Source organism: Dermacentor variabilis, chromosome 5 (assembly GCF_050947875.1).
Source record: "Dermacentor variabilis isolate Ectoservices chromosome 5, ASM5094787v1, whole genome shotgun sequence".
Taxonomy (NCBI): domain Eukaryota; kingdom Metazoa; phylum Arthropoda; class Arachnida; order Ixodida; family Ixodidae; genus Dermacentor; species Dermacentor variabilis.
In genome coordinates, this window is record NC_134572.1 from 163,769,993 (window position 1) to 163,914,171 (window position 144,179).

At 47.8% G+C, this 144,179-nt stretch overlaps 1 protein-coding gene across 1 annotated transcript; it reads right to left on the bottom strand.

Moving 5' to 3' along the window:
- Window positions 1-12,257: 12,257 nt before the first annotated feature.
- On the bottom strand, window positions 12,258-108,086 carry LOC142583303 (uncharacterized). The gene is made up of 7 exons (XM_075693719.1): window positions 107,880-108,086; window positions 93,734-94,110; window positions 73,520-73,718; window positions 30,341-30,389; window positions 29,554-29,818; window positions 25,518-25,708; window positions 12,258-12,667 (listed from the first exon to the last, which is right to left on the bottom strand). The coding sequence occupies exons 2-7, from the start codon at window positions 94,004-94,006 to the stop codon at window positions 12,292-12,294; spliced, it is 1,353 nt and encodes a 450-aa protein (XP_075549834.1). The 5' UTR covers window positions 94,007-94,110; window positions 107,880-108,086; the 3' UTR covers window positions 12,258-12,291.
- Window positions 108,087-144,179: the final 36,093 nt, after the last annotated feature.

Below are 144,179 nucleotides of genomic sequence, written 5' to 3' on the forward strand. Positions count from 1 at the left end.
CAATATAATCTGACACATAAAGAATCAGTTAGAGAAGCCATGTAACCTGCAAGTTTGAAAAAAATTCACATGGCATTGGGTACGCCGTAACTGTTATTTATCCGAAGGTCGAATCGATGTCTTTTTTTTTCTGTAACTAACGGACAGAACTGGCAAAGAACAAGTCACACTCAGAAAACTGTACAGTGGGTGCGAAGGGCATAAACTGAGCAAACGCGACGTATCATCGGTCGCAGGTATGGTTCCAGAACCGTCGAGCGAAGTGGCGCAAACAGCAGCGCGGCCTGCAGCCGCCGCCCCAGTCTCTGCTGCGAAGAGCCGACACCATCTGGGCGCCGTTGCCTTTGAGGCCACCGCCAGGTGTCGCCACCAGACTGCTGCCCCCACAGCAGCAGCACCACCACCACCAGCAGCAGCAAAGGGCGCATTCAAGCATTGGCGACGCCAGTGGCCCACAGAGGCCAGAACGATGCGCCGTAGCGCCGTAGGTATTGTTCACATACGTGCACATACAAACAAGGTAGACGTTCACAGGCAGATGGAGAACATAGACATAATAAACAGCGCACGATAAAGGAATGCCTCAAACTCTAGTCTCAGCCATCCGTGGTGCGAAACGTTGGTTACTTCAAATATCCGCGGGCTCGGTATTAGCTAAGCCAAAGCGCACAGTGTCGAACTCGAACTGTTTTAGGTTCTTTCCGTCCTCGTTCCTCCTTGGGTGATTTGACTTTCATCACTCAGCAGCAAGCAACCACATGGGGCTCGACCTGCCGAGGATGACAATCCTGAATATATAATTCAGTGTCCTGTGTTCTAGTTCAGTACAGTTGCTTGGGGGTGAAATTCAGCTGAAAACGTGCATAAATTGACGGTTTTGAAAATGAGAGCGATATGCTCTCATTTCAAGGCCGTCATATGCTCGGTCTGTAGAGCACCCTAAATTTCCCTTACAGATCCTCTCTTCTTTAACCTTATGGTTGAGTAACTCATTAGATTATTCGTCGTTCGTATGGAGCACCCGAAAATCAGGAAACGTAACCGAGTATTCAGATTGTTTTCCGTGTAACAGCGCAACCTAATGCATAATGCACTTCAATCTGAACTTTGGAAGGTCAATACGTGAAGATCCAATTATGGCCTAAAGCTACTGAAGTTTTCTCAACAACAAATTGTAGCGCCAATGCATGTCACAAGCACTACCCACAAATTAAATCGAAAGACAGCGAGATACAGTGTATATATTGTACATATGCTATATTTAATGCATACTGTGTATGCCGTAAATTGTGATATCCTGAACCAAGAGGGCCTTAAGGGTAACGAAAAATCCCAGCGATGATTGCAATAATCCCATTGCTAAATTTGAGTGCCAGCTCTACACGTCTTTCCATTTCGCGATATATTGGCTGGCGCGGACAATCTGTCTCGTGCGGCATATTGCAAACAGAGAAAAGTGGGGCGCGTCTGCCTCGATATTCGGAAGATCACTAGAGGCAGCGCGTGCCTGACGCGTGGACGCAATGCACAGAAGCCGCTGGAGACAGACCTCCGCACATGCAGGGCTTTCTATCCTAATATGGTGTCAGTGGACGCGCTTGCCGCATGCCATCGGTGAACCGAAGACGGCCCACTACTCAGGCGCCATATCGCAGTAGTCGTCACCGCAAAGCTCGTCTTGCACGCACTACGCTTTTCTTCTCACCCTTTAGCGATGAATGTGCTTGTCCTCCAGTTTCCGCCCCGCCGAGCGGCGGCATCGACTGCGTGGAGCCCCCTCTCCCGTTTGCCGCGACTGCGGCGCGATCGAGACACTCGAGCACCTGCTATGTGAGTGCCCCAACTTTTCGCTCGCGCGCGCGTCCCTTGCCCGTGTTTACCGTGGGCACGGCCTGCCGTGCGACACCGTGACTGAACTCCTGCACCCCTCGGGCTGCCCTTCACGCCACAGGACACTTCTACGTGCGCTCCTGACATTCGCCGAGGCTGTCGGCCTCGCCGACCGCCTTTAGCTCCATCACATTTCCGCGGCGTGCTGCTGTTTCTGGTGCTCTTTCTCTCCCCCTACTTTCATTCCCTACCCCCTGTGCAGCGCGGTTGAGGTGTCCTCTGCTGAGAGACAGTTACTGCGCTGCACTTTACCCCAACCTTTCCTTCCCATATTCAAGAATCTCCTTCTCTCTCCAGTTTCCGCCGCTACACCCTCTTCGCCCACTTTCCATTCGCGCTCTCTTCTATATCGCAGTCTCTCATGCCCTGCGCTCCGCGTTTGCTCTGACCATCCGTCGTTGTGCTCGTTCGCTCGCTTACGCCGACGAACGACGCCGACGAACGCCGACGCTAAACGCAGGAACGGACGCCTAAGACCTGCGCTCTAAAAATAATTATAATGTTCCCAACGCGCATGCGCACCAGCCACCTCGGGCATACTACAGAGGGCGATTATCAGAACTAACATCATCATTTCAAAGATCTGTCAATGTATGCGCGTCTTCTTTGTGATTATGCCTTCGCGCTACAATATGTTGGCAAGAAAACGCTAACTAGTCCTACAACCGGTACTCCTGTTCAAGTTTGTTTACCCACATTATCGAGCGAAAAAAAAATGCAGTTCCAATGCACATGTTGGATCTATGTGAAGCAGTTCATGAAATTCTATGAACGGTGTTTATGAAATACTCACACTTAAGGACGATGCGTACAACCTTGTGTAATTTCATTCTATGCAATGAGTAATGTCATCGAATGTTTTGGTTTATCCATAACAAAGGTCGCAACATTATTGGCGTTCAATTTTCATGTTCATGCACTGCATCGTTCACATGCTATGCTAAAATGCAGACTCTAATTCAAGCCGATGCACAGTTTAAAACGTATACGCACCGATGTCATAAGCACGAAGGTGTTTTAGAATGTTTGTTCAGGGATGAATAGTGATGGCAGTTGAATGCACAGAAAAAAAAGGTGTCCTACTATTACAATACTCCCGAATGCAAAATTTGAACACTGCCGTAGAGGGACGGCGGTGCTCCACCTTAGAACGGGCGCCTAAGAGCTGCGCTGTAATACGACACGTATCAAACAATGCTAACAGATTATGTGCCTCTTGTGTCAGAGTTAGACATATACATTCTGGCGAATTGGCAAAGACCGGGTGCATTACAAGTGGCATATATCCTATGACTAAGTAAAAGAAGAAATGAAGCAAACTTAAGAATCTATGAAATATAATTCGCCCTTCTTATGACAAATACGTATGTATGCTTCAGGTATTTGTGAGCGGACATGACATTGTTAAGTTTTACGAAGGAATCACAGTGGGGCATTCTCGTTCTCTAGGATCGGCCAAGAACCAGCATAAAATCCCACGTTGAGGCTAAACCAAATAAAAAAAATAAGTTAGTATTCTCTGAAATATAAATCACCATTTCATTTGCTAACACATTTTTGTACCTAATCCATGCCGGTAAGTTGACGTTATATGCTCAGGTTTAATGTAGGAAATTACTGTATCATGTAGTATTCCCATTATCAACATATTTGGTCAGCATGCAATGGTTGCATCAGCTACTTCGCTGATAGATTTAACGCGAAAGCGTTAAATACCCCGTGTTGCAGAAGATCCTCTGTTGGCGTCCGCCATCAGTGGCGTTACCCGTCAGAAAAATTCCTCCCGAACCACAACCACGGAGGCCCACTTCGTGGTGCACAGCCGTTACTGAAATAATTGAATTGCTAAATGTAAAATGCGTAAGAAAATTTTTAAAGTGCGACTTACACACAACCTACAGACATGATAGCATCGGATTACAATTTGAACATACGAGAAAATAAATTCAATATACGAGAAAACATAATTCTGTTATGCGGAAGCTCAAACCCCTTATTTCCTTGCCTACGCGGGTATGAGCCATTGATGAGTCAGTGCTTGTACCCTCTGCCTTGCGGGAGTATGAGCAACTGATCTGCCCCGCACTGCCACCGTGATCGGCCTACAGTTGTTTTCTATAGGGCCCCGTGTCGCAGAATAGAGGGTGTCGCTGTCGGCTGCTTCGGGGCCCGATAACGCTATCGCGTTCCACTCTTAAACGCGAAATTTAAGCGTCCTCCAAGTATTTTTATAACCTGTGTATATACATCCCCACATATATCTGCCCTTATAGTGACCGAACAAACTGGACCCAACGTCCGGGCAGCCATACGAAACAGGGAACCATGCTGCGTCATAAATTTGTATGGTTGAACATGTTGAATCCTACGTTGTTTTCCAGATTCTTTCTGTTTTATTTCATTTTTTTTCTTCTCTAATGTCCGTACTGCTAAACATTGGCAATTATTTACAAAATCGTTCTGCAACGCGCTCCTTGTTTCAGTGCTTTTCTTCAATCAAGGCATTATATTCATGTATAAGCCACATAGTGTGCAAAATCTGAGTGTCCTGTTCTGTTGCCGTTAGAATTCTGCAAGAAGTATTTCCGGTGCATTTTCTTTTTCGTCACTTCAGTGTTGCACTCCAAATGAGGGGGCAAGGTATAGTTCTATCTGTCACTAGAGCTTTATTTGCGGTCTTTCTAGCAACTTTATTCTGTAACCAACGCCGCTTAGTTCAAATTCTACTCAACAAGAACTGCAATCAGCTGAGGAGTGAGTTTTCTACAGTGACGTTCTCTGATCCGTGTGCAAAATTCTTCCCTTTGCTTGTTTCATGCAGCGTGGCACATTGCGGCCCCGCGGGCCCCGGAGACACCTCGGCTGTCGCAGCTGTCGTCGCTGAAAAGCCGGAGCCGCTGTGCCCATGTCTCACTCTGCAAGCTTCTCCTCCTACGTGGGGCCGGCTGCAGGGGCTGGAAGCCATAACGCGTCACAGTCAGCTACAGCCATACCTGGAGGCGTTCGCGGCGCGCCAAGAACACGTTGCCAAACAACGCCTGGCGTCTCCCGTGCCGTGATGAGAACGAACATCTTCACAGTGGTCACCATGAACGAGTTGTCCCGAGCTTCGTTTCTGTCAAGCGAGGAAGCAACGCTAATATTTATGGTATTGCTGAACGACCGATTGGACGATCTTGACGGGCCGATGCTGCACGTAATTGACGTAGAGTGCACTAAAATAAGCCGGATCAAATTGAGCACCAAGGAGCTCACATTCATCAGAACTGTGAATCGCACAACGTGGGTGACATTACATTCAACCCTTACTGGGAATGCGCCTAGGTTTACTGGGAAACGAGCACTGTTAATCGTGCTATACACAGAGATCGACACTAACATAGCTAGTCCAGCGGATAGTTTGCTTCCGAGAACGATGGTTATTTGCTTTAAAACAATGCAGAGTAAAATAATAAGGGAGTGCGCGAAACAATTCGGAGAATTAGTTCATTTTTGTGCAGAATGGCTACGGTCGCGTATTGATAAGGCCCATATTATTTGCAGGGACAACAGGGCCACAATTAGTACATGACCGGGGTAGTTGGAGAAGTACGGGAGAGGCCTTTCCCTGCAGTGGGCGTAACCAGGCTGCTGCTGCTGCTGCTGATGATGATGATATTCTTCGCGGCTGAGCGTAGAAATAACCAGATTCTGGGGTTGTAGCCGCGCCTTAGTTTGTGGCGGCTACACACCCGCTTACTCTACCGGTGGTACGCAGTGGCCTTTATTTCACAGCGTTGTCGTCCCCAAACTCATCTGTTCTCTCGCAATAGTTATTTATTTATTCATATTTATTTATTTATTTATATACCTCAATATAACCCTGTTGCGGCGTTTTACATGAGGCATGGTTAACCGTACATAGAAACAATTCGACAGCAGGAAAAGAAATACACACACAAATACAAGAATGCAGAACTATGGATAACAAATATAGAGAAGGAGTGAATACAACATATTTAGCAGTAAAATAAATAAATGTAGACATGAGTGATACATAGCGCATCAAAAAAAATTTAGTTCCCATTATGTATACATATAAAGTTTGCAATGCAACGTCTTACAAGCTGGGAACAGCGAGCAATGCATAACACTATTTAGTAGTGTCAGCGAGAACCGCTTTAAATTGATCAGGGTTGGTATTGTTTACAGCATGTACGGGTAACTTGTTGCAATCTGTTGCCGTGTGGACGAAAAATAAAGTCGTATGCGCAGTAGTATGGGCATGTGAAGCATGAACAGCTTTTTGGTGACTTATGTGAAGCGATATAGTCGATGAGCGGGAGTGACGACGGCGTGGTTAATCGTCGAGTGATAAAATTTGTGTAAAGTGGAAAGCCTCGAAATGTTGCGGCGGCATTCAAGACTGAGAAAGTTGGCCGCAGATTTTAGTGCTATGACGCTATATATTTATATAGGGGTATTCAGTATAAATGAACCTTGCAGCGCGATTTCGGGCCGATTCCAACATGTTTGAAAGGTTAATCTGCTGGGGCTCCCAAACTGCGCTGGCGTACTCGAGTTTAGGTCGTACCAGCGTTAGGTAAGCAAACATTTTCACAGAGGACGGCGTGTGATGCAAGTTCCGACATAAATTAGCGAGGGTGCGGTTAGCATCGTTTGTGATGTTAATTACGTGAAACGACCATGTAAGATCCCCAGATAGGCAGATGCCAAGATATTTATATGAGTGCAGGGAAGATATTTGGCAACCGTTATTTGTGTAACAAGTTGTGGAGTACGACGACCGATGGTGGAAGGGAGTAAGGGCAGTTTTCTTTGTGTTGAGGTACATCAACTACATGTCACACCATTTTTCGACGCGATGCAGATAATTTTGGAGCTCGGTAGAGTGAAGTTTGCTGTTGATGCTGCGGTAGATAACACAGTCGTCGGCGAATAATCGAATGTTAGAGGAGATATTATTGGGAAGATCATTCATATAAATTAGGAAAAGCAAAGGACCCTGAACCGTGCCCTGGGGCACGCCCGAGACAGCCGGTGCGTTACGAGACGTACGGTTGTTAGCCCACACATACGGCTGAAGATTAGTGAGGAAGTCACGCACCCACTTCAGGAGAAGGGAGTTAAGGTTTAAATGTGCGAGTTTAAGTAGAAGGCTTTGGTGAACAACTCTGTCAAAAGCTTTCTCAAAATCTGAAAAGAGGGCGTCGACGGCCACGCCCACGTCTAGGCTGCAGCTGATATCGTTAATGAACAGGGCTAGTTTGTTAGAGCATGAACGATCTTTTAGAAACCCATGTTCCAGGGATGAAACATATTTGCAGGTGTAAATTTTATAATCTGTGAATAAATTATGTGCTGCATTACTTTTGAAGGGGCACTTGTAATTGATGTGGGGCGATAGTTTTTTCACGATGTTTCGGGGCCGTTTGTGTGCATATGAATTATTTTGCGAACCTTCGAGTCATGAGGCACAATGCCGGTCACGAGGTATTGTTGGAAAACCTGCGCTAAAAGAGCACTGGAAATGTAGTTTGTGTATATTAGGATATTTGCATTATTGAAATCAATTCCAGCTGACGATGTTAGTTTCAGGCACTCAATTAGTCTTATTATTCCGTTGGCTTCAAATGTTAAGCCAGGTATCGCATGGTGATCAGAGTAGGAATAATCTTGCAGATCACCTACAAGCTCGTCAGTAAACACGGAAGAGAAAGTAGACATTAGTATTTCAGCGAGGTCCTGGTTTCGCACGGGAAAGTTGGTCACCACTGAGTGATATAGGTGGACAAGATTTAGGGTTGACAACTTGCCAGAATTGCTTACGATTATTTCGTAGCATAGCCGGTGATATGTATGATAGGAAGGAACGTTTAAGTTAGGCGGCAGGAGTGTCGAATTCCTTTTCAATGATGTGGTACCTAATCCATGCGGAAAGTGTGTTAGAGTGTTTTGCCGAACCAAATAGTCTTTTCTTCTTGTTTTTTAGGTGCTTTAAGGCGTTGTTTTACCACGGTTAAGCTGGACGTTCTATTACGGGGATGGTGGGGACGTATGAATCAACTAATTCTTTTATTTAATTTCTGTACAGGGACCAGTTCGACTCGACTGAACGTGGAGAAAAGACATTGATAAAATCTGTAGAAAACTCGTTTGAATCCTTGCTAATGGCGCCAGAGTCACCTTTATCATAAAGTGTTGACGTCTTTGTCGGCTTTTTATTGCGTGTTGCGTCACAAGAATATGTACCGTGATGTACCGCGTGACCACTGAGACCAGGTAAGTGCGTGAGGGGTGGAATGTGATCGGGATGGATTGCGAACACGAGGTCTAGCATGCTGGGCGAACGTGCGCTTTCTCTTGGTAGTCTTCATGTCAAGCTCAGGTAAGTGAAATGTAAGGCATGTGGTAATAAAATCGCTTTCGATGGAACTTTTCGGTGCTGTGAGGGCGAGATCGTACCACGTTATTGAGGGAAAATTGAAATCAGCAAGTCAGAGTAACGCAGATGGGGGATGCAATACAAGCTGCATACAAGAGGATAGCTGTGATTTGACCAACATGAACGATAACGTTTCAGAAGGAAGCGAGGCTTGAATTTGTTTTTTCGCTATATAAGAAATTATTACTGGTGTGTGAAATTTTGCGTGTATACATCCTATACTATTCCATGAACACTGTGATCTATGTCTGGACACAATGTATCAGCAATATCAGGGAGTATTGCCGAAGAGGCCAAACATGTCTTCCACGGCAGCGTTGTACAGTGCTCCAGCCGTGCCATATCAAGAAATGGCAATAGCCTATTCCTGTCAGTACAATATTGGAGGATTTCAATCGCCAACATTGCTTGAAGGTGTGCCGTGTCAGAGGAAATGAAAACAAAAAACAGTATACAGTGCCCCAACGGCGTCTCGCATCAGTTTGTCCTCGTAAAATCTGTAGCAATGCAAAAGAAGTATTGTTCCTGCGTGAACGAGAAAATATGCTGTCTCTTTAAAGCGATCTCAAAATAATATTTTCGTGATTGGTTGCTTTCTTAATAAAGAGCTGCTGGCCTACTAATCCTGACACTGAACTTCTATTTCCCCATGGCACAGTACAAATGTCACACAGTGCGCCAAGTCGCAGCGTAAATTTCATTGTGCGCAAGGTTAATGAAGCCTGTGTAACACCGCAGATATGCTAAGCCATCTTCAAGCCATTTTATGCGCCGCTTCTTTTATCTACAACTCGTGCGACATAGCGACAGAGACAGTGAGAACAAGATTTGCTGAAAGTTATAATAGTTATGACTCAAACAGTGGAACTCGACCACTGAGGGGATTTGGATAAGAACAACGCACCCAGAAATGGAGCAACAAATTACCAGGGTACTTCATTGCTTTTTTATGGTCACTCAACTCCCCCGTAATGCTATAGGACCTTGTCAAACTCTAACTTTCTAGCAGATGGGTAGTGCGGCACAAGTTCAAAATGGCGGGTATACAGGTGATATTAGGGCCAAGGAAATAACGGCCGCCTCGAGAAGCAGGCGACTTGCAGGGTGTCGCTTCGTGCAATACTTGATCCTTCCGAAGGAACAAAGAGGTGCCTCACCGAACGCGATGCCACGTTGAACGCTTATCATGCATGTTGCGGAAGTAAGGTGACTGAGTGCGCCGTAGTCCGGTTCAAGTCTCCTTACTTGGACGCACGAATGTTTGCAATACTGCCGATGCCGTAAAGGTCAGCATATTTTTTCTCTATGTATATCCCTTGAATGCGAAAGAGGAGGAACCTAGCTGTTAAATGAAAGTTGAGGACTTTACAGATTAGGCGTGTATAAAGCTAGTGCAAAATAAAGTGACTCAAATTCAAGCTGCAATCAAAGGTAAACGCTATTTGTAATAGACACAATGTACATCGCTTTCTACGTCAGTTTAGTCGCGCAATGCTAGGTTAGAACGTCGTAGATAGAAGAAAATATTTACTATTGTTAAACAAAGAAAATATTCAAGAGACGATCAGCTGTGCCAGAGGGCACTTTTTCTAAATGTTGGAGATTATAGTGTTGTCGCTTGTTTGGGGTTGATCTTGCGAAAGCGCAAGGCTTTAAGGCCACATCTTTTGTACAAAGGTCTCCCCACCATGTTGCATATTCTTTGAAGACACAACGTTTCTACTGAAGTGCAGTCGCAGGATCTTAACCACATCAACAAAATCAACTCATAGGAAAGTTTAATAGACCAAACTGGATGCGCTGCAACATGAAATAACACTAAACAATGTGGCTCCAAAAATGCTTCCTCTCTAAAATCATACTTGTTTCACACAGTCATTTCCTCGCTCACATTCATTCCGATCCGCTGCTCTATCGACCACAATTTTTTTTGCTCACATATTGCATGATTGGTGCATTGCGGACGGAGCAAATGTGGGTGCTATTCGCCGGTTCATCATTACTTCTCAATCGTAACTGAAACCCCGGGAGAACCATATTTGCCTGGCGGTAATCACGATTCAAAGGCTTCGGTGAAAATCTGCCAGCTTGCTTGTCCAAGCGGAAAGAACAGCCTAGTCCGGTAACCCGGTGTCCTCCACTTACAGCATTATCATGGCAGTTAACGTCTAATGGGTGTAACATAAAATAATGGAATATTGGACTGGTTGGCATATATTAGAGCACTGCACGGGTCCAGGCTGACTCGAAAGCGCGCGCTTTCGTGGGCCCGGCCCGGACCCATTCTGTAGCCCTGATAGACCATCTGCCCTACAAAGTGCGTGGCCTGACCAGCTCCATCTGTTGGTCTTAATGACAACTAGGCGACCGCTACACCCCCGTTTGGTCTTTATTCTAAAAAAACTGTCTTCCTGCCTTCTAACTGTGCGCCCAACATTTCTTATTCATCTCTCGTTGCGCGGTCCTGAGCCTTTTCGCAACCTACCTTGTTAACCTGCAACCTCAATCCTCATATGTTAGCGCCGGAAGAATGCAGTGATTGTACACTTTTCTTTCATAAAATAAAGGTAAGCTGGTGGTCGTGATTTTCCTACGCCAGCCGTATGTGCTTCAACCCTTTCTTTCTCTGTAGATTTCTTTCTCATCATGAGGGCACTGGTGAGTAACTCAACTGTCTTAGATAAACATATTATTGCACAGGTTCCACAAGCATTCAAAGCGTTTTTCGGCGAGCCCGGGTAGAGCCTAGGCTCGAAGCCGTTGGCCCGGGACGGGCTCGGGAATGAGGCCGCCGGCCCAGGCCGGACTCAGGCCCGCTTATTAAAAGGACTTTGTGGGGCCTTCGAGCACGTGCGAACGTTATGCATTGCATCGTCCAAGCATTCTGTGCTGAACTGAAGTGACCCGTGCAAAGAGCTGGCTCTTAGTACACCTTAGCAAAAAAACAGAAAAAGAGATGTTCTCATTTTTTTTTGAAAAACGAACATTGTTTCCGCGTAAGGAAAAATGAATAACACAAGCAAGAAACACTATTCAAACCACTCCTCTGTTACCGCTTTTCTGATTGCACTTTACAACTCTCGATACTATTGATATCTTAGCGTTAACGCCAGGGGTGTGTCTGTCTACTTGTGTGTTCATGTTACGCTGTATGCTCGTTAATACGAAACTCTCCGGTAAATAAACCAAAGATAACCCGCTCAGATGAAACTGAATATATAAATTCAAACGAAGAATACAAATTTATTTGAATGTCAGTAGTGAACTTGAAAAGCTGAGTTTCGCAGCGAGACAACGCCAAGAACACGTGTTCGCAGTTGTAGCAGCAAAAAAATTATAATTGAGGCATTGAGAAACCGGGGAATTAATAATGTACTCGAGATGATTATGCGCTGCATTGTTAGCGAAATAGGACGATAATTACATGACTTGCCGCAATCGGCTGATTTGAATACCAAAAGTTCCGCAGTGGTTTTCTTGTCATCGGGTATGGTGCGCTCACAAAGAGATGCAGCAGCAACTATAGCATGCAGTGCGTGGCTGGAAATAATGCTCGTAGATTTTAGCACCTTTCCAAGGACGATATCTGAGCGGGCAGCATCCGAAGTGCTGAGTTCAATAATAAAATTCAATATATATTCAGCTTTTATGATGACGGGTGGAATCTGGAAGGAGTTATACCTAAAAAGAAATACATATTGCAGAGCTGTCGTGGTAAAAAAAAGAACATAGGAATGAGACCATTCCAGCACTTTGCTGGCCGGCTGTTTAATTTAAAAAAGACGAGTTAAAAAACACGTTGCGTGTTCCCTCTACTTACAGGAAATCAAGAGAGGAATCCCACGAGCGCAGCGTAATTATGCCAGACAATTCGCAACAGCGTTAAACGAGCACACAGTAGAAAAGAGAAACTCAAGCCGAATCGGTGCGAGGGACAATATATTCGCTCAGCCGCGCTATTCGGTGTCCTCGAAGAAGCCGTCGACGTCGCCCCACCGGTGCTCGAGAAGCTCCTTCCAGAACTCGGCGGCGCGCTCCTCCGAGCGCTTCTCGAGGTCCGGCAAGCAGTCCAGGATCTCGTAGCGCAGCAGCGAGGCCAGCACCGAGAACCGGTCGCCGTCGAACAGCGCCATGCACGAGCGCCGCAGCTCGTGCTGCAGGTAGCGCGCGCGCCAATCGTTGAAGCAGTCGCAGGCGCTGCGGAAGTCGTCCTGCATCTGAGAGATGAGGTGGCGCCGAGCCTCGGCCATGTCGCGACGCAGCTGCCTGCGCTCGGATTCGCCCGCCTCGGCCTCGAGGCAGTTCCTGCAGTCTGCCACGAACTGCGTGTACCTGCGTGTGACCGGTGTACGCGGGGCGCCCTAAGTGGCTATGTGGGGAACGCCAACATACGTTAAAGCTCTTAAGCGATCGCTTCAGTCACCGAGTTCGACGCCAAAAATGATTAACGGACCTCGGGGAGACGCCCTATTGGGAAGGGCGTTGGAATAACGTTACCTATCTGGTGGTTCTGTCATTGTCGTCATCATTATCACCGTATTTGTGTTCACGGCAATACGAACGCATCTACTAGCAAACTCCAATTACTCCTATCTTGCGCCAGCTACTTCCGTCTTAAACCTGCAGTATTCGGAATATCATCGTGCTAACACTTTGGTGCCGTTTGCAACTGCACTTACCGTTTCGCGCCCCCCCCCCCGCCATTTTGTAGCCCTGATGGACCATCTGCTTTACATATTACGTGGCCTTAACGTTTTTGCAAGCTACCTTGTTAACCTGCAACCTCAATCGTCGTATGTTAGCGCCGGTAGAATGCAATGATTGCACATGTTTCTCTCATTAGAAAAGGGTAAGCTGGTGATCGTGATTTTGTTACGCCAGCCATATGTGCTCCAACCCTTTATTTCTCTGTACATTACTTTCTCATTATGAGGGCGATGGTGAGTAAATGTCCTAGATAAACATACTATTGCACAGGTTCTACCTGCACACGGCCATTCTGAATTCTGGTTGTCTTGGTAAGCTATTCAACTTTAACTTGGTCCTCTTGATATCAATCTTCAATCCTCTTCTGAAATTTTGTAGGAGTGCAATATCACCTTATCAAGGTGACTGTTATTCAAGTATGTGATTTAATATTTCTTCAATATCTTGCAAAGTCCTTCTTATCTGATCGCTCGTTACACATGAAACTTTTCTTTCTTGTCTGTCACTCTTCCCACTCAAGGGTACGTGGCTGCTCTAGGCACTGTATAGTTCAAAATATGATTGCTTTGCTGCCTTTACTGCATGGTCGATATTGCTGATGAAATTTCCGTGTCTATCTTGTCCCTGCATACATCCTACTCTTTTTTATGTCATGTGTCCACACTAATTTCAAGCTGGTCCCTTTTCTTGCAACCTTATCCTTCCGATGTCATAAGTTCGCCAACTACTTACTTTTTTGTTGTTTGTCAGGCTCACTGTAAACCTAATTGGATCTGGATATTGGGATCTTATTGATATTGTCGCGATGCAGAACAGGACGTGCAGGCAAGAGACGATGACGAAGAAATTTTCATGCTGGGGCGCTTCAGCCGCCATGTTCTAGTGTCAGCTGGTGCCGTCAGCATTCGTCTTGCGTAAAGAACATTCGCGCTTGTCTCCACCGGGCAACATATTGGTGGACGTACGGGGTAACAACAGGGAGCTCCGCAGTGGTCGCCGCGTGAGCCCTGACACGATGATCGACAGCCAAAGCGCCACAATGACGGACCACCCATCTCCAGTGCCGCAGAGTCTGACCTCCATCGTGTTGTCCCAGCCACGAGACCCAGGGACATTCAATGGCATCGATGACACGGACGTTGAAGATTGGATTTCCTGGTAGGAACGTCTAAGCAAAAATAATCGCTGGGACGTACCCAACGCTAATGCTAGCGAATGTGATATTCTACCCCCCAGAAACTGCGCTAGCATGGTACGACAGCCACGAACACAACATGAATTGGGACGTCTGCAAGCAGAATCTTCTTGACCTCCTTGGAAAGGCCTTTGGCCATTAGCTGGCAGCAGAGAAGGAGCTGTCGACGCGTGCTTAAACGCCAAACGATTCTTGCGTGGCATATATTCAAGATGTCCTGCGCTCTTTCGTAAAGCTGACAAAGACATGCACGAGACCGACAAGAATTGCCACATCCACTAGGGCATAGCAGATAGCTCGTTCAACCAGCTTATCCGCAAGAACTATGGCTCAGTGGACGCGATCGTCAGAGAGTCCGGCCATTTCCAACTGATGAATAGTCACCACTTTACCAAACAGGCCACCAAATACAGCTTCGACGTCTTCGTCTGAAGAACAGCTACGTGGACCTCCTCTGTGTGGACAAGAAAATTTCACGCGGTTAATTTTTATTCATCTAATTTCATTTATTTACCTTAAGGGCCCAGAATTGGGCTATAAATAAGGGAGGATAACAAGAAGAAGTAACTTCAAGTGGGGGTTATAAGCATGAAGAACCAAACACGAAATAGAGAACAGAACAGCATTAAGGAGATACAGTGCATCTAACATGACGTAATGATTATATAATGGAATAGCAGAAGATCGAGCTACAACACTATTTAGAATAACGCAACAAATACATGACAGTGATCAAAGGTAGTATAACAGGATAGCATAGTAGTTTAGAAAAGATCAGCTGGGATGGCAGGTTAGCTCATTTAGGTAGTTTAATCCGATTGTAATGAAGATAATTGCTTAATGTTGACAATGAATTGCGCATGGGCGTTCCACTCATTTATTGATAACACTAAAAATGAGTGCAAATATTTTTTAGTCCGTGCGAAGGGTGGGTATACTTCGAGTTGGTGGTCAACACGGGGAGTGATGCGGGCTGCTGGATGAATGAATTTGCATGAAAAGCCACTGTCGCGGCAATAAACACTATGAAAAAAGAATAATCGAGAATATTTTCTGCGTATTACCAGAGCTAAAATGCCAAGGCTTCTTTTTGTGGATGACACACTGTGATAACGAGAATACGAGGATAAGATGAATATAGCGGCTTTTCTTTGAATTGATTACATCATGTTAGTACGGTATGCTTGATGTGGATGCCAGATGTTAGAAGCGCATTGTAATGATGGTTTCATTAGCGAATTAAATGCCTGAAGTTTGGTGTGAGGATTAGCAATGCGTAAGCGACATTCTAGAACGCCAAGCTTTCTAACAGCTTTGCTAGTAATTAGTTCTACACGTTCATCCCATTTTAGATTGCAAGTGAATAGAACTTCTAAGTATTTATTCGGCGAAACTGTTTCAACTGCACAATTGTTAATTAGGTACCCGTTAGGCAATAAAGTGAGACTGGGACCAACTTTGTGGTGCTTAGTTTTCTCGATGTTAATTTTCATGTGGCGTCTGCTTTGCATTCTGATAGAGTCGTTAAGTGGGATTGCAGGGTTAAAGTGTCGTTATGGTCTGGTATGCCTTTATATATTACGCAGTCATAAGCAAAACGACGTATGGAAGACTTTATGTTAGTAGATATATCGTTTATGTAAATTAAATATAGCCGTGGTCCCAAAACTTATCCTTCTGGGACTCCACCCTTGACATGCGTGTAGTGCGATACGCAATGATAATTTTTAACACTGTGAAGTCTGTTGGTTAGAAAGCCCTTAATCGAGATACATTTTCTGTCATGTAGCTGTAGGCTACGTAGTTTTGTTAGTACACGTTGGTGAGGGACGCGATCGAATGCTTTGGAAAAATCAATAAAAATTGCATAGATGAAAAATGACCCATTGATGGAGTTGTGGAAATCGATTACTAGCTCCAAGAACTGGGTGTTGCAGGATCGGTTTTTCTGAAAGCCGTGTTGCTTTTCAATACGTCCTTGATTAGATTCAATGTGAACATTATTTGACTGTAGATGATATGCTCAAGTAATGTGTACTTGAGCATATAGATGTATAGATATCTCTATATATAGTATAGAGATATAGATAATAGATGTAAGAAAAATGGGTCGGTAATTTTTAGCGAAGTGTTTGATTCAGATTCAGATTTCAAGCAAGGAATTACATGCGCAATCTTCAGTGTTCAGTGTACAGTGACTGTTGAAAGATTAGTGATAAAAGGTGAGGTGAATTAACTGATGTTAGCTTCAAAAGATTTGCGCTGATACCATCCGGCCCAGCGCAAGGTTTGCATGGAAGCCTCTCTAATGCGCGTGCTACGCCGCTTTCTGCTATCGTGTAGCGGAAACTCGTGCGAAATTGCTTGCACTTGAGTGTCGCGCTCCCAAGTGCTGTTGTCACCATTATCGATAATTCTATAGGCTTCCCCTTCTCAACTTTGGGTCTGTTACCCATTTTCTTCCCGGTAACATGACAGTGGCCCGTCTGACACCTGTGCACGAGTACGAGATATCTTTGCTCGCGTCCAGTATTTCTGCCTCTGTGAGCGCTATCGTCGCGTGTTCCCGTTCGGCTTTGTCACCCGACCACGACGTTGATAAAATAATCACTACTGACCCCTCTCCAGCTCAAACTGAAGACCTTAGGCGCATTCTGTTTAGTTACCGCAATATTTTTAACTCCGATGACCACCTGCTTGACCAGGCAGCCGTAGTCACTCATCGGATTCACACCGGCGACGGGACAAGTTCATCGCCTCCCCTACCGCGTGTTTGTCGTAGAGCGCAGCATCATAAAAAGCGAAGCCGCGAAGATGCGGAAGAATATTATCGAGCCTTCCGCTAGCCCTTGGGCCCCACCAGTAGTCCTGGTCAAGAAGAAAGGCAACACCTGGAGATTTTGTGTTGGTTATCGCCATCTGAACAAGATCACTAAGAAGGACGTGTATCCATTGGCTGGTATCGGTGATGCACATGACTGTCTACATAGGGCAAAATATTTTTCATCGGTTGACCTCCGCTCGGCCTACTGACAGATCGCTCTTGATGAGAAGGATCGCGAGAAGACATCCTTTATTGGACCTCATGGGCTTTTTCAATTAAGAGTCATGCCCTTCAGGCTTTGAAATACCTAGCGCCGTTCGAGAGAATGATGGGCCCCTTTCTCTGAGGCGTGTAGTAGACCATCTGTCTGGGTTATCTCGACGACGTAATCATTTTCGGTACAATCTTTGAAACACACATTGAGCATCTCGCACTGTCCTTCTGTGTTTCGCGCTCCGAAACTTCAACTCAACTTGTCGAAGTGTTACTTCGGTCGTCGTAAAATAACCGTTCTCGGGCACATTGTAAATGCCAATAAAATTCAACCTGACCCGCTCAAAGTTACAGCCTAGCAAGACTTTCCTGTACCTTGCTATGTTAAGGACGTTTGCAGCTTCACAGGTTTATGCTCGTACTTTAGTCGCTTTGTTCAAAATTTTGCTAACGTTGCCTGCCCTCTCACCGAGCTTTTAAAGAACCTCGCTCTCGCGTGAGGACAGCGGCCGTCCGAAGCCTTCGCAGCACTCATCAGGCTCTTGACGAGCTCCCCAATTTTAGCCTACTTTGACCCTTGAGTACCCACTGAAATCCCTACAAATGCTAGTGGTAACGAAATTGGTGCTGTTCTTGCCCAGATTCAGCGTGGTCAAGAGAGCGTTATCGCTTACGCAAGCCGTCTTCTGTCTACTATTTTATCATGGAGCCAGAGTGCCTAGCGCGGGTGTGGGCGACAGCTAAGTTTCGCCCATACCTATGCGGTCGCCATTTTCGCCACCACGTGGTCTGCTGGCTCTCCTTGTTGAAGGAACCTACAGGAAGTCTTGGGTGTTGGGCATTGCCCATGCAAGAGTACACTTTTTCTGTAGTGTACAAATCCAGCCGTTTACATCAGTATGCCGACTGCTTGTCCTGCTACCCTGTTGACCCACCGGAAGCCACAGACCTCCAATCCGACGCCAGTGTTATGTCCATCTCAGGCTTCCTCCATATTGGCGATGAACAGCACCGTGATTCCTTTCAGCGAACCATCATAAAACGGTTAAGCTCGCAAACTCCTGATCCTTCCCTGCGTCGATAATGTATTTCCGACGGAGTCCTGTACAAACGCAACCTGCGCTCTGATGGTACTGACCTGCTGCTAGCAGTACCGGGGCACCTTCACCGCACCGTGCGTCAGAACTCCATGACGCGCCCACCGCTGGGCATCTCGGTGTTACTCGCACCTTTGACCGAGTCTGGTGCCGTTTCTTCTGGCTTAACCCCTACTGCTTTGTGTGCCGGTGAGTGAGTGCTTGCTACCTGTACCAACGCCAGAAGCCCACTCCCATGGCTCCAGCTGGGCATTTACAACCCATCCATATTCCCACAGAGCCTTTGTTTCGCGTGGGACTCGACCTACTTGGCCCATTCCCTTTGTCAACAAGGGCAACAAATGGATTGTGGTTGCAACCGGTTACACCATACGCTTCGCTATTACGGCAGCTGTTTCTAAAGATTGCACCACTGACATCGCGGATTTTCTCCTACACAACGTCATCCTGCACCACCGTGCTCCATGTCAGCTCCTGACGGATCGCGGACGTTACTTCTTGTCAAAGGTGATTCATGATATCATCCACCTGCGTTTTACTGAGCTTCAAATAGCCACTGCTTACCATCCAGAGACTTACGGTTTCACAGAGCGACTGAACAGAACGCTTACCGACATGCTAGATATGTGCGTTTCTCCAGACCAACAGGACTGGGTTGTCGCTCTGCCATATGTCACTTTCGCGTACAATTCGTCCCGTCATGACACTGCAGGTTACCGTTTTATCTACGGTTTGGCCGTGATCCCGTTTTGCCCCTGGACACTGTACTTCCACAAGTCGCACTGTCGCACACCGCTTATGCCCGTGATGCGATTTCTATGGCAGCACAGGCCCATCAGATGGCCCACGCTGGCCTCAGTGTTTTGCAGGCTTCCCAGAAGTCAAGTTACGATACGCACCATAGGGACGTGCCATATTTACCTGGCTCCCTCACGCTGCTATGGTCACCATCTCGCCGTGTGGGCCTATTGGAAAAGCTTCTGTCGCGATATTCAGGTCCCTAGCGAATTCTGCGACAGCTTTCGGACCTGACGTACATGACAGCTCCCGAAGGCCCAGGCCTGCCGTCAGTACAGCCAAGCACCGATGTTGCTCATGTCTCCCGTTTAAAGCCCTACATGCGTGCCTTTACCAGGCCCTAATCGTTTGAGCCGGGTCGGCGCTCCAACCCCGGCGGCGTAGTGTCGCGATGCAGAAAAGGATGTGCAGACAAGACATGATGACGAAGAAGTGTCGTTGTTGCTGGGTTGCAACGGCCAGCATGTTCTAGTATCAGCTGGGGCCTTAAGCATTCGCCTTGCATAAACAACATTCGTTCCTGTCTCCACCCCGCAACAATATTATTACGGCGAAACCAGGAATGCTGTCAAAGGCAGCAGAAAATCGTTTGACGTTTTGAAATAGGATGAATATCGGCAGCCATCTTGTTTGAGGTATTGTTGCCTTGCTTGTAAATAGTTTGTAAATACACCTTTACAAAGTGTGCAACGTAGCAAAGTGGGGGGAGGCGCTCCGTTGTGGTCTTCGCCTTGTACTGGACAGCAATACGAACGAAAACAGGACACGAAACTAGGCGGCCCTTATCAACGTCTACAACCCCGATGGTTGTCCTGGCTTAGCCACAGAATCCAGGAACGCTTTGTGGCACTAATCACATCAACATTGAAGACTAGATGGGCACATCTGTTGCGCACGTATGTCGGGCACGTATATTGGGCGCGTGAGTGCCCACACCACATGGAATCGGGCGATTGTGTTGGATAACCTGTTGTTCTGCTAACAAGTCATCGCGAAGTATCTGTATGATTACCACGTAATAAAGCTTAGCTACTGGGTCCCGTGTAAGCAGAAGCAGAGGGACTTTTTGTTCTGCCACCAAGTGGATGATTGCCGTTAAGAAAAAACTAGTGAACCGCGTCCAAACGCCCACACAATCATGTCTTTCACAGGTTTGCTTGCCCTGTGCGGTAAGGCCTACAGTGATTGGACTGTGTCCGACTATGTTGGCCTAGTACTGTCGGGATCGCTTACTACGCTTTCAACGTGCTCCCGAGGAAAAATTGAGTCTGTACAGGATACCATAAAACACTGTCAACGCTTTGAGAAGGCTAGGAGGCGCCGCATTGCAACTCCCTTCGCATGGCCACCGAACACCGTTTTGACATCCTTTTGTGACGACAGGCCCAGAATGCAGCGACCATTATCATCAAACACCCTGACGCGAATAGTTCGGCGAGAACTTGAAGCGATGTCGTCTGTAGCCCTTTATTCCCGCCCCAGTGAGCCTAGCTTGTCTACAGTAAAATTTGTGCAGGCAGTAGTCTGCGTAAAACTCGCTAATGTAGGAGCTTTGTGTGTGCAATAGCTGCTTCATAGCTCTCTAGTGCTTTTTCTCCTTCCGCTGATCAGTCGTATCCAGCACGCTACCGTAATCCAGCCGAGTGGCTAACCGCAAAAAATCGGCCAAACCATTTTGCCTGCCGGCGTATCGGTCATATTGCTCGACATTGTAATAGTGGTACTGTTTCGTCACCTCTGCAACTTCCTTTGTGTCAGTTTTGTGGAGTGAGCTGTGAGGTCGCGCCTCTAAGTTCGGGTGCCCCCACCGACATTGTGCATGTGTCTCCGCTTAAACCTTACTTTGCCGCGAGCTCGCCTCAATTATAGCCAGCAATGAGACGGCGCTTTTACAGGTAAAAATTAGGCTACGGCGCAACCAAGAATGGCACCAAGGACAAACCAAGACGATTTGATGGTATAGAGGTGGGAGCGGTTTCGGCAGCCACCTGTTTGATGCGTCGTTACCTTTCTTGTGCATAACTTGTATGTTATCCCTAATTTCCGCAGCGCAACAATGTTTATTTTATTGATCTACTTATTTAAAAATAATTGAGAGGCTCCGTAAATACGGATATTACGTCACGATGTTAGGCTGGCACAAAAAGTGATTTCATTATGGAGGTAATATCTATTTGGGAGCCTATATTTAAGGTAAGCGTGTCCTACCGAAGGTAGTTATGGAAACATCTCTGCCAGTTCCATGCTAAAGGCATCGGGGTCAGTATTTTAGCGAGGTAATCTCGTAGGTCGTGGAAGGTGGCGCTATTGTTAGATTTTGTGCGGCCGAATTGGCTATTGGACTTTGAAATAGACGACTGCATTGTATTTGCAAGAAAATATATAACTTTCGAGATATCTTCAGGCGATCTGCTGTACCTTCAAAGCTTTAAATATTTTTTTTGCTCTGCTATGCGCTAGTGAAGGTTATAGGAGGGTAATTGGTTAAACAAATGTTATCTCTCGATCTCAATATGAGGGTGATTTTGCCAACCTTCCAGTCAACAGGGAGCTTTGTCCTATTCAAGCTTTATTATTTCTTTATTACGTCATTTGTTGCCTGGTAGCGATTGCCCCTTCGTTGTCTTGGTGCTTTTCTTTTAATCTCAGTTGCGGCCTCTGAGGATACTCTAGTTACGGTTTCATTCATTATCTTTATTTTAGCTTCGCCTTCCGGTTCGAAAGCCGCGTATTTGTGCGAGAGCACTAGCGTGAACAAATGTGTTTTCCCCGTGTTACTGATTCTACTGGACTGTTTTTTCTTGGTTATCTTGCTCTTTCACTATTCAAATTCAGAGCAATTATTGACCTCATAACCTGTGATCAATGTCCTTTACTTTACGCAACACTGCATAGACCTATCACAACGCTGGGGTTGGAACACAGTATGAAATCTAATTGATTTCTTGTTTACCTGTTGGACGTTTTCGAAGTCCACGTTCTGTTGTGTTGCTATCACAAAAAGGGTATTGATTATTCTAAATCGTTCCTCCCCGGAAGTTTCATAAACATATATGCTCTACTGTTCATAGAGTCGATAGCGTAGAAGCTAGCTGCATTTTCCCCAGGCTACTTTTCTCCAACTTTCACATTAAAGTAATCCTCGACTGCGTATGCTGAGCGTGCACGTTTCTCAGTGCTAAATCAACGTCCCCATAAAACTGTTCCATTTCTTCATCGTTACGAAGAGACAACGTAGCCTACGTTTCTTATATATGTAGCGAAAATTTCAAATTTTTTTATTACTGCTGTACTCTTTCATTAGGGATTTAGATCATCGATCTTGCCTGCTTTGCCATCCTTAATCATATATCTCACACCATGTTTCCTCTAACCTGTAAAAGCTTGGTAGCCAAAAGCATGACCAAAGGTACAACACTGTATATGACTTACCACTTCTCCTGGCCTGACTAAGCCCATTGATATTGAAGGCCCGATGCCAGGTAATTCCTCAAAAATTACTAAGCTAGCTTCACTTGAGAGGTTTTGCGTCTTGGACGCTGTCAGGCTGAGTTATCGGAGGCGGTCTGTCTGAATCCGGATAAACTTAGCGGCCTCTGCTACGTTGTAGGCCTGAGCCCCGCCTCGGTCGGGTGCCCCGCAGCCGCAGGGTTCTGAGGGCCCGGGGTTAATTGCTGGATTCAAAACGGACGTACACAAATAAGACCGAGTTCTGTTCTGGAGAGGGGGTGCCCTGAAGCTGAATGGGCCTTCCTAATTTGGTTGAACGCGGACTAATGTAGTCGTACACTCGCTCTTGGCCACCGTTTTCTGTTCTTGTTCCCCAACACCGGGTGCCATTTCAAGTTTGAAAAATTATTGGTATGGAAGAGAATTCGAGCTCTGGGCCTTGGGTTTAGATAACACCTGCTCCACGACATGACCTCCCACAGTTTTGTAATGCGAGCCTAATGCTCGGAGCACGAGTGCTTTCGCATTCTACCTTCATAGAAATAGAGCGACCGCACCTCGGAATCGACCGCACGACATTGTGCTCTGCAGTAGGAAGAATGCTGTATGCACGTAGTCACCGCAGCAGTTACAATAAGGCTAAGGCGCATGTCAATAAAATAAGTGCTTTTGACGCTTCCAAGGGGAGCGCTTTTTCAGGCATACCATGCATGTTTGCAGACAACACGCTACATAGCATAGCTTATAGGATGCTGGCCTCGGTTGCGTCATGCCAGGGAACTGTTGGAAAATTGATTTATGATTATAGCTTGCGGGTGAGCCAAGTTTACGAATAGAAAGGCCATACAGATCTAAGAATGGTTTAGGGTGCATTATCACCCAAAAGCAGCATAAGAAAGAGTAGTATGGAAAGGGTCTGTAGGGAACGATAACAAAATACGTCGCTCGGCTTAACAAGTCAGTTTAGGCCACATGTTTTACTATTACAGGAAGTTGACACCCATGAAGACCTCGATACAAGAGAATGGACTCTAAGTATTCATTTGGCCATCGGGAGTGCATGTTATATTTTGTGAGCTTATCTACGACTATATTTCAGACCGTATCCGCACAAAAATATTATGCAAGAATTGTTTGTAAGATAATATTTCAGTCCATCCTGATAACGGACATACAGAAAAGATGGCTGATCAACGGCATGGAACGCTTTGGAAAAAAAGAGAAAACTGTGAAAGGAGCTCCTGATTTGGTGATTTTTCATGGTGGCCATGAGATTGACTTATCATGGCTCAAGAATATTGTAATTCAATGTGGCGTTATTCTGTTAACATACCGGGAGATACTGGTCAGAGAATTCATTTTATGTCGCTTTATTTCTCGAGAGTTCCGATCTTTTTCTCAGTTCTTTTACCAGAAAAAAACTGGCAGCCTTAATAAATTGTTTTATTGAGTCATAAAATTTTTCGTTAAATGCAAGAGAAGTAACAAATTTCGGCGCCATATTTGGCGAGGAGGACAGTTCTTGTAGTTTCAATGTAACCATACTCAGGTAAAGCTACGTACCTTAAGCTCCTTATTGAACAACTGTTTAACAATTGCCCTCTTAGGGCAGTTAATGCAGGACGATGTGCCTGTTGCGATGACATCACCTTCAGTTAATCGCGCCTGGTATGAGTCATGGGCAGACAGCGTCCCTGTTTTATGCGAAGCATACTAGCCGCACAACCACGCTCTGCCTTGCTGCGCCGCGCGCGGCTGCGTAGCTACCATATGACGTCATAACAGCTGCAAAAGCGGAGGCTCAACTCGTGCGCTCGCTTGCGGCCGCGTAGCTACATAGCCGGGTCTCAGCTCGTGCGCTCGCCTGCGGTCGCACAGATGGTACTGCGGCCTAACTCCCGCTCCTCCCGCTAGGGCACTGACGTCACAACAGCTGCAAGCCGGGCTCAACTCTTGCGCTCGCCTGCGGTCGCACAGCCGGTGCTGCGGCCTAACTCCCGTTCCTCCCGCTAGGGCACTGGCGTCATAACAGCTGTATAAAAGAGCGGCGCGCTCTCGTCGAGGCCAGTTGTATAGCGCGATGGCGGGAAAGGAAAGGGCCGCTCGTCAGACCGCAAAGCGCAAGTTACAAAGAGCCACGGAAACGGCCGAAGAACGAGGAGTTCGGCTTTCCATGCGACGTGCACAGTACGCGGCTAAACAGCAGCGTTCCTCCACAGAGTCCGAGGTAAAGGATGGAGTTGCGAGTGTATCTGGAAGTACTTCTACTCGCTCGGAGCGGCGAAATGCAACCAAGCGTAGAATACGTGCCGAAGAAACTCCGGAACAGAGGCAACAGCGTCTCGAAAAGGAACGTGCTTACAGGAAGAGGCAAAGCGAGAAACGAAAGGAGCAGCTCGCAGAAGAGATGGTTTTACTACAGACGCAAGAATACCGATATTGGTTTGAAAATAAAGGAATAAGCAGAGTAACGCATGAGTTGTTTCTTCGTCTAGCCGAACCAAATATAGCCAAGCAACAGCAGTTCACCAGGCTAAACAGTGGTTCAACAACTAAAATAAAGGCTAGTATGCTTCGCATCCTGGGCCTAACCTTAGCTAAGCCACAGCCATTTTTTAAATTTTATGTTCCATTATTGTATCAATAATTTATGTGATTCAACGTACTCAAGCTACTCAACAGTTGCGAGATACGTTCGAATGGAACACTCGGGATAAAAATTTAACCGCGGCTGCTGGGCGAAATACACGTAAACCTCGGTAGTCGGGCCTCTTTGCATTTGGCCTTCACTGACATGACACGGTCTCAAACGAAAGTGTGATTTTGCAGTCAGCAGCTATGAATTTTCTGCGATCACTGGCGCAGTGCCAGTGGTGCGTGGATTCTTTTCGCGCTCACCTGCAGTTCATGTCCTGACCGATCTGCTGGCAGATCTCTCCCCAGCGTGCCTCGATGTGCTCGTAGACAGCAAAGAGTTCGTCCCCGATGATGTAATGCCGAGCGTCACCGCGAGGATCCAGACTTTCGTCCTCCAAGTCTTCAAGAGAGTCCAGGATGGGGTCCACAGCCGAACGTAAGTCCCCAGTTAACTGCGTGTGCAATGGTGGCTCATGAAAGGCCACTGACCGGTGTCATTGATAAAACATTACCAGCAGAATTCTACCAGCACTTCACCTGCGGTGCATGAATCTCGAAAGATAAACTCGAAACGTGTCGAGGCAATACGTAGCACACACTGCAACTGAAAGCGTTAGGCGAAACTTATGCGGGAAGACGGCAGTAGGCATAGGAGAACGGGTTGGCGTAGCTGACATTAGGCAGTTTTAGGATAGCTTTTGTCGCCTTACGTACGTTACGCGTAAGCGTTACAGTGCGCGTCCTTTCAAGACCCTTAGTTTACCGTACGGAAATGCAAACGTAAGGAAGACGGATGGATGGGTGGATGGATCGATGGATGGATGGATGTTATGAGCGTCCCCTTTGGAAGGGGCGGTGGGTTGCGCTACCAAGTTCTTGCTATTATACTGCCTAATGTTCTACCTAGGTTAAAAAAAATCCACCTACCTTCCAAAATGAACTTCCAGAAATAAATTTTCTTACCTCCTATTGCGAACTTTGCTTTCGTACGTCTCCGTTTCTTCACCAATCTTCCATTCGCCTCTTACTGAACTCTAGTGCGGACATGTTTACTTTTCCCCTGCTATCGCTGAACCCAAGGACTTCAAGGAGGCCAGTGGTGCTTAAATCAACCGCTGGACAGACGTCCTCAAATTCTAATAAAACACGCTCCATCGTTTTGCTAGCTTTACCGCAGCAGGTACATGCTTCTTCTTCCTTCTTATATCTCGCTTTATAGGTGCATGTTCTAAGGCATCCTGATCTCGCTTCGAAAAGTAATGACCTTTCCCTTGAGCTATCATAAATCGTTTCTTTCCTTATTTCATTTTTTGCTCTTAAGTAGTTACTCATGGCGGGTTTCTTTTCCATTGCGGCCACCCATGAGATTATTTCAGCCTCTATGACTTTCCGCTTGACGTTCTTTGCTGCTGCGTTGCCCACCTTACAGGCCGCATACTTGCTGGTAACCTTCTTAGTTCTTTTCCTCCACTGTGAATCAATGTTTTTCTTGTACAGATACTTCAACACTCTCCTAGCCCATTTAATTTCTTCCATATTCCTCAGTCGTCGTTCATAATCAATTTTAATGTGAGCTTCCCTAATTTCAAAACTAGTCCAGCCCATATCAGCCTGCACAGCTTCATATGCAGTCTTCCCGTGAGCGCCCAATGCGAGGCAACTCATTGACCTTTGGTTGCCATCGAGTCCTGTTTGTACCCCTGATTTAAAGCAAACAGCCGCATTTCCAAGGTAATTCCTGGAACCCTTACAACTTTCCACATACCCTGGAGCACCTCGTACCTTTTCTATCCCCATAGCTCCCTATGCTTCATTATGGCGACATTTCTCCTCCCCTTTACTCTCGTTCTTTTTCCTGTGTTTCCATATATCTATTGCTTTCGTTGATCAATATGCCATGGTATTTGAATTCTCTTGCCCGAGGTACTTCCAAGCCCTGTATTGCCATTGTCTGTTCACTATTTTCATTGAATACCATAACAGCTGATTTCTAACACTAAATTTCTTGCCTTCTTGTCCACAGATTGCAAATGAATTTGCTTGTTAGCTAGCAACATAATGTCGTCCACATAAGATAAACCGTTAAATAAGAGGTTATAAAAATATGGCGCAACCTGGTGCCACGGGCCAAACTTGTCCTAGCCGAGACAACCCATTAGCAACCATCCTGTTGTTGCTACGCGGACGCGTCTCGATAGGCTTACTGCAACTGCAATCACTAAATGATGTCGAAAACTGGACGTTCTATGCGCTCATAGCTAACGTTTCAGGTGAGTTTATAGAAAGCGAAATCTCATTTCAACAGCTATGGCGATCGATGCGAGTGAGAGCGTAGCCATCACGAGAATTCACGCACAAGCGGGAGCCACGGATGACCCCGCGTTCGAGAGCGCTACTTTTTTTGCATCCGTAAGCATTGCGAAAGTTAAAGTCGCCAAATAACGTACGTCATCACAGCGCCCGTAAATTACAGAAGCCAAATAACGTTCGCAGCATGCGCAGCGAGAAGCTATTTCTTTACATACATAATGCGTTTACGCTTCGTTGAAAACGATATTCTAAATCTGTGTATTCCATTCGGTCAGTCGAGCGTTTTGAATCCGCTCCGTTCAGGCAGTAAGATGCTAACAATTCCCGCACAACCACTCAGCGGGAACTCTAGAGCGATTGCGCACACTGCTCATGCCGGCAGCGGTACGAAAATTGTTCCCGTCGCTCTGCTTACAAATTGAGTGGAGCGTGAGAGTTCGAACAGTCGACTGTAGTTGAGAATAAGAGAGATAAGCGGAGCGCTGAGGCGATGAGCAGATAACCAGCGTGCTATAATATTAACAGCATTCGAGTGAGGAGCAGGAAAATGATTAGGAGGAGTAAGGAGATCATGCAATTCGCGTGCACGGGGTATTGTAGGTGAAATCGATTTGGGCAGGCTATGTATTGCCTGCTACAGATAAGCCGTGGCCTATTGGAGTCGCGGAATGGCTGCCGAGGAGAATGGAGTCCATTCAAGGCGTCGGATTTGGGATGGTGTAACTAAATAAGAAAATTTCTGATATGTTATCAGCCTGCGCCAGGCAGGGAAGTTGTAGATGGTTGGAAGAGGCCTTCGCCCAGCAGTGGGTGCCATATAGATGGCAATGATGATGCAGCGATTGACATAAAGAGAAAAAAAGAAAGATACTTTGGTAACCGAGAATTAAGGGGTAGCATTAGAAAGGTAAAACAATATAGCGATGGTAGGATATTATAGAATATTAGTATCATATCAGAGATTGATGTCTGTGGCCAACAGTCAGCTTTGTTTTTGCCGTTTGGTTTTCTTCCTTGCTTCGATTCATGCAAAAACGGTTCTCTTATGAAGGCCGTTGTGCGCTGTAGAGCTGCGGAAAACAGAGGGCACAGCAGGCCTTCTGCTGAAAGTTGGATGGACTTACTCATCAAGCCACATCTCTTTTAAATGTTGTTTGGGCCATTGTTTGTTTGAGACTTCAAACGGTGGAATTCCAGGTAAAGTTATGAACTACAACTTCCTGTCATTAAGACGGCGGCTGCCATAGAGCAGCAGCTGCAATAAGGTACCGGCCTCTATTTACAAAACATTGTCGGTCTAATGTTCAGTGAAATGTATAAATTACTGTTTTAAACAAGTTCAATGCAAATGGCGCGTGTATTAATGTATTGCGGGGTTCCCTTAAACAATCGAGGCAGCAAACAATGGATCCAGGAAACTCAAGATGCCTAGAGGCTCCAATTCGGCTACAAATTGTTTTCCATACATGTTCGTTTGTTGCAGACATTCAGATGTCGCTATTTTCTGGCGTTCAAAGATCACCGCTCAACAAGATTCGTAAGTTCAAAATTCCCGCTATTAAAGAAGCCGTGACGTAGTTCACCAGATGGGACTGAGCGGTGAACTAATATCGAAGCAATGTATACGCGTACCGGTTTTCAAGGAATATTTTGTTTCGTGGTAGTCACTAAATGATAACTCTAGCTTTAAATACATATTCTGGGGTTTCACGTGCCAAAAAAATGCACAATTACGATGCGCACCGAAGTGAGGTGCTCTGGGATAATTTAGACTACCTTGGGGCCTTTACAATGCAAGCCACCTACGGTACACAGGCGTTACTGCACCAGTAAAACACCCAAAACCACTACGCTGTCACGGCGGACAACTCAAGCTTTGCGTGGTATGTCATTTCGCCTCCATTCCTGGCCTAGCATCCTAGCAGGCGTCCTAGCCTCCCGTTCTAGCATCCAACGTCCTAGCATGCCGGCTCGGGGGCGCGCCTACCTGGAAATGCAGGTAAGTTGAGTGCGGGTCAGAGGATGGCGGTAGGTGAGAGGACCTTCCCGGCAACTCTTCGTCAAAAACAATGCCGCTCAAGGGCGAGGTTGGCTCCAGTTGTTGCGCCTCGTCCAGAATTTCGTGTAGGAGTTCGTGCAGGACTTCCCGCGCCTCGTTCAGTGATTCCTCCACACTGCGCTTGCGCTCTGCTGCCGACCGGTGTGGGCATTCCTCGAAGTCACCGTGGAAAGAATGCGAGCTGGTTAAGCCCCTGCGTAACGTTAAAACGTGCCTGTTGACTATTTCAGAACAGTGTGGTCCCCTGCCACCCAGACGTCACACAATTTTCACATTCCAACTGTAAGGCAGATCACGCCGGCATTCCTATCACCATGGCTGGGACGAGTACGATCACTTTGATAGGCCAGACAACTGAAATCGCCCATGAACACAACAAACGGAACATTAAGGTCATAGCCGACTGAACTAGTCTTGCTCAAAAAGACATTTTAACGTCTCTGTGCATCTTTAAGTATACCTTGATTAGGCGCCATAACACTCCGCGAAACATAAAATCGCATTGGAAAGAACTATTTATTATTGCCGTTATTGAAAGCTAAAGCTGAATATCAGAATTTCTTCCTGAGAAAGAAAAGGCAGCCCGTCGAATTACCAACAGCGGCTGACAACAAATGCATTAAAGAAAGAAATGAGTACCATCAAGACCACCTCAGATTTTTTTTTTCGCGAACATATTGAAGAACACTGCTGTTTAGTGAGACTAAAAGCTTACCATCTACGTTCTCTGGAATGTCGTCCTTCCCCTTCAGAATTCACCTTCGCTGCACAAGAAAATGCCAAAAGTCATTGCGTTAGTCGATTCTGTAACTAAGTACTATGTTGTCGATGTAATGCTGATGTCCGCTACTTTGGAAGATACGAAACACATTTTGTCAAAATGATGATCCACCAATCCAGGGTCTTCAATTATTTTCTGAAGATACCTTTACCCCGACATGGACATCAATGTCGCAGGACCAAAACGCATAACGAATAAAATTGACGCTCGAAAAATTGATCAGAGATAACGTTGTATGAAATCGCGTTTTTTGTTTTGATTTCACAGCAAGCGTATATATAAAGGGCGGTATTTTTGTATCATATGAAATTTTCAAAACTATGTTGTGGTAGATAGCACATAATTCTAGACATTGAGCAAAATTACTCAACAGACTGACACTGCTTAAACAAGGTAGCGAAATTCATAAATAAATAAAACTTCTTGACTAACTTTTTATTTAATACTCTACCGCACGTATCGCAATTTACTAATTTACTACGAGTTTTATAACGAGGTTTTCGCGACACCAGTTTGAGAATGACACCAGTTTAGAGATATTAATTGCCAAAGTGTGCTTCGGATACATGGGCGTTCCAATTACATTCGTGCTTGAATAGTAAAAACGGCGGTTGGTAAAAAAAGTAAGCGAATCAATACTGCATTTTTACAGCGAATTTCACTGCGCATGTTTTGAAACCCGTGTTATCATTGGAAGTCATTTACAGTGGGCATGCTTTGCAAGCTCACCAACTACAATTCGTAAATTGAAATATGTGCAATAATGTAATTTGGTAAAAAACGGTAATCATTTAATTTTTGTGAATTAGTTTATTTGTTATTACCATTTCCCGCTCGCGTAATGTACGCCGCTTCCAGTAATGCACCTCAATGTCCAAAAGTACGCTGTGTGCCACAGGCGGTTCGTAGAAATTATGCACGGTCTAAAAATAACATTCCCTAGGCGCACAGTTGCAGCTAGGTGTTAAAAGGAAGCCTTTGAAAATTTGCAGTGAACCTGGTTTGATCTCAAATGTGTCACTGTTTACAGTAAATATGATGAGATAGGTATATAAAAGAATATGTTACGAGTGTTTGTTTTAGGCGGAATATTGTGCTTATATGTTTTGTGCTTTGTTTTGGAAGGAACGCAAGAGTAGCGGGAAGTATAATAGAACCTGTGGCAAATCATGTTTAGCAAACACGGCAGGATAAATTTAATAATGATAAGCACATATAGGTATTCACGTTTCGGTTTTCCGTAATTTTTAGAAATTCCCTCCTGCGGATAACATAGTTCTGACCTTGTGCTAGATTATTCGGATACGCTGACATTACTTGCGCGGGCAATCCAAACGCATTTTAAGCTAATTAAGATATCACTAATTCACTTATTCATTAGTTTGCGGCACATATTGAAGTTTACGAATTGAAGCCGGTGAGTTTGCGAGACGTATCCACTTGAAATGATTTACCAGAATGGCACCGGTTTCAAGATATGCGCCAACAAACACGTCGTAATAAAAACGCGCAGTCACTCCATTTACCTTTTTTTTAGACCCGCCGCGGTTGTTCAGTGTCTATGGTGTTAGGCTGCTGAGAACTAGGTCGCGGGATCGAATACCGGCCACGGTGGCGGCATTTCGATGGTGGCGAAAACACCCGTGTATTTAGGTGTACGTTAAAGAACCCCAGGTGGTCGAAATTTCCGGAATACTCCACTACGGCGTGCCTCTTAATCAGAAAGTGGTTTTGGCACGTAAAACCACACAATTTTTTAACCCTTTCTTTAATAAAACCTTTTTTATGCATTGAAGCACGAAATTAGAAGGAAAGCCCATGTACTTCGTCCCCACCGCTTTAGGAAATAATATTTCAGAACTGGTGTCATCCTGGAGATTCAGTATAAGTGGATACGTCCTACAAACTAATTAAGCAAGAAATTGTAAAGCGATTTATTCCGAAGGAAATTGTGAATGGTTGTTAAATATATTGAATATGTGTTTCGACTTGTCCTGCTACTACTGTTTGCTTCTTCGGAATAATAGAACTCAAGGACCATAATTATGTTATCTGCCCCAAGAGCCGCCACGATGACTTAGCTAAGCCGGGGTTGTTGCGTTGCGAAGCACGAAGTCGCCGGATGAAACCCGCGGCACGGGGCCGCATTTCGGGGGCGGCGAAATGAGAAAAAAAAAATGCTGGTTTCGCGTGCATTTGCTGCCCGTAATGAACCCCAGGTGGTCAAAATGTCGTCTTAAATTAAGGATTACTTCAACGCTAGCACTTGCCCCAAGCTCGTATTTCTGTCACTGTCCCTGATTTCTATGACTTTTTTTGTTCGCGCTTCAAGTGGGGCTAGTGACGTCCTTTGCAGACAACGGAAAGTCGCATGCCCACGAACTGTACACGGAGGGTTGAAATCTTGTCGTGACGTAATGTTTCATACTTCGCAAAATTTGATAATAACCTAGAAATATATATTAAATACGTGACAGACCACTCGAAGCAACTTGATTGGATGTCTGTAAACACGCTCTACCAGTTTCTGTGAAACAACTTGTTCTTTATCACATGTATTTAAATATATATAAGCTATTGGCCGTGGCTAATTTACCTTCTATGTTTAAAATAAAAACAAAACAGCAGTTCCACCTAAAAGACAAATCCATGATAGTTATACCAACGTATTAGACGACTACATGAACTAAAGTGGTAGTTTTATCGGCCGCATAAATACGAGTAAACGCTTCCTTATTAATAAAGTTCGGTGAAACGTTTATTGGTACAAAACCAACATTCTCTTAATTTCTATTCTCTCTATAGCACAGGTTTTAGCTTTAAGTGTATTTTTTTGTTTTGCAATACTACCGATCTCACAAGCAATCATAGCAGGGAAGGCAAACATATAAATTCAAAACAAGTACAATCAAATCACGTATACAATGCAAAACGCTGGAGTAATAAATAAATAAATATCACTAATATCCATGCGATAAATCACAAGACTATAAATTACGACAATTGCAATGGTAGGGTGCGCAATGATGCAATCAGGTTGTCGAAACACAAAATCCTGATACAGGTTAAAAAAGTTTACAGAAACTGCTCAGCCTGTACATCCGTTTGCACCGTAGTTAAGAACATGTTTAAAGGTTAAGCGTCTGTAACACATGGACTAACTTGATTCCGTTCTTTTATGGTTTGAGGGAAATGTGAATATTTTAAGCGATTGGAGTCGAAAGTTTGTTCATTCAGTGTTTGAGAGTGCCTGTAGCGTGTTCATCTAGAACGATTGTATGAAATTAGTCTAGACGTGTCAGTGTTTGTGTCACCATGAATGAATTGAAGCAAATACTTTATACTTTAGTCCTGCTAGTTTTGGCCGACTTTGCAGTGTCAATAACCCAGCATTCTTTATTAAATCTTAAATTAAACTAAATTAATTAAATTGCTTTCCTCCATCATTGCTATAAGGTCCTTTCTGTAGTGGGATAAAAAAATTTTGGTCAACTCTAGCACTGGTCTAACAATCATCTTATGGGCCAGCAGCTTTGTACCTGGGGGCGCAAGACGAAAGCGTCTTCTCGAAAAGAAATGCGACTTCATTGCACTTAAAGTTCTAATGTTAATAAGGATTTCCCATCGAAGATCATGCGCTAAAGTGACGCCTAAATATTTATGCTCAAACACACGAGTCAGAGATGTGTCGTTAATAGTGTAAGTGAAATCAGATATTTATTTCTTTCTAGCTATGGCGGGCATTAGATTTTTTGCATTTAGAGTCATCTGTCACTCCTGACACCAAGACAGACTCTAGGGCATTGTTTAGTACATGGTGATCATCATCGGAATTTCATGGTACAACACAATCGTCAGCGAACAGACAGAAGTTAACATGTAATCTGGAAGGCAAACCGTTTATGTATACTAGAAATAAAACAGGGCCAAATACACTACCCTGGGGCATTTCCCATGTAATGTAACAGGTACTAACGTGGAATTTTCTTTATGAATATGCACGAATTCCAAGCGGTCAGTGAGATAATTTTCAATCCATTTAACAATAGTGTCTTCTCCAAGTATACACTTAAGCTTCCTAATTAGTTTCTTGTGTGTTACACGATCAAAAGTCTTGGAGTAGTCCTATAAAACTGCATGTTTGTTTTCTATTATCAAGATTTAGGATGTGTCGTGTGTTAGTTCTAGCAGCAGTGTGACTGTTGCGGGACCACGACGGAAGCCGTGTTGATAGGATGAAAGAATAGATTCATGTTCGAGGTATGTGTTTATGTGCTTAAGTACTGCACGTAAAAGAAGTTCACATATGGTCGAGGTTAGTGAAATGGCCCTGAAATTAGATACCTGTGACGTGCTACCAGATTTATGCACGGGATAAGTTCAACAGTTTTCCACTCAAAAGGAAGCAAGCACGTCATAAATGATTTAATAAAGATATGCCATAGATAATTAGCGTTCCACTGAGCGTATCTCATAAGAAATATATTCGGAATGCTATCGGTGCAATCGCTTTCTTTGTGTCAATATTTGACAAAACTTTAACAGGCCTGGCTCCCTGATTGTGAGCGGCTCGGTATTATTTGGGCCACGTGGTACGTATGGAAGTCTTCCATCATTATTGTTAAATACTGACAGAAAATAAGTGTTAAAGGAATATGCGCAGTTCCTATTATCATCACTGGAAGCGGCGGGGCTGTCGTGGTGTTTAGGATTAAGGTAACTGCAAAATTTCTGTGGCACGCTTTTCAAAAAGTCAGGAAGAGCTTTAGAAAAAGATTTGTTCTTAGCCGCCTTAATTTTTTATTTCATATTTGTAATGGATGCGTTAAGCGCATGTCTGTTTAGTGCGTAGACTTTATCTTGAGGGTTTTACATGGGCTTTTTACTTTTCATTTAGCTTAGGTTATTTCGCGCGTTATCCATGAATTTGCTTTCTTTGCCTTCTTCATCTTTATTGGCACGTGATTTTGAAGACTAAAAAGTACAATGTCTGCATATTTTTTTCACAGAGCGTCTATATCTATCGAAATGTCCGTAGAAATCTCTTCAAATCGAGCCTATTCACAACTTATATGGTGAATAATACTGAGGTCATCAGCATTTGAGAAATCATAAAGCGGGCTACACTTTTCAACAACGGGAGTAGGGGTTTCTGCGCGGACGGGAGCAATATGTTATTTCGTGATCGGATATGCTTTGAAGAATTTGTAAATTTATGTTTTCAAATGGAAAGTGGCGAGTGAGAAATGTCTGATAATTAATATTTGATGTAGTTCCCTCAGTGCGCGTGGGATGGTTAAATACCTGATTCATGTTCAAATGCAACATCATATCGCTGATTATTTCACAATATGTCGATGGCAAGTGCAGGGCTTTCCCATTACTGTCGGGTACCTTGAATGCACCCACTAAGATTAGCCGGCCACATGACGCATGGCGTTGTACATAGTCGTATGGTGAACGGGCAAAACTACAGTCAGTTTGGGTGCCATGACTTGTAAAATATTGTCACGTGGTAGTGACGGTGAAGAAAGAAGCAGTACGGTGGAATACAAAACTAGCTTTTATTGGGCGACCCTGTGCCCACAAAACAGGCTACACTTATAGCACAACGATAGCGGCGAACACGGTCGGCGATCGTCGGAAATCTGATCAGCGGGCCAAGCGCGTCGGCTTTTATAGAGCAGTCGTCGAATGTTCCAGAGTAATCGTTCGGACCCGCGTGCCTTCCACAATGTTCTACACCATTCGCGTTACGCGATGGAATCAGATAACACAAGGTTCGGCGACAACAGACAGCCGGGTAGAAGCATCGATAACTTTCCAGAAACGTCGGATACATGCAGGCGCGTCCCTCGCTGTGCTATTGCATTTGTTAAGCGGCGAAACGTGGTCGCCCGATAAAGATAAGTACACGTGTCAATACCCCCCCCCCCTTAAAAAGCATCGACCCGATGCCGCAAACAAACGAAGGTAATAAACAAAAGCACTCGTAGCAAAGAAAAGAACAAAAATGGCGAAGTTTGTCAGCGTCCGTAAAAGGGTTTAAGGCGCACCACGTGGACCACTTCAGATCGTGCGCGGCGCCGCTGTGAATGCGAAATGCCGTCTGGCACGACCTCATAGTCCAGAGCGCCAATACGTCGGATGACCTTGTAGGGTCCGAAATAGCGTCGGAGTAGTTTCTCACTGAGTCCTCGTCGGTGTATCGAGGTCCAGACCCAAACACGGTCGCCAGGTTGGTACTCGACGAAGCGTCGTCGGAGGTTGTAGTGTCGGCTGTCGGTCCTCTGCTGGCTCTTGATTCACAGGCGGGCGAGCTGTCGGGCTTCTTCGGCGCGCTGGAGATAGCTACCGACGTCAACATTCTCTTCGTCAGTTACGTGCGGCAGCATGGCGTCAAGCGTCGTCGTCGGGTTCCTGCCGTAAACCAGCTTAAACGGCGTGATCTGTGTTGTTTCTTGCACCGCCGTGTTGTACGCAAAGGTTACGTACGGCAGGACCGCGTCCCACGTCTTGTGTTCGACGTCGACGTACATTGCTAGCATGTCGACGAAGGTCTTGTTCAGGCGCTCCGTGAGACCATTCGTCTGCGGATGGTAGGCAGTTGTCCTCCTGTGGCTTGTCTGGCTGTACTGCAGAATGGCTTGGGTGAGCTCTGCTGTAAAAGCCGTTCCTCTGTCGGTGATGAGGACTTCTGGGGCACCGTGTCGCAGCAGGATGTTCTCCACGAAAAATTTCGCCACTTCGGCTGCGCTGCCTTTTGGTAGAGCTTTAGTTTCAGCAAAACGGGTGAGATAGTCCGTCGCCACGACGATCCACTTATTCCCGGATGTTGATATCGGAAGCGGCCCCAACAAATCCATCTAAATCTGCTGGAATGGCCGGCGAGGAGGTTCGATCGGCTGTAGTAATCCTGCTGGCCTTGTCGGTGGTGTCTTGCGTCGTTGACAGTCTCGGCATGTCTTGACGTAATGGGCGACGTCGGCGGTCAGACGCGGCCAGTAATACCTTTCCTGTATTCTCGACAGCGTCCGGGAGAATCTGAGGTGCCCAGCGGTTGGTTCGTCGTGTAGGGCGTGCAGTATTTCTGGACGCAGCGCTGACGGTACAACAAGAAGGTAGCTGGCGCGGACTGGTGAGAAGTTCTTCTTCACGAGCAGGTTGTTTTGTAGCGTGAACGAAGAGAACCCGCGCTTAAATGCCCTAGGGACAACGTCGGTGTTCCCTTCCAAATACTCGACGAGGCCTTTTAGCTCCGGGTCGGCTCGTTGCTGTTTAGTGAAGTCTTCCGCGCTTATTATCCCAAGGAAGGCGTCGTCGTCCTCGTCGTCCTGCGGCGGGGGATCGATGGGGGCGCGCGATAAGCAGTCGGCGTCGGAGTGTTTTCTTCCGGACTTGTATATTACCGTGACGTCATATTCTTGTAGTCTGAGGCTCCACCGTGCCAGCCGTCCTGAAGGTTCCTTTAAGTTAGCTAGCCAACACAGTGCCTGATGGTCACTGACGACTTTGAATGGCCTGCCATAGAGGTAAGGGCGGAATTTAGCTGTAGCCCAAATGATGGCGAGGCATTCCTTTTCAGTCTTAGAATAGTTGCTTTGCGCTTTTGACAGCGACCGGCTAGCATATGATATCACCCTTTCAAGTCCTTCTTTCCTCTGTACTAGGACGGCACCGAGCCCTAGGCCACTGGCGTCAGTGTGGATTTCGGTATCGGCGTCCTCGTCGAAGTGTGCAAGTACCGGCGGCGACTGCATGCGTCGTTTGAGTTCTTGAAATGCCTTGGCCTGAGGCATTTCCCACTTGAACGCGACATCACATTTGGTTAGATGTGTTAGCGGCTCCGCGATGGGTGAAAAGTCCTTGACAAAGCGCCTATAGTAGGCACACATGCCAAGGAATCTGCGCATTGCCTTCTTGTCGATTGGCTGGGGGAACTTTGCGATGGAAGCTGTCTTCTGCGGGTCGGGGCATACTCCTGATTTGCTGATCACGTGGCCTAGGAACAAAAGCTCATCGTAAGCGAAACGGCACTTTTCCGGCTTCAGAGTGAGCCCTGATGATTTGATGGCTTCTAACACTGTCGCAAGCCGCCTAAGCTGATCGTCGAAATTTCCGGCGAAGACAACGACGTCATCCAGGTAAACAAGGCACCTCTGCCACTTCAGTCCGGCCCCGTCCATGACGCGCTGAAACCTTGCAGGCGCCGAGCATAGTCCGAATGGCATGACCTTGAACTCGTAGAGGCCGTCTGGCGTGATAAAGGGAGTCTTTTCGCGATCTCTCTCGTCGACTTCTATTTGCCAGTAGCCAGACTTGAGGTCCATCGACGAGAAGTAGTTAGTGTTGCAGAGCCGATCAAATGCGTCGTCTATCCGTGGAAGGGGGTACACATCCTTCTTCGTGATCTTGTTCAGTCGACGATAATCGACGCAGAAGCGTAGGGTTCCGTCCTTTTTCTTTACCAGGACTACAGGAGAGGCCCACGGGCTTTTCGACGGCTGGATGATGTCGTCGCGCAGCATTTCGTCCACTTGTTGCCTAATAGCTTCACGTTCTCGCGTCGAAACTCGGTAAGGGCTCTGGCGGAGTGGTCGAGCGCTCTCTTCGGTTATTATGCGATGCTTTGCAACTGGTGTTTGTCGAATCCTCGATGACGTCGAAAAGCAGTCTTTGTATCGTCTGAGAAGACTTCTGATCTGTTGCTGCTTACTCATAGGAAGACTTGGATTCACGTCGAAGTCTGGTTCGGGGATAATGTTCATCGGGGTAGATGCGGCTGAATCCGAGAGGACAAAGGCATTGCTGGTTTCCACAATTTCCTCGATGTATGCTATTGTCGTGCCCTTGTTGATGTGCTCGAACTCTTGGCTGAAGTTAGTTAGCATAACTTCCACTTGCCCTCCGTGGAGTCGAGCGATCCCTCTTGCGACGCAAATTTCACGGTCGAGCAGTGGATGTTGGTCGCCCTCGATGACGCCTTCTACGTCAGCGGGTGTTTCAGTGCCGACGGAAATAATAATGCTGGAGCGAGGCGGGATGCTCGCTTGATCTTCGAGCACACTCAAGGCGTGGTGACTACGACAGCTCTCCGGCGGTATCGCTTGATCTTGTGACAGCGTTATCGATTTCGACTTCAGGTCGATGACTGCGCCATGTTGATTCAGGAAATCCATGCCGAGAATGACGTCTCGTGAACACTGTTGGAGGATAACGAAGGTGGCAGGGTAAGTCCGGTCATGAATGGTAATTCTTGCCGTGCAGATTCCAGTCGGCGTAATGAGGTGTCCTCCATCGGTCCGAATCTGGGGGCCCTCCCATGCAGTCTTAACCTTCTTCAACTGGTCGGCGATGTGTCCACTCATTACGGAGTAATCGGCCCCTGTGTCGACTAAGGCAGTGACTGCGTGGCCGTTGAGAAGCACGTCGAGGTCGGTGGTTCTTTGTCTGGCGTTGCGGTTAGGTCGTGGCGTCGGATCACGGCTGCGTCGTGTTGAACTGAAGTTGGAACGTCGCGTCATCAAGTCGTCGTTCGTCGGTGTAGTCTTGGCTTCCTGACTTCGTTGGGACGGCGGCGTGTCGTTGTTATGTCGTCGAGATCGTTTCTTCGTCGTCTTCGTCGGTGGCGGAGGATCTTCGTCAGTTCGACGAACAGCAACCGCACCTCCATCGGTTGCTGCTTTTAGTTTTCCGGATATGGGCTCGCTGACCGGCCCCGGGCTGGGCCAGTGCATGGTCGGCGCTGCGGCGACAGGTAGCGGCCTGGTGATGGCGAACGCGATGGTCGTCGAGTGCTCCACTGAGCAGCGGCGAGGTAGTCGGCGATGTCACGAGGTGGTTCACCTTCCCTCGGGCGCTGTGCGCTGACGGCGAAGCCTCGCAATCCCAGGTCGCGGTATGGGCATCGGCGGTACACATGGCCGAATTCGCCGCAGTGGTAGCAGAGCGGGCGGTGGTCGGGGGCGCGCCAAATGTCCGTCTTCCTCGCGTAGGTGCGCTGGGCGACGGGTGGGTGTGCTGGCGGCGGCGGCGGTGGACCATGGAATTGCGTCGTTGCAGGGCCCTGGCGTGGTCGCCGAGGGGGACCTGGACGGCGTGCGACGGCGGCGTATGTCATCGCTTCTGGCTGGGGCTGCGGTAATTGTGGTTGCAGTTCAGGAACTCCTAGCGATCGGTGCACCTCTTCTTTCACGATGTCGGAGATCGAGGCCACTTGAGGCTGCGACGATGGCAAGACCTTGCGCAGTTCTTCGCGCATAATGGCCCTGATGGTCTCGCATAGATCGTCCGTGGCCAGTGATTGAATTCCGGAGTAGCTTGTTGGCTTGGTGCGTCGGTCGAATTGCCGGTTCCGCAATTACAGTGTCTTTTCGATGCTCGTCGCCTCACGAAGAAACTCGTCGACGGTCTTCGGTGGGCTTCTGACCATACCGGAGAAAAGTTCCTCTTTTACACCACGCATCAGTAGACGTACTTTCTTCTCCTCGGCCATTTCGGGGTCGGCGTGGCGGAACAGACGGCTCATTTCCTCAGTGAAGATCGCGATCGTCTCATTCGGCAGCTGCGCTCTTGTCTCCAGTAGAGCTTGGGCTCGCTCTTTTCGCACGACGCTTTGAAATGTTTGCGGGAAGCCGCTTCGGAAGAGGTCCCACGTCGTCAAGGTGGCTTCTCGATTCTCGAACCACGTCTTGGCGGCGTCCTCCAATGCGAAATAGACATGTCGTAGCTTGTCGTCGCTTGCCCAGTTGTTAAACGTAGCGACCCTCTCATACGTTTCCAGCTGGGTTTCCGGGTCCTCAAATGTGGAACCGCGGAACGTCGGTGGTTCCCTGGGCTGCTGCAGCACGATGGTGGACGCTGGGGCTGCCATTGGGGTCGCCTTGGCCACAATCTTCTTGGTCTTCTCAGGTAGAAGTCCGTGCTCCGGGGGCAGCTGTTGAAGACGGCGGCTTGCTCGGTGGTCCGGGACTATGTTGGTGTTCTGTTTGTGGTCTGGGCTGGGATCACGGCTTGTCGGGGGCGTCCCGTACATGAACGAAAAGCACCTCCACCAGATGTCACGTGGTAGTGACGGTGAAGAAAGAAGCAGTACGGTGGAATACAAAACTAGCTTTTATTGGGCGAACCTGTGCCCACAAAACAGGCCACACTTATAGCACAACGATAGCGGCGAACACGGTCGGCGATCGTCGGAAATCTGATCAGCGGGTCAAGCGCGTCGACTTTTATAGCGCAGTCGTCGAATGTTCCAGACTAATCGTTCGGACCCGCGTGCCTTCCACAATGTTCTACACCGTTCGCGTTACGCAATAGAATCAGAAAACAAGAAAGGTGCTGACACATGGAGTAGCACGCTGTGGTATAAAGTTTGTAAACAGGGATAAGGTGCCTCAGAAAGGCTGGTCAACGTTTCGATAGGAGGACCTATCTTCGTCAAAGGCGGCCTCGTCATCCTCGGCGTGTTAGTTTTAAAGGGTTAGTGCAGTGACGTCACGTGCGGGTGTTGTCGCTGGCGGCTGGTTTTAAAGAGAGAGATTACCAGAGGAAACGAGCGCTATCGTCCGACGTCTGTGAGCTTCATTCCCAATACGAGGGGACCAGAACGTGAAAGTGGGCACGCCGCGAGAAAAGAAAAGAAATAGAAGCAGAAAAAAAGAAGAAAAAGGGGGTGGGGGAAGCCAGGGCGGCACCAAGACAGACGAAAAAAAGGGGGGGGGGAGAGTGAAAGAAAAAGTAAGAGAAAAATGAAATTTTTTAAGAAATACGGGGGGGGGGGGGGGGGCTTGGGAGCGTGTTGGGGATGCGAAGGGTTAGGAGGTATTCAGGGGGAGTCGTTGGCGGCATGTTTTTGAGGAATTAGAACGGCCGGTCAAGCTGTCAGTGCGCGAGTAACACAAAAGACAAAAGAAAGGAAAGACAGACACACACACACACAAAAAAAAGGACCATGAGTTGAACGTGACTTGAGTAGCATAGCAGCAATACGTCGAGTAATTTTGAAATAGTTAAGATGGCGACGAGGAGTCTGCGGTGCAATGTATGGGGTGACTGAAAGGCAGCGGCATGGTCTTTCAAGGGGCACTGCCCCAGTCGCTCATCGTAGGTGTCGTTACGGCGGCATCCAGAAATGGCGATACTCAGGGTTGAGGCGCCGAAAAAGGCATATTGACTTCGGAATGTGTTGATGAGGGGGTATAAAAAAATAGATTTAAGAAAAAAGGGGGGAGAGGGAAGGGAGAGGGGGAAGGGGGACCGAAACCGGAATAACAAACAGGAGGGTGACGCGCGCAGAAGCGGGCGGGGGCAAGTGTACATGGAAGAAGGGGGTTGTACAGTTGGTATAGACGTAAAAACCCCAAAGAGTACACTAAATTGAGTAGTAGGCAGGAAAAAAAATTTTTTTTCTTCTTCGAAATCGAAGAGTAGGTGAGGTTAAGAATTAAAGTTACCTGGTGGCCTAATGAATTTTGTGTCTTGGTTGATGATATGAGAGTTTCAGATTTAAGTTACCGCTTTTAAAGATTCTAAGTTGCCGCGTGCCAAATTAATTCCTGTCGGGTGTAGGCAATTAAGCTTGTGTATGAGGTATGATTCCGTATACTTCCTTTCGCGAGGGGAATGGAAATTTGTTTGTAGTATATAGAGCCTTGCTTTGTCAAATATATGACCATGTTCATTAAAGTGGCTGGCTACTGCTTTGGGTAAATTGTGTTTTGTGTCCGCGCGGTGACCATTGAGTCTTGTATTAATTTGTTGCCCAGTCTCACCTATCTATTGTTTGCTACAAGCGGCGCATTCTAGACAGTAGACTACGTTGCTTGATGTGCAGGTGAAAGCCGAAGTTACCTTGTGTGTGTAATTCGACGCTGTACTTTTTACTGTAGTAGTAGATTGAATGTGTTTGCATGTAGAGCACCTGGGGCGGCCACAGGGATTAGTTCCCAACTTCCTCTTTTTCTGTAGTTTGGCGTGCACAAGAACATCTTTAAAATTAGTGTTGCGTCTGTAGGCTACTCTGGGAGGGTCGGGAAAAATCTTCTTAAGTTTCTGGTTGCTGGTGAGAATTGGGTAGTATTTACTTAGGATGTTATTCACGTTTGGGAGTGCGTTTGAGAATTTAGTAGTAAGAAGAGGCGTTGTTCTTGTGATCCTCGGGCGGGGCTTGAGGACCTCGGCTCGATCAAGTTTGGTTGCAGCAATGTAGGCTGTTTGAAGGTCACTGCTTGGGTGGTTCCTGTTTGATAGCGTTTCTTTAAGGTGATCGAGTCTATCTATGTAGTCTTGGTTTTCAACGCAAATGCGACGTAGTCGTGTGGCTTGGCCTTTAAAGATGCCTTGTTTGCAATGTCTGGGATGGTGGCTAGTATATTCTAGGTACTGCTGTTTGTCGAAAAGTTTCCTATAAAGCGTTGTCTTTAGCTCACCATTGTCAATGCATATTGTTGTGTCCAGAAAGTTTATGCGCTCAGTTGAGGATTCTGATGTGAATTTTATTGTTGGTGAACAGAATTTAGAAAGGCTACATATTTATCTAGACTGTCTTGACCATGTCCCCAGATTATGAGTATGTCGTCTATGTATCGTAGGTATGTGTGGGGCTTGGTAGTGTAGCGCCATAGGAAATCTGTTTCTAGAATCCCCATCAATATGTTCGCGTAGGTTGGTGCAAAAGGCGTACCCATTCTTGTACCATGTATCTGTAGGTAGTAACTCTCCTCAAATTCGAAGTAGTTATGTGTTATAACTAATTCAAGGAGAGACAAGTAGACTTCAGTAGAGTGTTGTGCATTGTGTTTAGACAGCGTTTGTTTTATCGAAGATAAACCATCAGGGATTGGAATGTTGGTGTACAGCGCCGTGACGTCTAGTGTTGCGAGAATTGTGTTGTGGGGTAGTGTGCCTTTAGTATTAATGTCCTCTATAATTCTCAGCAGGTGGGGCGTATCTTGTACAAATGACGAAAGTGCTTTTGGCAAGTCACCAAGGTAGTGGTTAAGGAATGTTGAGATGCTCTCTGTCGGGGTGTTGTTGTTCGATACTATCGGACGGCCTGGGATAATAGCAGTGTATAGTTCAGCGGATGGAATTTTATAAGTTTTCGGAAGGAGGTAAAAACGCCCGGCAGTTTTGTTGCTTGGTTTAAGAAATTTGTATTCTGACGGTGTTATCAATTCATCAGCCAAAAGTGATTTCAGCGTGTTGGTAATTGTCACTGTGTAGGACAATGTCGGATCGCTATCTAGTTTGCGGTAATGTTCTGGATTGTTTAGTTGTCTGTAAGCCTCGTGCTTGTATTTTTCTATTAGCCAAATAACTATACTTCCACCCTTATCTGCTTCCTTAATAACAATGTCATTCCGGCAACCCAGATTTGAAATGATATGACTCTCCGACGCAATTATGTTTTTAGGTCGCTTAGATGTCTTGGACTGGCTTATAATTTCTTTAGTGACAGTTTTAATGTATATGTCAAGTTCTATGGCTTGTGCTGGTTCGGGAGTCCAAGTGGATTGGGATCTAAGTGGTGTCGTCCCGGTGTCTGGTGTGTCTACGAAAAAGTGCCGGATACGCATTCGTCGGGAGAATTCTGAGAGGTCCTCGTGAAGCTCGAATTCATTTATTGTGTTGTTCGTGGGGCAAAAGTTTAGGCCCTTGCTGAGTACGTCTATTTCTTTTTGACTTAATGTTTTTGAAATGTCTATAACATTGGAGCGGTTTAGTTCTGTGGAAGTTTCCTTCCTGTCTGGTACTTCTAAACTCGAGGTGCTTCTTGTCTGCGTGTGGTGGCTGTTTGACTGCAAGGTTGTTTTTTGATTAAAATTTGCTTTTTTCCTTTGTTTTTGAACCAATTTTCTAGATTGTTTTTCCTCGTAATGTTCTAAATCTCTCTTCTCATCTGGTGTCAGGGTTATGTTCCGAAGTCTGTGGCTAAAAGTTTCGATTTGCTCTTCGCAGTGTTCTTTGAGGATATTCAAAAGTGAAAGTGAGGCATTATGTAATGTTGTTTGCCAGTTTGCACGATGTTGTGGTGGGAGTGTTCCTAGAGCTGGTACAGCCTTGAGTGTTAGACCTTTAGGAATTATATTTTTCTCTGTGCAGATTGTGTAGGTTTTCAGATGGGAGGTGTAGCTCACATGTTTTTTGGTAAGTTTTCTAGCCTGTAGGAATTCGATGCTTCGTGGCATAGAAGAGTTATTGATTTGAGATGTCTGTCATTTACTTGTCTTTTTGCGGGCAGATTTGCGTGGGGTGTTTTTCTGTTCAGCCGGTTTATTATCGTATGTCTGGCTTAATTCGATCTCAGTCTCTGTTTGAGTTTGTGTGTGTGCAGGCAGGCGTGTGGGGGTCTGTGTGTAGACTTCGGTGGTGGGTTTTCTGTTGTCTGTTGCCATTGTGTCTGTTTGCACTGTGGTTGATGTCGTTTTTGGTGTTGTGTGTGCTTTGTGGTTCTTTTCACATTCCGCTGTCTGTGTTCCAACAGTTCTTGAGGTGACTGTTTCTCTTGTGCAGTGGCTTGCTTCCCATTCCACTGTCTGTGTTCCCTGTGTTCTCGAAGTGACTGTCGCAGTTGTGTTGTTCGCGGTGGCACGCTCCGCAGAGTTGGTGGGGCTGGTATTTGAGGTGGAATTTAAAAGAGTTTTTCTGTACTTGTCCTTAATAAAGGACTTGATGTGTTGGGAAACTAGCTTTATTCCACTGCGGTTCAAGTGGAAGCCGTCCCAAGCTAGGTGTTCGTGTGGTGCTTCGTGTATTTCTGCGTGGTGCATGGTGTCAACATTCTTATGGACGTGTTCTAAGTTGAAAATTAATGAGTTGAGCTTGTTAATCTCCTCATTGTGCTTCATGAGTGCATTAGTTTGGTAGATCAGTGGGCGGTAATTGTTTCGTAAACGGGGAGCGACAGTCGTTATGGTTATATGTGCGTTTGGGCGAGCGGCTTGAATGGTTCTTATTACGTCGCTCATGGACTCTATCGTGTCCGCGGCGCTTTGTGTTCTTAGGTTGTTTGTGCCTACATTGATAATAAAGTGTGTGGTGTCAACTGGCGTATCACAAACTAGCGGTAGAATATCTGATGTTTGTGCCCCGCTGAGGTGACTTATGTATGGCGCGTGTGGGCCTGGTGGAAAATGTTCCGTCAGGTATCTGTACTGACTGTCTCCAAGGACTGCTACATGTGCAAAGGATAACAAGGGGCACTTACCCTGTTCCGTCATCGTCAGCTGGTATAGAAGTCCAAAAACAAGAAAGGGGCTGACAGATGGAGTAGCACGCTGTGGTATAAAGTTTGTAAACAGGGATAAGGTGCCTCAGAAAGGCTGGCCAACGTTTCGATAGGAGGACCTATCTTCGTCAAAGGCGGCCTCATCATCCTCGGCGTGTTAGTTTTAAAGGGTTAGTGCAGTGACGTCACGTGCGGGTGTTGTCGCTGCCGGCTGGTTTTAAAGAGAGAGATTGCCAGAGGAAACAAGCGCTGTCGTCCGACGTCTGTGAGCTTCATTCCCAAGACGAAGGGACCAGAACGTGAAAGTGGGCACGCGGGGAGAAAAGAAAAGAAATAGAAGCAGAAAAAAAAGAAGAAAAAGGGGGTGGGGTAAGCCAGGGCGGCACCAAAACAGACGAAAAAAAGGGGGGGGGGGAGAGTGAAAGAAAAAGAAAGAGAAAAATGAATTTTTTTAAAAAATACGGGGGGGGGGCTTGGGAGCGTGTTGGGGATGCGAAGGGTTAGGAGGTATTCAGGGGGAGTCGTTGGCGGCATGTTTTTGAGGAATTAGAACGGCCGGTCAAACTGTCAGTGCGCGAGTAACACAAAAGACAAAAGAAAGGAAAGACAGACACACACACACACAAAAAAAAGGACCATGAGTTGAACGTGACTTGAGTAGCATAGCAGCAATACGTCGAGTAATTTTGAAATAGTTAAGATGGCGACGAGGAGTCTGCGGTGCAATGTATGGGGTGACTGAAAGGCAGCGGCATGGTCTTTCACGGGGCACTGCGCCAGTCGCTCATCGTAGGTGTCGTTACGGCGGCATCCAGAAATGGCGATACTCAGGGTTGAGGTGCCGAAAAAGGCATATCGACTTCGGAATGTGTTGATGAGGGGGTATAAAAAAATTACCGACGATTACGTTACTTCCTAATGCGAAATTTGAGCGCAGCAAATAAGCTGTTTCACCTTTTCGATAGATTGAGGCAAAGAAATCGAGCAACACATGTATGCGCTATCACAGAATTTTTTTTTTATGTTTCACACGTATTCCTTTAACAAAGACTCCACTAGGTAAGCTTCTGCTTCGGCGGCACGCACCTCTGGATTCTGACGGCGACGGCGCTGGGCCTCTGCTCTGGCAGCTCGTTTAGCAGCAGCAGCAGCAGCAGCAGCAGACGGAGGACTTCCATCGGTCGTCTCGCTCATGGCTCAGAAAGAACTGGCAGATAATTTCGCAGTGGCGAACGGCAGCGGCAATTTCGGCTCGGGCGGTGCACATATACAGATCCGCCGCCACCGATCTGGCTCTCTGATTGCCACCGCACAGGGCGAACGGCAGCGGCAATTTCGGCTCGGGCGGTGCACATATACAGATCCGCCGCCACCGATCTGGCTCTCTGATTGCCACCGCACAGGGGTTGCATTGGAGGAGGAGCGAAGAAAGGAATTAAGTTCGAGCCGGCGCTTTGACAACCGGAGACTCGCAGGAAGAGGGGGGAGGGGGGCGGCGTGTACACCCAGCGGCAAACTATGGGGGCAGAAGCGCGCGCAGCAAGCGGACAACACGATAAAGGGAGGAGGGAAGAGATAGCAGCGACTGACTGATGCCGCTGACGCCGATAGTGAGTCAACCCCAGCAGCGGAGTTGGTTTCAGGGACAACGCCGCCGATGCCGACACAAACAATATGATACCCTCGCTTCCGCAGCGCTAAGAACCAGGTCTAGCCGTGGGAAGGTGGTCACGTATTCGTCGACGTGCCGGGGCCTACGTGAAATAACCGGCGCGTCGGCAACTGAAGAGCACCCTATCCGCCACACAAGAACAGGGGGGGGGGACCCTTTCCTCCTCTTTCTGCATGGCGGCGACGGTGTTCTATGCAGTCACGTTATCTTGACTCTCTAGCGGCGTCAGCGGCATCCAGCGGTATCAGTCGGTCGCTGCTAGCGCTGGGGGGATGAAAGGGGGGCGGAGCTGGTTACGAGGCCGACGACAACGCCGACGACGACGCGAAACCCAGGAACGGACGCCAAAGAGCTGCGCTCTAAAAAAAATAGATTTAAGAAAAAAGGGGGGAGAGCGAAGGGAGAGGGGGATGGGGGACCGAAACCGGAATAACAAACAGGAGGGTGACGCGCGCAGAAGCGGTCGGGGGCAAGTGTACATGGAAGAAGGGGGTTGTACATTTGGTATAGACGTAAAAACCCCAAAGAGTACACTAAATTGAGTAGTAGGCAGGAAAAAAAAAATCTGAAACTCTCATATCATCAACCAAGACACAAAATTCATTAGGCCACCAGGTAACTTTAATTCTTAACCTCACCTACTCTTCGATTTCGAAGAAGAAAAAAAATTTTTTTTCCTGCCTACTACTCAATTTAGTGTACTCTTTGGGGTTTTTACGTCTATACCAACTGTACAACCCCCTTCTTCCATGTACACTTGCCCCCGCCCGCTTCTGCGCGCGTCACCCTCCTGTTTGTTATTCCGGTTTCGGTCCCCCTTCCCCCTCTCCCTTCCCTCTCCCCCCTTTTTTCTTAAATCTATTTTTTTATACCCCCTCATCAACACATTCCGAAGTCAATATGCCTTTTTCGGCGCCTCAACCCTGAGTATCGCCATTTCTGGATGCCGCCGTAACGACACCTACGATGAGCGACTGGGGCAGTGCCCCGTGAAAGACCATGCCGCTGCCTTTCAGTCACCCCATACATTGCACCGCAGACTCCTCGTCGCCATCTTAACTATTTCAAAATTACTCGACGTATTGCTGCTATGCTACTCAAGTCACGTTCAACTCATGGTCTTTTTTTTGTGTGTGTGTGTCTGTCTTTCCTTTCTTTTGTCTTTTGTGTTACTCGCGCACTGACAGCTTGACCGGCCGTTCTAATGCCTCAAAAACATGCCGCCAACGACTCCCCCTGAATACCTCCTAACCCTTCGCATCCCCAACACGCTCCCAAGCCCCCGTATTTCTTAAAAAATTTCATTTTTTTCTTTCTTTTTCTTTCACTCCCCCCCCTTTCTTTTCGTCTGTCTTGGTGCCGCCCTGGCCAAGGTAAATATACCTGGTAGCGAAGCTTCCATAGGAGCCCATACGTTCAAAACATGGCGGTCCATCTGCGGTTCATGGGGCTTAGCGCCATCTGTGTGTGGTGGGAACACTTCCGGCGGAAGAAAAAATAATGTGACGCCATGTCCGTTAAAAGGAGAAGTGACGTCATTTTGTTTTCGAAGGCGCGAAATTTGTTTTGTTGTCCTTCCTTTGGAGCTATATATTCAAATGGCCCGCCATTTGACTTAATGGGCGTTCTGAGCTTTCAGCGTGGAAAGCGATGCAGGAAAAGGCCAGCCATACGGTTGTCGAAATCGCATCCCTGCACAGAACATACTTTCTTTGGAGGCCGACGAAAGCTTTAGGTGTAGAGTGCTGATCCTATTGTCGGATGCCAAGCCCGTCGGCCAGCGCAGTCGCACGAAAACAACTACACAATTATCTGGCGGTCGTAACTCACTACTTTTGACTGAACAGATTAAGAAGCGATGAAGCTACCCGCGCCACCAAATTCAGACAAACTTCGACAAGCAAGAAAGCACAAGCTGTGACGGGGGCGTATTTCAACAGGTGACCTTTACGAGTGCGCCTTTCAGCGCATTTCAAGACGTGCATTGCATTGCGAGTGATAGTGGCGTAAACGCCCCCTGTAGCAATAGGCGCTGAAAAGAAATGTATTTATTAATAATAAAAAATGAAACTTGTATTGTCTTAACTCGTCACGAATATATAAAATTGACTAGGAATTTTATTTTCGTTGAATGAATCTAACTGTCTCTCGTTTGAATTAAAAAACGCGTTCTTCCTTCCCAATGTTTCTTCCCTCCAAACATAGTCGCGCTTCAATCGCTTCTCCCATAACCCCCCATGCTGATGTCGGTGACAATCTGTACTGAACCGCTTTTCGCCCGAAGCTTCGCGACCTATTTGAATGGACCTTGTCCTGGCTTCCCCCACCCCCTTTTTCTTCTTTTTTTTTGCTTCTATTTCTTTTCTTTTCTCCCCGCGTGCCCACTTTCACGTTCTGGTCCCCTCGTCTTGGGAATGAAGCTCACAGACGTCGGACGATAGCGCTTGTTTCCTCTGGTAATCTCTCTTTAAAACCAGCCGCCAGCGACAACACCCTGCACGTGACGTCACTGCACTAACCCTTTAAAACTAACACGCCGAGGATGACGAGGCCGCCTTTGACGAAGATAGGTCCTCCTATCGAAACGTTGGCCAGCCTTTCTGAGGCACCTTATCCCTGTTTACAAACTTTATACCACAGCGATGGAATCAGATAATACAAGGTTCGGCGACAACAGACAGCCGGGTAGAAGCATCGATAACTTATCAGAAACGTCGGATACATGCAGGCGCGTCCCTCGCTGTGCGATTACATTTGTTAAGCGGCGAAACGTGGTCGCCCGATAAAGATAAGTACACGTGTCAATATTTCTTTCATTCACTTCAGATCTTGCGTCGACCGGATACTGGGCAAGCCCCTGCGTCGAGAATCATTTCATACGAAGCTTCCATCTCTTAAAATGAACTTATGTTTCCCACGAATTCTAGTTCGGGTTTTGCGAGTTTCTTTCTTCTTTTTTTTTTGCTACAGTGCACGCACTCGCAGTGACAAGCGCAAACCTAGAGCGTACATGTGCCCTTCTTTCATTTATTTCTGCCCTTCTCTTTCCCTCTTCCTTTTGGCATATACATTTTCTGCAGAAAATAAGCGCTTGGTCCTGCATGGTGACATGGACCACCTCCTGTGAGAGGAGGCGTGACTGCTGCCAACGTAACAGTAGCGCATCTTGCATTCATTAGGGAGGTGCCAGTAGCTTCCGTGCGCTCTACTTTTGTTTGTTTCAGTAGCAACGTCACAATACCGACGAGCAACACAGGAAAGCCAAGGCTGCCCACAGAGGACAGCAACAAGAGGTTAATACCAAGAAGCTGCAGCTGTGCGACGAAGCCATGGAAAGCCATGGCACATAGGCTACCGGATTTCGACCAAGAAACAGATACTTGGCACATTTATCTGGTAAAGGTTGAGGCGTATGTTCAAGCAAGCGATGTCACCGATGGCGCCATGAAAAAGAGCTTCGTTGGTAATGGCGCCGAGGCCTAAGGTGATAGAAGCCTTGTGCGGAAAAGAAGTGCCTCATCAGCCGAACTCACTCAGCTGCAACAAATTTGTAGGCACGTTAAATGAGTTTTTTGTATCAACGCCTAATGAGATCTCCGAGAGCTTCAAGTCTTTCCATCGCAACCAACAAGAATAGTTCATGCAGACATTCACTGTCGATGTAAGACTGCCCGCAACTGCAATTTGTCATCGACCTTCGACAGGATGCTTAGCGATAGAATTGTATCTAGTGCCTGTTCGAAAAGTTTGCAAAAGCGGCTACTGGCGAAAAAGGACTGAATACTCAAAGAAGCAGAATCCCTCGCCCTGGCTGTGGAAACCGCAGAGCACGGGTCGCAGCAGACAGATATGCAGAGTGATGCTTTGAATGTCCTTAGCGGTACCGGCCAACTATCGCAAGGAACGTGCAGATGAGCGAGTCGCAACAATGAAAGTACTGCGGCCAGCATGGTCACAAAACTTCTACATAGTCTTTGAAGAGCCGCCAATGCTTCAAATGTGGGCGGCAGGGGCTTTGGCTCGTATGTGTGCGAGCACAGGTGATGCAAACAAGGCGCTAGCGCTAACTGCAGAAAACTCAAGGCAGAGTGATGGCAGCAGAGCATTGCAAGTTTGGTCCATGACGGGTGTTGGGCCTTTCGTGCCGCCCATTTGGATGGCATCGTGTGGGATGGCATCACCATATGGATGGACGTTGATACTGGCTCCCCTCTTTGTATCGTTCCGAAAGAAATATATGAAACACGTCGCGATCGCTGCAAAGCGCAAAGTTGAAACTTTCGTGTTATCCAGGAAAAGTACAAGTACTGGGCATTTTAGCAATGAAGGCTTCTTACAAGTTGGTGAAAGTTGATTGCCCACTGACGGTATTGGATTCGTGGATACGTTAAAGTGACATTAAACACTGTGTGAAATGGAATGGTGCCCTCCGATGGTCATAAAGGACCTCTTCGCAAATTTGCGTGGGGACAGCAATTCGGTAATTCGGCAATTCAGCATTCTCGGTTTGCGAGACGCCTACAAGCAGGTTGAGCTAGAAGAAAACTCGCGGAGGCTGGTAGTCATAAACGCACATACAGGGTTGTTTTGTTTTCATTTTCATTCTACGTTTTATTAATCTCAAGCGCATACCAATTACATAAGGGAGTGGTACATAAGATAGAGTAAATTGACAAATACGCTCAACACTAACGAAACAAAAGGCAATAAAGAAATCCGACAAGAAGGGCAAAATAAAGAGCTAAATACATGCTAAAGTAGAAGCAATTGATAAAGAGAATGAACGGTGATAAGCAACAATGCTAGACAGCAGCTCAAACAACAACCAGAAGCGGCGCAACATACATACAGAACACAATGGACTGAAAACCTCTTAGGTGTCTGAAAAAAAAAGTCAGGGATCAGCATCAAATATCGCACGAGAGATGAACGAAATGAGTCGTGATCTGGTGGTATTCATAGTCATGGTGATCGCAGTCGTGATCACTTTGGGCAGAAAGCGATTCCACTCAGTGGCGTAGCTAGGAATGTCGTACGGGGGGGGGGGGGGGGGGGCTCACGTTGGAGCTCGGTCTCCTCACAGAATTTGCCGAGGGATCAAGTACATGAATAATAACTGCACTGTCATTGCCGAAGATGCTGCAAACGAATTCTTGGACGTTACGCACTGTCAAGACAAGTAAAATGTGTATTTTTTCATAAAATAATATATTCTTATGTTCCAAAAATTGTGCCAGAAATCGCGGATATGAATGCTTCCACGTTTTTGTCTGTCTAATAAGAAAGAAAATATTCCACAAACTTTAAAACTATATCAGCGCAAAACCAGCAGAGCAGTACATACCGTTTGAAATGAACAAGTAGAGGACAAATATCTTAATGAAACTTTCTCATTCAAGAACCTTGTTTACATTGTTGTACATATGCAATGGCCAGGAAAAAATCTCAGTGATGTTGTCCTTCGTTCTAATGTACTGCGCAGGAGCAACTGTCACCGGTCGTGTAGTGTAATTGTACTGAAATTGCAGTCGCATATATAAAGCAGCAGTTCTGCAAAATATGCATTAGAAATGCGAAGTGCAATGGAATACACAAATGCGAAGATAAAACTTGATAAAAAGCAAAAAAGTGTCTCTGGAAACAAAGTTCACTGCATGAATCCACAAAACCTCGCAACAAGATATTTAAATATACGTATAAGTACCCAATAAATCTACGTATCTAAGGAAAAGTCATTGTATACAAGGTGTTTCAGCTAAATTTAGCCAGAGTTAAAAAATATGCCGATGCACTCTAAGACGACGCAACCAACTGCATGTTGCTCCCTTTTGTATGTAGTGTGTCGCGCTATTTTTTGTGTTTTGCTTAATTAGATTTTTAGACAAGATTACTAAACCGACTTCTGAGGTAACGAAGCTAGAAAGCTAGAAGAAGAAAATTGCAGAGCGGTTTGCAAAACGACCGAATAAACAGTTTCTGTCTTTCTATGTATCTATTAGGTATTAGTGTATTTCAGGTTACTGATGATGCCTGCGAAATACAAAACACCATGTGACATGCCCGCTTGCGCGTCGTGATTGCACTGCTCCCCAACGTTGCGCGCACAAACAGCCATAGGTGTGCGGCCGCTTAAAAGGCAACAGGGCAGCGACGTAGGCGTTGGCTGTGCCATTTACGCCAGCGATGTGCTCCCCTTGCGAAAGTTTGTTATAGCATTAAGTAGACGCAGCGCTTATCGCTTGTGTAGCCGGAAGTAACAGGTCCGTGATTTCTCGATGGCTGTAAGCAAGTTTGGCAAGTCTAACGCTGCGCGTGCTGGCATGTGGATTAGCGGCCATGAAAGACAGAACGTTGGAGCGAACCTGATTATTTATGAGTGAAGCTCTCTGCCTCTTTCTTGTGAAGCTGCCGACTTGCTTCAGCGACTCGTTGGTGTTGAATATTGTCATCGAGCTCGGTCGCGTACCCGAGTGCCAGCTTCGAAATATTCTTGCAGCCTGTCGTCTCTGTTGGCCTGCAGCTCCTCGGGCAAGGATAATGTCTGCTTTTGCTTCGTTGGAAAAATGCACCCAGAAATTGATCGCGCTTTAACAGCCGATGCACGATAGTCTGTTTATCGCTGTCTGGAACTACCACCTATCCCCACCACCACGTCCGCCAGTCGCTTTACGCAGCGCAGGAGATAATGGTTGCTAGCTTAAATCGAACAGCCAACGCTTGTGTCGCTGCCTGTCACTTTTTAAAGGGCAGCGCTCCTATGGCTGTTTGTGTGCGGAACGCTTGGGAGCAGTGCAATCGCGGCATCATTGAAATGAAGAAACGCAAAGGAAAACATGTTGGCCACAATCGAATGCCTACTTGGGGCACCTCATGTAGCTACCCAAGGAATATCGAAGAAATCCTGAGACGCGTGGTCCATAGAGAACCGTATGCATGCAGCTGGTTATCCTACACTGGCGAGATAAAAATATTTCCGTAGACGTCGCGATAACATTGAACTGATGGTGACGCCCTCAAGCGAACGTGTTGCAATCTGTCGAGTCCCCACAATGGCGGCTGCGAGCGACGACTGCATCTTTTTGTCGTCTGCTAGCCAGAAAGCGACCAAACCTGTCGGAGGCTAAAATCCACTCAGTCAGAGAAAAACGAACGCGCACCAAAGTGCGCCGCGCGGTTGTCATGGCAACACGTGAGAAACGCATGACCTCTGTCTGGCTCTGGCAGCCCGCGGGTAGCGAGAACAAGAAAATTGAAGAGGCTCAATGTGTCCTCGCCAATAAAAGTCAAAGTAGAAAAAATAAATAAGAACACAGTTACCTTTGCTGGCTTTAACGTCTTGAGATGAATGCTTTGGTGGAGCTGAAAATATGTTGACATCCTTTTCTGTGACATGATGGCACAAATGAACCATCACAACGCTTCGTCTCTTCGGACCTAGCTGTGTGCTTTGTCAACAACTTGTCTGATAGTGCATTGATTTAGCTTGTATCGTTATATATGGTCCGATGTAGGACTTTAGAAAAGGCAATGCAGCTTTGCGTCAAGTGTTTATAAGAACATTAAACTCACAAAGATCCGGAATTGAAAATGTAAAGCCCGACATTGGAAATCTCAATGCACCTTTCACATCAAAAGTTATGTGATCTTAATGGCCATAAAATTTCGGAATTGAAATCCATACGCTCCGTAGATACCGCAGCCTCAGCGAGACGCCGCGACGAGCCCGCTCGCCAGCACAGCGCCCTTGAAACTGTGCTGGGATGGGGATCTTTGCGTTATGTGACTCCAGATGCATGGCTGTTGCCACGATATGGGCCCGAGTTCACAATGTTCGCGCCGAAATGACTTTCCGAGCGTGAAAAATACATTCTAGACAAAATCCAGATCGATTTTCGGCGCCGGGGGTTGTTTGGTCGGCGGTGCATCACAGCACGAAAAAATTTCGCGGGGGGGGGGGGGGGGGGGGTTGTAACACCAATGCCCTTTTTCATTTTTTTTCGTCCTCGTACATCAACAGAGTGGACATTTCAGGGCCGTAGCCAGGGGGGGGCTGAATCCCCATAAGCCTCCCCCCCCCCCGGCTACGCCCCTGAAATTTCCACTCTGTCGATGTACGAGGACGAAAAAAAAAATGAAAAAGGGCATTGGTGTTACAACCCGTGGCGTTTACTTTGTAAGGATGGTTGATGCCGGATGACGGATAACATGGTTGGAAAACGAAACCATGCTCCATTTGGTCGTTATGATAAATTTTGTTGAAAAGGCTAAGGCGAAATACTTTCCTATGACGCTCGAGAGATTGCAATGACAGGGTTAGTTTCATAGAAGGTATGTTGCTAGTATGGTTTTAACTGGCAAGAATGAAACGTGCCGAATCATTCTGGACCATCTCGAGTGAGGATATTAAGTTCGTGAAACCAGGGTCGCAAATGGTAGAAGCATATTCGAATTTTGAGCATACTAATGCCTTGTACGTGGTCAGTTTAGCCGAAACAGGTGCTTTATAGAAATTTCGGTGCAGGTAACCAAGCATGCGATAACCGCTGTTACTTGTGTAATTGATTTGATGTTTCCTGATGATACCAGTAGTTATATAGATACCTATAAGTATTTATAAGGGCTGATAGGATCTAAAGGAAGATTATTTAATGAGTGAATGAATTCTGAGTTTTACGCGCCAGAACGACGATTTGATAGTGAGGCACGCCTTAGTGGGAGGACTCTGGGGGGACTATAATTTTGACCACCGGGTGGTGTTGAACGTACCCCCAATGCAAGGGACAAGGACGTTTTTGCATTTCACTCCCATGGAAATGTGGCTGCCGCGGCCGGAATTCGATCCCGCGACCTCGTGCTTAGCAGCGCAATATCAGAGCCGCTATGCCACCACGGTGGGTTTCAATATTAGTTATTTTATAGCAAACTGGAATAGTGAGACTAGTGCACGAAGCTCGCATGACTGTATATTTTTTAGCATTTGAGTCCATGGCTCATGTATTACACCAGCTATTTCGGGGTAAATAACTCAGTCGAGATGGAAGAAGAAGAAGTCGCCAGTGGGAGTGGAAGCTTCTCGGCTCTATCGATTTATGAGTGTTTCCGCAGTTTTCTTTTAAGTCCTACACCCCAAAGCGGCATATCATCTGAAAGACCAAGTCATCGCGAACCCACGGATACCAACTTTCTGTGTGAGCGTGAACAGTGCGAGTTTTTACGGCACGAAAATCGCACGAGTCCCGTGTGAGCGCGGCCAGGCCTAACGACGGTTGGGCCTGGCGCATCTTTCGTTGGACTCGGGGATTGAACGAAATAGCACCGAGATGGAGATAGACGAGGCAGGAACTGGGGAGACCCCGGAAAACGGACCCAACGACGCAAAACGTGTTTCCGTGGGAGAAGGCGCTGAAGGCGTTGCGGACGGTTGGATCGAAGTTACACACAGAAGAAGGCACCACACGATCGCTACCCAGATGGCGGGAAAGGACGACATCCGCTCGCGAAGCCCGATTCCCCGAGGCGGCCGAAGCACAGTGAACAAAGTTCTACGAGCAAGTAGGATGCCCAGACTACCCAGGGATGATATAAAGATAATTGTTCGACCGAAAGACGAGCTGAATATAAGGAACACGTGCGGAACGAGTCTAGACAAGGCGATACGCAAAGAGGCGGTAGTGGGCGACGACGAGATGATCACGATCTGTCCCAATCCCATCCTGGTGATAAGCACACCGGACGAGACAACTGCGACGAAAATCGCTAAGATCCAGGTTTTGACGATCAACGGAAAGAGGCACGAGACCAACGCGTACGTTTCGGCGCTCGAGCAAATGGCGAAAGGGATTATCCGCAAATTCCCCTGAAGTATACGCAAGACCAGCTCATGCATGTTCTGTTGAACTCGAGAAACCCCTATTTAACATACGCCAAGCGGCTCGGCAGTACGACCACCGTGATATTGCTGTATGAGGGAAACAGAGTCCCCACATGGGCTTACTTCAATAACATCATGATAAGAGTATCATTGTATCAGAAACAGATGGATTTTTGCAAAGAGTGAGGCAGGCTCGGCCACCGACACGACGTATGCCCAAGACCGGAGATCAAACTATGCCCGGCCTGCGGATCGAAGAACCCGAGCATCGAACACGAGTGCACGCGCAAGGGCCAGATCTGCGGCGAGGCGCACCCCGCGGCAGACCGAATGTGGAAGGCAAAATATAAGTTGCCACACATAGTGAAGGAGAGAAGGTGGAGGGCGAGAAGCAGAGAAGAAAGGGAACACACATTGAAGAAGGAAAGACGACTCCTCAGCGTACCCCATCACCATTGGTGTACAGTATGGCGCAGGGAAAAGGCCAAAGTCGCTCGAGATCCGGATCCCTCTCGCCCATTAGAAGACGTAGCCGAAGTGGTAACAGACCTAAGAACAGAAGTCGAAGCCGGAGTCGGAGTGGAAGCCGCAACCGAAACCGAAACCGCCTCTTGCCAGATGGCGTGCGCGCCACACATGGCGAGATACAGACAGGGCAGCGCAAGGTCATTTGGTTCGACATTGTCATGGGAAGAAATGGAAACTCTGTAGAGAGCACCCCCCTTTCAGCCAGCACTAGGGAAGCCCCCGACTCCCTCATTGCGGTGAGGATGGAGAAAATGGAGCGAGAGAATAAGGAACTTCGAGAAGAGCTGGGCAGGGCCAGAAAGCAAAACGAACAATCAGGGAGGAAAATCGACAAGTTACAACAGACGCTCAACGAAATCTTGAAAGGCATGAGAGAATCCCCTCATGAGAGGATCTCCTCCTTCACCTCCCGCGAGGCCGCCGAGCGAGACGATGCGACCGCGACAGGAGGCGAAGTAGGGCAGATGGACATGTGTTGCTGCGAAGAAGAAGCGCCGGCGCCGGCGGCCTTCAAGGCAAGGGCACAAGCGATGCGCCACCTACGAAAGACGCTTTGGACCACGCACAAGTACTGAAGAGACACAGGTCAGGAGCCAGAAAGATAGACGCGATTAAAGAGATGGTGGACAAACTGACGGACAAGAAGGAGCGAATGTTTGACATACTCCTGGCAAGGCTAAACGAATCAGACGCGGGACAGAACGCGCAGTACGCAGGGGTTAACAAACTCGTGGCCATGCATAAGCGAATCGAAGATCTGGAGCGCGGGGCGATGCAGCTGAAGCAACAGCAACATCACCACCACCTGCCTGAAAGGGCCGGGCTACCATCATCACAAGCGGTAAACGCACCGGCCATCCTCGCCAGCGACAACGCCAACACCACCCGCACCGGGGCAGGAGGGACGCACGGACAGTTGTGTCCCCCCAGCACCTCTGCATAACAATCATGGCTGTGTAAAGCAAGTCCGACAACAGACGCGTAGCCTGGCAGTAGAATTGCAGGGCCTTCAAAAACAACAAACCAACGATGGTGCAATACATGAAAACGCTTGCCAATAACAAACTTCCTGCCGTGATTGCCTTGCAAGAACATTTCGACCGGGCCCAGCTTCCGGGCTATGTGACGTGCGGTCCCCCCTACGAATGCATTTGGAGGGACGTCAGGGTGTGCACCCTGGTTAAGCGCGGGACGGCCTTCATCGAACACGAGCTCGTGCACCACGAAGAGTCGGACATAGACCACGTACTGATCGAAGTCGTGCCGAGAATTGGAAGTAGGAAAACCGGCCTTTTCGTGCTCAATGTATATAGCTCCCCCTCGCAAAGATACCGCACTCACGCTTTCGGTGCCCTCTTTCGCGAAGCGATGGCCAAGGCCGCCTGCAGTCCCTTGCTTATATGTGGAGATTTCAATGCGCCGCACACGCAATGGGGATACGGAGCCGACTCGCTGAAAGGAAAGAGGCTAGCCGGACTGATGGACGAGCTCGGCCTGACTGTACTCAACGAACCAGGTTCGCACACCAGGATCGGACAGGGAGTGTGCCGCGACACAACCCCCGACCTCTCCGTCTGGTCAGGCGCGGGCGGGGTCACTTGATCGAACTCCTTTGAGGACCTGGGGAGTGACCACAGGATCCTGTGCGTGACCGTGGGAGAGGATGAAAGCGAGGAGGACGTCTGCCGAAAGGCCGGAATCATAGACTGGGAAAGATTCCGGAACAATAGAGAACAAGACAAGAAGGAGGGCCCGATCGAAGACATCAGCGAATGGTGCAGAGTACTGCTCACGGACGTAGGAAAAGCCACCGATGAGCTCGAATGGACGGACTGGCCACAAGAACCAACCAAAGCAGAGGCAGACAGTTCCGCGGAGCCGTGGACGACGGCGCTCCCCAACCGTCCAGAGTGGACAGCCGGCTGGCACATCTCGTTGCGCCCGAGAAATCAATGCGACGGAGAGCGAGTAGGCAAAAATTCAACAGGAAGATGCGCAAGAAGATCGCCGAAATGAACCGGAAGATCGAGACGCATTGCGCCCGCCTGTGCGAGCCAGAATGGCAGGAGCTGTGGGACACGATGAACGGGAACATGAGCGCTGGACGCACCTGGAAGATTCTCAGGCACCTGCTCGACCCGGCAAGCACCAGAACGGCGACCCGCACAGAGATGGCCAAGCTGCGACACAAGTACAAGGACGACCCTGAGGCCTTCGCGGAAGAGATCGTGCAGACGCACCTCGCACGCCCGGAAGGGTAGAGTCACCCAGAGTACCGCGGGGCTCCCAACTAGGAGCTGGACGCGGACTTTTCCGCGCAGGAAATTAGAACGGTCTTCCAGCTACTGAAGACCAACTCGGCGCCCGGTCCTGACAGGATCAACAACAAAATCCTGAGGAACCTGAACGACGACGCCATCGAGAAGCTCTGCGAGTACATCAACGCGTGCTGGGAGAAGGGCCCAATTCCGCAAGAGTAGAAGACGGCGGACGTGATACTGATACCAAAGCCGGGCAAACCGCTGGAGCTCCGAAACATGAGGCCGATCTCCCTCACGTCCTGCGTCGGCAAAGTGATGGAGCATGCCTGCCTTCACAGGGTGACGACGCTGCTCGAGAACCAGGACGCCTTCGGCACCCACATCGTCGGTTTCCGGAAGGGACTTTCCACGCAGGATGCCATGCTGCAGATCGAAGAGCAGGTCGTGAACGCTCCGACCACGCAGGTGCGCGCCCTGCTCGGGCTAGACCTAAAGAGCGCCTTCGACACTGTGAAGCATATGGCCATACTGGACAAGATCAGCCGACACGATCTCGGGGTGAGGTTCCACCGATACGTCACCAGCATCCTGAATGGGTGCGAGGCGACAGTCAAGATCGACGGGGCCCCGCCACGAACGGTCCGAATGGGTGGTGCGGGAACGCCGCAGGGCAGATGACGGGACGGTGTGGACCACGGAGGACACGAGCGTCCGCGAAATGGAAGACCGACAGCAGCGGGCCGTCCGGGAGGTGGAGCGGAACCTCGAAGACCCGGGACTCGTCTGCTCACCCGACAAGTCGGAGATTCTGCTTCACAGGCCGCGCAAGAACGGACCCCTTCCGCAGGGCATGCTAGGCGCCCGTCGTTTGGGAGTCCGCGTCACGACGAGGGAGGGGACCCGAATACCGACGGTGTCCAAGTTGCGAGTGCTCGGCCTGTGGCTGGAAGAGAACGGTGCCAACCGCTAGCTGGTTGCCCGACTGCAGAAGAAAGTGGCAGCCGCCACACACCTCGTGCGGTGGGTCGCGAATAGGAGGAAAGGACTGAGGGAACACATCGTTACGAGGCTGATACAGGCGTACGCGATGAGCCACATAGCGTACGTCGCAGCGTACGCTGACTGGAACAGGAGCGAAACCGACAAGCTGAACGTGGCGATCCGCAGGGCCTTCAAGACCGCCCTGGGAGTACCCCAGTACACGCCAATCCACAGGCTCCTCGAGTTGGGCGTACACAACACGCTCGAGGAGATCACCGAGGCGCAGAGAATCGCGCAGCTGGAGATGCTGTCGAGCACCGTAACGGGAAGACGAATCCTGGACTTGCTCGGGATTCGATATCACGAGGCGTGTGGACTGAAGGAATCACTACTACCGGAAGTCAGGGACGCCATACAGATGGAAAACATGCCGAAGAATATGCACCCGGTGCATGACGTGCCAGGACGTATACGCAGGGCTGTAGCAATCCTCGAGAAGCATGGAAGACGAGAACGCGTCCTCTTCGTCGATGCAGCCAGGTACCCGCGACCAGTCCATGACTCTCATGGCGACGAGGGACATCGACCACCACTGCCGCTACAAGGGAATGTGCGAGAACAACTACAGTTACTAGCACCGCCATCACTACCACTATTACGACAAAAACGGCAGCAGCAACAACGGCAACATCGACACGGCCGGCCTACGGTGGCGGCGCCCGCCTTCTCTATGACATTCGTAGATACAAAGGGAACGATCCGAGTAACGGCATCAGCGAGGCTGCCGTCGGCCGAAGCAGCGGAAGAGATGGCCATGGCCCTCGCGGTACTCCACGGAAGTGCGGAGTATAACCTGATCATCAGCGACTTCAAATCAGCTATTCGGAACTACAGCAAAGGTTGAGTGTCCGCGGATGTGGCGTGCATGCTCAACGCCCCGGCCGGGGACTTCGGATCCGGCACGATTACAAACAAGTCCCTCAAGTGATTCCTCGCGCACGTCAGAGCTTGGAAATAACAACAACAGCTGCGACGATAATGACAACAACAATGCTAACGGCCGAAGACGCACCGAAACTCCACCCAACGACAACGAGCGTGCCCACCTCGTCGCGAGGCAGCTTACCCGCCACAACGCGGTCCCCCAGAGGACAGCCGCTGCCGTTGTTGTGAGGGACCCCAGCAGAGGAGTGAAGACGACGGCGGCGGCCACCCCGTCCGGCGCGGCCGCTGTCGTTACCAACACAACACAAATCGCGGCGGACGGAGCTGGGGATCACCCGGACGCCGACTGCGATGTCAAGGAGTTTCCGGCAACGTACAGATAGGTGCTTGGCCACTATAGGAAAGAACGAAGAAAATATCCACAACCCCACGGACGCCTAGACAGGTTCCAGGCGGTAGACCTGAGACGGTTGCAGGCGGGCACTTTCACCAACCCCTACTACCTGCACCACCTGTGGCCCGCGCTGCACCCGTCGCCAGGCTGCCCGTGGTGCGAGCACGAACGGGCCGGTATGGCCCATGTGCTTTGGGAATGCCAACGCCATGAGGAAGAAGGACAAGGAGGAAGGGGGATGACAACAGCAGGACCATCTGAAGCGCGGCGCCTCAGTGAGAGATGGCAAGCCGCTCTCCTGAGCGAGGCCCCCGAAGACCAGGAGTGGGCCGTCCAGCGGGCCAGGGTCGTTGTCGAGGATCTCGAAAGATTTTCCTCGGGCGGTGGACCCCTGGCAGCCTAGCCCCGGGCACCAACATCAATAACCGTTGGACAAATAATGTTTATTCCTATCCTATCCTAACTCAATCGACGGCGAATAAGTGGATAGGGGAAGTCACGAAGTTGGGGAGGTCAATAATAGAAACTAAGAGATGATGGCCTGAAACGAATCCCTGTGGTACACCTGACGGGAGAGATGTTAACGATGAATTCTTATTGTTAATAAACACGTACTGCTACCGTCTTCTAAGAAAAGAATTCTGTCAATTCTATCAAAAATACGCAGTGAGTGTCGCAAGAGTACAGCTCCGTAAAATCTTGTGCCGAATTAAAAAGGAAAACGACTTCGTATCAAGAAAACTAAGGAAGTAGATGACATGTTCAAGAATTTTGCATGTTCTGCTGGTAAGGCAAATGGGGCGACAATTCAGGGTGATCGCTTATTATCTGATTTATTAGGTGGAATTAGCGTCACCTGCCTCCGATGCTCAGGAAGAATAGCAGTATTTATCGATTCTTGAAATATTTTCGTCAGAAATATAGAGGTACACATCTTTGTTTCTTTGAGGAATCTTGGACATATACAGTCAACACCAGAGGAACATGAAAGTTTCAGTGTGTTTCAGAGCTTCAGTGTTTCAGTGTGTTCCATGAAAGTTTCAGAGCGTTAAGATTCCAGCCACATCTATTACTATTGGCTGCATACTGTCGAAGTAGGAGAATGGATATGATGGTATTGAAATATTGCTTGTAGATGACAAATTGAGAATAGAGATATCGTTCAATGTGGGTGCGCACTCTCTAACAGGCACAGTTAAGCCGTTCTGGTCAACTAAATATCTGATTGTCGTTGCGGTCATTAGTTACGATGTTCTTAAATTTCCGAGGGTTGCTGATGAGCGTAGAAGGGTGTGTTTTTCAGCAAATAATCGGTTGCCGTAATAATCGGTTGTCGTTTGGAATCTCATCAGCACCGACGATATTCCAGAGAACGATCGAGTCAATGGCACGGAATATGGGGGTACAACCATATCTGGATGACGTTTTGATGGCAGGGACTGTTGATGAGCCGAATGTAGACCTGCAAGCGGTGTTGCAGGTATTTATAGAACACGGCGTTGAACCAAGGTATGAGTATACGCATGGTAACGAAGCTCCCATAGAAGACCATGCGTCCTGCAATGGCGGCTTGTGGAGGCATGGCAACGCCATCTACATTTTGCGGGGCCAATTTCTCGGTGAAAAAAGAAATCAGTGTTTCCCATTCCAGGCTTGTTGCTCCAAGTCGTCAGCTGCGCCAGCTAACATCACATGGCATACAATGAGCAAACAACAGTACAAATGAAGCGGGAATGAGAACATTCGCTACAACAACGCCCCAAAATCGATTACGAACCCACCCATCTGTATTTACAGACCCTCATTCTATAACAGCAGGCGTTACACCAGTGAGTCTTGAGAGCTTTGCGTGAATTCAGAGCAATGGGCTCGCATAGATATTCAACTAAGTACCACATGCATGTGTTCTTCGTACCAGCACGAATCTGCTGCTTCGGCGTTAAGATAAATTTAACATCACATTTAAATAATTCACAAAAACCACAATTTAACCTTCACTAACAGAGCGCACGTGCGGCCCGCAGTTTTCTCTGCTACTTAAGCCATAGCTAAAACATATTATTTAGTGAAAAGGCTGTTGAAAATAAAACTAGGATAAAATGTTTTAAGGTTAGTTACACATATTGCAATTATTTTTTATGGCTACGCATAAGAGAGTTTTGATGACATTACAGTGTTAAATACGGTAATACACTCTCGGCATATCCCAGCATGCGTTGCCACGAGCAAAATTCAGAAGCCTGTACAGTTTCGTACTCATTATTCGTGGTTGGAAGCAAACAGTTTGTGACTTCCCATTTTCCTATTTCAATGACATTGGGCGCTATAACGTAAAACAATTCCTAACTTTTCTATTCCAATTTTGTAATCAGCCCACCGCGATTGGTCAAAAACTTTTTTGGACCACCATCACTTCACCTGTCTGTCACGCGACGTCACGAAAACCGCGATAGCTCCCCATCTGATATGACGTGTACACACTGATTATGCATGGTTTGACCGAACAAAACAAAAATAGTTATTTCTGATTCGACGCCTTTTTTTCATTAGCCCTCTGCTATTGGTTGAACGTTTTCGGGCTGCACCCACATCACTTGCCTCTCACGCGAAGTCACAAAACCGCAAAAGCTTACAGCGTCAAAGTGACGCGTACGCGTTAAAGATGCATTAACATGCCGAACAAAACTGAATTTTCTTCGGTATAGCCGCAGGGTGCCCCATTCCGAAAGGAATAAAAGATGGCTGCCGCCGATCGCTCCGGCATTGGCTACTCGCCCCTGCCGGAGAGCATGGGTTTATTTGCATGTAAGAAAACATTTTGCGTGGCCGTGTAACGTTTTAGAGTTCTTTCCGCACGTTTACGACCTCATTCTGCCAACTCTTCTTTGCTGAGCATCCGTTTTAGCGTCATTCTTAAGCTTCCGTTGCATACCGCCGCGATTGTCAACGAGCCACCGCAAGCTAAGTAAGAGAAAGCGGACCAATCGCAGATGCCGGCACCACCCTCTTCATCTGGTTATCGATATTCAGTGCAGTGGCTCGGCCTCATCGAATCCCTCTCCACTTGAGCATGGTCCTAGCCTCTTGTGAACCAATTAGATAAGACAAGCCGCTCAGTCCAGGCAATGTTATTCGTTTCTCAAGCAAACAAAAGTGACCTCCTATGAACGAAGGGAGCGTTTGATGGGTTTGTTCAGACAACCCTGCAGGTAACCGCCCAATACTTGCGTCGGCGGTTACGCAAATTTGACATCAGCAGATTGGAATAGAAACATATTGGAATAGTTTTAAGTTATACGGCCCATTGTCTGCACTTTTCGAAATGATTCTGTTGGTGATTTTTTGCATGCATATTTTCATCAACCACTGTTTTTCCTTGCGAGATGTAGTCGTGCTTCAATCGCACAGAACGGCATTTCAGCCTCGCCTTCGCGACCATATGAATTAACCTTCGTTAGACTGCTCCTGACAACTGCTGGACAAACGAGGCTGCGATGACGTATCTAGGCCACCAAATCGACGCAGCATGATTGCACCCAACGGAAAGGAACGCCCAGGCCATGAGGCTGGCGCCAGCCACTCAGAATGTTTCCGAGTTACGATCGTTCCTGGATAAGTGGACATTTTACAAGAAATTTTTATCGAATCTTTCACAGCGGCTCGCCGCTTTGTACCGACTTCTGGAAAAAGCAACCAGATGGTCGTGAGGTGCAATAGAGGAAGATGCGTACCAGAAGGCTGATGATTTGTGTGCCGCGCCAGTACTGGCCCACGTAAATCTAATGAAAGGGCTATTCTTGGAACGCGATGCTTTACCCTATTATGTAGGAGCCGCTCTTGGTTGTCGAATTGATGGATAGTATCGACCAGTAGGATTTCGGTCGCTAACGCTGACTGCTGTGAAGAAACATTTTTCTCAAGTTTAATGACAGGCGTTGGCTCTGGTTAAACGCGTCAGGCTACTTGGCGGAGAGTTCACGGTAATTACAGACCATCAGCTTTTGCTGGGCCCTCAAAGGGCAGACCGGCAAACACCTACCATGGCAACAGCTCGTATACAGAGATGGGCTATCATCCTGGGCACGTACAAATAGCGGCTGCAGCATAGACGAGGTAAATTGTTGGGCAACGGTGATGCATTATGCCGTTTGCCTATACCCGCGCAGCAGGGAGCGCAGCCGGAGAACATCACGCCCATTGCTCTGGCCTTGAACCAACAGGACCCTGCCGCATTGGCTACGACAGTGTTGCAAGCAATCACGGCGACAGATAACGTCATCTCTCATGTATGCAAGTGCACGCGCAATGGTTGACCGAGTAGTATTAAAGGGGAAGTCAGCTCGCGGAATATTACCAGAAACAGTCCGAGCAACCAGTGGGAAACAAACGCTTTATTGTACTGGGGCCATCGCGTGGTCACGCCTACGGCAGCCCGCAAGAAGTTGTGCATGTAACTAAATGACTCCCATCAGGTAGTGTCGCCAACAAAGGCGAGAACAAGGTCGATATTTATCTGACTCTGTTTGGTTCAGTACATCCAGCACCTCACCGCCACCTGTAACAGCTCTGCAAACAGCACAAGCTCCTGCATACTGACCGGAGACTGGCGAAAGGTGGTCGTGGCTGCATATAGAACATGTGGGACCACTGCACGGGTAAGATGGTTTTAATTGTGGCGTATTCCTACAGTAAATGGATCGATGCTGTACCTGTAGCGCATACTAATCACCACAACACCGTCGAAGTTCTTAGAACAATGTTTTCCCAGTTCCGTACACTACGCACAGTGATGCCGCATAATGATGCCTTTCCCAAGCTGGGAATTTCTTCAGTACACGCAAAGGAAGGACATCGCGCATATTCACACAAACCCCCATCATCCACAGAGCAGCGGACTGGCTTAGCGCACTGGGCGGACGGTCAAGGACGGGTTAAAGAAGAGTGTAAGCGCCGAGCTACCAACTTCTCTGGTTCGCGTCTTCTACAACCATAAAACCACATCTTAACAATCCGGACATTCGCCTTCCGAAAGGCACGTGGGTTACCAATTAAGCATGAGGCTAAATTTCTCTTTTCCACCCCGGAACCCGCACACCATCTTGCGCGAGTCTACCGAAGACGCCACCTGGAGCTTCGCCAGAGACGAATACGTCTACATGCGGAACTATGGCACCGTGGACCAAGTGGACGCCCGGAAGAGTAAGAGACACGACCGGCGCTCGTCTTTTGGAAATGGAGGCCGAAACTGGACTGGTCCGTCGCCATCTGGACCAAGTACGTAAGTGCACCAATGAAGCTTTATGGAAGGGCAATGAAATTCGGGGGACCAGCGCTACTAGACAAGACAGTGACCATGGAAGGTGCAGAGGACTCGTCGATAGAGGCACCAGTATGGCGACGGTCTACAAGGACACGAAAACCGGTCGACTGTTATGGCTAATAGCACGGAAGAAGAGTAACAATCCACGCGTTCCCAGGGACGAGAGCAAGCGTGGAGCACACATGCGCCCTTCTCTCATTTGCTTTCTGGCCTCCCTGTTCTCTGTTCTCTTTGGCACATATATTCCTTTGTGAAAGTAAACGCTTCGTTCTGCATGGTGACACGGACCACTTCTTGTCAGAGGTGGCGTGACCGCTGCCAACGTAACAGTACTGCATGTTGCAGCCATTGAAAAGGTTTGTGTAGCTCTCATGCGCTCCACTTTTGTTTGTTTATGGGTCCACGCGACCATCAATAGTACGTCCCTTTTGTCTAGCAGTAATTTCGTGCCTTCTTCAGTGCTGGTGCTGGGGAGACCTCGAATAGTGACATGAAAATTCAAGTTTTATAGCAACCGATACTACGCAAGCATGGTAAGGCAACTAGTGGCCGCTCCTGAAGATTTGTGTTTCCATGTGCACGCTATCAATTTACCCGGGGCAGGTAAAAAAAAACATTATTACAAATATAAAGGCGGAGCAAAAGAGCAAGCAGTGATCTCCAAGAACAGAAAGAAAGGCTACAGTAATGTTAACAGCGAAGTGGGAGTTTTCCGTGGTTGTTTAATTAAATAAACTTGTTTCAAAATGTTTTATTAGCTTTCCTTTTTTGAGAAGGCGATTTCAGGATGCTTTTGCAACAGTTTCTAAAAAGACTGCGGGACCAAATGTTGTCAGCACTTCAGTTACTCTGGAGCCTCGGATCATTTCGGAACTAGAAAGAATATCAGGAAGGTAAGTTTAGTGAAGAAATAAGCTTGTCATGACAACGAACTGCGTAAAATTTTTTCTACGTTAACTTTTTATTTTGCTTCATAGTTCCGGTTTCAGTCGTGGAAAATAGCCTTGTCTGTTCCTTTGAAATTTTTCAAGCTTTACGACGATTAGTTCTGGCAATAGATGTACTGATGAAAAATAAAAAAATATGAAAAACTGGAACATAATTCTTTTTAACGTTTTTAGCTATGTAGGCAGCCCAAATACAACTAATACTAGGTTAACCATTGAAAAGCATAACCTTGTTCATGACTTTTCTTACAGCCAATTCTAAAACTCATATTTCCCAGTCTCGCCCCACCCTAGACTAACAAGTACGAAGCCACGCACGCGCATAGGCAAACATCATAGATCTCACTCCATGACCGCAATCGCTCGCTGTAACAACGTTGGCGTGATGAGCTCCCCACTCGGGCAACAAACGCTACGGGCTCCCTCTCGCTTCATCTTCTACACTTGAGATCACGCAACCTTCGCCACTTTAGTCATGCGGGAGGACAACGCGCGTTACGCGACTGGCCATGTCTGCTTACCCACTACATGCACCCTTAACTGATTACCTCTAAGATACGGAACTGCAAACATCAATTTGCTATGCGTATTTTGGACGGGTAAATACACCTGTGATGTCAGAGCAGTTCACGTTGTGAATTCATTTCGTACTAGGTTATCGATGCTGACTATCTTAATGGAAGCACATCCAGTGGCACACAACGCACCGAATTATTCATTTGCGAAGTGCTTCTCCAAGTAATGGTTAGAGCAGCACTCAAAGATGGCTGATAACGTTCCGCTTCGCTGCGACGAGCACTGAGGTCTCGTGTCTTATTCAGTGATTGCTGCCGTGGCGCCCTGTTTTTGGCTGTATAAGCTTTTCGACACTCTTCCACATGCAAACGACGTCGCTCTGCCAATTTTCAGCTGAGAATACGTTTCGACGGCAATTTTTCGCACCCTGGGGCACACCCACGTCACCGTCGAGGAGCACCTGCGATCAAAACAAGTGTACTAGTTGCAGACTTCTGCCCCATTCTCCTCGCCCCGCCTCTGCGACGCCGGCATGACGACGGTGCCACTCGGATCACTTGAAGACGCCAACTCAACCTTCCACCTCCTGTTATTTACTTTCGCTTCACTGGGCTATCGACACCCTCTCCACATTTTCGCGCTCACTACATCTCGTGATCCGGTTAGGTGAGGAAAACCGCAGGTGCCGTAGGCGATTCTATTCGCCTCAAAACGCAAAAAAAATGCAAATCCTTTAAAGCCGGAAAACATATGACTGGGTTGGCCGAAAAAAGAAAAAAAATGCTAGTCTCTGCCCACGCTGGCGCCGGCGGTTACGTAAAAAAGAAATTCCAAGGAAAAGCAGAATGGAACGAGTTTACATTACCGCTATCCAGGTTCTGCCATATCTAAGTGGGCCCAAAAGTGTGTTTACCACTGTTTAACATCATCATGCTAAACCGCAGCCAAGGGCAACCGAGGGATATGAAACATTTAGTGCACTTTTTTTAAAGTTGTTAATGTCTGCTAGCATTTCATCCACAAGGCAAATCCTACACAGCCTTGTATAGTGGAAATATAGTTCTGTCGAGCACCAGTGGCGCAGTCATTGCAGCTACCAATAATGTCGCATTGCTACTTCCCTCGGCAACATCTAAAATACATTTAGTTGGTCACGTGAAGACGCTTCAGTTCAGCGACAGCTTATATCTCATCAATGCCAGAAAATGTACAGAAAAAAAAGTCATGGTACAGAGTATTTAAGAGTAAGAAAGTCTTCTATAGGCAATATTAAAAATGAGGCGGGCACGTATATTTCCAGAAGATGATTAAGATGCTTGGCGGTGTGAAATTGCTATTACGTCATACTCTCGCATGGGAGGACGAGCGCATGCTTCTTGCGTCATAGGCCTCGGGTTGTACATGTGGCCATAGTATTTGTCACTTTCTAAGTCGACACATATAAAGTTGAACGATAGGTTGACGGCTTTGGTGCCGTGTAATATACGAGTGCGCGTTGATTACACAGACGAAAATGCAATCTAGATCATCCAAACCAACGGGAAACAAAACGTCGGAGGCGCACTGGGGAAAACGATGTAGAGAAATACACAGAAATACACCATAGATAAAGTACCACGCCTTGAGATTCTTATCCTGTCCTCAAATAATAATCCTCACCCACCTTTCGTGCATTCCTTTCCCTTGCGCTGCGCGACCGGTAGTTCCAGGTCACGAAAGGCATGCGCGTTATCAGCGTGACATAACATTTTCGGGAGTAGGTAGCGTAACGAGCGTTAAGTTTCGAAGGGAAAGAACGGGAAAGTAACAAGAGTGATGACGATATAATTTCTGAACTTGTTCCTACCCAAGGTGTTAGAAGATCGTTCCCTATTGCAAAAACCAGTGCCACTGGGACCCAGTGCGCCGGATTATGGGCCCAGTACAGCGCGCTGGACGCTGGGGCGCTGGGAAGGCGCGGCGTACTGGGAGGCACTGGCTACTCGTGCGAAAAACAGCTCTAGCGCGTTAAATATACGGTGCCTGGACACCGTGTATATTTTTTTGAATACAGAAAGCAAGAAAGAGCGCTTTAGTGCAATAGAAAAACAGAAAAAAAAAAAACGTAAGAAATAAAACTGCTCCGACAAGGATTCGAACGTCCGACCTACAGATCCCAAGCCCGTCGTTTTACCACTACGCCACGCCATCATTTGGAAATACGCGGATAATTTGCCATGTCAAAGCCGAGAAGCAGTTTGTTTCGCAGAGATACGTCTCGTACATACGTGGTTGACGCGCTATCGCCCAGCAACTAGAACTCACGCCTGTACCAGAAATAAAAAGTTGCTGTCCGTATTCAGCACTATGCTTGGAAGTGCCACACCATAGATTTTCGCTTGCGATTGCTACTTTAACTACCCGCGTCGAGATCGCTCCCCACCGAAGCTTAGGCCTAGCGAATCCGCCGAGTCCGTCCTCTTGGCGTGTCTAGGCGCAGGAATCAAGAAATCTAACACGGATAAATCACTCTATATTTCAGCTTTCGCATCGATATTCTTAAATAAACGATTTTTTCCTGTCTACAGTGCCAGCACAAGAAGCGGTGACCGTAGATGTGACGCGTCATAAACAAAGGTATGTGTGCTATGGCCGAAGGCTCCCAGCACTAGCCCGCGCTTCTCTGACGAAGATCTATGACTAGACATGCGTGTTCACTGAAAGGCATCACTGAACTAAGGAAACGGTGCATATCCTTTGCGTGAAGAACAAGAAATGGCTATCGAAATCGGCAGTAACAGGCCATACACCATCCCGGGTCGGCGGTTCATTTAGGACTTCTTTTCGAAATTAAAATAGCAATCGCAAGTGAAAATCGATGGCGTGGCACTTCCAAGCATACTGCTGAATACGGACAGCAACTTTTTCTTTCTGGTACAGACTTGAGTTTTAGTTGCTGGGCGATAGCGCATCAGCCATGTCTATACGAGACGTAGCTCTGCGGAACAAACTGCTTCTCGGCTTTGACATGCCAAGTTATCCGCACATTTCGTCTGATGGTGTGGCGTAGTGGTAAAGTGACGGGCTTGGGATTTGCAGGTCGGACGTTCGAATTCTTGTCGGAGTAGTTTTATTTTTTACGTTTCTTTTTCTTTTTTTATTGCACTAAAGCGCTCTTTCTTGCTTTCTGTATTCAAACAAATATATACGGTGTCCAGGCACCGCATATTTAACGCGCTAGAGCTGTTTTTCGCCCGAGTAGCCAGTGCCTCCCAGTACGCCGCGCCTTCCCAGCGCCTGCCCAGCGCCCCAGCGTCCAGCGCGCTGCACTGGGCCCATAATCCGGCGCACTGGGTCACAGTGGCGCTGGTTTTTGCAATAGGGTTGATAGTGCAAATTCCCTTTGTTTTCGTGATGATTCATAAATTTATAAGTTGTCCCAGCAATGAGCTGCCGTGCTGAGTTACGCACCATCATCGTCGAATACTTGAGGAGTGCAGGGGGTCTGGTGGTAGTGATACTTAGAGCTCCCGCTGGTGGTGCGAGCTTCTGTTGAAGCACAAATGCGGGGACCGCTCTTTTCTTTGCTTGACCCGAGTTCCTGCTCCATTCGTCTGCCTCGTCGGCAAGTGCAATTAGGACGGTGCCTGAACACCGGTGTCTTGTCGGTCTGAGGAGAGACAGTGGCAGAAAACGCTTGTCAGTGGCCCGTTTTAGGGAAACCTACCCGCTATCTACTTGATTCTGTCATCTCTGGCACATTAGAAAGGGAGTCACAATGGCCGATCAGCAAACTACGCAAAAAAAGATTGAAAATGTGGCACCAAACAAGAAAGTAGCAAAGACAGCTTTTCTTTCCATCTGCTTCAGTTTGAAATTCTGCTGGAACACAGCGCTGCATCTTCGTTACTTTCTTGGACTTTGTCGTATGATCTTGGGTTGCAGCGCGAAGGGAGACGGACACAGACTTGAAGCAGACAGGACGAGCGCTATTCACATTGAAAGGAGCCCTGTGTACAAGAAATCTAATGCAACAGGATAGAAAGTTGGGAGAATTGGTACGGTAACATGATCTTGGGTTGCAGCGCGAAGTTCCTTCGCGCTGCAACCCAAGATCATGTTAGCGTACCAGCTCGCCCAACTTTCTATCCTTTTGCATTTTGTTGTACTTTGTGCAGCGCACTGATCGCCATCACGACTGAACTTTTCCAACTCGCCCAAATCCCCAACCTGTTATGAAGGGTGGCGAGTAGTTCTTGAATGGCTGTATTTACCTATGAATGTAACCTTACTGCAATGTATTGTTTTGTTTTATGGTAGTTGGACATTTTCATTGTTGTCTACAGTACGATACCAATGGAAGAGTACATCACTTTATAGGATGGATTATATAAAGAAACGTGCGAGCTATTCATTCTTACAGGTAATTAGTACATCGACATTGTCTCTCTTCTTTTTTTGAGGCGGGGGGAGGGCGCGTTTATGTCATTCTTATACAAATTAATAAAATCTTGCTGTCTAGAGTATGGTGCACCATGCGGATGCAGTTACTGGCTTAACGTTGTAGTCACGATGACGTTATCGTTATCGTGTATATTTATGAAGTCCTGGCCGAGGATCAGGTCGGCCGTCTAGCAATAGTGAGAAATGTTGCGCAAGTTTCACAATAAATTGAATATAGGTAGCATTGTGACTGATGTGTACTTGAAATATATCGTCCGTGCGTACTTTTCTTCTTTCGGACGCTCAGTTAGAGGAAACTTTCATATTTATTGTAGCAAACAGCAACGGTCGCTCAGGATATAATGCGACATTTGAGAAACGTGAAGCGAATTTCTATTGTATCTCTTAGAAAGCGGATAAGCTATTGTTCGCAACAACAAGCGCGTCGAATGAGGTAATACGCAGAAGAAATAAATTTCCAAGGTCAAAATAAATTTCCAAAAAGGAGACCCGCCATGCTTGATTAGTGACTATAGTCTTGGGCTGCTAAGAACGAGGTCGTGGGATCAAATTCCGGCCACGGCGCCCACGTTTGAAGGGGCCAAATGCGAAAACACCCGCGTACTTAGACTTAGATGCAGGTTAAAGAACCCCAGGTGGTACCAATGATTCCGGAGCACCCCGTTTCGGCGTGTCTCATAATCAGATCATGGTTTTGGTACGTAAGTTTCCTTAATTTAATAATCCGAAAACAAGATACAGCTACAGTTTTAACCGGAATACGCGTTTAGACAAATACGGCGATAAGACGGCCACCGTTTCGGAAAAAATTCAGCTAAGGTTAATGGTCCTGGTATAAGAAAGAGACATTGGCTTCTCACGAGGAGGCACCACTTGTGGTGACACTGAGGAATTAGTTTCAAAACTGCGAGTAAGAAATCTAAGTCTGTATTGGACAAGCTTGTGCCAAGAAAAATGAATAACACTGAGTGCATAACGACAGCGGTGACCACACTTGCATGTCGCGATTAAGCTTCGCGCACGCAGTCTAAAGAGACAATATTCTTTAATTTTAGAATCTGCGACAACTATATAGATAGAAAGTTCCGATACATGAAGTCATGTCTTGCGCAGTGCGATAATAGGGGTCTTGCAGAAAGAAAGCGGACCAGTAAAAATAAATTGCGGGCCCAATCATTCATATGGTGGTGGATTAGCCAGCGACGCTGCTTCTGCCGTTCGGACGCAGACTAGAACGACTTAGCTTGACGATGATAAGCGGCCTCCAGTGCGCGATCTTCATCGGTAGCTTGCGCTCGACGCCAGTGATTAAACCCTCGCATCTGTTCTCGCTGACGTTCATCGGAGGCAAAGTCGCTGGCCACATTCTCCACTTTCTCACGGCCGCGTTGTCGTTGGTTGTAGGCGCGTGTCTGCTGTCGACGCCTCTCCTCGTACTCGGCTTCTTCTTCGGCAGTGCGCACAAAGCGTGGTATTCCCACTTTTCCCATTTCTGATGCAACCGTTGCAATGGTGTATACCTCAGCAATGCACAATCCGGTTCTTACATACCGAGGCGGGTACCGCGGTGCACATTCCCGTGTTTTAAACCCGCTGCAACTGCCGTGCCGTTGTATTGAGGGCAGACGACAGCCGACGCAGCCCGCAGCAACGGCGGGCAGCCCGGGTGCACTCCGCCACTGCGCACGTGTGGTGCGCGGTGAAATCACGTGTCTTTTCTTTCGTCAGCGCCGTACTGTCGTTCGTTATCTTTTTTGTTCACTTTACCGACGTTAGCCAGCCCAGATCCCCCCCACCCCCTGTCATACCACGCAGTGACGCTATCTCTTGTGTTTACTTTAAGAGCTTTAGCAAGCACAAAACATCCCCCCTCGCTCCTACGACATCATGCACACGGCTCACTCCTACAGGTAGGTCAGGTAAACAGCTTCGCTGTAATAGGTCCGTAACAGGAAATGAAGGCAATAAAGGAGAAAAACTGCTGTATTAGAATTATTTTGTTCACTGTGATAAGAAAAGTATTTTTAGAATATGAGCCGTCCCGCTGGTGAGATGGAAGCACCACGCGCGACAGATCAAAGTGTAGCAGCATCGGATTCGTGATATCTGGCTTCCTGTCAGGGTTATCTTCGCGCCCCTTGCTTTAGCGAGACTGGTACGGATAATTATATGCGGGGGAGTTGGACCGCCTAGAGTCACAAAACGCACAAGGCATGAGTGTGAAAGCACCAAGCGCAGGAAGCGTCAAAAAATGTCGTCTTGTAGAAAGAACGCGAGCGCCATTTATGCCAGGAAACACTTTCTTCATTTGTGAACAACACACAACGAAGACTGGCAGTCAGAAGAGATCGAACGTGGGAAGTGTGCTATCAAAAAAATTAGGAATGACGCATATTTACTAAGCTATTCAAGATACTCTGTTTTGAATACTTGTGTGTGCATTTTGCTATTTACGTAATACTTTTGTACAAGTGTTTTCGTATAGTAACTTATTACTTTTTGGAGGCATGCGTACTCTTACTCAAGATACCTTTCGAGATACTTCCACGCGACTTGACTGGTAATTCGTGCCGAAATGCATCGCTTCGTCGAGAAACTTACGACGTGCACTTGAACTTCTAAATCTATCAATGCGATGGCCGTCACCATAGCCTAAGATCTTGTATGCGATCTGACTTTCATTATATCGGCACGCCGAAAGTATGCACGCCAACATTTGACAATCCCAAGCTATAGCGAGGGCTGCGCCTTATAGAGAAGTGACAAGACAGCGTCTTCCAAAGTCAGGCTTTCTTTGTCTACACCACCAGCGTTTCACTTGTCGTCGTCCCTTGTCTCGCAGAGTAAGGTGTGCATCACTCTGGAGACAACGTCTTAGTAAGCTGGGCTAATCCCGGAGACTGCGAAATCAATGGTTGAAGATCGGTGAAAGTCACATCTGTTTTACGGCGAAGCTGTATACCTCTACTTCCCAATGGACCTGCAGTCTCCGCAGGCCAACAAACAGCGGGAGTGCGTCGCCTGCGCCGGTTGTTTCCCCGCAACTCCTGCAGGGTGCGTTAGCTTGGCGCACGCCGCTGCTGTTAGTGATGCACATGATGGTAATGATGATTATGATGGTAAGGGAGCTGAAGGGAAGCTCGAGTTTAACATCTCATACAAACAGGTGGGTACAATAGCGGAGCAGGAGCTTCCAGGTTTCCTTTATGTGGAAGACATTGTGTTGATAGCTAACAAGCCAATTGATCTGCAACAACGTCTGGCTAATATCTGTAGACAGGACGGCGAGAACGTAGGTCTGAAATCGGAAGTTCAAGATCAGGTGTTATGGTATTCAGCGAAAACCGCGAATAGACTGTCAATACAGGGCCAGGCAATACCTTAGGTAAAAAAGTATATATATATATATATATATATATATATATATATATATATATATATATATATATATATATATATATATATATATAAATATATATATATATATATATATACACCTTGGCATATGCATTAGCGAAGGCAATAGATAATGCAAACACAGGAAACAACAATAACAGCAAACGGCAAGAGCACTGTGGCCGTAATGAAACACAGAATATTACGGATACACAACAGGTATGAGGTGTTCCGGGGTACGTGGAAAGGTGTAGTGGTTCGAGGACTTAGATTTCGAAGTGCGGTGGTTTCCTTGAAGTCAGGGGTACAATCTGTTACGTTTCGCCTACGACGCGCGGTATAGCCGGCGCGGATGCAGCGGACGCCGGGGCTTCGTTCAAAGCGGCGGACATTTTGGCCCGTTCGGCGCCGCCGCTACGCCTCCCCGCCAAGCGCGTCCAGGCATGTTCCAATGCCACGTGTCTTCGTGTGTGCGTGTGTGTGTGTGTGCATGTTGGTGCCCACGCTTGTCAAAGCGCGGCAGCCGGGGAGAGGAGCTCCCCCAACTGTGAAGCGAGGTCTGACCGGTGCCGGCCCGGCGGATGCGTCACCTACTCGTCTCAACGTGTCTCTCAGCATGTCCGTGCCCCGCGTCACGTGCGCCTCTGACGAGACGTTCCTTCTTGCCCTCAACTGCGAGAGTATAAAAGCAGCTACCCCCGGACGCCAAGAGAGAGGCTCCGATTTCTTCTGTTGAGTAACGTGCTCTCCCGTCTCTCCACTTCGGTCGACCTGACCGCCCGCGCTTTTGCGATGCTAGAATAAACAAGTTGTTCTGTTACCAGTCGACTCATGCTTTGCTCGGACCTTCGAATGCTTCCAGTTGTGCCCCAGGCCGCCAGGCCAACGCTACCCTTGGGGCTTGCAACCCATCTGCAAAAACTCGTGCCAGCGGTGCGATTGCAACAACTGTCTGCCAGCGGTGATATCGCGACAACGGAGGCCAGCAGCGAAGATATGCGGTTGACTGTATGCTGAGCAGCTCAACGACGATCCGGGAGCAGTGCAACGAGCCCTGTGTGATGACTGGTTGCCTGCAGCGGAACGACTGCGCTGAATTCTTGGCTGCGAGGTTTGGTGAGTGCGGGACTTTCTTCTTCTGAGTTTTGCCAGGCTTTTGTTAGTGTCAGAAACAGAGCTGGTAATTGTGGTTGTCGTTGCTGCCGGGTTAGTTTGCGGCAAGACAATAGTAGGCAGTAGAGAAAGCAGCATTCAGAGCAGCCATGGATTTGAAGTCGTTGCGCAAACCGAAATTGCTGGAGCTTGCAAGAGAGTTGGGTCTGGATGTCTCAGACAAACTCAGAAAACCAGAACTGCTAAGGGCTATTCTTGAGTTAGAAGCTGAGGATGACGAGCTGTCGGAATGCCTTGAGACCGTTGAGGAGAGGGCAATAAGACAGGAGCGCGAACTTATAGAACAGAAAGAGCGAGAGCACCAAGAGAAAGAAAAAGAGCGAGAGCAACAAGAGAAAGAAAAAGAGCGCGACCGTCAACACGCTTTGGAAATGAAGCGTCTCGAGGTAGAGATGGAACGCGCTCGTAATGGAAGTCAGGCACACGGTGCAGAAGAACGAGTATTGTTCAAAATGACTGACCTGATGCGGCCGTTTAAGCTTGGAGAGGACATTGGTTTGTTCCTGGTTAACTTTGAGCGAACGTGCGAGAAGCAGGGGTTCTCTCGGGCAACGTGGCCACAGCGCTTGCTCACTTTGTTACCCGGCCAGGCGGCCGACGTAGTCGCTCGCTTGAAGAGAGAGGAGGCAGAGGATTTCGACAAAGTGAAATCGAGTCTGCTAAAAAAGTACAGGCTGTCAGCGGAGGCATTCCGTCGGAAGTTTCGGGAAAATGAGAAAGGCAAAAGAGTCATATACAGAGTTAGCCTACAGGCTTATGTCAAACATGCAGGAGTGGCTCAAAGAAGAGAAAGCGTTTGGTGACCACGAGAAAGTTCTGCAGTGTTTCGGGCTGGAACAGTTTTATAGTCGGTTACCTGAGAACGTGCGGTACTGGGTCTTGGATAGGCCAGACGTTGGTACGGTGGCTAAAGCCGCCGAGCTAGCCGAGGAGTTTGTGACGCGTCGGGCTCGCGGAGCTAAGGACGGTCAAAAGGGTGAATTTGGCTCCAAGTTTGAGAGGCCGAAGTTCACACCTATGAGAGCAAGGGGGGACACACGTAGTGCGGATGAGAGTGAAAGTCCGACCGAACGTAAGGAGACGGCGGCAGCCGAAGCCGAACGCAGAAAGCGGCTCGAGATGAGGCAAGTGCGCGTGTGTTATACGTGCCAGAAGCCGGGTCACTTTTCGGCGCAGTGTCCGGAAACAAAAACAAAAGTCGTGTTTTTGTCATTATGCAGCACTGACGAGAACATGAAGCTTCTCGAGGCTTACATGCGAGACCTCCTCGTGAACGGGAAAGAGTGCCGAGTGCTTCGCGATTCCGCAGCTACGATGGATGTAGTTCACCCCTCTTACGTAGAACCCGATATGTTCACGGGCGAATGCGCATGGATCAAGCAAACCGTAGAAGCTCATAGCGTGTGTCTGTCCGTAGCAAAAGTGCTTATTGAAGGACCTTTCGGAGCACTCGAGACGGAGGCCGCAGTGTCATCTATGCTGCCTCCCCAGTACCCGTACCTATTTTCGAACAGGTCCGATCACCTCCTGCGCGAGAAGGGGCTTTTGTTTGGTGAGGCTAGCGCTCAGGCCTTAACCAGATCGAAGGTTCGGGAGCTCGCTGCAAAGGCGGTAGTTGCGGGGCCGACGTTGTCGAACAGTGAGAAGGGGTCAGAGGTGCAGCAAGCTGATATTCGGAGCACGTCCGAACTGAATAAAATTGAGCCTGTAGCGTTGAAGGCACCAGATACTGGAGAGAGAATGCCCGACACGGGAAAGTTAGAAGAGCTATCTGCAGATTTGCTCATCGCGCCTACGTCAGACGGACTTAATAGGTTGCTAAAAGTCAGCCGGTCGGCTTTGATAGCCGAGCAAAAGAAGGATGGCAGCCTAGAAAACATACGCTGCATTGTCAAGGAAGGTATCGCCAAGAAAAATGCTCGCTTTGTGGAAAGAGGTGGGGTCCTGTACGGGAAGTATCTAGACCGCAGGGGAGTGGAGTTCGATCAGCTGATCATGCCTCAGTGCTACCGTCAGAATCTGTTGCGCTTGTCGCATGGGGGTTCGTGGTCCGGACACCTAGGAGTTAAGGAAACTAAGGACCGTCTCTTGCAAGAGTACTATTGGCCAGGGTGTTTTCGGGACGCAGACCATTTCGTGAGGACATGTGACACCTGTCAGCGGGTGGGCAAACCAGGGGACCAATCGAGGGCGCCGTTGAGATTGGTACCTATCATTACGGAGCCTTTTAGACGGCTCGTTATTGATACAGTGGGACCTCTGCCGGTAACAGACACGGGGTACAGACACATTTTGACTGTGATCTGCCCAGCGACAAAGTTCCCTGAAGCAGTGCCGCTTAAAGAACTCAGCTCAGTTGAGATAATCAGTGCACTACTGTCCATATTTGCCCGAGTTGGTTTTCCTGCGGAAATTCAATCAGATGAGGGCACAGTGTTTACTAGCGCTTTGACGACAACTTTTCTCGAAAGGTGTGGGGTAAAGCTGTTACACAGCTCGGTGTACCACCCACAGTCGAATTCCGTTGAGAAGCTCCACTCCGTCATGAAGCGCGTGTTGAGAGCATTGTGTTTTGAACAACAAACGGACTGGGAGCTGTGTCTGCCTGGGGTGATGTTTGCATTAAGGACCGCGCCGCATGCGGCTACGGGGTTTTCGCCAGCTGAGCTGGTGTACGGTCGCTCGCTGCGATCTCCGCTTCGCATGCTTCGAGAATCGTGGGAAGGCAGGGGCGACGACCCAGTCGTGGGGGAGTACGTGCTTAGGCTCCTAAAACGCTTAAGAAGGGCACAAGAGTTGTCAGGTGAAGCAATGACAAAGGCCCAGCAGAGGGCCAAGGTTTATCATGATCGGACAGCCAGGGCCCGTCGTTTTGAGGTGGGCGATGAGGTAATGATATTGCGCACATCGCTAAAAAACAAACTCGACGTGCAGTGGGAGGGCCCAGCACGAATTGTTCAAAAACTGTCGGACGTCAACTACGTCGTGAGCCTGCCAGGAAAACGGAAAGCACAGCAAGTTTACCACTGTAATCTGCTCAAACCCTATAAGCAACGGGAAGCAATGGTGTGTATGATGGTAAACGTTCCCGAAGAGCTTCCGGTCGAGCTCCCGGGACTAGGCTCAGTGAGGAACAGGGAAGACACCGATCAAGTCATTAATGACTTAATCAGTAAAGCACCGCTGTCGCCTGAGCAGAAAACCGAACTACACCAGCTCTTACAAGAGTTTCAAGGTCTGTTCTCTGAGAGGCCTGGTAGGACTTCTGTCCTTACTCATGACATAGAACTTACCTCCCCAGAGCCAGTACGATCCAAGGCGTACCGGGTGTCACCCCGCCAGAGCGATATTATGGAGGCTGAGGTAAAGAAAATGCTACAGCTCGGTGTTATTGAGGCGGGTGAGAGTGATTATACCTCCCCTTTGATTTTAGTTGAGGTACCGGGCAAGGAACCTCGTCCTTGCGTCGACTACCTCAGGCTTAATTCCATCACTAAGGATCAAATTTATCCGATCCCTAACATCGAGGAGCGCCTTGCGAAAGTTAGTAGCGCTCAGTTTATTTCCATCCTAGATCTTGCCAGGGTTTATTGGCAGGTTCCACTTACAGAAGAGGCTAGTAGGTATGCGGCGTTCATTTCACCAATGGGAACATTCCGTCCTAAAGTGTTGAGTTTTGGCTTGAAGAACGCGCCATACTGTTTTTCAAGCCTCATGGATAAAGTGTTGCGGGGACAGCAAGAATTCGCTTTACCGTATTTAGACGACGTAGCTATATTCTCCGCATCCTGGTCTGAGCATATGGCACACTTGCGGGCAGTGCTAACCCGCCTGCGCGAAGCGGGCTTGACAGTCAAGGCTCCCAAGTGCCAGTTAGCACAGGCCGAGGTTGTCTACCTCGGTCACGTGATTGGTCGGGGTCGTCGCCGCCCCTCTGAAATAAAGGTGGCCGCTGTGCGAGACTTCCCGCAACCGCGCACGAAGACCGATATTCGGTCGTTCTTAGGTGTCGCCGGCTACTATCAGCGGTACATCCCCCGATACTCTGATATCGCGGCTCCCCTGACGGATGCTCTATGATAAACAGAGCCCCAAACAGTCGTCTGGGACGAGACAAAGGAAAGAGCTTTTAGCGCCCTAAAGAGCGCCCTAACAAGCCAGCCTGTGCTACGATCGCCAGACTACATAAAAGGCTTCGTTGTTCAGTGCGAAGCTAGTGAGCGAGGCATGGGCGTTGTACTGTGCCAACGGAAAAATGGAGAAGTGGAACACCCCGTCCTGTATGCTAGTTGTAAGCTGACCAGTCGTGAGCAGGCGTACAGCGCCACCGAGAAAGAGTGTGCGTGTCTTGTATGGGCCGTTCAGAAATTGTCATGCTACCTAGCCGGCTCGAGGTTTATCATTGAGACGGATCACTGCCCTCTCCAATGGCTGCAGACCATCTCTCCCAAAAATGGCCGCCTCCTGCGCTGGAGTCTCGCTTTGCAACAATATTCCTTTGAGGTGCGTTACAAAAATGGGAATCTCAACGGTAACGCCGATGGCTTAAGTCGAAGCCCCTAACGTAGGAATCAGCCTCAGTGTTGTTTGTTACTAATGTTTTTCTTCCTGAGGCAGGATTTTTAACATATTGCTTTTGTTTAGTGTTTCAAAGTGATGACGTGCTTTCTAGTGCAATTTTCCAATTTGTGGACGCGTTCTGGGTGCTGCTAGACTACCGTAACGAACTAGGCAGTGGTATAAAAGGGGAAAGAGCCTGGCAGGGCTTAGTGAGGGTTGTGCCGTGCTTGTTGACTGAGCGGTTGAGTTTCGGCGTAGTTCTAACGCTTGCTGGGAACGAGAAACAAAAATGGCAACTCTCCCGAAGTCACTTTGCAGTGTCCTGTGTGAACCTGAACGTGAGAACGAGGCCTTCTCGGTGCGCTGCGCTCAACAAACGCCGAGGGACGACCGACTTCGGTTGTGAGCATCATCGAGCGACATCCCTCCGGACAGCGGATGCAGTCCCCTGACCATCGGGATCTCCTTCCCCCGGCGGGGCGGTCTGTTACGTTTCGCCTACGACGCGCGGTATAGCGGGCGCGGATGCAGCGGACGCCGGGGCTTCGTTGAAAGCTGCGGATATTTTGGCCCGTTCGGCGCCGCCGCTACGCCTCCCCGCCAAGCGCGTCCAGGCATGTTCCAATGCCACGTGTCTTCGTGTGTGCGTGTGTGTGTGTGTGCATGTTGGTGCCCACGCTTGTCAAAGCGCGGCAGCCGGGGAGAGGAGCTCCCCCAACTGTGAAGCGAGGAGGTCTGACCGGTGCCGGCCCGGCGGATGCGTCACCTACTCGTCTCAACGTGTCTCTCAGCATGTCCGTGCCCCGCGTCACGTGCGCGTCTATAGAGGCGTTCCTTCTTCCCCTCGACTCCGAGAGTATAAAAGCAGCTGCCCCCGGACGCCAAGAGAGAGGCTCCGATTTCTTCTGTTGAGTAACGTGCTCTCCCATCTCTCCACTTCGGTCGACCTGACCGCCCGCGCTTTTGCGATGCTAGAATAAACAAGTTGTTCTGTTACCAGTCGACTCATGCTTTGCTCGGACATTCCGATGCTTCCAGTTGTGCCCCAGGCCGCCAGGCCAACGCTACCCTTGGGGCTTGCGACCCAGGTGCAACAACGGGTGTCAGCGCTGAGGTTCCAACAAATCAGAACTCGACGGTCACTGGGACCGTCGCATTGGGCGCTCGCGGGAAAACTACAAATGAAGCTTGGTAGGGTGAGATGAGTTGGAGAAGTTTTGAAATGAGGGAAGGTCAGAATAAAATTTATTAGGAAAACAGGCTGAGGAATATGGAACAAAGTAAATGGGTTGTGGGAGTGTTCAGATATTTGTACAGGAAAAACTTTGATCACAATGCAGGAAAGGAACTAGGCAGCTTACCACAAGCATGCGAACGGTCTGGTGAGCAACATAGCAACAAAGAACGTGAAACGCATAGTCAGAGAGGTAGAGACAATCTCATGGGTGGCGGCAGTGGCAAAGAAACCTGCTATGAACAATTACTTAGGAGGAAAATGCGAAAGCAGCAAGAAGAAATTACCGCCCAAGCACCCCGCACCGAAGCTGAAACATGTGGCCCCGGTGTTTATGACTGGGTTAATCCGTGCGGTTAGCTAAAAGGCGGCTAGGTAAGCTGCCGGGTCCTCGGGCAGTTGGTGATTGCTCTCTACCTCGCTCCGACTACTTCGTTCCTTGTTTTCGCGGCGTTGCTGATCGAAAGCTGCCTGCTTCTCAGGAGTATTTACTAAACGTGGCCAACCGATTTCGGATATGGAGAGAAACTGCTGCATGCGCGCTCGGCTGCAACGGAGAGTAACGAAGATGCGCGTGCGGTTGCGCTGGAAGAATTATCGGCGTGCAGGCGAAAGACGAATGAATCGGCTAGCCACATACAGCATCGCTGTAGTACAATAAATTACCGCCCAAGCACTCCGTAGAGATGGTTAATCAGCGAAGCTGAAACGTGCGGCCCCCGTGTTTATCACTGGGTTAATCCCGATGGTTCAATAAACGATAGCTTGGTAGGCAACCAGATCCTCGGTACGCAGTTGCTGCTTGCCGTCGGCTGCACGAGCCTGTTCTTGAGCAAGGGCTGCAGCATCGCCACGGCGTAGATAGAGCTTGCTCGAGATTGCTCGCGGCGTTGCTGATCGAAAGCTCGCTGCTCCTCAGGATTTCGTATGACGCATAGCCTACACTTTTAGGACATGGAGAAAAAGTGCTGCGCGCAAGCTCGGCTGCGACGCAGAGCAACGCCGTCCCTACTGATGCAGCCAATCGTACGCCATTCCCCCCTTTTTTTTCCGTGCATGCGCATGGTGTTGCGCCGGAGAAGCTTTCGGTGTACAGGCTGTAACAGGCTTCGCTTCAGTTACAGGTTTCGCTGTAAAAATTTATGATAGCTCAATGGTATGTTTTTTACATTTTCAAGCGTGATCAGGATGCCATAGAACACGCACTCATAAAGCAAGGTACACCAAGGAAGAAGAAGCTTGTGCTTGCTGCGGTAGAGCTAGGGAAACGGTGGAGCGTGTTTTATTAGTATGTGCAGATATCTACCCAGCGGTCGATTTAGGCCCCTCTGGCCTCCTTGGAGCACTTCGGTTCAGCGAGAGCAGGTTGAAAGCAAACATGTTCGCAATAGAAATTGGTAAGAGGTGGTGCAAGCAAAGTAGCGAAACGACAAACTACGGAGGCGTACAAAAAGAAAGTTCCCTATAAGGGTTCAGACAGTATACTGATGGCACTTCGTCCTGTCTTCTTTTTGTTTGTTTGTTTGAATGTAGGTAGGACAAGCAATATATTGCTACGGAACAGTATTTGCAATGACCAAGAGGCGAGCAGTCTGAAGACGACGACGACGATTAGAGGCTAGTGCAGGCTGTTGCCTCTTGGCCAAGTGCGGCGTATTTCCTTGTAAATATACTTGTATATAGCTTTTCTTCAGCATCTTCCTACGTAACATATCTGGTGGAGGTTGGCGTTCCCTGTACCTCGTCACGGAGCTTCACAGTGGACGGTACGTCGAATCTTCCTTCATGGCTCTCGGTGACGACAACTCGACTCCGCTTCCTCCGACACCTGCTGCCACTTCGGTGACCTACATCGCTCTCCCCGCTCCCCGCGATCATGGCGTATTCTCGGGCAAAGATGGGGAAGACGTCGAGGACTGGATCAATCAGTACGAACACGTCAGCCGCAATAACCAGTGGCACCGTGCTATAATGCTCGCCAACGTAGCCTTTTACCTCGGTGGCACACCTCGAGTTTGGTTTCGGACACACGAAGATGAGCTCACCAGTTGGGATTCGCTTAAGCAAAAGCTCCGAGACTTGTTCGGCAACCCCTACGGTCACCAATTTGCCGCGCAGAAGGCGCTTTCCGGCCGCGTCTCGACGTCAACGGAGCGCTACGTCACGTACATTCAGGTCGTCTTGGCTCTGTGCCGCAAAGTTGACGCCCACATGACTCAGTCAGACAAGGTTTCCCACATCCTCAAAGGCATTGCCGATGACGCCTTCAATTTGCTGCTTTTCAACAACGTGGCGACGGTGGATGCAGTTATAAAAGAGTGCCGCCGCCTAGAACTCGCTAAAAGTCGGCGTATGGACCAGCAGTTTGCCCGTCTGCCCAAAACCCCAGCGACATCTTCGCGTGCGGACGCCCCTCGTTCCAAGAACACTGGCGATGTTACCAGGATTGTCCGGCGTGAGATCGAGGCAGCCTATCCGGCTGCCCTCGACTCCAGCTCCTCCAACGCACCTGCAGTTATGGTTTCCCTGATCCAGGCAGTTGTCCGCCAGGAGTTCGCCAACATGGGTCTTCACACCATCTGCTCGGACCATCGCCCTGATATCCACCCGGCTTCTTTGATTCCGCCCCGTTCCTCTTCTTCTTACCCACCACGTTTCCGCACGCCATCTGAATGGCGCACTGCTGACGACAAACCCATTTGTTTTCACTGCCGTCGAATCGGGCACGTTTCTAGGCACTGTTGCAGTCGCTGGAGTTCCCCGACCCGGTCTACTTATACTGCCTACTCTCGCCCCCAGGTTGCCCTTCTCGTCCTTAGGCTGCACGCTCCGATAATGCCTCCACTGATTCTCCTGCGCCGAACCAACCCTATTCTCGTTCGCCTTCGCCCCAACGACGACAATCTCGCTCTCCCCAGCCCCGTCGTTCCTATTCGCCAACTCCCTTCGAACGCCGCTCCCAGCCAGAAAACTAGACGGTGCGCAACTATTCCATCACTGAACGGGAGTGTCTGGCCCTACTTTGGGCGGTTGCGAAGTTCCGCCCATACTTATATGGCCGACCCTTTACCGTTGTCAGAGACCATCACGCGCTTTGCTGGTTATGCTCACTGAAAGATCCTACAGGAAGACTTGGTCGCTGGGCCATACGCCTCCAAGAATATTCGTATTTTGTCAAAAAGAAATCTGGCCGACTACACAAGGACGCTGACTACCTGTCTCGCTACCCGGTATACGAGCCTGACGACGCCGACAGTAGTACCGCCAACGGCATTTTCTCTGTGTCTGCCTTCCCTAACATCGCCGATGAGCACTACCGAGACCTATCGCTGCGAGCACTCATCGAGCGTCTGCGCTCTACACCTACCGACCCATCCGTTCGCCGATATGTCCCCCAGGGTGGCATTCTGTACCGAAGGAACTTCCTGCCTGACGGATCTGATCTTCTTCTTGTCCTGCCAAAAAATCTGCGACAGACTGTACTCTTTGAGATGTATGATGCACCCACTGCAGGACATCTTGGGCCTCAGTAACCTCGGTAACCTCTTGGGCCGTGGTAACCCGCACGTACGACCGCGTCCGCCGCCGCTTCTATTGGCCTGGTCTCGCTCGCTCCATCCGACGCTGTGTTGCTGCCTGCGATCCCAGCCAGCGTCTGAAAACACCTCAGGTGCTACCTGCCGGTCATCTCCAGCCGATCACCGTCCCTGTGGAACCGTTCTTTCGTGTTGGATTAGACCTCCTTGGTCCCTTTCCCACGTCATCCTCCGGGAACAAATGGGTAGCCGTCGCAACTGACTACGCCACCCGATACGCTATCACGCGAGCTCTCCCTACCAGTTGCGACACTGACGTCGCGCACTTTCTGTTATGTGATATTATCTTGCTTCATGGCGCCCCGCGACAGCTGCTTACTTACCGTGGTCGTAACTACCTCTTGAAAGTTATCGCCGACATTGTGCATTCCTGCTCCATTCAACACAAGCTGACTACCTCATACCATCCTCAAACCAATGGCCTGACAGAGCGCTTAAACCGTACTCGTACCGATATGCTGTCCAAGCACCTTTCCAAGGACTACCATGACTGGGATATTGCCCTTCCTTACGTCAGATTTGCGTATAATTCTTCCCTACACGACACCGCCGGATTTTCTCCATTTTATCTATTGTATGGTCGCGAACCGACCTTGCCCCTAGACACGGCACTTCCTCCTGCTGCGACCTCAACAAGCTAGTATGCACGCGACGCCATCGCCCTCGCCGACCATGCACGCCAGCTTGGGCGTACTCGACTGACGGCCTCGCAAACCACGCAGCAGCGTCAGTACAACGCCCGCCACCATGACGTACAGTTTTCGCCTGGTGGGCTCGTGTTCCTGTGGTCGCCCTGTCGTCACGTCGGACTTTCAGAGAAGCTCCTTTCGCAGACACAGGGTCCTACCGCATGCTGCACCAGGTGACGCCTGTGACGTAAGAAATTGCTCCTGTGAGTTCAACCTCGTCCTCTACTCTGGCATTTGGTGATGTCACGCACGTCAGTAGGCTCAAGGCATACTAGCTTCCGAGTCCGCCCTTTAGTCGCTCCGGGACGGCGCTTTCGCCGCCGGAGGTAGTGCTACGGAACCGTATTTGCGGTGACGAAGAGGCGAGCAGTGTGAAGATGAAGACGACGATTAGAGGCGCTAGCGCAGGCTGTTGCCTCTTGGCCAAGTGCGGCGTATTTCCTTGTAAATACACTTGTATATAGCTTTTCGCCTGCGTCTTCCTACGTAACAATATTAACAAGGGCCTGGTGGGGCAACCCAGCGGAGGGTTGCCATCTATCCATCCATCCAACTATCCATCCGCCTGCGCCGCTGGGTTCCTTGCAGCACCAGTAGATGGCGCTCGCCTCCGCGAATGAAGAACGACAGAGGAATATGGAAGAAAGTCAAAGAGCTGGGAGGGTGTTGAGGTATCTGGGCAGGAAAGACACTGATTCAGAGTGAAAGAAAAGAACTAGGAAGCTTACCAACGATTATGCGGCCTGTAGGGTGGGCAACACACCAACAAAGAATGTCAAGCGGTAAGTCAGAGATGCTGAAATAATCTCATGGATGGCGACAATGGAAAAGAAACCTGCCATGAGTAACTACTTAACACGAAAAAACGTAACCAGGAAAGAAACAATTTATGATAATTCAAAGGAAAGCTCACTACTTTTTGAAGCGAGATCGGGATGCTTTAGAACACGGACTTATAGAGCGAGATATAAGAAGGAAGAGAAAGAAAGTGCTTGCTGCGGTAAAGCTAGGCAAACTATGGAGCATGTTTTATTAGAATGTGAAGACGTCTACCCAGTGGTCGATTTAGGCATCATTCGTCACCTTGAAGCCTTCGGGTTCAGCGAGAGCAGTCCAAAAGTAAACATGTCCGCAATAGGGATTAGTAAGAGGCGATTGGAGTATTGGTGGAAGTAGGGAAAGGACAAAATACGGAGACGTTCAAAAGCACAGTTTGCAATAGGCGAGCAGAAAATTTGGTTGTGGGAGTTCATAGTGTTTTTTTTCTTTTTTATTGTGTCACCTAGGTAGGACATTAGGCAGCATAATAGCAAGAGCTTCGTGGCGCAACCCACCGCCCTGTTCGAAAGGGGACACTCATAACATACATACATACATACATACATACATACATACATACATACATACATACATACATACATACATACATACATACATACATACATACATACATACATACATACATACATACATACATACATACATACATACATACAGCGGCAGCGGATGGGAAGGCTAGGTATAGTGAAAGCCCCTGAAAGGGAGCGTGTATATGAGGTGCGGCGAAAGTGTGCTAAAGTGTATTTCCCGTCCGCCTGGTCCACTATTTATAGGTGCACAAAGTAGCAGCGCAAGCCGAGTCGTAGGTGACTGAAACATCTTAGGCTAAGAATTAGATAAAGTGGATGATATGTCAGTATGTGAATAATTTCGAGCTACGCCCCAATGGGTAATCGTTCTACTTGTAGTTTTCAGTTTCGCACTCCGAACACCTACACAGCATCGAATGGAGACCGTTTCTGTAGAGCACAACTCTTAATGGCTTGGCCCATTCCTGCCGCGAGCGTCAGCGGCAGCCTACGCGAGCGAACGAGTATAATAGCGAAAGATGAAAGCGCGAGCGCGAAGCGGCAGGTGAAAGACGCAAGCCGTGAACGGCGGAGACCAGTGATAGCGGCACCTTCATTGACAGGCGAGCGGGAAACTGGTTTCATGCGGACCTGCCCGACTGCTCGATGCGTGCTTGTATCTGATCCCAGCCGGATCACTCGCTTCGTACTACCGTGTGCTCGCGTCAGCTTTCACTCGTGCTTAATTGGTTTGCTTCGTTTGGGCCTCGTTCGCGCTTGGTTCGCTTGCCATGGTATGTGATTGTTTTGTAATCTGACTGTATGCGCGTCGCGAATTGTTTAGTACTTTCTGGAAGCTAGGCGGCACCAGCGCTTACACTGGAACCTCCCATGGGTAATGTATAAAAGCCGACAAGCTTGAACCGCAGATCAGATTTTCGACGATTGCCGACTCTTATGAAATTCTTTACCTCAATATATCGCGAAATGAAAAGACGTGTAGAGCTGCGCTCAAATATCGCATTAGGGAGTATCGCCATCTTCGGCGATTTTTTTTGCATCAGCTTGTGTTTCGAGGATTTGCGCTTCTGTACGAAGAAAAGTTGAAAGCGTGCAGGATGTTGAATCGGCAGATGTGACTTAAGAGACGTGCACCGTTATGTCCCGTGCAGTGGTGATCAACCGATTGACAATGGATGGCGGAAAGAGTCACATAGGCGAAAAATAGCCTATGTATGAATGAAAAAGACTGAGGGAGCCTGAGAAGTTGCTAGGAATGCGGCATATTCGCATCTAGCGCTGTCGAGTACGTGGCCACCGACCGGCCTTCGAAGACACGAAGTGTGTTTCGAAGGAAAGAAGAGGAAAATAGTGGGAACTCAATGAGGCGTTCCATATGATATGACTAGGGGATACGTGTGTCAGCCATCTTTCATTGTCACTAACAGACAAAAATTTTCGTACCGTTGAGGCACGTGTCCCGCATGAACTTACCTACTGTTTTCATGTCATTTTTCAAAGATACCTTATGAGTAGGTGGTGGATATAAGAGGGGCGGCAAAAATACATATTTTGTACGTTTTGTTCCAATAAATTCAGCAGTCTTGGCCATCCTGTTCTAAATTCTTAAGCTTGCCTCTTTACCTGCGCAGTTTTCGAGACTTCCATGCAATGAGTATGACCGTGGGACCAAAATGTGACATCAGTACTGAAGAGCCTCGGCCTTTTTCTGAAGCTTTAGCTGAAGCAACGGCCCGGTTTTCTGTCGACCGGATCCACAGAACGACCTTTATGTGTCGTCAGGGGTACCTCGAAAAAGAACAGGGGCAGGTTGCCTAATGTATATTAAAAAGCAGGTCTTTACGAGGCTTTAGAGGCTCTAAGTAATTAAACATTTTGCGTTGTTAAACAAAATAATGCGCTTCAGTGATGCCAAGCATTGTTTTTTTTTTGTGCGATGGTTCGCGTCTTGAAAGCGTCTTGAATCTAATGAACTATTTTTGTGTGATTAAATATCTTGCGTAATGTTTTGTATATTGTCTTAGACACGTTTTGAATACGTTGTAGATATATGAGGCAGTTACGGTGCAGACAGTAGGCTTTCATTTTGTCTATCAATCAATCTATCGTGCTCTAGCCTGGACAGGAGGTTGAAATTATAGAAATACGCTCGTCTCTTTCAAAGCATGCTATTAGAGAGGTTGAATGTGAAGAGAAATGCACACATTGTGTAGGGTATTTACAGGTTACTTGCAATTACGCCGGCAAAATTATTGGCGCACAGCACTCGCAGGCATACATTTTCTTTCCCGTCCCGACCACCCTGTGCACACAACCAACTCATCCTGTCGATCCGCAACAATGCAACGTTTCCAGCAGGCCGTTAACAGGGTAACTTGCTGTCCATGATTTAATTGGTGGCTCTAGAATAAGGCACACTACAAGAAGTATGTTTGTATAATACGATGCTCAGCCCTATTTGAAATTCAGTAACTGCCAAAAGCATCGCAGGGTTTTCCATGTATCGGCAGGCTTTCAGGCGGTGGACACAGGGCATTTTTTAGGGCTATCGCCGTTTCAACAAGACGATAATGGCGATGACTGGCGACGACCGCTTTCAGTTGTGAACTTTATATAGTTAGTTGACAAGGGCAATTTCTTTTCAGAGTACGGGCCGTAATTTAGAAAGCATTCGAACGTGTTAGTGTTGTTTCGGCAGCTTGCGAGCACTGCCCCGGGGCTATTTGGGCACTTTAAAATCCTGCCATAGTGCAGGGTTCTGCAGTTACTACGTTTTGAGCCGAAAAAGGGACCATAGCAGTGCTGCGGGGCAATGACAAGTAACAAAATTGCGAATTAAACATGTTGCTGCAACTTATGTCCTGAATAGACAGGCAGCATGACAATTTTTAGACGTGGACGTGCTTTATTGGCGGACACTGGGACCCTTCAAGACCGAATAAAGCGCCGGCAGGTGGCACCGCCAAGCAGCTCAGAGCAACCACACTCGAACGCTACTTCCTTCGTTCAGAAGAGATAAGCACTCGGCTGCGAATTTTTCATTTGCTTGCGGGTTGTCTGTGTAAAAATTGAAAAACCAAATAATAAAGTGATAGCTATACAGTGTTTTACTTCTCCCGCTTCTCAGCGCACTCTGTTTGTTTGTGGCGTCTTGCCTTAGCCGTGAACCAGGCAGCTCGCGCAAACAAGAGACTGTCTCATACCTGCGTCGAGACGTCGGCAGTCCCGGACTCCGAGCTGGAGGACTGCGATGCATCAACGCCTTCGAGCTCGTGCGAGCCTCCCGGTTCGCAGGTCGCTGCTGACGTCGAAGGCGGCGCTCTCGGCTCACCAGCCACCGCGCTGTCGCCCTTCGGCCCTGTCGGTTGTCTCTCGCCAGAATCACCGTGCTTGGACTCGAGAACTACTAGCACAGGCTGCAGCTGGTCGTCCATGGCCGGTTTGTCGGAGTCTGCGGGATCTTGATTGCTGCTCATGATACAGCGAGCGATCTGCCAGGCGCTACAGTGCTCGCGCTCCTCGATGACTGCAGCACTGCCTTTGCTATGCCGCAAGCGACGCAAGGACAGGGCCTTCAATCCTGCAGGAATAGGTGTTTGGGCAAAAGCTGCCTTTGAAGGAAGACACAGTAAACGCAAAGGTTTAGTTGCAGCGCGGGCATTTCAAGAGAATCCTGTTAGAGTAAAACAGCAACCGTAATAGGCTATGCGCCATCCATACGCTGCGCGGCAACATGTACTTCTTCGCTTTTGTATTGTTTATGTGTCCTTGTGTAATCAGAAGGATAATATTATTCACAGTAAGACTAGTATTAATATACCAATGGAAAGTGAATATAGCTGTCTAACGCGAAAGAAAAAAATATAGCTTTCATGCATTCAAAAACCTCGCTTCTCGCAAAGAAATTCGTATTTCGAAAACAAATATGGAATGAGCTGTCCAGAGGTACCTTATTCGGATATTAATAAAATAAATAAAGTGCGTCTCCCAGTTTCTTCCAGGCCTCACTGCATTGCGGCATAGCAGTCGTTACTGCAAAAGCGAAGACTTGTTGCAACGATAAATAACTGGCTTCAGAATCTAACTGATATGCTAAGGGGGCTAAAGTGGTGCAACAAACGTTAAGGGTCCAGTGGCCAGAGCCACGATTCCTTCAGCTGTTGAAATATTTATGCGAGAGCATTACTTGGGTCATTCTGCAACCCAACCGTCATGAGAACGCGGTGGGGGAAAAGCTGTGGCAGAAAAACGGCACACAAATTACGTAATCCTCATCTAACTAAAAAGAAAGTGACCACGGCAAGGATTCCATTCTATACCCCACCGCCACTGCTGCCGCTCAGTAGACCCGCGCGTTAACTGCTGCGCCATCGTTGCATTGCGCCACCGTTGCAACACGGGGCAGTGATGAATATCTTCGACGCTGCGCACGTGGTTGGGCTCTGCCTGGCGGGCGATTCACTAGAAGGCGCATACGCGGCGCCAGATCTGTCTTAAGCGGACACGGCAGCGTTAATTTACATTAATGCACGTCCATGGTCGTCGTAGGAGACTACAGTCAGGACGCACGTTACACGGGAACGCTCATCGGCGCGATGCGTGCCAATCTCAGCCTAATGGGACCTTCATCAGGCCACATAGCAAGTTTTGGTTATAAGTTGAAGTTATGTGCCCTCTAGGGAGCGTTCTACTGCAAGAATTTTTCAAATCGGTTCTGTAACAGCCGACGTGGAAATGTTCCAGTGCCGCGAACTCATGACGTCAGGAGAGAGAGAGAAAAGGTTCTTTATGAAAAAGGGAAAGCTTGGAACTGTCCTCTGCAGCACTTAGAGGAGCGCGGCTCAAGAGGCGAGCGTCAGCGCCAACACAGACCCTCTCTCCACTTGCCCTCGTCTAGCCTCCCCAAGTGAAATGCCTTCCCTACGTTTTCCCATACCGGAGCTGGAGGATCACGTGAAGCATACGCCACGGGCACCTTCTTCTTTAATTTTTCCTCAAGCATTTTTGCTGCGGCGCACACTTCCGATGACGTTCTCGCACGCGAGTTATTGCGAGGGTCTCGGTTCGTGCAGCGTACGATCTTGCACACTGAGCACGGGAACACATGTCTAGCCGTATAAGTCAGTGCTACACGAACAGTGAGGCAGTCGCAAGTGGATCACAGAGCTCGATCGCGCGCTGGAACACGGCAGAAAGTAACATAGCTTCGCTCTCTGCGCGTGCGATTGCACGGTATGGGAACAAGCAGACGAAACGGAATTGCATCTCTTGCTTCGGCACGAAGTAAAACGAGAACACGCAGACATTCCGTTTGTAGGTTTTAATAATTCTCTAAACTTTAATTCCTGTATTGAAGCAAGAGATCAAAGAAATAATTGATGATGTCTGGAGTAATTGTTGAAGTCACGTGTCAATATATAAGCGACATCACTGCACTGCCATGTGCGTAGGCGCATTTGCGCGATATACGTCGAATCTCCGGCTGGGAACGCGGTTCTCGCCTGCAGAGCGAGAAACAGCGTTTGGTTTGAAATTAAAGCTCTTGGTGGGGCGCGTAGGGTTGTAATAGCCGAGATATAATGTAATATGTACTGTAATAAAATATAATATTATTAAAGTGTAATAATAATATGTAATAGTCCGGAATAAGGCGCTTCAAGTACCCGTCGGACGGCAACTACGACATCCCCTCGTAGTATGAGGCCGAATTCGCCTACGAACGCGACTAAGAAATGTGGTGCCAAAATCGTGGTGCTGCTCGCAAATGCACTGTTCTCGCTCGGCAAAGTGGTGTCATCGAGATAAGGACAATCAACACAATGTGTTTTAAAGACTAATGATAAATGCGCAAATAAAGCTAAGCTTGGAAATCGCAATATGGCCGGTATCGTCTTGCGTTCTTGCGGCATCATAAGCAAAACTATTGCACTCGGAAACATAACGAATAAGCACTAAACTCAGCAACATTTCGCCGCAACGCTAAACTCAGTGACATAACCCAGGAAAAAGAGACAAAGGATATTCAAAAGAGATTGGAAATTTTGGAGAGAAAGGTTGAAAAAAAGGGAGAAAATGAAACGTTGCGAAGTGACGTCAATGATCTTGAATGGAGGAGCACAAAGCTGAACCGTGAATTCCATGGAATTCAGTCCACCGAACCTGAAAATCTGCTAGATAAAGTAAACGCTGTGGCTGACACGATAGGAGTTTCGAGGCTTTCGAGCGCAGATGTCGATGCAATTCACAGGCTACCAGCAAAGCACGATAGGATCCCAGGAATAATAGTTAGATAGACCAGGCAAGCTGTCAGAGATAAGTGGCTCCAGATAAATGATATGAATAATTACCGACCAATCTCCGTCTTACCCATATTTTCCAAAGGCTTGGAGAAGCTTATCCATTATCAGCTTTGCTCGTTCTTTGATTTACACAAACTTATTTCAGATGCTCAATATGGATTTGGGAAGAACAAATCGACCCAATTAGCTTGGCTGGAACAGAAAGAATTTATTTTGTCCGAATTTCGAAAAAAGAACTTTGTACTAGGTATTTATGTCGACTTCTCTAAAGCATTTGATTGTATTCATCACTTAGCTTTGCTGAAGAAACAGGAAATTTATGGAATCCGAGGTCATTTTCTTGAACTTATCAAATCATATCTCAGTTTCTGACAGCAGTTCGTTCAAATTGAAACGTATCGTTCTGATATAGAATCCATAGTTAAAGGTGTTCCTCAAGGCAGCATTCTTGGTCCGCTTCTTTTTAAAATTTACATCAACGATCTCACTAACCTCTCTACTAAACCTAAATATGTTTCGCATGCCGACGACACTAGTATATTTCCATCTGCTCCAAATTGCCATATCTTACACAATGGCGCGAATTTTCTCCTTACCAAGCTTAAAACCTGGTCAATAGTAAACCATCTAAACATAAATGTTAATAAGACGAAAGCTGTAATACTTAGACCTAAATCAAGGGAGCTCAATTCTTATGTAAGCTTAAGTAATGGTGGCGCAACAAATGACAAATAATATTGAAATTCTGTGTGTTACATTTTCTCAGAGCATGCTATGGGATAGTCACATTGATGCTGTTCCAAGTTAGCTCGAGCAGTCGACATTATTTGCCATTACAGATCATATCTCCCGTATCAAGTAAAGATCCTGCTTTATAATTCCCTGTTTTACTCTCATCTTAATTACTGTTTCTTGGTCTGGTGCACAACCACCTATACACATTTGCAAAAGATCTTTAGACTTCAAAAAAAGCTTGTCAGAGTACTTTTTAATCTACCATGCAACAGTCACTCGCAAGGTCTTTTCTCTAAAGCATACATAATACCAGTATTTATTCTTTACAATTATAAGCTAGCACTTGCATTCCAGCGCGAACTAAAATATCGTCTTGAATCCCTGCATGAGTTGTCATTACTGAAAAAGAGCACTGTCTTTTACCCTAACCGTCATAAAGAGGAGTGGATTGTACCAACTCCTAGAACCAATTACACAATGGAAAAATTATCCTTCACACTTCCAACTCTATTAAACAACTGTAAAAAATCCGAGACTGACCTATTTAAAATATCTAACACGTGAATTACGACAGCTTCACTGCACACATTCTTAGTAACTCCACCTGTATTCCTATAATGTGTATACTTAATCCTGTGTTTATTGTACAGCTTTATACCCTCTGTACTTATTGTATTGCTTATTGTTCTATTTTCTTTGTTTCAATTTTTATTTTATTTATTAAATGATCCTGTTATTTTTGGCTCTGCTAAATTGCGAAGTGATTATATGTATACTTGTGTGTGTCTTTCCCTGCTTTGCTGTTGTTGCCCTGTAGAAGGGGGCTGTGGGCCTTTGTCAAGCTGCCGTTTACGAGCAGCTTTTACCCACAACTTCCTCCATCATCCCGATGGAAATAACGATTATTATTACAAGTAATGCCCTTGCGTTTACACATCGTAGGAATTGCTTAGATGCTGCCATAGATTTCATGACGTCGCGACCAGTTGGTCGAATAAATGTGAGTGCTATGACTAGCGCGACACAGACTTTCTTTTTCGCCTGTGTTTTGTACAGCCGACCTAGGGCGCCTTTAGGTCGTTCCACGAATGCACTCGACTGCACTTGTACTTAAGCTAGCTCGTTAAAATATTTCCATGATAGTACGATGGAAAATGTACACTTGTGCATGCGGTACACATTGGTGTAGTGTTGAAAAAAATGCATTTTCAGTGTGCTGAGTATTGTGTGCAACTTTCACCTGTAGGCTTCCCATGCTATTCAATATTTAAGAGCGTTCGAAGTGAGTCGGCCGCAACGCTACGGGTCCTTATTCATTGTCGCATGTCGAAGTGGGTGGTGCCAGCGTACTCGCCAAACATAGTGCCGCCAACTTGTTCTAACCAATAATGTTCCGCCTACTGATAAACCATCTGACAATTGCTTCTAAACGCGATGACTGTTGATTCTTGTGTGCAACGCAACAAAGACAACAATAACAACAGCCCTAGAATTTCATACTAATACTACGTCCAAAAACAAGAAAGGGGCTGACAGATGGAGTAGTGCACTGTTGTATAAAATTTGTAAGCAGGGATAAGGTGCCTCAGAAAGGCTGGCCAACGTTTCGATAGGAGCACCTATCTTCGTCAAAGGCGGCCTCGTCATCCTCGGCGTGTTAGTTTTAAAGGGTTAGTGCAGTGACGTCACCTGCGGGTGTTGTCGCTGGCGGCTGGTTTTAAAGAGAGAGATTGCCAGAGGAAACAAGCGCTGTCGTGCGACGTCTGTGAGCTTCATTCCCAAGACGAGGGGACAAGAGCGGGAGAGTGGGCACGCGGGGCGAAGAGAAAAGAAATAGAAGCAGAAAAAAAAAGAAAAAATCAAGTTTGGGCCATTTGGCCCAAACTTGATCGAGCCGAGGTCCTCAAGTCCCGCCCGAGGATCACAAGAATAACAACGCCTCTTCTTACTACTAAATTCTCAAACGCACTCCCAAACGTGAATAACATCCTAAGTAAATACTACCCAATTCTCACCAGCAACCAGAAACTTAAGAAGATTTTGCCCGACCCTCCCAGAGTAGCCTACAGACGCAACACTAATTTTAAAGATGTTCTTGTGCACGCGAAACTACAGAAAAAGAGGAAGTTGGGAACTAATCCCTGTGGCCGCCCCAGGTGCTCTACATGCAAACACATTCAATCTACTACTACAGTAAAAAGTACAGCGTCGAATTACACACACAAGGTAACTTCGGCTTTCACCGGCACATCAAGCAACGTAGTGTACTGTCTAGAATGCGCCGCTTGTAGCAAACAATACATAGGTGAGACTGGGCAACAAATTAATACAAGACTCAATGGTCACCGCGCGGACACAAAACACTATTTACCCAAAGCAGTAGCCAGCCACTTTAATGAACATGGTCATATATTTGACAAAGCAAGGCTCTATATACTACAAACAAATTTCCGTTCCCCTTGCGAAAGGAAGTATACGGAATCATACCTCATACACTAGTTTAATTGCCTACACCCGACAGGAATTAATTTGGCACGCGGCAACTTAGAATCTTTAAAAGCGGTAACTTAAATCTGAAACTCTCCTATCATCAACCAAGACACAAAACACATTAGGCCACCAGCTAACTTTAATTCTTAACCTCACCTACTCTTCCATTTCGAAAAAACATTTCTTCCTTCCTACTACTCAATTTAATGTACTCTTTGGGGTTTTTACGTCTATACCAACTGTACCACCCCCTTCTTCCATGTACACTTGCCCCCGCCCGCTTCTGCGCGCGTCACCCTCCTGTTTGTTATTCCGGTTTCGATCCCCCCTACCCCTCTCCCTTCCCTTCCCCCCATTTTTTTTTTAAATCTATTTTTTTTAAACCCCCTCATCAACACATTCCGAAGTCAATATGCCTTTTTCGGCGCCTCAACCCAGAGTATCGTCATTTCTGGATGCCGCCGTAACGACACCTACGATGAGCGACTGGGGCAGTGCCCCTTGAAAGACCATGCCGCTGCCTTTCAGTCACCCCATACATTGCACCGCAGACTCCTCGTCGCCATCTTAACTATTTCAAAATTACTCGACGTATTGCTGCTATGCTACTCAAATCACTTTCAACTCATGTTTTTTTTTTTTGCGTGTCTGTTTTTCTTTTTTTTTTGTCTTTTGTGTTACTCGCGCACTGACAGCTTGACCGGCCGTTCTAATGCCTCAAAAACATGCCGCCAACGACTCCCCCTGAATACCTCCCAACCTTTCGCATCCCCAACACGCTCCCAAGTCCCCCGTATTTCTTAAAAAAATTCCTTTTTCTCTTTCTTGTTCTTTCACTCCCCCCCTTTTTTTTGTCTGTCTTGTTGCCGCCCGGTCTTTCCCCACCCCCCTTTTTTTCTGCTTCTATTTCTTTTCTTTTCTCCCCGCGTGCCCACTCTCACGCTCTTGTCCCCTCGTCTTGGGAATGAAGCTCACAGACGTCGGACGACAGCGCTTGTTTCCTCTGGCAATCTCTCTCTTTAAAACCAGCCGCCAGCGACAACACCCGCACGTGGCGTCACTGCACTAACCCTTTAAAACTAACACGCCGAGGATGAGGAGGCCGCCTTTGACGAAGATAGGTCCTCCTATCGAAACGTTGGCCAGCCTTTCTGAGGCACCTTATCCCTGCTTACAAACATTATACCACAGTATACTAATACTATATTAGACAGACAAATAACGCTCCCATCGACGCACGCCGCCCGTACAACGCTTCTCCGAGCTTTGGAATGATGGTTAACAAAAAAATTACTCTACATCTTGCTGTTTTAGCTTGGGACAGCCTTCTTGATTCTCGTTTTAAGCTACCACTGTCATCTCAAATTTGCTGTGTGGCACAAACACCTTCAACTGCCCTTTAACATTACAAAAACCAACATTACAAAAAATGGGGAAGTAGTAAAAATATGGTATGTATATGATCTGTTTGAGTGGCTGCACGTTCTGCATTTGCTGAGGGAGTGCAGACCTTTTGGTATTTAGATTGATGGTGGAGCATGCCCCTCCCACAGTCTACTTTCGTTTTTTTTTTCTAGCATACAACCCGCGTTGTCGACCAGTTCGCGGCTATAGTGTGCAACCAAGCGGCTGTGCTCCCTTGGTAGTAGGCAGAGCCGATTAACAGGAGCATGTCTCTGCGGTAGCCCCGACTCAGGTAGACAACTGCTGACGGCAACTTGCTCAACGGTGGTCAGTGAGATTATTTTTTTAATGCAAGAGCGCCAAATAGCTCATTGAGCGAAAAAGCTGGTGGCAGCTGTAGCGAAACTTCCCATCGGCAGCGACGCCACGTCAATAGCGCGCCTCGGCCGCTCCTGACGCTGGCTCGGGCCTCGGCACAGTAGAGCGAGTGAAAGGAAACACCTGCGGCCGCGGTATTGCGTGAAAGCAGATGTAATCGCCGCGCAGTCACGTCACCCTCGCTCTCGCAACACTGTGTTATTCGATCGTTCCTTGTCCGCGCAAGCTTTCACTTGCATTCTAACTGCCTCTCAGTAAATAAAAACTCGCGAAGCGTCTCAACGCGCTCGCTTGCCCGCAAGTTCATAAGGCGAAGGGCCGCTCAGCGGCTTTGAAATGGGCATTAATGCTTTGGCATCCACAACTCATAAGAAGTGTTTAGGTGTCCTCAGATTTCTAAAGCGATTGCGTTAAGGGCCCCGTGCGGCATAAAATCCGGTGTCTGCGTATTGTGCAGGACGTGGTTCAAAGCGCCCCTCGCCAGGTCTGGCCATCTTGAGCTGACAAGCGCAGAGCATACAATGCGCGCTAACGATCGTGTTTGCGAAGAATTACATCGCTGCGCGCTGCCGTAAGGCCTGAAATTGCAATCCGAACGCAATTTTCCCTTTTCCTCGCGGCGACCACGCTCCAAGTCGGACGTTAACGTAGTCGTGTACGTTGTCGTGTCCACAGTGTGACGTCGCTCGTGTTGACGCGTGACTTCGAGAATTATTCAAGCCAAGATCTGTTATTTGAGTGATCTATTGCTTGAATTGACGAATTGTAGTTTAGAGAAATAATAAAAGACACAACGAGAATGTCTGCGTTTTTTTTTCTTACTTCGCACCAAAGCAAGAGAGATGTACTTCCGCTTCGTCTGCTTGTTCCCACGGTCGTGCAGTCACGTGCGCCGGTACCGAAACCATGCCATTTTCTACCGTGTTCCAGCGCGTGATCATGCTCTGCAATCCGCTTGTTCTTACTCAGTATTCGTGTAGCACTCAATTGTACCGCTAGTCATGTGTCCTTGTGCACAGCGCGCAAAATCATGCGCTGCGCGAAATGAGAAACTAGAACAGCTCGCGCGTAACGCCGCCAGCGGAAGTGCGCAGCGCCGAAAGAAGAGCGAGGAGAAAAAAAAAACGAAGGCGCGGCCCGTGACGTAGGCATCATGCGATCCTCAAGGTCCGGTATGGGAGAACGCAGGAAAGACATTTCGCTTTCGGAGGCTAGACGGGGCGAGTGTCTGGCTATGCAGTGGAGCTAGCCTTCTCAGCCGTTCGCGGCACTGAAATATTTCTATCTCGGCTATCAATGGGAGCCGATCTGAAAAATATTGGCCGTAGAACGCTCCCTAGATGAGACGTAACAATTTCCGGCGTATAACCAAAATTTGCTATGGTGCTTGGTAAGGGGCCTTTTAACGAAAAAATTCCGAACCACAACTACGCAGGACCTCCGCGTGGCGCAGAGGTGTTACTGAACAAATTGAATTCCTCACAGTAGGATGCGTCAGGAAAAATCATAAAGTGCCACGTAAAGACAACCTACAGACATGGTAGCGTCGGATTGTAATTCGAATATACCCTAAAACATAATTCTGTTAAGCGGGAACTCAAACGTAATCCCCTTTTCCTGTGTTTCTAACATTCACAGAGCGGCGCGCTGCGTTGGTATCCTTGCAACACCACCATCAAGATGGTGCTCGCCTCCGTGCATTCGCATCCCACGCAAGAGGCCACGTTTCTACCAAAAACCTCGCCCACTCGCCCTGGTGCATAGCGTTCGCCGTCAGCGTTTCCCGGTAAACTACGATTACATAAGCTGTAGTTCACGGAAAGCGTGAGAAGCAGTCAGGGATCTTGGAATACTATGGCGTTCCACTCTGAAAAGCGAAGCTTAAGCATCCACAATTTTTTTTAAAGCAGGGAATGCTTTTAGCTATCGCTGTTGGCGACCTGCAAATGACCTTGAGCCAAAAGGCAGAGTCATTATCCGGACACTAAGACGAGAACATCCGGACATTGTTGCGAGAACAAACCGAGATCATCCGGTCTACCAGTCAAAACTTAAGAAAATGCGGTCTCTGGCCCCCAACAAGTACAGAGGACGTCATTAAATAACCTAGTTACTGGCCTAACAAGTTGCCAAAAATGTTGCTTTCGAGTTCTTCCTAATGTTTGTTCAAAATCATTGAAGCTGTAACTTTCAGTAGGCTGAAGTTTAATTTCACATTTCTAATAGCCATGTTCAAAAGGCAGATACAGGGCACCATACACTCGATTGGCATCTCTTGGCGCTGAGACATGAGGTAGTAAACGCAAGGCGCAGAAGACCAGGACTCAAGAAGAACACAAACGACAGGACCTGGTCTCGAGTCCTGGTCTTCTGCGCCTTGCCTTTACTACTTCAAGCATGAACCAACTAGCCCAAGCAAGAGTTTTAGCTGAGACAGTATTGCCTATTTAACGCCAGTGGTCCGTGATTTCCGCGGCACGGGTTTTGCGCCGGCTCGAGAGATGGCACCACGCTGCTTGACCACGCCGGTAGCGTCTGGTGCGCCGCGGATGGCTGTTTGGACGAGACGACACTTGCAATAAGGTTCAGTTCAAAACAGGTTCGTGTGCTGTCGTCTAGTGTGGTGGGGTGTGTCGTTGTGAACATGCGCTATACCATTTTAAGATTGTGCCTAGCATTGTCTCCAACCAATCTGCTTTGCCATAGCCATTTCATGCTTGCTTGTACGCTCAATTACGGGATAACCGTATTTTTTTCCTACGCGATATCGACGACTCCTTTTAAATACTACTGAACGGCTCGTTTTTGAAGTGCAAGACATACGCGAAAATAGTTCCGCACCTGAAAATATTTATGTCACGAATTCCTATGAGTAAGGAAAAATATCACTGACAATCGGTGTATGTATTGATTCAGAGTAATCAGTCATTATGTGATTTAAAGGGAAGCTGAAAGCTTTTCCAGAAAAAAATGAGTGAAGAGCAGTACGCCGTGGTTTTCAAGCCTCTGAATTCGAATATCGCATCGAAATTGAGCGAAAGAAAGCCCAAACATATTTTATTTCGACGAAAAGTGCAGCAGCAGACACGCCCAGCTCGCGCGCCTCGTTTCCGCCTGTGATTGGTCGGGCGCCTCGTGACGTCAACAATGGTGTTCGTCCGGACCGGCCGCTGCCGCTACACACCAAACACGGTGCAAAGTAGTTTGGTGGTGTTTTGCTGAGATGGTCATGGAAATTTTCGAGAGCTTGCGTTTCTTTGAGGAGTTCGGCGTTAAGTACAAACTCTACGAGAGCTATATTGCGCGCGACGGTGACGGGCGACGGCTTCGAGCGACAAAACGGGCCGTCGCTTGAACAAATCGCTCGGTGTTGTCGCTCGATCGCTCGTTTCTAGAAATCTGGAACTCGTCGCTCGTCACCCGGAAATGCTATGAGCGACTAGCCAATTGTGCGAAGCCGAAACTGGATGCACATAACTCAAATACTACTGTTTGTCGCACGGAACGAGCAAACTATTGAATTGTACACGTGCAAGAATAAGAACGTAGTGCAAGACCTTCAGAAATATTTTGTACTCCTTCTTCAGTAAAATACATCAACTTAAATTGATAAAGCATGCGTCACGCTAGTTTCGGCGTGTATATTGCTGCCCTCATACCGGGAAGTCGTCGCTCAAAGCCGTCGCTCGCGTGGAGTTGGTCTTGCAGACGACGAGTGAACGCGACAGCCATCGCCTCGCTTGCAGCGCTGTCGCTGTCGCGCGCAAAATCACTTGTAAGGGGTTTATACTTGTACATACTACACGTACGTACATGCTTGTAGATACTACATGTACGAGCCGATTGCGAAGAGCCGGCCTCTCCAAGAAGCAAAAAATGTTGGTGCAAGCACTGCTTTCCACGCGAACGAAGGGGAAGTGTTAGCATCTCCTTGTGTTGGAAATGTTCTTTGGCGAGCATGTTTTTTGCTAAGCTGCATTCAGCGTTCCAGTGAGTACGTTTCCGGGCAAACAAGTGTAGTATTATGTTCCTGCATGCCTCCTCGTAGAACGTAAGCGGTGATGCCATCTTCAGCATTTGTGCGCTGCCCCAATGCTGTCGGCTACCTACACAGAAGGTTTAAACGCGGGAAAAGTTTACCAGCTGTTGTAGCACGTGTAGTATAGAACCTTCATCAGCGCGCCATCCACACGCTACTCGTAACCGGCGAATTCCGTCGGCTACGTGAGATGGTCCGTTTCTTATGTGTGCGAGAGAAGGGGGAGCGCAGCGTCTTGGCGTGAACAGGCTTTCCAACACATGCAAACTTTACGCTTGCACTGCGTTATGGTAGCTGCATGCAGGCTGTTTCACAACACACGTGCGAATAGAAAATGCGCGGCGCTTGGCGATGAAACCTGCGTCAAGGGTGGGCGATAAACATGCACCTTCCGTTCAGCGTGCTAACTATTTTTTTAGGAGAACCCAAAGCACGCATTATTGATAAACTCCGGTAGTAATCGTAACGGAAGTGGTTAGAGCACAACACTGTTGTTCTTGAGCGCTTGAAGTTGTTTCGCTTCACAGCAGCCTCCCATTTAGCTGAAAGTTTCTTGTCTTGCAGGAACTAATGGAACATCGGAACATCGTCGCGGCCGCTGGTGTTCTGCAAGCGTAGGCTGCACAGAACGCCGGCATGATCGGCCTACAAGTTCAATTGATGCTGCACACGTCAACTACCACTCCTATATACACACAAATAAGGGAATGTAGGGTCGAGCGAAGCAGATTAGGACGGCAGGCACGCAGCAATAAGCCCGCTCAGGCACGGTCGCGGAGACTGCGACGGAGCCGAACACCAGTGTTGACGTCACTAAGCCGCGGTTTCCGGTCTCCGCTCGCATCGTCAGCGTCAGCAGCAGCGCGCGGCGCTCGAAGGGGGCGGAGCTACAGCACAATTTAACCCGCGAATGCGTCGCTCCTAAGTAAAAAATCCCCCCACCCCCCCAAAAAAAATTTTACCTTCATGGTTTATAAGGCTCCCGCATCCGTATATGAGCGTCTTATTGAATTCTACAGACTCTTCAGCTTCCCTTTAAGGCAGCGCTACAGAACCCGAGACAAGAATAAATGCCCGTTCTTTCCTTCCCTCTCCTCATCTTGTCTGGTGCTACCGACCTCACAGTGAGCTCCCACGAGACCTCTTTCGTGTTTATCAGTGCTGGCCAGACTGACAACACCTATTCCTACAAAACAAAATAAAGACGTCATTTTTTTCCTCTCTGGAGCCATTGAAGCTAACAGCCGTTTCTCTTCAAGGGACGGCAACTAGCAGCAGACTAATACGCAAACGTGGCCGCATCACAAAAAAAGGAAGAAACAGCGGCCTCCCAATTACCCGAGCTTCTGTATGCGCACGACAATACGGTTCTAGTAGCGTTTGGCACCGCACGCTTCAAAGGAAAGAAATGATATTACGAGAAGCATCAACTGACGAAAAGTCTGGAGAACCTTGCGACTAGTTTCGTCACTACGAGAAAAGACACCGCCTGCGTAGTCGCTGATGGAAATAGACGACGAGGATAACAGCGTTTGCACTACTAGCACGCCTGCATCTACAATAGTGAGTCTACTATGTGTGTGACGCTTCGGTCAACACAAGAGCGACGCTACATCTGCGAGGGACTCCTCGTGCAACAAGCGCTTGAACGCGCCGTGCGTTGCGTCGCCAGCTACAACTGTGGCACCACAGTATTAAGTCAACACTTATCCTACAAAAGCACGCTTCCCTACAGAAGAAGAGAACAGGGGGAAAATTGGCAACAGGCATTTTCGTCAGGTGGAAACAGTTGCCGTTAACACATATCTAGATTATCGTTTCAGGACTCCTTTACTTATTCCACGCTAGCACTCTGCCGTACTTTGAGGGCATGCACTTCACCTTAATCAAATACCAGCTACTCCGATTGTTGCGCGCAGAAAATGGCGAGGCTGCGTTGAAAACAGCGCCGTATTTGTGCCTTCAGCGAATAGAACATAAGGAGACAGGAAAAATTTGTCTTACCTGAATGAGTTTTCCTGCGGGCACCGGTGAACAGACGGACGCCAGGCGCTGAGCACGCAAGAGGGGCGCGAGCTCGCAGCTTCGCGATGACGATAATGATAATGCTGCCACAGCAATAGATGCCACAGCTCCTGCAAGCAGGAGACCACACTACAGCGTAGCCAAGCTTTTGATACTCTTGCCGCTTGCATCGCAAGAGCCGCAGAGATTCTTACACTGGGGCGTCGTATTCCGACGAATATACATAACACAACCTTCACCCCTTACACAGAATACACTCGACCCAGTTCATCGACGAGTGCCCGTAGTGCGCAACACACAGTTTCTTACAATAATTATGGTACACAGACATACCCACACTAATAGTCAATTGCAGTGACCGATTCGGAGCTCTTCCGGAGCAGAATTTTCTGCTCTTTTTGGAGCAACACTGTTCCAACTGCAGATCGAGAGAACAGAATGAGTGTTCCAATAGGAGATTGAGAGTACTAACGGAGGCGATATCACTACACGGAGCAGCCGAAACTGCTGTGCCAAAATCGGGGGAGCTGACTGCAACTTTCGGCTGACGCATTTCATGTTTCTTCCCAGTATGCATCTAATCGTGCCTAAGGGGCAGATAAACAAAATTGGAGGACGGTTAAGCTTCGCCTTCAAGATTGGAACGCGATAGCGTTCCCGTCGACCCGCCAAGGGGTGCAAGGCATTGCGGTACGGCGCAGCTATCACTTATGAGGCGCCCTGCATCGGACTTTGCACCCACCAATCAGCACAGAAAGCCGGGCTGACGCCTCGATGGGATCGTCCTCTATCTCGCTTGGTAGACACACGCAGACGCATGACTCCTTGGAAGCAGCTCGGCACACATCGCAGGGGACGCTTTCCCACCAGACGCGCTACGGCGCAGCGATCAGGTCAGAGGCGTCCCGCATCGGACGCTGCACCTAAGAATCGCGCTGTGAGCGGAAAGAGGAGCCACGTCGCCAAAACGCGAGGGTGCGAGTGACGAGTGAAGTTGGAAGGGGAGAGAGCGAGAAAACTTATTAAACGCAAGGGTAGTGCGGCATCCTCGCACCGGTGCCCGCACGGTTCGAAGGGGAGAAGCGGGCGACTGGCGTGCCACGTGTCGGGTCAGCGCCGCACATTGCGAGGCGGGGGTCTTCTGTGTTTGCCGCAAGATAGCTCTGCGTGTGCGCAAAGCGCAGAGGGAATGTAGCGGAAACCTACTTCGCTACTCGTGTAACTGCGACTTGCGTAAGTTACATGCTCACAAATACCGACATACACCGCAGTATAACTTTCTACGGCACGTTTCTAAGGCAACACCGCATTCACTAGAGGCGCTTTTGTGCAGCTTTGAAGCATCGAACTCGTGGCTGAGTGGTAGCGTCCGGTCTCACACTCCGGAGACCCAGGTTCGATTCTCACCCAGCCCATCTTGCAAGTTGGTTTTCATTCATGAAGTGCCTCCCGGGATTTATCGCTCCCGGCCATCGCCGCCGACACCGACGGCACCGGCTTTTCTGCGACACGATCTCCTTAACGCTGTCGCGTTAAAACAACTAATGGCAGCCATGCGGAGACCACGTCACGCTATACGTCACGCATTAGTTGCTTTAACGCCACCAGATAGTGTTGCCCTCCGCGCATCTTGGCGGAGCAGCTCAGCGGAACACCCAGCAAACTGTGGACCGGCCGGCGCGCACCCACTGTGCTCATGCTGGTGCCGACGCGTCAGCTGTGGCGCGGGCGTTCGCCGAGAGTCGTGTCATGTGCCAAAAAACGCGCCATGTGGTTCCAGCTTAACGACGCTCACCCGCACAACGATAACGTCGGACTATCAACCCACCTTAAAAGCCGCCCGATCCCAGGCAATCCGACAGCAACGAGAAGATACCGAGCCTAGGGAGCGGGAGGCCAAAGCAATCCTCCACCGTTACTTGTATAGGTACTTAACCATGACGAAGGCCAGGTGCACGCAGGACAAGCTTCGCTTAGTCCGAATTTCCTGTAGGGGAAGGGTTCGTAATTTGGTTTTCTTCAATTTTTTTTTTTGCCCGCACTGCTTGAGTGCGAGAGGTCTGAACTTGACACTTCAAGTGCGGATTCGTGTAGCGCTGAATCTTACAGAAACGCTGAAGCTATCGCTTAGGAGCAAGCCGTCGAAATCATGTTCCACCTACCTGCCAAAGTCGTCGGCTACGTCGAGGACATCGTTCGCTGCTAGTCTGGGCACATCCGCTTGCCCTGTCCCCTGGTGCGCTTTGTTATGCTTCTGGTACGTAACAGTTTCAACTGTCCCTCTGCGTGCTATCTTCGAAAGTGTCTCCTTTTCTTCACAGAAGCCGTCAGCTGTATTGTGGAGCCGCAACACGAATGTCACCAATGTGTAAAGGTTTGTTATAGTGTTTGTGCTTTTTATTTGTGCATTGCTGCGGCTTTCTTCTGAAGATTTGTTCCTACTCCGTCTTTTAGGAAAGAAATCTTCTATTGTGGCCTGTCCATGCGTCCGCGTAGCCATACGTCGGACACGATGTCGCAGAGAGAAGGCGCTGCGGCTGCTGGACACAGTCATGGAGGAAGGAAAAAGATAGAAGGGAGCATACCACAACACGATTGACGCAATACCTACGTGATCAGTCGTCAAAGTGCACTGTGAGTTTTAGTACTACCACTCTGCAGGTAGAGCCCCGGCAGGGACGCTGTGCAATTTTTTTTCTTTTTCTATTGCCACTCCTCTCTGTAATGCCTGTACGGCCTTGAGAGTAAATAAATGATATGAAAGGACAGCGTGCACCGAATCAAACTGCTGGCATAGCTACTGGGGACCAAACATCTCAGCAAATCAGGATTCTTCCTCCGTGTTACTGGCGCGAGAAGTCACGTGTTGGGCCACCACTGTGGCTTCACGGAGCGTTCGCTTGCCAAGGCTTGAAACGTGGCGTAATGATCCCTCCTGCATTCTTCCTTCCTCCATGTATACAGCCGACAATAATCCCCTCCGGCACGCAAGGGGCGCTGGGTAGCTGCATCTCCAATTAAGTGGTGTGCACGAGCGCCACCTTGCCGTCCCCTTTTGCTCTTGCTGCATTAAAATCGCGGATTTCGGGTCGTCGCTCTACGCCGTAGTGGTATGCTCGGTCGCCGAGTCGGCCGCCCACTCCAATTCTGCCATTGGAATTCGACTTAAAACACACCACATGGGAGAGCCCCGAGACGCCTCCGCACATAGGCAGCTCCATAATACACACAAATCCTCGAATGAAGAACGGAGAGCGGGAGGCACCCCTTGCGGAAGGGGGCCGAAAGAACCAATTGGCTCTTCTGGATCGAGCCCAGCGAGCCCGTCGTGCCAGTTGAGCACTGGAATGGGGTACCGAACCATTGTGCGTTTTTTTCATTTATTTTCTGTAAAGCTTGTACTCCCTCCTGCAATAATTACAAGAGTAGTCAAGGAGGATAAAAAAATCTGGAGTGGCAGACCCCGTAGTTTCTTACAGGCACGGGTGAAACAGTTTTTTCCTAGACTTCTACTCTGAAGGAGAGCCGCGACAGCTGAAAATTCTCACAGCTCACGTCCTTTTACTCAGTCATCCCAAATGCTATGGTAAATGAAAATAATAGCTCGAAGTTATTGCCTAAACTGTTGCCTTTGGCTGCGTATTGATTTCATGATGTGCGATAAAATAAAAATAAAGCTGCACATCCTTCTTTCTGTCACTGCTTTCAGAAGGAAGCCTAAAAGTATTGATATCTATAGAGCTAAGTATCCTAAATAGCCCGGAGGGCGAAGAAAGCGTTGTGTATGTTCTCGCCTAGTTGTTAACGTTACTGTTTGCCTATGGTAACAGAGCGGCGGTTCGGCTTCGCTTTTGAGATGGCATCTCCACTCCGGCAATTTTCTTCAAACTGTCCAAGGCTTCGCTAAAGGGCCCGGTCCTTACTGTCGTCTCATTGTTGCCTTATTGCTGCGAAAGCAGCCAATGACCCATGGAGCGAAAAAGACGGCGTCTGTGGTCTGAAGTAGTATAAGGGCGCCACCTAATTTCCCAGTGGCTGCGACTCTATACGTCATGAGCACGCCTCAACGGAGCAGAGCAAGCGAGCGAAAGGGAACACATGCTTCTGCGATAACGCACCAGGTGCAGCGTGAGGGGAGAAGGCATCGCCGCGTCAGAGAGCCCTCGCTATGACTCTCAGAAGCCTATGTTATCCACGCGTTCCCTGTGAGTGCAAGTACTAGCCAGCGTTCTCAGTGCGCCTCGGTAAGGCGAAATCAAAACACGGCAAGCGTCGCAACACGCTCGCTTGCCTGCGAATGAATGAATTAAAAAGTTTATTAAGCTTCTTAAGAGCATGCGCCGAATGGAAGTGGTCCTACTTCACAGGGCATCATAAGCTATTCTTGCGCGCAGGGAGTTCTAGTGCGCGCATTTGTGCAGAAGTGCAGCATACATGCTCATTCCTCTGGCCCTCCTCGAAGCGCAAGCGCCTTATTGAACTAATTCAATTTTTCAAAGAAATTCTCTTCGGAGAATTTGTAAAGTACGACACACACACAAGCGCAGAGATGATAGTTTCGGATTGTAATTCAAATACATGAGAAAACATATTTCTCTTAGGCGAAAACTCAGAGAAAGCCCTTTTTCTGCTGCCGTTTGAGGTGTGTCTCAGTGACCGCGGACGACAGGGGAAGGTACAGTTTTCGGATAGTGTTTTCTAGAATGTCTGTTGCAGTCACAGCAGGCGCGTTGCCAACAATGAGACGGACAGAGCGCCCACGCATCGAGGATAGGTATATTGTCTGCACACGTACGTCATGCCCGCCCGCACGTGTGCGGCATCGTCGCGTGACCAAATCGCATGATGACATAATTTGATGACGTTATCACTTCAAGCGTGACGCTTCGCGATGAAGTCTTCGCCAAGTAATGATATCTCCTGATGACGTCATGTGATGCCTCTTAGAGGCGCTGCACACTGTGCGCTTCCCTCTTCTTTGCACCGTCCCCGCGAGCGGCGAACATTGCGTGAGCACCGCGCATGCCCACACGAAAAATCCCGAGCAACAAGAGGACAACAACTTCGTTGTAAAGAATAAGAAAATTGGAGGACGCTTAAGCTTAGTTTCTACGAGTGGAAAGCGATAGCAATCAAAGACCTCTGGTTTCTCCGTAATGTTTTCCGAAAAACGCTGGCGGCGAAGAATGTGCACGAAGGCGAGCTTTCTTGTAGAAACGCGGCATTCCGCGTGGGCCAATCCCAGAGGCTGTGCACAGCTGCTCATAGAATTTGCATAATTTTCAGGTTTCTGTTAGTGTTTTGCACTTTTAATACTTATTCCTGAGAAGATTTAACCAAAAGACGTGCGCTCTGTGTTTTATTTCGTCACATGTGTTCACGGCGTGTCATTCTCCAAATTCCAAGGAATAACTGTGTCACGAGTGTGTGAATTGGTATGAGCAACTTTAGTGATAGAATGATGCAGCAATATAACCCGCACATACCTCATATCATATACCAAGGCGTGGCATATATATATATATATATATATATATATATATATATATATATATATATATATATACTTAAACATAAGAGGCAAGTTTCGCTCATTGACAACTCCGCCTGCGCCGACACCGATACGGGATTTTTTGCGACACTAGGATATTAAATATGTACGCAAAGACCTTCCAAAATATTATAAATTAAGAAAAACAACTTCAAAGTGACACCCCAACTTAAAATTTCATTACAGCAAAGATAAAATACAGACCATCGAATTACAAGGTTTAGGAAGCAAATTAAACTTTCATTAGAGGAAACAACTACAATAGAATATTGCGACCAATTCCACTCGAAATTTTCGTAAAGGACTCGCGAAATGATTGTACTTTACAGGAGTACTCGCGAAATTTAGGCTTGCAGTAAACCCACTGAGAATAGCAGTATGGTTCTCTCAAACGCTTGTCGTTCTCTATGCCAACAGTCGAATAGTAAATGGTGTGAAAGGAATTCAGGCGTGCACGACGACAATGGTGTAAGCTGTTTCATTTCGGAGCCCCTCCTTTACGGGTAGCACTCTTGTTTTTGTCATACTTACTGTCCAGGGACGAAGGTAGCTGCTAAATTATGCACCCTTTTTAAATAAGTGGTGCCTTCAATAGTTGGCAGGTCTCAGACTACTTACGCGTAGTCAAGGACAGACCTCACGTATGTCTTTTTGTGCCTAAATATACGCTGCCCCTTTGTATGGCTGACGTCGGCTCCCTTCCCGCTAACAACCTTCCTCGCAAAAACTGTTTTGTTCCCCACTTCTATTTGCACTTTGTCTGTTTAGTGACTTAGATAAGTTAGTTATATTTGGTTACCTAGATTAGTAAGTTACTTAAAGTTGATTGGTAAGTATAGTTAGTAAGTTAAATATATTTGCTTAGTTACTGTAGTCAGGTAGGTTATTAGTTTAGTTAGGGAAGCGGTTAGCTTTGTTAGTTTGTTCTTTAAACCCTACTGTACACCTCAGAGTCAGTCCAAAACATGTGCACCCATTACATACAGAATCATTAGTGAAGCTAGGACCATAATATTTAGAAACTCAGTAGCAGGAACAAGCTGGGTAGATGTTCTTCAACTTTCTGACCACGTCGCAGCATATGACGTCTTTATTAAAACAGTTACTGAACTCTACAATCAAGCCTTCCCTAAAGTAGAATTCAAAAAGTGTAAAAAAGCCAGAAAGCCATGGATAAATGCCGACCTTCTCAAAAGAATTAGAAAACGTTACAGACTATTTGCCTCGTTTATCAGAACGAAAAATATCGACTGCTAGACTGAATATAAACATTTTCGTAATAAGTTAAGCTCTGATATTAAAAAAGCCAGGACTAGTCATTACAAACATCAGTTTACTGATATCTGTAACTACCCTAATTAAGTATGGAATACAGTAAACAAGCTAATCTCTATAACAACAAAAGAGACGGCATCTCTGAACTCGTTATAAATGATTACAACGAAGGCGCGAAATAAAACAACGGACGTAGGAAGGAGACACAAGACAACACGTGGTTGTCTTGTGTCTCCTTCCTACGTCCGTTGTTTTATTTGGCGCCTTCGTTGTAATCGAGCATAACCAACTCGCCCACCAGCACGTGCTCAGTCGTTATAAATGGTGTGCCTTACACAGGGGCGTCGTTTGCTGATAAACTTAATGAGCACTTTCTTACATCAGGGGCTTCAACTATATCTCAGGCAAGTAACTGTGATTTTACAACGTACATCACGTCCAACATCCTATGCTCAATGTTCATGTTTCCAACTACAGAATTAGAAATGTGCACAGTAATCAAAAACCTAAAAAATAGCACTGCGTGTGGTACTGATGACATTAAAGCTCAACCTATGAAATCCATCAGTGACATGATTAGTCAGCCACTTAGGCATATACGCAACCTGATATTGAGTACCCGGATATTTCCAGATAAATAAAAAATTGCAAAAGTCTCTGTCATACACAAGGGAGGTGATAGAAACGATATAAATAATTATAGGCCAATTTCGGTCCCATCAATCCTCTCGAAAGTAGTTGAACAAATTATAAACATTAGGCTGCTAAACTCCTGCAAGCGAAACGATATCATCGCCCAGCAGCAATACGCATTCCAGAAAGAGAAATTTACTGAAATGGCGCTAATAAAAATTAAGGACAGGATAATAGACAATGTTGAGCAGAAAATATATACAATAGGTGCTTTTCTATACTTTAAAAAGCCATTCGACTCCATTAAGCACCCTATTTTACTGTACCAGTTATATAAATATGGCATTAGAGGAGAGGCCCTCACATGTATAAAGAATTACCTGTTAAATCATCACCAGTATACAAATATTACGAATGCAAAGTCCAGCTTAGATCAGATACATTATGGAGTTCCACAAGGATCAATTCTTGGGCCGCTGTTATTTCTGCTTTATATAAATGATATAATTAACATGCCCTCTACACCAGAAATAATACTGTACGCTGATGATACCAATGAAATCATCTGCGGACAAGATCTATAAGTCCTCCCAGTAGAAACCAATGTATTGGTGGAAAAATTGTCCACGTGGCTCCACGGTAATGAACTAGAGTCACACACAAAAAAAACTAAGTACATTATATTCCGCGCTCGTAACAAGTCTATGAAACAAGGAATACTTATCCAATTTCGCGATGAATCTATCGAACGTGTAGCAACTCATAAATTTCTTGGTGTCATATTTCACGAAGATCTTGACTGGTCACCTCCCATTGAAAAATTTCGCACTGGTGCCTCTAGGTCCATTGGTATCATGTATAAAATAAAGTAAATTTCGCCTATCTGGCTACAGAAACAACTATACTACACGCTGGTACATTCGCGTTTCCACTATTGTCTTCTTGTCTGGGGCACAGCACCTAAAACAAGCATAGAATACATATACTTACTACAAAATAAATTTTTGCGCCTAATAGATAATGCACCATATCTTAGCCACACTGCCCCATTGTTTACAAAACACGAACTGCTTACACTGTGGAATGTGATAAACAAAAAGGTATCGTAAGCTATTCGCATAGAAATGAATTCCGATATTACCGCATTTTTTATCAGTATCTAAAGAAAACACAGCTGCAACACCCTGCACATATCTTATAATAAGGAAAAAATACGTACAAACTACGGCACCCAGGAACTTAGCTACAGAGTTTGGAGTTTTTTAAACGATCACCATCCTGCTGGAAACATCATCCAGGAAAGTAAATCATTCAAAGCTTTAAAGAATAGCATCACTGTGTATCTGTTGTCACTGAAGACATGACCACTCTTTTTGTTTTCTTTCTGTTGTTTCTTACAGTATTTTCCCAATTGTAGATAAATGTACGATATGAAATAACTCCAGTTTCAATGTTAACCAAGCACTGTGTATCTCCATCTCGTTTAGTGCATATTTTATGTGCTAAATGTCTTGTGCTCTCGAAAGGGAGCAAGAAGGGCGCAGACTCCTTGTCAGGCATCCACTTGCACTCTCTCGCGCCACGCTTTTCGAGTTGCCACTGTCGACGCTCCAAAATTGGTGTGGATGATGATGATGACTTTCTTGCGGGCATTTGCAAAGAGTCGTTGTCCTCTTCGCCACCTCACGGCGCACTGTCTTCATATGTTTATACTTTCCACTCCCGCGTACCATATGTTATCACAATACCCCCCTTCTCGAGAAAGTTGTTCACAACTATTCTAACACAAGGACGCGGGATGAAAAAAAAAGAGAGAAAGGAAAATTGTGTACGTTTGTCCGATTGTTCATATATGCACACGACACACATTGTTCACAGGGCATTGCGCCCAGTTAAAGAACGAACACACATGTCTGTTCGCTTTCAGCTAAATACTAAGCATTTGAGTGGTCGCATTGTCCAATCGCATTTGGTATTTGAACATGCCATTACGCGCGACTCGAGTAGTCAGCTCCGAAATTGTCACTACATTTTATGTAGTGAACAGTACAATAATACTCTTGCCAAAAGGAGACTCCCACGCAACACTCTGTTGCTGACGTGCTTGGGGTGCTACTCTGTGGGCTTGTTTCCGCTGGGCTGGTACCCGGCGCTTTCTAGACTTCGGAAGCTCTTGTGTCGGCGCTTCTAAAACTTCAGGACCGAACGAACTTGTCGTATTCTTGCACGCACACACAAGCACACACTGACGAGGAAGTGGAGCGGCCTGTACTTTCCTTTTAGCGGTTGTCTTTCGGCACTTGTCGCACGACTTCACGAAGCGTTTTACGTCTCTGTGTACACCTGGCCAATAAAATTCTTGTAGGACACGATCGGTTGTTCTCCTGATACCTTTATGTCCTGCCATGATGTTTTCATGTGCCACTTCTAATACGCCTTGTCTAAATGCTTTTGGTATGACCACCTGCTTAAAGGTTCTGCCAGTGGCCAGGCGGTAAAGGCGATACAACAATCCTTTTTCTTAGACGAATTCGTAGCTGTAACTCTTTCCCGAGTTAAACGACTTGCTCTCTTTGGCAAAACTGTGTTTCAGCGTAGGGTCTTTCCACTGTTCTTCAATGAGCTGTCCTCTTGTTACGTTACGCAAGACAATTGTCGGAACGCACAAGGGACGAATCTTGCCTTGCTCTTGTTCTTCAGTTTTGGCTTCAGCCACGCTCGATACATGCTGAGGCTTCCTAGGCGCCTTAGCTTCTTTCTATCGACGACGACTCCTCGTTGGGAGCAGCGGGGTGCTTTTAGTCAGAGTCGGGATCGTGTGGTCCTCTGACGCCTGGAACATTTCCCAGAACAAAGTCGTAGAGGGGCTCATCCATACATGCCACTGTTAACTTGCCTGTAAAATACGGCGTGTTCACTTGCACGACAGCTTCAGGCAGGTAGCTTGTTGAGCCGTCCAGAAGAACAACGTTGCTCGTTCTTTCCGTCATATACACCTCTGGAACGAGTTCTCGTTTGATGATTGCGATATTACAACCGGTGTCTCGTAATACACGAACACTTCTTCCTATCAGCCGGCCTTCAACCACTGGAATCCCGTCAATGAGGAAAGTTACAGAATTCCCAGGTTTCTAGTCGTCACTGTCACTTGATCGGCGAGTCTTCTTTCCTGAACCTTTTGGTGCTTTCACTGGACGAGGCCTAACTGGTTGAGATTCCGTGAGTGCACACGAAGAACTCGGTTTATTGTCCCCGTACTGATTTAGGCAATTTTCGGCTGTATATCCCGTTCTGTTAAACAACTCACACTTTAGCATACGCTTAGGTGGGGTACGGCAGTCAGGAGCCAAATGTCCAAACCGGTGACAGAGGGTGCACATGAGTTGCAGTTTCCTGGGAGCTTCAATGTTTTTCCCACCGGAATCTTTTGTGTTATAAACACCTTTTCCAAGGTTTGTCCAGGTCTGCGCTTGAAGAAAGCGATCCGTCAAGCTAGCGATTTCGTCGAGGGATTTGCACTCTCGCTCTCTCAAAAAAAAAAAAAAAATGACTAGCTTTGGTTCACAACAGCGCAGAAACTGTTCAGAGATCATGTGATTTCGTAGACCTTCATATGTTTTAGGCACATTAGCCATCTCAATCCAATGATCCAAATAGGCTGAAATTCTTGCTGCTAACTGTCTTCCAATTTCGCCCTCTATTGCTCGTGCTTTCGAGAACTTGTCTTGGTAGCCTTGAGTCGTGAATTGGAATCTCTGTAGTAAAGGTTTCTTTACCTTCAGGTAATCTAATGAATCGGCGGCAGTCATCCGACCGATCGCAGTTAAAGCTTCCCCAGTCAGACACATGCTCACAGCAAGAGCCCATTTTTCTTGTGGCCAGTCCTGCCCTGTCGCTTACTGCTCAAACCGCTGTAAATACGCGTGCAAGTCATCGCGCTTCTCGTCGAAAAAAGGAAGTAACTTCTGTGGATTGAGGGATGACGAGGAAGTGCTAGGCGCAGCCAAAAATTCAGAAGCCGCTGCCGGCACATTCCGAGCTCCTTCCTGAAGCTGCAGCTTTAGCTGGAGGATCTCGCGCTGCCTCTCGTGAGCGTCCTTGATTGCCTCTCGCTCCGCAGCTCTGTCGTCCCTTTGTTTTGCCTGTTCGGCTTCAATCCATCTGCGAAGTTCTGCGCCTGACAATCCTAGTTGGAGTCCTATGGCCGCGATTTTCTCTAAATCCATGGTGCCGTCTACTAATGTGTGTCTGCGCTCAAGCGAAACTGCCCTATTTCACTGTATTTACGAGTGACTCCTGGCAGGCTCGCCAGTTTGTGATGTTATTGGGTGCAGGATCCCTCCAGAAACAGGCAGAAGCAGCGCGCCGAAGCACAAACACACATCAGATCTGTATTGACGCACACAACATATAGAAAACGGCACATGTGCACACACGTGACAGTTCTCCAAAATACCTCTTAGACGAAATGCAGCTATATGCATGTATCAGTCAATTATAATCGGCCTACAGTTCAGGCAGTAGCGCGTGTCGCCGCGTCGCAGACCTCGCGGAACCGATGTCAGACGGCCGGGTCGGACAGCCGGGTTGGAAAGCCGTGTCGGACAGCCGTGTCGGGCGGCCGGGTCGGACAGCCGGGTCGGACCGCCTCGCGGTGCTCAGGTGGCCCTGCGCAACCGTCGATATACGGGAGCCTCCGAGTGCCGGGGTTCCCTCCGGCGGGGTTAGCGCTCGGGAGCCCACGGCCGCAGTCACCGGGTCGCGTCCACAGCTGGCGGGGTAGCACTGTGGCCGCTCACCCGAACGCTTGATTGCCCCGGTCGCCCATCGGAAGAGCGGGACGAGGTGACCCCTCAGCGGACGACAGGGTTGACTCGGGTGCGGCGTAGTGGCGCGGGCGGCGATAACTCCTACGGGCCACACGCCCAGCGAGGAAACTGTTTTCCCGTCGAACGCCAAACCTCGCGCAGTGCTCACGCCACGGGGCCACAGGCCACACTTTCTCGCGCCACGCTTTTCGAGGCGCCACTGTCGACGCTCCCAAATTGGTGTCGATGATGATAATGACTCTCTTGCGGGTATTTGCAAAGAGTCGCTGTCCTCTTCGCCACCGCACGGCGCAATATCTTAATATGTTTACACTTTCCACTCCCGCGTACCATATATTATCACAGTCATGTTAGGCGTGGATAGTGCTATGCTGGGAAGAAATATGAAATGCGTGAGCCCAGAGTTCCGGTCGGCGCGGCGATTTAGGCGCCGCAGTTTCGCCTGCTCCGCGGAGGTATCGCGCCTCCGCCACTCATCTCAATCCGCCGTTGGAACACTCGTTCGGCTCTCCCGATCTGCCATTGCAACTGCGTCACTCCAAAAAAGCCGAAAATTCTGTTCCGGAAGTGCTCCGCATCTGTCATACGCTATTCGCTATTACTGTGGATGTGTATGTTGTGCACGATCATTAGAAAACTATGCTGTGCGCTATGGGTACTCGTCAGTGAACGTGGTCAGGTGTGTACTGTGTGGGTGGTGCAAGTTCTCGTACTTATTCGTTGGAATACCACGTCAGTTAGAAATTCTACGACTCTTGCTGTGCAAGGAGCAAGACCCCGTATCTTGTCACTCGTCGTCGACGCATGTGACCACAGATACGTAGAGTTCTGGAATAAAGGAGAGAGCGCCTCCCTACCGCCGCGTAAGCAGCGCTGCGGCTGCGGTGGCAATGGTGGCCACGTGGAGAGGGACGGGGCACGCACTATCAGGCGCCATCGCGAGGATAAGAATGCTATCCTAATAACACTCAAAAACCAACACAGAGTCACGCACGCGCACCTAAACGAGAGGAAGCACCCTGCGCACAAGAAGTTCACGAGCACGACACGTAGTCGTGTGGGCCACGGTTCGTGGAAGCTCACGCACGAATCAGTTGGCCGTGCATATTGCCGACTCGCTCCCAGCCAGTGAGCGCGCTCCAGAACACAACTCAAATGCAAAATAGAACAAAAGGACTAAAAATCAGCCCTTGAAAATGACAAAAACGATTGCCACCCAAAATACGTTGGTCCCCTTGGGCCGTGTTATCCCACATGAGGAAATCCCGCCATCGCACTACGGCAGAGCCGGTACGCGCACTCAACAAACACCTATTAAATGCGAGAACAGAGAACAGAAAAAAAATAAAAGAACGAGCGATAAGCTAATGGCCATGAGAATCAACAGCTTCTAAACCAATGCGATAACGTATTCTTCTCATGGACCGTGTAAATACTGATGCAAACCACGGCACTCGACACGCAACGCGCACTGGACATGCAAAACTTATCTCATAAACAACAACAACAACAAGAAGAAAACAGAGATATAGATAAAATAAAGGGCATGTAAATTAAACGATTATTGAACGCCATACAACATAAAGATGCAGCATTAACAAAACGAAAATATCAATTCACTGCCGGCCGCCCTTATAAATAGCCGATTCTATTTAACCGTACTCGCTGGGATCGCAGTCCAGCCGTCCCCGAGGTCTCCCGACCCAACGGAAGCGAGACACATTAGACAGGTTTAGTTTAACGTATGCAACTTATAGCGTACGCTATACGTCATTGTAGCGTACGCTAAGCAGCGCAGGTATGTTACAGTTTTAGTTTCCTTGCGAGATGTCCGGATGTCAGAGGCCATATGCCGTCGTTGCAGCTATCTCCCGGCTGCAGCGACAGGTGGCGCTGACATCTCGAATGTTTGGCGTCGAGAAATTGGGGCGGATGGACGTGTGTTTTAGGGCTCCGTGGCGGCGAGGAAATCATAAATTTTTGTGCATGCTTTGAGATTGCTTCTGCTTTTGATTTCCTCATTTTATATATATATATATATATATATATATATATATATATATATATATATATATATATATATATATATATATATATATATATATAAAGCGAATGTACTTTTGCACAAATGTGTACATACCACGCCAATAAAACCTATGACGTATAGTTTGGTGTAGGTCTTGAAGAGACCAGCGTGTGCGCACTGAGGGTCGGCGTGGAAAGCGGCGCATACATCAATGCGGAGCTGCCGAGGTATTCCAAGCAGCCATTTGCGGCCGTCGGAACTGTAGTTACGGCGAAAGACAATTCCGTCGCGGATGGCGAAGTGCGAAGGTTGTCGGCGTAACGCTCAGGATGGTGGGCGTGTAGGTCAATTAGAGATGTAATCTATCAAAGATGAAATCCAGGAGTCATTGCGCTGCTCCAAAGCCATGTCAACAGAAGCGAATGGGAGAAGTGGGTCGTCTAGGATGGACACACTGACAATGTCGGCGTGGACAGGCAAGCGCGAAAGAGCATCGGCATCGGCGTGCTTCTTGTCTGAGCGGTAGACAACCCGGATATCGTACTCTTGGAGCCTCAGTGCCCACCGGGCGAGGCGGCCGCAGGGGTCCTTGAGAGACGACAACCAGCAAAGTGCGTGATGATCGGTAACGACATCGAAGGACCGGCCGTACAGGTATGCGCGAAATTTTGTGATGGCCCAGATGATTGCGAGACATTCTTTTTCCGTGACGGAATAGTTGGCTTCAGCTTTCGTCAGAGTGCGGCCCGCGTAAGCGTTGGTCTTGGCGCTGGTCTTGGCACTGGTCTTGGTCTTGGCGCTGTGCTCGCTGGGCGAGCACCAAGTACTCGATGGACTGGAGGTCGTGGCGGCGTGGGGGTAAAACAGGGCTAGGCACCGGAGGCGGAGCCCGGAAGGTCGGTGGTCGTGGTCGTGCGACGGCGTCGGCGTAAGTCAATGGGGCGGGGAGTTGAGGCGCCCGTTCCAGAGGAAGGACCTCGGACACTTGTTCTTCTATAACCTGTCGTAGGGTCGGACTAAGGGACGAACTTGACTCCGTTTGGTTGGAGCTGAGGGAGAGCTGGCGAGCAACTTCCCGGACGAAAGCCTTGATTTGCGAGAGGAGGGTCGCATCTGGAGAAGGAGAGATCAAGCCGGACAACGATTCCTGATGGGGGACAGGACGGCGGCTGAGGAGGCGTTGACGGCGGAGCTCGTCATAGCTTTGGCACAGTTCAATAACTTGGGCAAAAGTAGAGGGGCTCTTTGAAATGAGCATCTGGAACGCGTCCTCGTCGATACCCTCCATGCTATGCTTGATTTTATTGCCCTCAGTCATGGATGCATCGACGTGTTCACAGAGATCAATGACATTTTCGATGTAGCTGGTAAAGTTCTCACCAGGCTGCTGAGAGCGCGACTGCAGACGCTGTTCGGCACGAAGCTTCTGAACAGCAGGGCGGCCGAAGACCTCGCTGAACGTTGTCTTGAACACCGTCCAGCTTGGGACTTCGCTTTCATGGTTCTGAAACCACAAGTGGGCGATTCCGGTGAGGCAGAAAGGGACGGTGGTCAATTTCGTGATGTCATCCAATTTGTTCTTCCGACGGACGCGTTCGTATTATGAGAGCCAGTCATCAACGTCGTGGTCGTCAGTGCCGCTGAAGATAGGAGGGTCCCGCTGGCGGAACGTGCCGGGGCATACGGTAGACTGGGGAGCAAGTGTTAGTAAGCTCGTGGCGCATTCGGTGGTCATGATGGCAGGAAGAGTCCGGTTGCGCATTTCCAGGAGTCCCAGCAAACCTCCACCAATTATAGCAAAGAAGTCCGACAGGGCTCTGGACGACACGAAAGGACGCGGTCCAGAAGACGCAACATCGTAGGCTTAGCCAGTCACACCAAGAACAGCGTCTAGCCCGCGCCCCACTTCAGAAGCGCTGGCGATCCGGCTGCGGAGCTCGGCACGGCGCACTTCTTCTTCCTCACAATATATATATATATATATATATATATATATATATATATATATATATATATATATATATATATATATATATATATATATATATATATATACCAGAGAAAAAGCAGTTTTGGGTCCGGGTAAATATTCACAGTCAAGTAGACGCGCGTATATATGAAGCGGTTTATTGACGTTTCGGCCGGGGTCCGGCCTTCATCAGAATACATTGCATGGTGTCAGTACAGTTAATGTGCATGTGCCTATCAACCAAATGAAGACACGTTTACATGAAAAGCGAAAAAAATAGGCGAACAAAATGCATCCGAATCGTTCAAAGGATAGCTGACACGTGTATAGGCCGATGGCGATTGCAAACATATAATCTAAAATGCAAAGCAAATAAACGCACCGAAATGAATTGTAAGAACCAATCGCCACGTGACAACAAAACGTCAATATGTGCTCAATATGTGCTATGTTATCAAGAAAACACAGACACAGAAAAAGGGGGAATAGCGACGTACTAGTAGAAGAAGGGTCAAGTGACGGGCTACAAAGATAGGCAACTCAATTTTCCTACACATTCATTCATACCACACGCGGCGGTGTCAAACTTATAGATAAGGAAGGATTCGCGGGCTTCTCTATCATAATTTGAACGAAATCCAGATTCCAGCAACGTGACTCTCAGTTTATCAAATGAGTGGTCAGGAAGATGCACGTGTCTTGAGATGGGCAGGTTGGGCAACGTGTTAGCGTGGGATTTATGATTGTAAAAGCGGAATCTGAAAGGCCCTTCTGTTTGTCCGATGTACCGTTTTTTGCAGAGCGTACACTCAATCATGTATATTACGTTTTTTTGTGTCGCAGTCGAAATCGCCTTTGATTTTTAAACAAAAGCTTGAAGACGTTCTGGTAACCTGTTGCGATGTGACCATGTAGGGGCATACTTTACATCGCGGTTTTCGACAAGGATGGCATCCGATGGCACCAGGGCAGTCAGTCTTAGATGATGATGCTAGTATGTCTCGAATATTTCTGGCCTTACGGTATACTGCTTTAGGCGGATCAGATAATATGTTTTTGAGGCGTTTACTTTGCATTAGAATATTGGGGTGTTTCTTTAATACATGCGAAACAGTTGGGACTGACGCACTGTGGGTTAGGACAAGATTTGTCTGGGGTGAGGGAGTGGGTTTGTTCTTAATGCAAAGAAGTGTCCTTCGGTCATGCACGTCTGCGCGTTTTATTGCATCGTCAATTAATTTTGGTGGGTAATTTTGTTTGGCTAAAGCGTCTTTTAGGGTACCGCTATTCTTTTGAAACTGATTGCTCAGAACAAATTCTTTTAAAACGTAAGGCTTGGTTATAGGAATGCTAGTCTTCCAATGTTTAACGTGACTGCTATCGAAGTGCAAATATTGACATGTATCTGTCAGCTTTTTGTATAGGGCAGTAGATAGTTTATCATTTAGCACTGAAACGCTGACGTCAAGGAAGATAATAGTAGATGCAGAATACGTGTGAGAAAATGATATGGATGGATGGGCATTGTTAAAGTCAGATATGGAACAAAGCAGCTCCTGTTCCCCATGAGGCCAAATCAGAAAAACATCGTCAATGTAACGTTTGTAATAAAAAGGTTTTAATGTCCTGGTTAGCAAAAATTTATCTTTTAGCTGACCCATAAATATATTGGCTTAGTTCGGGACAATTCGCGTACCCATAGACGTCCCACTTACTTGCACATAGTGCTGTCCTTCAAATTCGAAGTTATTTAGTTCTAATATAAGGGCTTAGCAAAGTTGCCAATGTGTCGCTATCGATGAGTTTCTCGGGCGATACACATTCGTAGCAATTGACGACTGCTATGATGCCATCAGAATGTGGAATGTTAGTATACAAAGATGCTACATCAAGTGTGACCAAAAGAGAACCTTGAGGAATAATGAGATCGATTATATCCGACAGGAAGTGGGTAATGTCTCTTACGTAACAGGCAAACGTAGCTGGGATATGACTAATCAGGGAATCTACGCGCAGCTGGACAAGTTTTCTGTGACTGTACCTATACCAGAAATGATGGCGCGACCTGGGTTGTTTATCTTATGTATTTTAGGTAAAAGGTAAAAACGACCAGCAACAGGACTTAGTGGAATTAGAGAATGAACCGCATTGTCAGGCACCTATTTCTTCTTGACGAGATCTAGCTCTGTGCTCTTGATCAGAGATTTATATTGCTCAGTGGGGTCATGATCAAGGCGTTTATAAAACGTCGCGTCTGCTAGCTGTCTGTGGACGTCTGTGGCGTACTCGGACTTATTCATTATGACAACGGCACCACCTTTGTCAGCAGGCTTAATGACGATGTCTTTGCGAGAGGACAGGGTATCTAGTGCTTTAATTTTGCTGGCGGAAAAATTACTGCGGAAGGGTGCTTGTTTTTGCTACAATTGTAGAACGTCTTCTTGTACTGCTTTGATATACATGTCCAAAACTCTATCGCGCTGTGTAGGAGGGACCCAGCGCATGCCAGAGGGTAATGCGTGTTTCGGATCGCTTGACTTGGAGCGGTCATGGAAGTATTCGCGCAAGCGTAAGTTACGGGCAAAATTATCCAAATCTTTCAGTAGTTGAAATTTATTATGTCCACCTGTTGCTGGACAAAAATTAAGACCACGACGTAGAACACTGCACTCCTCAGCTGTTAGCTGAATGTCCGAAATATTAACAATATTATTCTGCTCCTGATGGGCAAACCTACTAACAGAGGATGACGAAGAAGTGCCGGAGTGTACTTCTAGAGGTTGGGTTTGAAGAGGGGCAGAGTTGAATACCTTGTCCTGGCTTCCAGAAGAGCACACAACACCGTCACGGGACAGTTTCTTGGCTTTCATTGCGTTGATTTCATTCCGTTTTTTGGTTGCGAATGCCTCTAATGCGGCGGATTGGCCAGAGGACAAGTTTAAGCTCGCAGCAATTTGACTTTCTTGGTTCATGAATTTCTTACTAGAAGAACGATAGTGATCTAACACGACACGAGTGAGTTGTAGTGAAGCATTTGTTAGTATGTTACCCCATCTAGCTATATTGCGCTCAGACATGTCCGATAGAGCTGGTTTTACAAGAATGCGGAGACCCTTTGGTGCAACAGCCGCAGCTAGGTAAGTATTTAGCGTATCTACATGTAGAGCATTGCGAATTCTTTTTTCTGTAACCTTCCTAGCCTTAGAAATTCATTTGAACAGAGGTAAGAAATATTGTTACCTGGAGACACAGCCTTTAGTCAATTCGCCGGTGCATCATCCACGGTTTTCGTGTGGGCTCTGCGAAACTCGTAATGGGGACCTTTCGGGGACGAACCTGTAGCGTCCTGTGCCGAAGGCGACTGTTCAGCTGACGGAACTATCGCTGCGGCGTTCTTCGGGCGATTCTTTGAAGCAGCCTTCTTGCGATGGACCTGTGTCTTTCGATTGTGGGGTGATGACTCCTTTTGAGGGGGACTACCATTCGTTATCTGTCCTATCAATAACGCCGGGTCAGAAGATGGGCCTTCAGCGCTCGGTTCCTTAGTGCAGTGCTAAGGCGGATTGCTGGGAGCACTGTCTAACCAAGAATGGTACATAGCACTGGACGGCTTATAACAGAGGTGCCGAATGTGACATGCCATGAGTGAGACGCCTTCGAAGTTCGAGTGTAAACCATCAGCTGCGAGCACGCGGTGCGGGGGCAGCCATTCGAGCCCATGGTCCAGGAAAAATACTAGTCGAGAGCGACTGCAGAATTTTTTCAACAGGGCGTTGAAATAACACGCTTTTTGGTTAAAGCAGCGAACAAATGTGGCGCTGGGGTACCCGCGTCGGCGGTTCCTGGTCCTTGGTAGTATGAGAGTGGCATAGATTCTGGTGACTTCAGGACGTTCCTTGGCGATGTGATTGATTACTTCACAGTAACTTTGGAAAGCTTTTCGGGCTGACACTCGAGCTAGGTCGATGGTGCCTACATGAACGATTGTTTTGGTGTTCTGGGGGATGAAACACAATAGTGCTGGTACGTCACTGATTGATGCACCGCACTGAGACACAAACGCTGGCGTTTCGTTCGCCGCAGGATCGAAGTACCGGTAAATATGCTCCGTCTGGGAGTCACCTACAATGGTCACTGACGGAGCTCTCTTTGGGTACTTCCAGTAGACGTGCGTCAACGCGGTCTTCTCGGGACCCCCCCCCCCCCCCTCCCATTGTTCCAATATACCAGAAAAAAAAAGCAGTTCTGGGTCCGGGTAAATATTCACAGTAAGTAGACGCGCGTATGAAGCGGTTCATTGACGTTTCGGCCGGTGTCCGGCCTTCATCAGAATACATAGCATGGTGTCAGTACAGTTAATATGCATGTGCCTATCAATCAAATGAAGGTACGTGTACATGAAAAACGAATAAAATGGGCGAGCAAAATGCATCTGAATCATTCAAAGGATAGCTGACACGTGTATAGACCGATGGCGATTGCAAACATATAATCTAAAATACAAAGCATAAAAACGCACCGAAATGAATTGTAAAAACCAATCGCCACGTGACAACAAAACGTCAATATGTGCTCAATATTTGCTATGTTATCAAGCAAACACAGACACAGAAATAGGCGGAATAGTGACGTACTAGTAGAAGAAGGGACAAGTGACGGGCTACAAAGACAGGCAACTCAATTTTCCTACACATTCATTCATACCACACGCGACGGTATCAAACTTGTAGATAAGGAAGGATTCGCGGGCTTCTCTGTCATAATTTGAACGAAATCCAGATTCAAGCAACGTGACTCTCAGTTTATCAAATGAGTGGTCAGGAAGATGCTCGTGTCTTGAGATGGGCAGGTTGGGCAACGTGTTAGCGTGGGATTTATGTTTGTTAAAGCGGAATCTGAAAGACCCTTCTGTTTGTCCGATGTACCGTTTTCTGCAGAGCGTACATTCAAGCATGCATATTACGTTTCTAGTGTAGCAGTCGAAATTGCCTTTGATTTTTAAACAAAATTTGAAGACGTACTAGTAACCTGTTGCGATGTGACCATGTCGGGGCATACTTTACATCGCTGTTTTCGACGAGGATGGCATCCGATGGCATCAGGGCAGTCAGTCTTAGATGATGATGTTAGTATGTCTCGAATATTTCTAGCTTTACGGTATGCTGCTTTAGGCGGGTCAGAGGCTATGTTTTTGAGGCGTTCACTTTAGATTAGAATATTGTGGTGTTTCTTTAATACATGCGAAACACTTGGGACTGACGCACTGTGGGTTAGGACAAGATTTGTCTGGGGTGAGGGAGTCGAGGGAGTTAATGCAAAGAAGCGTCCTTCGGACAATTCATTTCGGTGCGTTTTTATGTTTTGTATTTTAGATTATATGTTTGCAATCGCCATCGGTCTATACACGTGTCAGCTATCCTTTGAACGATTCGGATGCATTTTGTTCGCCCATTTTATTCGTTTTTCATGTAAACATATCGTCATTTGGTTGATAGGCACACGCGTATTACCTGTACTGACACCATGCAATGTATTCTCATGAAAGCCGGACCCCGGCCGAAACGTCAATAAACCGCAGCATACGCGCGTCTACTTCACAGTATATATATATATATATATATATATATATATATATATATATAATGAGGTTTGACGTGCCAAAACTACTTTCTGATTATGAGGCACGTCGTAGTGGAGGACTCCGGAAAGTTTGACCACCTGGGGTTCTTTAACGTGTTGATGATTTTTTTAGCCTTTAAATAATAATTGGGTAGTTTTCTTTTTTTCTCTCTCTCTCTCTCTTTTTCGTGTGTGCGGGGGGGTTTTCTGTACATTTGTTTTCGCAGTATAGTGAGAGCGCCCTTTCGCTCCACGTACTTCAGCACGTGCAACCGGATGGGGCGTTGAGTCTTTATAGTCTTTATAGCCTTTAAATAGTTGCTTGGAAGTGGCAAGACTAATAGATAGTAGTGGTTTTACTGTGTGTGTGTTGGTAGGAAAGTGAGAGCGTGGCTGCGTAGTTGAACACGTGCGAAAACATGTCATACCTTAAGTTTATGCGGCATTGATTGCTTTCAACGCATTGGTGAGAATTACTTTGCGACATTTTAAGGACTTATATCCTGTGCGTATCGGTTTTTGTCAGAAGGCACGTGTTCTGCATTATTATAGTATTGTAGTATTTGCATTAGAAAAAGCCGTGCAATACATGGCAAGAAAGCCGGGAAAGCAGGCAGTGCGCGGGGGGTCCCTTAAGGCAGATGACGGAATGGATGAGAATGGAGAGGGAACGAGTCAATCGGCACACACTGTGATGTCGATGCTAGGCTGAGGAAAATGGAGTCTTTCCAGGAAGAACTTGTCGAACTGGTTAAAGAGCTCGAAAATGAGCTAAATGGGGAACGGGATGCACGGAAGGTAGTGGAATAAAGACGAAGTAGCCGAGGAAAAGCTGAGCAGGGCCACCATTGTGAACGAGAATGCTCGTGACAACGACGCGCAGTCTCCCAACGTGACAGGAGAGGGAATGCCAGCAAAATATGTAAAATACGTGAAACTTGGTGAGAGGCTAGCTGGAAAGAGCGGCAACTACCTTGAGGCCGCCACGCAGAAAAAGCAGGAGCGCATGGGTCAATTCCCTTTGTCAAGTCCGAATCACGCGGAAAAGCAGTAAGAGAATCAGGGAGAGATAGGAAAGAGTGGAATACTGATTATCGCCGGCGACTCAATCCTGGATAGGTGCTCAGAAGCAATTGTGGAGAGGGTGAAAGACGATAAAAGAGTGGCGGTAGGGACATTTCCCGGGCGGACGCTGGGTTCTATCATGGAGCGAGCAAAAGCAAAGCTTGCAGAAAATGCCCACGTGCGCAACCTTATCATAGTAGTAGGTAGGCTAAATGACGTGCTAAACAGGAAAGGGACAGGACAAGCCCTGCGCTTGGCGAAGGGGGTGGACGACTTGCGCGGCCTGTCCTCTCAGTGCAGATCGTGGTGTGCACGGTGCCGGAGGCGCCTGTTCGTGACTGTCACATACAGAGAGCCGTAGTGGCGGCTAATGAGGCGACACGGAAAATGAGCCGAGAGAAACGCTTCGAGGCTGCGGAGTTAAACTGAGAAGCGAGAAGGTGAGGTGGTTTTCAACGAGACGGGATCCACTTCAACTACAGGCTTGCACGAGAAGTGCGCTGGCGAATTGTTGATCGCGCTGTTGCTTTCTTAGAGGATCCATGGGCGCTCTGGAGGCCAGAGTAGGCAGTAAAGAAGATCCCCTAAGGGAACCTCTGTATAGCATCGCCGTCGATAACAGAAAAAGAGGAAAAGAAGAAAGAGAGCTTGCCATGCGCCATGCAATAGGCTACATAAACATGCAGGGCGGCAGAAGAAAAGAAAAGTGGGCAGAGATTGAGGAGCAGTTAAATAGAGAACAAATAGGGGTGTACGCAGCTACAGAAACGCACCTTAGAGACTCGGAAGACCCCGCCAGTGATTGAGAATAATGTTTGGGAAGGTGCACCAGAACTAAGTCGGAAAGAAAGGGAGGGGGAGTCGGAATGCTAATCCATTACGGAGCCAAATGGAAAAGAGTAAATTCAAAATGTCAAGAGCATCTTTGGTTATCAGGTAGAATGAACGGGGAAAAAAACTTGCCTGGGCGTTACGTATTTGCGGACCAGAAATAATTGCACAGAGAAGGATACAGAGTTAGTGAAATGCATCAGCGCTGATATTAGGGGTTTGGGGAATGGTGCTGAAATTATCGCATTAGGTGGCATGAATGCCAACATACATGATTTAGTTGGTTATACCGACAACGGGAAGTCAATGCTAGACCTTTGTGAGCAACATAATCTCGTTATCGTGAATACAGGGCCTAAGTGTGAAGGGTAAATTACGTGAAAAGTGGGAAACTGGCAATCAACCATTGATGATGATGATGTATGGGGTTTTATGGCGCAAGGGCCAGGAATGGCCGAAGAGCGCATGTCTGTGGTAGTGGGTGTGCAGTGTAACTATTATTACAATGAAATTGGTGTGACGTGGCTGTAAAGGGGCCTTAAAATATACGCTCTACAGTGCGTAAAATCTGTGTAATAAAATTATGGCGATGACATATGACCTGTACTATGAACATTTCGATGCATTTAAAAAGAATGATACAATAGGTAAAATATATCAGATTATAATAAATGCTAGAGCAATACTGCCTCCTTAGAGCCCTTGAAACACAAGGGTCTGGAGGCATGTGCTATACCGTACAACTATCCCAGCGGCATCGTCTAAAGAGAGGAAGCGCTAGGAATGCATGGGGCTAATAACATGTAGGACCACATCTCTCAGAAAACCTAGGACTGTGTCTGTGTTAAAAAGCGGTTCTGGGCCGAGGAACATTACTGGATGAAGAGGGATGTGCTGTCTGTAAGCTAAGGAAAAATGTTTCATTCTTTCAGATTCGGCTTCCCGACACTCCAGAAGGACGTGGAGCACGGTCAGCCTCTCCCCGCATCTACCACAGGTTGGAGGCTCACTTCCGGTTAGTAGAAAATTATGGGTGCCAAACGTGTGTCCTATTCTGAGCCTACAGAATAGGACATCTGTTCGGCGCGATTTTGTAGCAGAGGGCCAGAATCCTAACTGTAGTTTTATCAGGTGGAGCTTATTATTCGTTTCCGCGTCCTACATGCGTTGCCAGTGGTCCCGCAATCTCCTTCGCAAGAAAGGCCTCAGATCTGTGACAGGCACCGCTGCGGTAGGGTTAACAGTTTGCGATGCGATTGACGTGGCCATCTCGTCCGCCAGAACGTTACCCTCAATGCACCTGTGGCCAGGCACCCAGCATATAATGATACGCTGGTTAGATATGTACGCTTTACACAAGACGGTGTAGAGTTCACTAAGTACAGGATTTTTGTGTGTATAGACTGACATCAAGGCCTTCACGACGCTTAGGGAGTCTGTATAGATCGCTGCTTTTGCAAGTTTTGATTTTCTTATATGCTTCACAGCAGAGAGTAATGCGTAGGCCTCAGCCGTAAATATGCTTGTTTCCGGATGCAGTACGTCGGATTCCGAGAAGGATGGGCCGACGGCTGCATAGGATACCCCGGCATTTGACTTCGAAGCGTCTGTGTAGAACTCTGCACAGGAATGCTTGTGCTGGAGTTCTAGGAAATGCATTCTGATTTCGGCCTCAGGAGCGTGCTTTGTAACTTTTATAAAGGATATGTCACATTGTATCACCTTTCACTCCCAAGGAGGTAAGAGCTTGATTGTGTGCATTAAGCGATGCTCGAGGAGTGGGACATGCATTTAATTGCTAAGCTCCTTCACACGCAGCGAAAAAGGCTGTCTTATGGAGGGACGGTTGCTGAAAAGTGTAGCGCACGTCATATCGGTAACGGTATCAAAACAGGGATGTTCAGGATTAGAGCGTACTTTAAGGAAACATGTAAAGCTGTTGTATGATCTCTGTAGGTGGAGAGACCATTCATTCGATTCGGCATATAAGCTTTCAATTGGGCTTGTTCTGAAAGCGCCCGTGGCTAAACGGATGCCTAGATGGTGAACCGGGTCTAGCATCTTTAGCGCGCTTGGGGCGGCAGAGTTATATACCACGGCACCATAATCTAATCATGACCGGATGAGGCTCTTATACAGATTCATTAGGCACTTCCTGTCACTACCCCACGTAGTCTGGGATAGAAGTTTCATTAGGTTCATTGTTTTCAGACACTTTTCTTTGAGTTGTTTAATGTGTGGGACGAAAGTGAGTCTATTGTCGAGTATAATACCTAGAAATTTGTGCTCTTTGTTTACAGGAATCTGTTGTCCACACATTTGTAATCAAGGATCCGGAACTAGGCCTCTCTTCCTTGTAAACAGCACACAAGAACTTTTTTGAGGATTGATTTTAAAACCATTTTTCTCTGCCCACCCTGACACCTTGTTCAAGCCATGCTGTACCTGTCTCTCGCATACTGCGAGGTTAAAGGATTTGAAGCCTATTTGAATGTCGTCCACATAGACGGAATACAAGATGGCTGGGGGTAAGGGCGCACGAAGCGTTGTCATTTTAACAATAAAAAGTGTACAACTGAGCACGCCTCCCTGGGGTACACCAGTTTCTTGTGTAAAAGGACGTGACAGCACATTGCCGACTTTCACCCGGAAGGTACGACTGGACAAGTAGCTTTTTAATACGTTTAGCATATTACCATGAATGCCCATTTCTGACAAATCTCTCAAGATTCCGTAGCGCCAGGTCGTATCGTACGCCTTCTCCATATCGAGGAATATCGATACGAAGAACTGTTTGTGTACAAGCGCGTCACGAATATGTCCTTCAATACGTACAAGATGGTCGGTTGTGCAGCGCCCTTCTCGGAAGCCACACTGAAAGGGATCAAGCATTTTGTTTTGTTCAAGAAAATGGATGAGTCGCCGATTTATCATTTTTTCAAATACCTTACACATGCAGCTTGTGAGGGCTATCGGGCGGTAACTTGCCACTGAAGAAGGGTCTTTCCCTTCTTTCAAAACAGGGACCACAATGGCTTCTTTCCATGCCGTTGGAAGGTACCCTGCGTCCCAGATAGTGTTGAAAAGTGTAAGTAGTGTTACTTGCGTGTCATTGTGTAAGTTTTTGAGCATTTCATACATGATTCTATCGGATCCCGGTGCAGAGCTCTTGCATGCGCTCAAGGCAGCTTTCAACTCGGCAGCACTAAAAGGGCAATTGTACGGTTCATTCTGTCGGCATTTATTGACGAGTGGCTTGCATTCTTCTATTTGTTTATATTTTAGGAAGGATCGCGAATAATGTTTTGAGCTTGATACACTCTCAAAGTGCTCCCCAAGTGAGTCGGCCTGATCTTTCAGTGTACCGCCCTGTGTATTTACTGAGGGAGTGAATAAGTTTGTCGTCCTTTTATCCTGTTAACCCTGTTCCAGACTTTCCCCTCCTCAGTATAAGAGTTGATACCCGATAAAAACTTCTGCCAGCTCTCTCTTCTGGCCTGTCGGCGCGTTCTCCTTCCTTCAGATTTTGCTTTTTTAAAGTTAATAAGATTCTCCGCAGTGGGAGAGGCGCGTAGCAACCCCCACGCTTGTTTTTGTTTCTTACGGGCGGTCCTACACTCGTCGTTCCACCACGGGACGCGCCGTTTGCATGCGAAACCACTTACTTCAGATATGCATTTAGTCGCGGCATCTATAATGAAGGCTGTAAAATACTGAACGGCAGCATCAATTTCTAAAGAGGACATGTCATCCCATGAGATCCTGGTGAGAGTTCGGAATTTCTCCCAGTCGGCTGTATCGATTTTCCACCTGGGAGCCTGTGGTAGACATTCGTGTTCTTTATATGTTCTTAGTAGTATAGGGAAGTGGTCGCTTCCGTAAGGATTGTCGTTTACTTCCCATTCAAGTTCAGACAGTAGTGACGGGGAGACTAGGCTAAGATCTATTGAAGAAAATGTTTTGTTTGCGAGAGAATAGTATGTCGCTTCCTTTTTATTCAGAAGACAAGCACCAGAAGAGAAAAGGAACTGTTCAACGAGACGACCTCGCGCGTCTGTACGAGAGTCGCCCCACAGGGAGCTGTGCGCATTGAAATCGCCGAGAACAACATAAGGTTCTGGCAATTGATCTATATAGGATTGAAATTCTTGTTTCGTTAATTTGTGATGTGGGGGTATGTAAAGAAAGCTAATGGTGATGAGTTTGTTTAGGAGAACAGCTCGAACCGCCACTGCTTCGAGAGGCGTTTGTAGCGGTAAAAGTTGACACGCAATGCTCTTATGGATAACAATGGCTACACCGCCCGATGATGCGACAGCATCATCGCGATCTTTACGAAAAGTTATGTACTGTCGGAGAAAGTTTGTGTGTTTGGATTTTAATTGTGTTTCCTGTAAACACAGCACTTTTGGATTGTGTTGGTAGATGAGTTCTTGTAGATCATCGAGATTCCTAAGAAGACCTCTGACATTCCATTGAATGATTTGTGTATCCATAATAAAGAAAAAATTGGTGCTGTGTTTACGGAAACGGTGGTGATGTCTTAGGTTACAGAGCCCTTTCGAGGCCCTGTAACGGGAGTTCTGCCCTTTTTGAAGCGTTCGAGGGAGCCTCGCCGCTCCTTAGGCGCTTGGTGCGCCTTGAGGATAGGTGTTGTGTCCATTGCCTCTTGTGAGGCGCCGGACACGTGCTCTTGCGAGCGAGAAGTTACAAGAGAGAGTCCTGCCTTGGAGGGCATGAACCCTGCGCCCACCAGCCCAGAGGTCGATGGGGCACCCTGCGGGATTTGGCTGCGCCGGCTGCTGCCAGCGCTGGAAGGGGCCGGGGAGGTTGGGACAGCCTCGGCGGCGGCCGCCTTCGGGGTCGATGGTCCCTCATTCTGGGTCGACGGAGCAGCGCTAGCTGCAACCGCCGCGGGGGCAGATGGCGTAACTGCCGACTCACTGCCTGTGGGTCGGACAGTTGCCGGAGGCCGTTGTGGCGCTGCCCCCTGACGCGCCACTTCGGCAAAGGTTTTCTTGGGCAGGTACGATACCCGCCTGCGTGCCTCCTTGAAACCTATATTTTCCTTTACTTTAACTGTTACAATTTCCTTTTCTTTTTTCCAGGATGGGCACGCACGCGAGTACGCGGCGTGCTCCCCATCACAGTTTACACAGTGGAGAGCATTCTCACAAGCTTCAGATGTGAGTTCGTGGGCACTGCATTTTGCACATGTTTGGCGGCCGCGGCAGCTCTGCGAACTGTGGCCGAAGCGCTGGCATTTGAAATATCGCAGTGGATTTGGCACGTACGGCCTGACACGGAGCTTGATGTACCCGGCCTCGATTGACTCGGGTAGGACACTTGAATTGAAGGTGAGTATTATGTGTTTGGTCGCAATCTCTTTACCGTCGCGCCTCATCTTTATTCTTTTCACATTGACAACATTTTGCTCACTAAAGCCCTCCAAGAGCTCTGCGTCTGTTAGCTGAAGCAAATCATCGTCTGAGACAGCGCCGCGGGTAGTGTTCATAGTGCGGTGCGGAGTCACTGTCACTTGAACGTCCCCAAATGACACGAGGCTGGGTAGCTTTTCAAATTGTTTCAGATTCTGGAGCTCCAAGAGGAGATCTCCACTTGCCATCCTTGTTGCCTTGTAACCTTGACCAAGAGCCTCAGTTAAAGACTTTGAAACTAGAAATGGGGAGATTGTGCGTACTTGTGTGTCTGACTTTTCGGAGTGAATCACGGGAAATCGTGGGAAGTTGGGTCTTTCACGACCAAAGAACTTGAATACATCTTCGGTGCGCCCTCTTTTCTGAGGGCGATCAAGGAGGGGTGGGAAGGAATTTGCAATAGGAGAACTTAATTTTCGGCAATAACGCCAGCCACCCACCGTGGAGCCCTACAGGAGGACGCTACAGGTACTGTAAAAAACAGGTCCTGTAAACGCCAGCTGTACGTTATCACTATAACCAAATATGAGATAACCTAGGTTGGCTATTCACACAAGGTTAACCCTCGCTGCCTGGAAAAATTGGAAGTAAACGGAAGCTAGGAGAAGACAGGAAAGATGAAAAAGTAAGAGAAAGACGAAGGCTGGAGGGAGAGAGAGACAGGAAAAGGCAACTACCGATTTCCCCCGGGTGGGTCAGTCCGGGGGTGCCGTCTATGTGAAGCAGAGGCCAAAGGGGTGTGTTGCCTCCGCCGGGGGGCCTTAAAGGTCCAAACACCCAGCATCAGCTCAACGCCCAGGATCCCCCTTTCCCCAGACACGGCTAAGCCGCGCACGGCTACACGCGGGAGGGTCCAACCCTCGTGTGCTCGGGTATGTGGTCTCGCAACACACCAAACGCCTGCTGACGCAGACGCCCCTGCGGGGGCAATCAACCATTGATTACGGCTTGATGACAGAAGGAATTCATGATAAGTTGAGAGAAATTATAATTGATGAGGAAGGGTACAGCGGCATAGGGAGTGACCATGAACGTACCATTTTGAATATGGGATATGCAGTTGGGAAGGAGAGCAAAGAGTGTAAAATGGCCAGTCCAAATTGAACACTGAATAAATAACAAATATAGTCACTAGAACTGAGGAAGCACTTTGAAAATTGCCAAGTAAAGAGTGGGAATATAGTTAGCTTTTAAGTGTAATAACAACAGAAATACGGAACGAGAAACATGTTCGTTGGAAAGGAAAAAAGAAACCGAAAAGGTGGTGGAACACGGAACTACGAGAAGCGATCGCCGGACGACAGAAAGCATCCTGAGAGCACAGGCAGTCAAAGAAGACGCAGTTGCCGCAGAATCAGGTAGCCAGTAAATGGGAAATATACCGGGAGAAGAAGTCTATGGTTCAAATACTGGTGCAAGCAAAGATAAAAGGTGACAGTGAACGTTAGCTGTCAGAAATACGTGAGAGAAAGAAGGCCGTACCTTGTGTATATTGGAACCACTTCAAATTTCAGTAACAATGCAGTCAGTAACAATAAGTCAGTAACAATACAGGAACATATCCTAGACGAAGATGGAAATAAATTGGAAGGGAAAGTGGCATTTAATTACATCCGAAAAATAACAGCCGAATCTTTCCAAGGCATTGACGAGGTAGTATCTGAAAAAAAAACAGCATGAAAGAGAACCAGATGGAAGAGGAGCTGGCGCTGACAAATTTCAACTGGAAGAAATCCGAAGAGAAAATTCCGAAGCTCACAGCCACACGGCTAGACGAGGTTCCCATTAGATTGTTTAATGAAGTAGGACCAAAAAGTAAGGAAGCTCTGGTGAAAACAGTGGAAAAAAACTTTAAATCACGGAAGAATACCAGACAGCTGGCGACGAAGTAGAATGAATTTAGTTTATAATGGTAAGGGGGAGAAAGATAGAATTCACTCGTATAGACCGTTGACCATTACATCGGTAATATACAGGCTGGCAAAGCAGGCAATCAAATTAAATATGCAAGCATGGGCAGAGAATAATAGTATTTCGGCAGAACTTCAGCATGGTTTCACAATAGGCAGGGGTTTGGATGATAACTTACTTGTTCTTACTCAGTGTATTGGAATATCAAGAGTAGAAAGCAGACCTTACTATGTGGCCGTTTGAGACATTACTGGCGTATACGACAACGTAGACCGCAACGTTTTGTGGGATATTCTGGAAGGGGAAGGCTGAGGTAACGATTGTCTACAGAGTTTGAGAGAAATGTACTTAGAAAATACCGCTTGCGTTGAATGGGAAGGGATGAGGAGCGAGGAGAAAGTTGATATCAACAAGAGGCTGAGGCAAGGGTTCCCTTTATCCCCACTGCGGTTTATGATGTACTTGAGTAGAATGGAGAGGGCGCTAGAAGGAAAGTAATATAGGGTTCAATCGCTCATACAGACAGGCGGGTACAGTAGTAGAGCAGCCGCTTCCAGATTTATTTGATGCGCATGACACTGAGTTGCCAGCTAACAAGCAAAGTCATTTGCAAGATCTGGATAATATCTGTAGACAGGAAGGTAAGAATTTAGGTTTGAAATTTAGTGTTGGAAAACAGGTGTTATGGTATTCCATGAAAATAGCGAACAGGCAGTAGAAATATAGGGCCATGGAATACCTCGGGCAAGAGAATATAAATACCTTGGTATATGGATAAACAAATGCAATAGATAGATGAAAACGCAGGAAAAAACAAGAACAGTAAAGTTGAAGAGAAATGCAACCATAATGGGGGGGGGGGGGGGAGCAAAGAGCGCTATGGCGATAAAATAGGCACGAGGTGCTTCGGGTTATGTGGAAAGGTGTAATGGTTCCGGGACTTACTTTTGGAAATGCGGTTGTTTGCTTGAAATCATTGGTACAATCAGGATGGGAAACAAAGGTCAATGGGTCGCCTCGCCTTGGGCGCTGGCTGGAAGACTGGAAATGAAGCTATGCAGGGTGATATGGGTTGGACTAGTTTTGAAGTGAGGAAAGCTCACAGTGAAATTGGCTATGAAGAACGACTAAGGAATATGGAATAAAGTAAATATGCTGGGAGTGTGGCGAGATACAGGAAAAACATTGATTCACAGTGCAGCAAAACAACTAGGAAGCTTATCAGCAACTATGCGGCCTGTAGGGTGGGCAACACAGCAACAAAGAACGTCAAGCGAAAGGTTAGAGAGGCTGAAATAATCTCATGGGTGGCGGCCATGGAAAAGAAACCTGCCATGAGTAACTTCTTAAGGGGAAAAAACGAAATCAGGATAGAAACAATTTATAATAACTCAAAAGGAAGCTCATTACTTTTCGAAGCGAGATCAGGATGCCTTAGAGCACGAATCTATAAAGCGAGATGCGGTAAAGCTAGGGAAACGATGGAGCATGTTTTATTAGAATGTAAAGACATCTGTCCAGCGGTCGATTGAGGCACCACTGGCCTCCTTGAAGCGCTTGGCTTTAGGCAGGGGAAAAGTAAACATGTCCGCATTAGAGATTAGTAAGAGGCGATTGGAAGATTTGTTGAAGAAAAGTAGGGAAACGAGAAAAAACGGAGACGTACAAAAGCAAAGTTCGAAATAGGGGGGTTAGAAAATGTGGTTGCGGGAGTTCATAGTGTTTTTTCTTGTTTTCTTTTTTATGTTGGGTAGGACATTAGGCAGTACAATAGCAAGATCTTGGTGGTGCAAACCACCGCCCGTTCCAAAGGGGACGCTCATAACGTCCATCCATCCATCCATCCATCCATCCATCCATCCATCCATCCATCCATCCATCCATCCATCCATCCATCCGTCCGTCCATCCATCCATCCATCCATCCATCCATCCATCCATCCATCCATCCATCCATCCATCCATCCATCCATCCATCCATCCATCCATCCACCCATCCATCCATCCCGTTAGGTTTCGACTTGTTCGAAACGAGAAGCGATCTCGAAAACTGTGCAAGGTTATCCACAATACTCTGTTGTCGAAGCTCCCTGAGAGTAAGCGAAAGCCGTTTACACAGTAATTTGCCATGAAAGAAGCGAATTTTACAAAAGCAACGCCAAATTCAATCCGAAGTGGACAGCGTGGAGCGACGCCATGTTCTCCGCAAACTACGCAAACCACGCAAAGACGTCAACGCTAGATCTGAGAAATAGCGTGCGTACGCTGTACGCTATGGGTCGTTTAGCGTTCTGGCGATGCGAAGTACCGATCCGCTTTATTACAGAGTACGCAATGGTACAGCGTAAGCTAAACTAAAACTGTCTAGTACCCCCTCCGCCATTGCATGCCACATCAGGCCCGGGCTGCCTGCTTTTAGCTCGCTAACAGAAATACAGTGACCGTTATCCAGTCCCCACCCATGCACAGCGCATGACGACCCATGTTCTCTGGAATGCGCGGCTTAACGGCACCTGCCACTGAGAAGCCGAAAATCTCAATCGCGTGCTGCTTGGCGGCGACGAGCAATTCCGCGCTACTGCCAAGGTCTATCGACGCCTCTGTCGTTGCGACTTCTGTGTCGTTTGGATGAGGGCCCGTTCCCCACTCTCTAAGTCTATCAGCGCTCCGTACCTCATATCCCTTAGAGAGAGAGAGAGACAGAGAGAGAGAGAGCAAATAATAAATGAAAGGTCGGAAAGTGAACCAGGACTGAGCCCGGTTGGCTACACTACAAGGGGCAAAGGGAAAGGGGGAAGGAAAGATTAAAAGAAGAGAAAGTCCACTGGGGATATCATTAGGTCACTAAGTCCGGATCACACACACTGACTCAATCTGGTATCTTTCAAATATCGCAGCAGCGCTTTTGTGGCCTTTTGTAGCTGCGATATGCGAGGCCATGGTCCCAAGATCTTGTTCAAGGATAACGGCTTTCTATCTAGCTGATTGAGAGCTGTGCAGAGGTCATGTCTTTCATTTTCAAAAGATGGGCAGTAGCACAGTAGATGTTCTATGGTTTCCTCGAAACCGCAGGTATTGCACTCGGCGCTATCAGCCATTTCAATCAAAAAGGTATATGCATTGGTGAATGCGACGCCCAAGCGTAAGCGGCACAGCATTGTTTCCTCATTACGCGGAAGCCCTGGTTGCAGCGGCAGTTTCATAGATGGATCGAGGGAACGCAATCGATGTTGAGTGAATTCAGGCGTGTGCCACTTCGCCAATTTCATACGGTGCGCTAGCTTGTTTAAGTGCTGGACGGCGTCAGTCCGCGATAAAGGTACAGAAACAAAAGTTCCTCCTTCGTGTGCTTTCCCAGCAGCTTCGTCAGCCAGGTCGCTGCCGGAGATATCGCAATGGCCAGGCAGCCATTGAAACACGATGTCGTGTCCTTTCCTGATCATATGATGGCGCATTTCTCGTATCTCCGACAAGAGTTGTTCACGGGACCCGCGACGAAGAGATGACTGAGGACATTGTAAGGCCGCCTTCGAATCGCAGAATATCGCCCACAGATTAGCCGGTTGGTTGTTAATATAATCAACGGCACCTCGGAGGGCAACAGGCTCCGAACCGGTGGATGTTGTCAAGTGAGAAATCTTGGATCAGATGCTCAATAATCGCGATGGTATAACCACTGCGCCGGTGGAGCTGGTCTGAGTGGAGAGAGAGAGATAGAGAGAGAGAGAAACTTTATTTGGTTCCTTCAAGGATTTAGCGTCTCGAGGTCACGGTCGTCTTCTTAGGCGCCGGCGACTGGGAGCCTCTTCCGGCAAGGGTGGGCCCCTATTCCAGGGCTCCACAGAGCCTAGCAACCTGACTAGCGTGCTGCACTAAGGCCCTTTGGGCCGTGAGCTCGCAGCTGGTAAGCCGACTCTCCCATTGCTCCGCACTCGGGTTATTGTGTTGGTGGAATGATTGTGTTTACATTCCCATGTGACATGATATAGTGTGGGTGTGGCCTCGCACCATGGGCAGGTGTCTCTGTATTGTGTTGGGTACATTTTGTTTAGGATGTATAAATTTGGGAAGGAGTTTGTCTGCAATCTGTGCCAACTCGTTGCTTCCTCCTTCGTTAGACCTTTGTGCGGTGGGGGATATTTGGCTCCCGACCCTCTGTATAAGTTTAAGATTTCTGTGTATCCTCCTTCACAAGCGTGTGGGTGATACTCCGGGGCGTGCGACTGCTCTGCTCGGAACGTGGTCTCTCGAGCTAGGCTCTCTGCCCTTTCGTTACCCTCTATGCCTGCGTGGGCCAGAATCCAGATTAACTTGTGCGTAACGTTCCTCTCGGCGAAGTTGGCTCCGCCAAGAATTCTGAGGGCGGCTTTGCTAATCCTGCCCCTCGTGTAATTTCTGCACGCTTCCTTCGAGTCTGTTAAGATGTTTAGAGGCCTGCCTGTCCTATATCCTTCTACTGCCGCCAGCGCCACGGCAATTTCTTCGGCCTCCGCTGTGTCGGCTGCCTTTGCCGTCGCACATGTGATCAGATTCCCGCCGCCGTCCACCACCACCGCCGTGGCCGTGCGCTTCTCTTCTCGCGGGTACGTGGCAGCGTCCGTGTATACCGTGTTCTCTTGTAGCGCTAGCTAGTGTCTTTTCCACGTATTCGGCTCGTGCCGGCCTTCTGCTCTCGTGGAGGTTGGGGTCCATGTTCTTCCGTATATATGTGGACTCGGTCAAAGTAGAAAGTGTGCAAACAATCCAGAACTGCTTGCTTCAAGGTGAAAATAGGCAGGCCGGTCTTCTTTCTTACCCTGGAACCGTAAGACGCAGTTGAGGTTGTTTTAAACACCACAAAGCTGCGGTTGAACGTGCTGAGGGTGTGAAGCCCGATGGTAAGGAGGCACGATGGAGGCTGACCTCGTTGGTGAAGGACGCCTGTGTTCGTCGTTCTGGCAGGCAGGCAAGGGAGCTTGACTGCATCCGTGAAATATGACGAACATGGGCCTTAAGCATGTCGGTTCTAATGTAAGTCGTGATCGGATGTTCTTGAGCCATTATAATGGTTCCTGCTGTTGAGGCGCTCCGCGGAAGACCTGGGCAAACACGTAGTGCGTGCGCTTGCACGCTATGAAGTTCTCCAACATTTGA

Excerpts from the sequence above, each read along its gene's own strand:
- LOC142583303 (XM_075693719.1), bottom strand. The coding sequence starts at position 94,006 with ATGAGCAGCAATCAAGATCCCGCAGACTCCGACAAACCGGCCATGGAC. Across the intron at positions 29,819-30,340 it reads CATTCCAGAGAACGTAGATG|GGGCTTAACCAGCTCGCATT; the intron begins GTAAGCTTTTAG and ends AACGTTACGCAG. Across the intron at positions 12,668-25,517 it reads GGTCAGGACATGAACTGCAG|GTACACGCAGTTCGTGGCAG; the intron begins GTGAGCGCGAAA and ends GGTCACACGCAG.